The 144179-nt window shown below is 38.9% G+C and overlaps 5 protein-coding genes across 15 annotated transcripts; 2 read left to right on the forward strand and 3 right to left on the reverse strand.

The window, feature by feature from the left end:
- Positions 1–31215: 31215 nt before the first annotated feature.
- Positions 31216–35644, forward strand: LOC112051912 (NKAP family protein CG6066). Its single transcript, XM_024090748.2, has 5 exons — positions 31216–31771; positions 32116–32257; positions 32687–32907; positions 33620–33878; positions 34417–35644. The coding sequence occupies exons 1-5, from the start codon at positions 31429–31431 to the stop codon at positions 34586–34588; spliced, it is 1137 nt and encodes a 378-aa protein (XP_023946516.1). The 5' UTR covers positions 31216–31428; the 3' UTR covers positions 34589–35644.
- A 1606-nt stretch (positions 35645–37250) lies between these two features.
- On the reverse strand, positions 37251–55125 carry LOC112051915 (poly [ADP-ribose] polymerase tankyrase-2). 6 transcript variants are annotated; one of them, XM_052884568.1, is made up of 8 exons: positions 54362–55125; positions 53711–53786; positions 52348–52891; positions 52196–52269; positions 51893–52064; positions 42402–42604; positions 41952–42152; positions 37251–39468 (listed from the first exon to the last, which is right to left on the reverse strand). In XM_052884568.1, exons 2-8 carry the CDS (start codon positions 53774–53776, stop codon positions 39319–39321), a joined length of 1410 nt encoding a protein of 469 aa, XP_052740528.1. In that variant the 5' UTR covers positions 53777–53786; positions 54362–55125; the 3' UTR covers positions 37251–39318. The 6 variants fall into 6 exon arrangements, with proteins under 6 accessions (XP_052740528.1, XP_052740525.1, XP_052740522.1 ...); XM_052884565.1 differs by having other exon boundaries at positions 41952–42155; positions 54358–55123; XM_052884562.1 differs by having other exon boundaries at positions 41952–42155; positions 54362–55114.
- A 1335-nt stretch (positions 55126–56460) lies between these two features.
- On the forward strand, positions 56461–60159 carry LOC112051914 (transmembrane protein 138-like). The gene is made up of 4 exons (XM_024090757.2): positions 56461–57487; positions 57558–57630; positions 58640–58811; positions 59462–60159. The coding sequence occupies exons 1-4, from the start codon at positions 57360–57362 to the stop codon at positions 59566–59568; spliced, it is 480 nt and encodes a 159-aa protein (XP_023946525.1). The 5' UTR covers positions 56461–57359; the 3' UTR covers positions 59569–60159.
- A 6392-nt stretch (positions 60160–66551) lies between these two features.
- Positions 66552–87648, reverse strand: LOC112051906 (E3 ubiquitin-protein ligase listerin). 3 transcript variants are annotated; one of them, XM_052884593.1, is made up of 26 exons: positions 87424–87646; positions 85738–85932; positions 84950–85081; positions 84343–84477; positions 83608–83720; positions 83227–83412; positions 82922–83096; positions 82224–82290; positions 81614–81731; positions 80190–81045; positions 79728–79917; positions 78880–79136; positions 78480–78619; positions 77460–77940; positions 76475–77059; positions 75663–75871; positions 74500–74683; positions 73873–74038; positions 72703–72924; positions 70968–71097; positions 70225–70368; positions 69983–70128; positions 69700–69920; positions 69176–69352; positions 68387–68554; positions 66552–66779 (listed from the first exon to the last, which is right to left on the reverse strand). In XM_052884593.1, exons 1-26 carry the CDS (start codon positions 87469–87471, stop codon positions 66717–66719), a joined length of 5508 nt encoding a protein of 1835 aa, XP_052740553.1. In that variant the 5' UTR covers positions 87472–87646; the 3' UTR covers positions 66552–66716. The 3 variants fall into 3 exon arrangements, with proteins under 3 accessions (XP_052740553.1, XP_052740554.1, XP_052740555.1); XM_052884594.1 differs by lacking the exon at positions 72703–72924; XM_052884595.1 differs by lacking the exons at positions 66552–66779; positions 68387–68554; positions 69176–69352; positions 69700–69920; positions 69983–70128 and having other exon boundaries at positions 70226–70368; positions 72703–72782; positions 72848–72924; positions 87424–87648.
- Positions 87649–89284: 1636 nt separating this feature from the next.
- Positions 89285–107563, reverse strand: LOC112051909 (zinc finger E-box-binding homeobox protein zag-1). Of its 4 annotated transcripts, none has more exons than XM_024090743.2 (4): positions 106943–107563; positions 98751–98941; positions 95697–97734; positions 89285–95271 (listed from the first exon to the last, which is right to left on the reverse strand). In XM_024090743.2, exons 1-4 carry the CDS (start codon positions 107067–107069, stop codon positions 95078–95080), a joined length of 2550 nt encoding a protein of 849 aa, XP_023946511.2. In that variant the 5' UTR covers positions 107070–107563; the 3' UTR covers positions 89285–95077. The 4 variants fall into 4 exon arrangements, with proteins under 4 accessions (XP_023946511.2, XP_023946510.2, XP_023946513.2 ...); XM_024090742.2 differs by having other exon boundaries at positions 98733–98941; XM_024090745.2 differs by having other exon boundaries at positions 98733–98941; positions 107425–107555.
- Positions 107564–144179: the final 36616 nt, after the last annotated feature.

Consider the following 144179-nt stretch of genomic DNA (forward strand, 5'->3'; position numbering starts at 1 on the left):
TTCTTTAAACAGTTACACACACATATCTAGGAAGCTAATTTTACTAGATACTTCATCCACGTAGTCTGCATAGATATCTTCCTATAGATGTAGTTCATACGTAGATACTAACTTTAAATAAAGTCTTTTAAAAAAATCTTACGATGATAAAAATTAAAGACGATAAAGTGAAGAGCGTAGTGAGCCAGTGAGGCACTCCAGCGGCTCGGCATGTGCAGACAGGCGCCGCCCCTGACCCGGTCGCCCACAGACCTACATCCGCCGCCCTTCACACCAACATGCGCCGCTACTGACCGGCTTTTATGAAAAACTGCTACTTTACCTGACGCTTTGTTAACGAATAACAAGCTTGATTTGAAAGAATTTGTTCCTCTTCAGTGATTCTGTATTTAATGTTAAGAACATCTGTTTTGTTTTGTTGCTAGTAGTATAAATAGCCTTAGATCAGAATTAAAATAGACTTTCACCCATCAGTTTACTAGATGAAAAGTATTTTATATCAAATTAAATATCAATAAAACAAATAAATATCTCTTATGTTTGGATCCTCCACTAAACTCTATTGTTCCATGTAACGCTAACGATTAAACACAAAACTACTGGACCGATTGAATACTAAGCTACATTATCATAGGCTATATTTTATCTCCGTATCCCCACGTGATATCCCAGTGGATATGACCTCTGCCTTGATTCGGTGGGCGTAAGTTCGAATCCGATCCGGAGCATGTATCTCCAACTTTTCAGGTATGTGCATTTTAAGAAATTAAATATCATGTGACGGAAAACATCGTGAGAAAACTTGAGACATTTCTTAATACTCTGCGTGTGTGAAGTCTGCCAATACGCATTGGGCCAGCGTGGTAGACTCTTGGCCTGACCCCTCTTATGCTGACAGAAAGCTCGTGCTCAACAGTGAGCCGAATATGGGTCACTAATGATGACCCATGGGAAAACTACGAGGGAGTTTCTGCTACTATCTCATATATTCTGTGAGCGCAATAAACACACACAATTTACTCACCTGATAAACCATCGTCAATAAATATAATAGCATCGTACAGGAAATGCAAGGACCACGTCGTACAAAGTGCTGCCCGGTGACCGTCAGCAGGCATGGGATTAAAACCTCATGCAGTTATAATTGCGTCGGAAAGCTCTTTGTCTATGTTCGTCGACAACCTTACCCTGTAGTTCTGAACACAAGTAAGCCACTTGAAGAAATACGCATCATAGTGTTAGATATTATCTTAATGCGTTTGTAAACCCATTTGGAACATTAGATTGACAATCCATACGAAAAATTAAATTTCTAGACTACGACACAGACCAGAATTAAGCATCCATCGCTTGAATGATGAAAATTCACCACTCTTTATTACTCTCGTCCTTATTTCCTCCGAAATTCATTCGAGTCACGTCGTGCGCTCATCTGGACTCGCCCGTCGTGTTCGATACACATTCACTTACGACATTTCGACTGGCAGGCGTGTCGGTACAAAAAATAGCGCCGCTCAAAATGTATAGCCCGCTGTCGGTCGCGTACCAGCCCGCTGTCAGGCGCGTACCAGCCCGCACGTACCGCATTGACAGCGCTTCCTGACGCCCGCTACTTGGACGAAACTCGCCCAGCTATCTTTGCGGCTATAACAGAAAGATAACATTCATTGCTGCTTTTTATCATTGGGACTTTGTGTCAATCAAATAAAAATCATTTCTTTAAAAAATACTTAGTTTTAGTTAACTATTGAAACGTAAAGGTTGTCTGTTTGTATGACTCTACTACGCCCTCGGAAGCAGATGTTACTGAGAAGTGCTAACAAGAAACTCATCAGTTGAACTTTTAAATAAATCACTATCTACAATATTAATTATAAATTATAAATATTATTAATTTTCCTTTTTACGTTTCCAATTGCCTACATCTGCATGTGTGAATTAATAAATAAATACACATAGTAAAATACGAAAGCAAATTGCTCTACTTGGTTTAGCCATTTGCGCTTTGATAAATATAATATTATGAAACTTTTCGTATGTAACAGTTTGCAAAATATAACACGCATATTTTTCACTTATAAATTACCACATGCATCTTTAATCGGTTAATCTGTTAATGATTTATTTATGTTGAAAATATAAAGTATTAATAAATTAACCGGCAATGTACGACGAAAACAAAAGCGGCACGCGATTAAGTGGTACAGGGGCTCGGCTCGCAGGGGCCGCTATTTGTCTACGGTCCGGAAGGCGCGGGGCGCGCAGTGGACGTGTGATACGCCGACTCGATCGCACCATTATTTTCCCACATTTTCATGAAAATGAGAATCCATTTGACCGTTAAAAATCTCAGACGTTTTTATCAAGTCTATCATATCGATTACGTGACTCTTTTGCCCACCGTGCATCGATCTCCTATATGGGGTCAATGCCACTGTGGCTGACGATTATTTTCATTGTACTGCACTCGATGTCCAGCATACGTTCAGTCACAAAGCGTTTGAATGTAGACCGCAATTTAAGTAATAAATAATATGAAATCGTTTTGCAAGCCGTGTATTAAACTTTATCTAATTTAGATCTCCAAACAGAATTAATCTGCAGTTAATATTTGTATTAAAGCAAAGTAAACTAAACTAAACTGCCACTCAGGGGCCAGTGGTTAGCATATGTGGCTTTAGATTATGAGGTCATAGATTCGAATCCTGGGTCGGGTCGTGGAATGGCTTAGTGAGAAAGAAAAAAAATGGATTAATTTCAGTCTAACCCTTCACTCTTCTAAGATAATTTCATTAACACTTCTGAGCCCGAAGTAGGAAAGTTGAAGTACCACAACCATGTGCCTCGGCGAGCACGTAATGCAGTTGGTCCCAGTCATTATGATGGATTATGATGGCTAGTAATGGTTATTAATTTTTAACATTATAATCCTAAATCATCCCGCATTGTAACAACGTGGTGCGTCCACTCCTAAAGTGAGCCGTTAAAATAGGTTGATATTGACAAAGCCAGTAAATCAAAAATCGATTTCATAAAATAATTATTTTTTTCATTGTTAAACCCAATTTTTTATTTTCCTTAATGCGCTAAACTGAGGTATTCACAATAATACCTTTAAAACGTTACAAATATAAAACTCGGCGACGCAATTGGGTGTCCTAAATAAAACGAGGTCAGACCGCGCTGCGGCCGACACCAACTATTGCTCGATTTACACCAAAAACCTGGGTAGATTATTTCCCATCAAAAAACACAATGTTCAATTTAAGGTAGGAGTGAAAGGAATAAGACGGAACAAACGATTCCTAATCGAGCCTCAACGCCGTTCAAAAAAACTACTCCTACAAAATGAATGGTATCTTTTGCGTTATCGCTTAGAGATCATCGCTGTCGAATAAAAAATAATGAAGAAAATTGTCTCAGGAATGACGAACAGAAAATTACTGAACATTGTGTTGGGGAAAATATTCATTTAAGAGAAAAGGGACAGCCGTTTGACGCATTGCACAAATTTATTAGTCAATTTGACTTGTAAAATAATGAGGATAACTTAAATAGAATATTATAATTTTAAACTTAAAAGACTATTTGAGGGCCTGTGTAAAAAAGAACTTCATAAGCAAAATCCATCATTTCAATTCGGAACTAGAGCGTGCGCCTCTAGATATTAATGAATTGAGCTGATTAAAACCCAGTGACGTCACAATAACAAGAAAAGCAATGTTTTCAAGTAAACGTCGCGCCGAGGGAGCTCGCCGCTCTCGACTCTTTCAGCGTATTATTTCGGCCGTGATGCTGCAGTTGCCAGTTGCCATCCCCGCGCGAGGCAGCGAACGGCACGACCTTATTTACATAGCTCTCGGCAAACATTCATTGGTATTTTAATTATCTATTTATTAAAGTATAGTACTTTTGCTGTCATCATCATCATCATCAACCCATATTCGGCTCACTGCTGAGCTCCAGTCTTCTCCAAGGATGAGAGAGGTTAGACCAATGGCCCAATGTGGATTGGGAGACCACACACACAGACAATAATAAGGAAATTCTCTGGTATGCAGGTTTCCTCGCGATGTTTTTCCTTGACTGTTTGAGACACGTAATATTAGTAAACGATTATCACAACAATTATCCAACACAATATTGTTAATCTTCAAACTATTTACTCACCAGGCTTATTTCATGTAAACAAGTTGATGTAATGAATCTTACAGTAATTATTATCTTAAACAAATCTCGTACAAATCGAGAATTTTTATGAGTTTTAAGACGATTCACGGAAACCTGATTTGAATAACAAATCATGTTCCATGTGGAAGTTTTCCTAAAGATTCACAAACTGGTACAAATAATGTCTGATAAGGAATGTAAGGAATCATTGACGCGACGTGATCACAACACAAAGCACCTGATTGGCACTTGTGCACAACTTTACGTCGGTCGGCGGCACTTCATGTGAATCCTAAGCACTTCAAGCTGATCGCACATTTATTATTAAAGAAAGAAAAGATAAAAATTTTAATAAAAAAAATTCAACCGACTTCCAACTCATAAATTACCCTAAACTAAAAAGCAAAAAAAACATCTTACCTATGTGCTACCTTCTGATCAGTTTGAAGGCGGTGCCAAGCCAGTGATGTTTTAATTCAAGCCGTTTAAATTACAAAATTTCTGTGGTTCTTTCAGAAACGGCTTTAATTAGAATGAAGTCCTACAATCCCAATTTTAAAAATACTACCTTAACTCATATACAAAAGTTTACTCCCCCTTTATCCACACGTAATATGAATATTCAGAAAAACGTGAAAGATGCTTCCGTCTTCATCACCAGATTCCCTTTGCAGTCACAATCCATATGGGTGCAAAGTTCTCATCAATATAAAATTTATCAAGTCCAAACGCAAGGAAGCTACTGTGAACCGTAGATGAGTTCCCTTAAATCTCCTTCATCTTCATCACCAGACCCTTAATACATTCACAACCTATCCAGGAGGAAAGTTGTCATCAATACATAATTATCAAGTCAAAACACAAGGTAGCTACTATGAACCGTCGAGGAGTTCCCTTAACTATCCTTCGTCGTCATCACCAGACCCCTAATACAGTCACAACCCATCTAGGTGGAAAGTTCTCATCAACACAAATGTATCAAGTCCAAACACAAGGTAGCTACTGTAAACCGTTGAGGAGTTCTCTTAACTATCCTTCGTCTTCATCATCAGACCCTTAATACAGTCACAACCCATCTAGGTGGAAAGTTCTCATCAATACAAATAAATCAAGCCCAAACAAAAGGTACCTGCTGTAAATCGTTGACGAGTTCCATCGTCTGTGTATCGGCTCCATCATCAGACCAACTCCAGACCTTCATAAAATTGTAGTGGTTTAAAATACCTTATGGAAACACTAACATACGCACTAGCCGTCTCTACGATTTTCGAAAGTTTCCCTCGATTTCTCCAGGATGCCATCATCAGATCCTGACATGAAAAAAATGGGATCACTCTGGAATCAAACCCTTCAAAACAAAAAAAGAATTTTCAAAATCGGTCCACAAATGACGGAATTATCGCTGGACATACATAAAAAAAAAACATACATACAGCCGAACGTAGAACCTCCTCCTTTTTGGAAGTCGGTTAAAAAGATGTCTTTCTCTTTTAGTAGTACTAGCTAAATCTCACTGTACACATAATTCGTATTAACTAATTGTTAAACGAAATAATTAATTGTACAAATAATCAGTTAATCTGTATTGTTAGATTTAAATTTGAATAATTCTGTATGTGATGGATTATAATACCTATTGATTGTATTACATAAAACGCATAATAGTTCATTGATTAAAAAAACGAAGAACGAGAAGGAAAGGCTTCCTACAGATCTAATACAAAAAATTGCCATGAAAAATAACTTGCGATGTTCACGTAAGCATAAAAAAGACAACCCCAAGCCAAATGGTGAGAGCAATAACAAATACTCTCGAGGCCAAAATGTTTAAAAAATCATTATGTCCGGCGCATCCGGCGCTGCCACGGTAATGTGCGAACAACTTTATTATCAACTTCCGAAAACCGCTCCTAATTCATAATTCGTTTTCAACACAACATTTACATTCGAATGGACCTAATCCAATGACAGACTCATTTCTGGAATTTGTAAACGCTTTGAAGTTCTATTGAGTTGTGTTTTCTTTTGTGTAGCTCAAGTACTTCGGGGGTTGTTGATCGTGTTGAGTGTGGTGTTTTATTTCACTAACTACGTATATATAGGTATTGTCGGTAGTTTAAAGATTAGTGAGAATCATATTAAGATGTATTTAGTTAAGTAAAGAACACTATTTAGTTTATTTAGAGAGTATTTGGTTGACGAAAAATCTTTGTTTCCTGTGATTTTAATATCTACTCATATTTATTTCTCTGTCATAACATTCTTAAATACGCTGGCGACTTTGTCTGTATGGAATTGGACTTTTTTCTGATGTTAATGAAACAAATCGTATGTGTCGCTCCAAGCTTAGCTTACATAATATTATCTTTCTCTATGAAAACAAAAAAAAACATATTTCCGGATATTACGTCCAAGAGACGTAGGTACAGACAAAAGTTAAAAAAATTGTTTTGTTGTCAGACACTTGATATCTTCTTTTTATAGGTAAATGAATTTAGATGTTATGATAATAATTAATCTTCAGAACTCTAAATGTCGATATGAAATGAAATCGTTTGTTACGCCTATTCATAATTCGAGACATTATTTCAGTCAAAAAGGCCGTAGATGTTTTAGATTGAATTATTAAATAATACAGACCCTCAAACTTCACTTATCGGTATTATGACAACACTATTCCGTGACCTTGCGTGACTGCGCACGGTTCGAGCTACATTAGTCTGCGTTAAGATTACATTAAACGGCAAATACCCACAGATAAGTAATGTGTGCTAGGCTAGGGCCGCACGTCGGGACGCTCGTCGCTGGCGCGCTGCCCGACCCACTTCCGTGCTGCGAGCGGGGACTTCTACAGACGTGCCGACTTCACTCACCGGAGAAATCGGTATGTGCCATTCGGTAGTTGAACGAACAACCTAATAAAAAACGGTGTAAAAAACAATTTTTACGTACATTAGACTTATGCCACCGTAGTAAAACCAGTAACATAATTACTAGCTTATTTTAAAGACCCAATGTCTTACAAAAGAATCGAATTGATTATAATTGATGAATATCTAAGTTGTAGATATAAATAAAACTAATAAACAGACTACATGGCCGAATACTGTGCGAGGTGTTTACGAAAAAGAACTTCGTCAACCCTGTCGTCAGTCTTGTTTGCAGGTTGGAACATGTAGAGCCGACATGTCGGCTCGTCTGCTCCGCTGGCCGGCGGATCGTTACTGGATCACCGGCACCTTGACACGACCGCTTCCTTTTATTTCTCACAAATTTGTTCTTGAAGGTTCTACAATAAAGTTTATTTCAATGCAATTTAGTAAGTTGAGAAATACAACACCTATTTTTACGAGCGAGGAGAATTAGATCCAATTTGGTCTGACGTGATACACATTAAGACCACCGACTGTATGTGTGTGTAGTGTAGTGTAGGATCAGACCTTCGTTATTTTATAAAAGCTGAAAGTTTGTCGGCCTCAACTCCTACCATAAGTACATACGAGCACCTATAGTGAGCAAAATAATTCGGACTGCTGTGGTTTTAAAAGGTAGCAAGTTTCTGAGGTCAAGACCCTATGTTTGTTTGTTCATCCGCATGTTTTTACTTATAAAAAATCATGTTCCCAATTACCAGACACTCAGTTTCGTGACTCTGTTGGTTATATTTAAAGGTCGGTCTATAACGTTGTATTCGAAGGGTTCTCCACCAAAGTCCAAACTTCACAACTGTCTACCATAGCTAAAGTATACACTGATGAAATTTTAGCTTTTATGAAATTATGATGGTTTCTTAGACCAAGTCGTATGTAGTCGTAGCCTACAATATTGAGGGCTCATACTTAGCAGACGTACTCAACAGCTTGAAAGGTTCTCCTCCCTTAGATTATAACGCGCTTGAGTAAATCCCAAAATCCCCTCTTCGGCTCCTCGTCTATGTAGTGTCACCGTTTGTCACAATCTGTCCGCATGTCTATCTCCGCGCGTTAAAACGTTCCAGTGTGTAAACACTCTAAGCCTTCAAAGTAGGAAGAATCTGTGCGGCTTAAAACGAATCAAGCGGTAAGTGGTCTCATAATGGGAGTGAAGCTGGTTTGAATTTGCATATTATCAGAGGCCAGGGGGCGGGTGGCGCGGGGGGTGCGTCATAACTCGCGCAGCCCTTCCGACTACACTCAATTACCGGAGCAAAGCCTTGCGGCCGCGGCCGCAGTCGGCGCGAGCGGACCGCACCCGCCCAAAGCATTCAGCTTTCATGAGACTATTTGTGAATAGTTCCAAACTAGGGCATAGGTTTCCTCACTGACTGTAAATAATTGTTAAAAAAAACATATAGACGAATTGAGAACCTCCTCCTTTTTTTGAAGTCGGTTAAAAAGACAATAAATTAAATAGTTTAGGGCACTTTTGATATTAAGTTATATCATTGGGAGGTCATTGTAATGAAATACGCGATCATCTGAGGAAAACCCTTTATCAAAGTAACATACCTTATGTTTAGAAGTGGTTTTATTTTAACCGGATATTTCAATACAATATAATATTATCGTTCAAAAAGCAAAAGTAAATTCATGGAGAATCGATGACTTTTAAATTAGTTATTATCAACAATATTCAGAACAACATACGAGATCCACAAGAACACTGTTTTACTATTTACAGTTATATCACGAATTTTTTTTCTAATTGAACTGCTCAGATGTGTTTCCTGACACCTACAATTTGTGTGGCACCTTCAAGGCAAGAGTTAGGCATCTTCTAGGCAAGCGCGCTTCATCTTAGACCTTATCATTGCTCACCATCAGGCATCAGGCAGGCATCAGGTACTCAAGCGCAAGCCTATCCAAGATAAAAAAAACAATACCGTAATATTGTCACGGTGATCTCGCGGTGCAGATACTGAAATCGCTGAACGCGTCGCTACCCGCTCCCGCCATCACTGCCGCCGCTCGTCTTCTCTGTAGAACAATCAGAAGTCTCCGCTCGCCGCCGCCCTCCGCCCCGCGCCCGCCCGAGGCCGCAACAAAGCCTCCGCCGCAATCCGTCACGATATCAAGCACGTCACCGGCCGGGACCCGCTCGCTGTGTCATTACAACACGGGACGTGCTTCAATTATCCGCCGTGCCCACAGCCCCTTCTTCTTTTTGTAGTGCCTCTCTATTACTGAAGGTCGGCTGTCAACTTCCTAAACTTCTACTCATACATGGCTAGGCGGAAAAGTTTTTTAACTTTCCTTATGCCATAGCCCCATTCTGATAATAAAAGGTGATAGCTAAGTCGCTCGTTCACAACTACGAGTATATAAAGACAAGTGTCGCCAATATATGGATACAGTGTGTCGAGTGCGGAAACAACAAGCAGTGTGATATACATTTTTATTTTTTACAACGGCCAACTCGAGAGTTCGAAGGCTAACGACGCTATGTAGTTGAAAGTTACAATACAATTAATACAAGGTTAAGGTTCTACAATTTCCTATGAATTACCCAGTGTTTTCACGTTGGTCGACACTTTCAGCTATAAGACCTAACCACGATCGGAACAATAACGGCTGACTCAACATTTCATATGGTAGTTATCTCGTGAGCAAAGTCTACGTATACTTTGATACTTTTTCCTTTTCAGCTTCCACCAGATTATCGTCATGTGGAACACTAATATCAACAATTATTGGACGCCACATTGACCGATCGACTAGCTCTATGCGTTCTGTTAGCTACGTATACCTGTCAGTGATAAATCATTCGCTCCCAGTAGAGCAAATGTATACTTTGCATTGTTATTAAGACTTCAAAGCCCAGACCCGATATACCCCCCAAACAGCCCGAGCTTACATTATCTCTGGAGACAATGCAGTAATTAGCATTAAGCTCGGAAACAGGAAGCGATCATTGTGCTTAATGAAGCTTCCATTTCGGTCGGAGCTGAAATACAGCGCTTTTACTTGAAGGCGGAGGCGAGACGACTACAGAATCTTAATGGAGTCGGAGGAATTCATTAGCTTGATATCGATGTATACTAACTAACACTGGAATAATGGAAGAATGTCGTTTTGTTAGAAAAGCATCTTCGTTATCAACTCGCTTGAACGACTCACAGGTCAGGTTATGGTGAGTTTGACAGGCTAAATTTTGAATTTGTAATAATCACTATGAAATATTAATGATGTGGTGGTATGGATGTGGTCTACGGTAAGTACTAAAAAAAGCCTTTTCGGAATCCAGCTTGTCACAAACCTGCGACTTGCGAAACTTCAATACGGAGCGTATTAAAATGTAGGTTCGTAGAGTTCCAGCCTCCCGAACAAGGCTCACATAGTACCTCTTTAAAATATTAATTATAGATATCTAAACCGAATTTTCGTAATCACAAACACGACTTAAACGATTTGAATCATTTTCATAAATACAAAATTATCGTCTTCATTTTTCTTTCATTAGGAAAAAGCAGAAATAAAAAACAGGAGCTATTTAAATAAATCCGACTACGTGTATAACACGAGAGAGAGTACGCACGCGGAGGGCGCGTTAAGCCGTCGCTACACGCGTGAGCTCTCCCCGCCAGGCAGATTATCACACAGTAGGTATTATCTCTGCGGTTAGTAGAGAGAAAAAAATGAATTTTATGCTACTTGTAAGCGGCGAGCGAATAATCACCGACAGCCTATAAGTACTCATAGATTAGTCGAATAGCCCACTACAGCAATAGTCCTCCTAGCTTATATGAGACTAGCAAATACCACGTGAATTCACCCACGTAGTTACCGTTCTTGTGGAAATACGGGGATTAAATATAACTTAATTATTTTATTTATTTAGCCTAACCATGATGCAATACAATCCACAGTTGGTTTTACTGTGCACTGGTTAACTGTTAAAAAAACAATTAATTTTCTGTTTTAGTACAGATGAGATTTGGACCTGAGTACTACACCAATGCGGTCTGTGACTACCGCTATCAGAGGTTATTGACAATAACTTTGCCGCGGCAAGGTAACACCACCATCTTTCCAACTTGTTTCCACTAAGATTTCCTTGAAAGAGAGAAAACCCCATTGGGGTACTCGTAATATATTGATATTACAAGTACAACTCCACTTGGGAGCGTATCCAGGGCCTCACAATCAGAATCCAAAAGAAGGCTAACCACTGGGCCAAAAAGTCACAATCGGCGAAATAATCGCAAATCGCAATTTAGTGTCAGTGTATAAATTGCGCTATCGTTCAGTTTACTTGAAACTATAAACCGGATAACACTTTCCGCTTCAGCTAGCAGCGAGCGAACAGTTTTATTACACGTACAGATGTGGGAGACAGAGACGATTCTTTCCTTTTGTTTAGTACACAGCGCACAGTAAATATTTCAGCTAAATCCTCCCGGTTGCTCTAATGTTACATGATTCGTGCACAGAAAGAGAATATCCCGAAACTTTAGCATTTATATCGCGGCGGCTCACGAGCGCGCGTTATTTATAACGTTCAGGAACGTGACAGCGGCGCACCGAGCGCCCGCGTGTTGCAGGATTTGAAAAAATAATATAAAACCCAACACAACCAACTTTGGTGTGTTGCGGAAATTGAGGTAGATATTGTAGGTAGTTCGTATTGTATTTAGTACGAAATATATTAATTTTAATAATAAGTAGTAAAAAAATACTTTAAAAACTTAAGTATCAAATTGCGTGTTAAGTATTTAATCTATTTTTCAAATCTCTGTCCGCCGTTTAGTGACGTCATATAATTTTAGTGAACCTAAATAAACTAGCCTATTGCGGGAATCGATCCTCGGGGGTCACTGCACAAATCGGCTGTTAATCTCTTACGTGTGTCCAGAAACTCAACAGTAGTTTTGTTAAAAGAAATTTACAATACACTTTATTTCATCCTGCTTTGTATGCAGAGTAAAGCTCAGCAAATTGCTTCCATAAATCTTTCGAGAAACTCTCCTTACATAACTTGGCTTGTTTAAAAAGAGGCAATTAGTAGAGCAAGGCTCGAGAGTAGCTCACGCAGGAGGTATCACCTCTCGCAGTAATTGCGCGGTGTCTCGGTGCCAATATCCGCAGGCGGTGACTCGTGGCGGAGTTACGGCTCCGTTTCCTGCCAAGACGGCGGCTGGCGGATATTGCCGCAGCCGATCCGCCGACTTGCCGCAAATCTATCTGCGCGCCTCTCTAATCAATTGTATTACTTGTAATCATGTTCAGCCGAGCCAGCCAGCGAGATGTTTAATATATACCGAGCGAAGTTTACCGATGCTGCGATTGCGGGGTCGCCATTCCGGTACATTAAGTGCCTAACGTCTAATGGATCTACTAACTCGGTATTGAGTATGTACCCGATTGGAATTGAGCTGCGTTAGTAATCTAGATCTATACGCTAATATTTGTAGAAAATCTCTTCACTCCTAGATGATTCCCATGCATCTACTAAGCCCATGCTGATGAGGATCAGCAACCTACATATACATAACCACTACATAGTATAAAACAAAGTCGCTTTCTATATCCCTACGTCCCTATGTTTTTATGTATGCTTAAATCTTTAAACTACGCAACGGATTTTAGTGTAGTTTTATTAATGAGGATCAGCAACCTACATATACATAACCACTACATAGTATAAAACAAAGTCGCTTTCTATATCCCTACGTCCCTATGTTTTTATGTATGCTTAAATCTTTAAACTACGCAACGGATTTTAGTGTAGTTTTATTAATAGATAGAGTGATTGAAGAGGAAGATTTATAAGTATAACTAGCGACCCGCCTCGGCTTCCCATGGGTGCAATGCTGATACTAAATACACTACAGAAAAACTGTGAACGTTGTATATAAGAACATAGCGGCCCGCCCCGGCTTCGCCCGGGTACCACACTAATATTATAAGGCGATAGTTGTTGTCTTTTCATCCCGGAAAACTCCATCATTCCCATGAGATTTGTGAAAAACTGAATACCACGCGGACAAAGTCGCGGGCATTTGCTAGTATTTTATAAGCAAAATCACGTTCATACACCGATCGCAGTTCAATCCAGATATTCCTGTTAACAGGGCAATGGTAGGATCGTGTATGTAGTGTTGTGTGTGCAGGGATTTTGTAGACGTGTAACATCTACACCTACACCTATCTACACACAAAATTCAAAATGACCTGTACCTGTAGTACCTGAAACTGAATTAATTGTACACTAAACGAGTAACTTTAACTTTAACACTACGAGTATGGAATGTGCCGTTTTATAAAAAGAAACGTATGTCTCACACTGCGAAGTCGTGTGCAACACTCGTCTCTATAGTGTGGACTGACATTGTATGGCATTACGTTGTAGACCTATCACTCGCCAAGTTAAAGAGCTACCCTATCCTAAATGAATACTTATATACTTACTGATCTATTTACAATAATGCGTATAATTTTTTCCTGTTATTCATTCGTCATCACCTCGGCTCACTGCTGAGCTCAAGTCTCCTCTCGGAATGAGAGCCAATAGTCCACCACGCTGGCCCAATGCGGATTGGCCGACATCACATACGTAGATAATTAAGAAAATTCTCTGGTATGCAGATTTCCTCACGATGTTTTTCCTTCACCGTTTGAGACACGTGATATTTAATTTCACGGCTCCTGTTATTACTATAATCAAAATAGTAAAGAACAAGCTTTCGTTTATTAATCGTCTGTGGTTCGTTAGGTTTCCCGAAATGCTACAGTTTTCGTTTCATTACAGCAACATAAGATAACATTAAGAATTTCCCTCACGGTGCGATCTCGGCGTTGGATATCAGCTGGCGGAGCAAACAGCAAATACGTGAGGGACCTACTTTATATTCCTGCTTTTTATGTCTAACTGGGGCGAGAATAATATAATCTTACTACGTATGAATACACTCCGCCCAGGACTGCGGCATTTCCATACAGTATATCACACTGTATATAATAATATACAGGGTGCTCGGGAGTATTTCCCATAACTTCACGGTGTTGACGAGTTCCCTTAGGTATAGGAGCCGAACTGTATAAATATTTTTTTATTAACTAAAAAAAAACAAATTATTTTTCATACAAAGTAATTCAAATAATTCCGACTATCCACGTAATATGCCTTCATCTATCCTGGTTATCGTAGTGGTAGACTATCGATATCGACGAGATATTGCAACTGGCACTCCGCACTTCACCTTCTACTTCACTACCTTCACTACTCAGTAAGCCTTCATGATATTTATCAATGAACAAGTTTGGCCAGGTCCTAATATAAGGATGCGATATTAGGGACACAATTTAAGATCTATTTCCAAAAGAAATATTTTTTACCCCAAAAATATTAATTTTAGAAGACATTCATGTTCCTCAGACATTTTTAATTAATTTTCCTTTAAGAGTAAACTTAAAGTTATGGAAAATACTGCCGAGCATCCTGCACTCGTACATACGCGGAGTGGAGTGTGTACAAATAAATATCAACTCGGAACACCGCCCAAGACATATTCCATCGGACAGGTGGTATATTAAAACGTCAAAATAACAAGTTCTGAATAAACTTGCACACACACTTTCAAGCGTATCTTCCGCAGGTAGATACTATATTAGTTCTCACAGAAGGTATAACAAAAGCAGTCAAATATAAATAACCTTAATAGCTCCATTGATAAAAAGCTGGCCGAAACGCGGCAGCTGCTGGATTTGAGGCGCCCTTCTTTTTAATAAATAAAAAATGTTATATCCAGGTTTGTTATAAATGCTATAAGCTGTCGAAATTAGAAAAGCAATGTTTTATATTAAACTACTAAGCATTAAAGAATGCATTGCTACGAAAAGTCAAGTAGTTTAAAATCCTTAATATATAGAGGAAGTAGTTCAAAAACTTCCAATTTTAGATCCACAACTAATAAGACAAGTAACATAAATAAACAAATAAGATCCACAGTCGAATTTATTTATCAAAGATGCCAATATCCGCAGTGAGAATCATCTTATGTATCGCATCGCAACGAGCTCATCGCGTGTGTGGCGCCGGGTAAGGGTGTAGAGTTTCGCGCGGGTGTACACGCAACACTTTGCCAACTAGGGAACAAAGTTGCAGCTCAGCGAGTTGCCTCCGCCGGCGCCGGCAACACGCGAGAGAAGATTACCGCCGTGTTGGTAAGGAAACTTACCGACAACATAATATTACGCTTGTATTCGTTTATTTGCCAGAAATGTTGACGCAATATTTTTGCTCGAATATTTATTATTTCACTCGAGCAAAATAACCATTTGTAGTCCGCTTATTAAAAAGGATGTTATTCTATAGTATCACGCGTTTGACTGAATTCTATGCACAGCTAACGCCTGATAAGACAATAATTTAACTATGTCTATCGCTCGTTTTGAATCTTCTCCGGGATAACTAGACAATATTTTTGGATTAAAAACCCAAATTAAAGCTAATAAATAAATGATTCGTCATCAGATAATCCAGCCTAACGAACATAACAAAATCATCAAAACAAACGAAAACATTTAATTTGAATTCCCCATTTGATGCAATCAACATTCCCCTTCAGCGGCGCTCCACAGCTTCAAATGTAACAAGCGAAACCCTTTCAATTCCATCCGAATAGTCTTTTTTATTAAAAAAATAAAAGGAAAACGAAAATCGCAAAAAAATGGAACGCCGTTTTTTGCATAGTCTGTGTAAAACGCCTCGCTTTTATTTCCGTACGAAAAGTTGTCCGATAGTGGAAACTTTGTTTGTTACTGTTTAAGCGCACAATGAAACAAGTGTTCAGCGCTCTGCAGGCGGCGGACAAATGCATTCATCGGTGCGCTATTTAACAACGTTCTTTTACTTCTAATTGTACAAACAAGGCACGTACATCCAATTACTAAGTATGTCGCCTACAACTGAATATCTCCAAGACACACTCGCTACCAAGTTTGTAGCGAGTGTACGAGCTACGGTGAACTAAACTCATTAACTTCTATCTTTATTCTAGCGGTCATCTGTTGTGGCTTCGGATTGGAGCTCCTAGGTCTATTAACTAAATATTGAATTTCGGAAGAAGCCCAGAGTACAGCCTGATGTTGGAAAGCCTCCGCTTGGAGTCCCGGAGAGCAAATTAAAACGTTGATCCTGAAAATTATATTAATTATAACATAATGTTCAGCAGCATGTGTTAGTTATCGATACACAGTCAATCAGCACTACCCTAAATGAAATTAAATCATTATTTGTTTGCTCGAATGTGATTCATGTTATGTTCTTGAAATTATTGATATACATAGACATCCAACTAATGTAGTATGGCCTAAGCTCTCCAACCTAAAAACCTTTTCAAAAATGGTTATGGTGTGTGTATTATACCTATTTTCAAATGTTGTTGTGTACCGCTTAGCACAATATCCGCGTCGGGTCTTTAAGCCCGGCCCGAAAAAGCAATTAAATCGTTAATTGAACGGCTATAATTCGGCGATCTCCGCAGCGCACCGTCCGGGGGGAACAATTATAATGAAAACATGTACATTCTGTTATGAAACATAGTCACGAAGCTGTTTTGTATGATTTGAAAAAAGTTATCAACGTCGACTCTCTGTGGACTGTGTTTTATCAAAACGGTTTTAAAGCTTGTTTTGTATATTTTGTTTGAGTCAGATCTCTTTCCTCAGTGACCTTTGAAAGAAAATGTAAAATTATTTTATAGCAAAAAGGAAGTTGCACAGTAATAATGAAAGAATTCAAAGAACGGTAGATACTCTTGTTAATAAAGATCCGCGGGAAATCATAAATATCTCTCGTGACCCGTTTCCTTAATAGTTCATTATGTGACCGCCGACCCCCCGCCCGCCGCCGCACCCCCGGCGCACCCCCGGCGCGGGGTCGAAGTTCATTTGTTCAGAAATTCCCAAAATCCACTCCGACACGCTCCACTCCACTTTAGAGCGCAGTTCCACCGCTGCAGCAGATCCGTACGCAAGTGCACTGGACATTGCTCTATATTAGGAATGGAATCGAGTTCACGAACTACTTATACACATGAATATTGAATATTCACTGACAAACGTAAGACAGACACGTCCCTCCTATGTGACTGTAATAGTATATCAAATGAAGTTAAATCAGCGCCTTGCATTCCTACTTACTTATACGTAGCACAATGGTGAATTTGCAGCCAGTTGGCATATTGACAGGTCTTTATTCAGTTTTTAGTATTCGTGATGCTAAATTGTAATATTAAATTGCGAACACACATTTCAAGTCCGCAACAATGGAGGCGCGCCTTTACTGAATCCTTCAGGTCACGTCTTGCGCGGCCTGGAGGCTATAATGGCGCGTCCTGTTGAATAACGCTTAATTCTTGGCATTCTATAAATTGCCTGGCCTTTACATTGGATATTCCGCTGTTTACAAGTCTATTGACAGAATTTTCCACCAGGGCGAACCGAAGCGTGATTTTGTACATGAATGTTATATAACTTAATTTATATTTTGGCAAAATTATAACCCTTTAGAGTTGGGTTATAATTTTACGCTGTACGTATTATTAAACTGTTATTTTTCATACATCTTTGCATAAAACAGAGAGTTAAAATTGATAATTTGATTGCTCTACTTTCACCTGAAAACGTGTTTGCGTAGCAACCGGTTGGCGTAGCGCTTCGTAGCACCGGCCTATATATCTCGTAGAGATAGTGTAGCTCGTTGAGAGCAAACCATCATTTGTTATTATTATCTACAACTGCTACACTGTTCTGTTGGAAGGCCGAATTCAACAGTGTAGCAGAAGGAAGTCTGAGATTAATCTATAAACACCGTCTTGGAAAAATAAAAGAGTATAATGATTCTTTAACTTCAGAGTAAACATTTATATATTTTTAAATACAAATTATTTAAAAATGTAATAAATATTGAACACTATCTATTTTATATCTTCATTAATTCACGATTACATCTAAAGTGAACTTAAAGCAAAGAAGCAAACTTTCGAACAATTTAACAAACTCAGTACATTTAAAGTCACAAAAACATCTGAAACATTTTTAGACGAAGCAAAGGTAGTTAAATTAATGAAAAGGAACGACCAAAGAGTACAAATTGAGCCAACAGGCAACAACTCGCAAAGTAAAACTTATTTAAAGGGTTCCACAGCACACCAGCACACCAGCGCACAGGCGCCGCGGGCGGGCGGGCGGGCGGGTGGTCGGTTCCCTTAATTGTTCTTTATAGTCTTTTGAGATTTCGCTTTAATATTAACGCTAAGTATCAAAGAAACGTTCCGAATGCGAAGATTAACTCGAGACTTAGCGACTACTTTAGCTTTTGACGTTTATACAGTTACAATACGAATGTTGGTATTCATTTCAAATGTTGATTCTATGTTTCATGTTCATTTAGGATAATAGGATTTCTAAAATACACAAATCCGACTTAAATAATGGTAAAATATCAGCAGACAGCGCTTACGTAAATACTCTACTTGAATTAATAGTAGTCTGACATTTATCTTTATCGTAGAGTATTGTACTATACTACAATAAAAAATTGACAGAGTATTAAAAATGTGTGTTTATCACATTTTGTGTAAAAGTACCTGCTTGCTTTGCATAATTAGGTTCGAATATCTACTAAACCAACTGACATTGTTCCAGCCAACCATTTAAGACGACATTTTGTTAGCCACTCTAACAGACATGTTATTAGCTAATGGAGAGGACAAAAAGTATTTTCGCGGAATATCCCATTTTGATAATTACGCCAAGGCTCCATAAAGAAAGATACTGTTTTCTTCTAAAAGGAGAGGAAACTAGACGACGCAAGTCGGTTAATTCAGTTCGATTTAATTTCTTGTAGATAAATAAGCAAATGATTTGAATTTTATTATTTTAGTCACCAGTAAAATTTAAGTTGGTATGAAAGCGCAGTGGCATAATAATTGTTATCAATATTAATGACCACCAGTCCAGAATACATAGCACATACCTATAACTACTGGTATAGGTACGTGCTATGTATGTGCAGGCCTCGAGATATAAAGGTTAGAGCTGTTCCAATGTCGACTGGCTTGGAATTGAACTCCTTTGGCGTTACGTGCTTTCTCAAGAACATGGGTAAAGTAAACACAAATAGTGAAGCTCCATAGTCAGCTTGACAATACACATCGAACGATAACTAATAATAATAAATGAAAAAAATAAGTAAAGTTTTCAGTACTACAAGTCAACTATGAATTGCACGCGCACTTAGAACATAATAAGCAGCAATTTGCTTTGTGACCTTATGCTTTAAGCCACTTGTAAGCTTAAGCCTTTAACTCCATCCGGCGACTGTACTCTTTAAACTAAAAGAAAGCTACTTAGTGCACTAGGTCTCTACTGTGAAGTATATTATACTAAAACAAATACTTACCTATAAATATTATGTGGCACTAACGGTCCTATCTTTTATTTTATTTTTTTCACTTCTTCAAAACATGACTAAAGAAATGATTATATTATGATAACATTGTTGTAATTTCAACTAGACACCTCTACACGTACTCGAAATAAACGGTATTGATAGACAGACGGACGGACGGGCAGACAAACAGACAGACTGATGGACAAACGTTTATTCATCTTGAGTTACGGAACCTTAAAAATGAGTGCGTTGCCGATGAAGTAATGGGAAATCCGGGAAATGGCTTGTGTGGAGTGTGCCAAAGAATTAGATGTTGTATATAAATACGCTCAAAAACATAACTGTCGGGTTTCATGGCGAGTACATATGTTTCTGCTTATATTAATATTATAGATGTGAAAGTAGCTTGTTCTAGCGATCTGTAATGTTTTTAGGTTAATTAATTGGATGAACAGATCTTAAATTTTGGTATAGATAAATAGGTAAGATAAATAGGACATTGGAAAAGAAATAAAACTACTTTTTGAAGTGAATATAAAAGTATAACGTGAGAATACAGGAATATAATATAGCCTATGACACTCACACATAACGTGGCTATCTAGTAAAAGAAAGAAATCAGTTCAGTAGATCCAGTGATTATCCCTACAATACTTCACCTCTTTATAATATTAGTATAGATTTCATGAAATCCGCCGCGTATTGCAGCATTAATAATAATCGTTCACTTTAGTGCGCTGTTGTGGCAACATGTGACATCCACGCAGCGGCGGCCGCGGCACAATCAATGCGTTTTATTACCCTTCGACATGCTGCGTGATTACAGCGAGCGGGGCGGTGCGGGGCAGCGCGGGGCAACGCGGGGCAGCGCGGGGCATACCCCGGGGACTTGTTTGTGATGAAACATAACCAGGTTTTGACGACCGTTTGGCCCTTTTAATGAGTTTGTTAAAGCCTGCGGGGTATTTCGTGACCAGTGTTTTCAGTTTGTTGTTTTTATTTGCTTTTTACAAAGTTTGTCCTGAAATTTTGAATGTGCACTTTCATAATGGTCATTGTTATTCAGTCAAAATAGTCACAGCGTCATCTTGGTTTTGAAAATGAATATCCAAAATTGGAAAACTGACGGGAATCGATCCTGTGTATTCGACTATATCGACTCTAGATACCAGCGCAGACGAATAATAATGGTAAACAGAGATGACTAAACATCTGCTAATAAATATTTTATTCGAAGTTCTTAAACCCCCACTATATTATATCGATCTAGACAAACAAGTGTATTCTAAAGGACAATTTATAAGTAGTCATAACGATAATAATAGTTCTATGTATAACCGTTAATCAAACGTATCCACAGACTGTAAAGGAAATAGAAATCCGTGCCTAACTGAGACGAGCAATCAGGCGTCGAAGGCGCCGCAAAGAAGATATCAGATCTGATATTCACAGAGACGGGAACGTCGTCGGTATGAAATATAATAAAATATCTCCTTTCACAGCAGCCAAACAAATATCGAATAATATTTCTCCATCGCTCAGTGCAGTAGGGAATTTCATATCCGTCCGGCGCGCTTTGTCCTCGCGCCGCCGCCCCACAATAAATCCCAGCTTTTGAAAACATCCCGCCACTCGCCAATCTCTCACGACAAATAGAACCTCTAAATATAAAACTGCTGCGTCACAGCCACTGCTGAACGCTCCAATCGGTTTAGAGGTATTACAGATACAATGAAATCGCTTTCAGCATTTATGTTCAGGCTATTGCTGTGTCAACGCCTGTGATGCTTATCGGAGATGAATCAATCTGTACTCTAGTTAGGGTTCCGTACCCCAAAAGTTCAAACGGGATCCTATATCTGAGACTCCGTCTATAGACGGACAGAGGATTCCCATCAAACAAACGTATTTTTTTGCTATTTTGTAGGTAGGTAATTGTACAGAGTACGCGGTTCCAACTCGCACGTAGCCGGTTATGTGTTGCTAAAGCAGTACGCAGATAGCACATGTCGTGACGTGGCACGCGGCACATGACACACGACACAGAGTGACATCATCTGACAAGAAGTGGCATGACAGATGAGATGCAATGAGATGAAATGAAAATTAGTTCCTAGAGTTTCTAGCACAGATTATTTAGATTACATAAGACGATACAGTAATCTTGTGTTGTGGAACTGGAGTTAAATTAAATAATTAAATTAATCATTATTATAATAAACTAGTACTTACTTACCTACGCTGAGAACAATTTGTTATTAAAGTTATGTTCCCAACTTTTGTAGTGTGATCGATGACAAAGAATATCCTAGTGTGTTTAAGCAATTATTATTACATTTTATACACGTAGGCCAAGAATAAAATACCTTTGATCGCAAAAAACATATTTATTTGGTGGTAATACCTTTGAAAGAAACTAACTTTGTTCGTCTATTCCTGTTATTAGGTCCCCGAGCAGCGCCAGGCGACCATTATCCGACAACTAGCGGTTAACTGTAGTTTGTAGAAGTCGTCCGCGCGGGACGCTTAGCGAGTTCTTAGTGTTGCATTACTCTTACTTATGTGACATAGTAAATTACTTTCATGGAACACAATATGCCAATATCATAGTAGATAAATTGACCAATACAATAGCCAAGGTTAATATAGAGCAAATACAACCTGAAGATCTATATAGTAACTATACCATCTGAGGCAAATTTATTTGATTGAGCTCTTCAACCAGACCGTAAATTGTAATGTCCTGCTTTCTGAATCGAAAACCGAAATTTGAAACATGAAAAAGAAATTCAATCTCATTCCCATGCCACAGGACAGCTCCCTACGATCTGCAACAAACTGCTACCATCATATCAATGCCGGACTGTCGGACATAAACAAGCTCCTTGTTCGGATAAAAGATAGAGTGGGCATTCAGCGCGCACAATATCCCCTCACGGAGGAATGAGCTTAACTCGCAAACTTACACGAGTGAACAAAGTGTTCCTCCGACACAAAGCTACAAAAAGGTATAAAAAGGGATAATCCGGCCCTTTATACGTCAACTCGGCTACACCTGGGGCCGCCCGTATAATGTCGTCGTTTCCGATCAATCAAAACGCCCTTTTATCTCAAATGATCCAAATGGATTAAACTGTAAGCGATCGAGACAGGCTCGGGACGAATGCGGACAAAACGTGATTGTTTGTGCCACGTCATATCACGTCATTAGTCACGCCGCGTCACTGGAGCGGGACACGACACGGTACACTGTCACTGAGAGTTTGATGTGGGTTTTTTTTTTTATAATAATCGTTGGCGAAATGAGCAAATGGCCTACCTGATGATAAGTGGAAAACCGCCGTATATTACAAAGCAATGTTACATGACCATATCCTTATAGGAACACGTCCTCTACAATTCAATGCCCCGATGTCCGAGGCAGGGTAGGTAAAAGGTATTTGATGCCTATCAAATAAATATTCTTTAAATCCCGGTATAGCTCTTAGTCGTCTGTGTGAGATTGCATATATTATCTGTTGTTGCATATAAACAGATAAAATCATAGGATTCCTGGGTAATGTCTACCCCTTCTTTTACCGCGTGGTCTAGATAGTTAGTGTAAACTGCTGATTGTCTAGCGAGCGAAAATTCCTTAGGCCAGGAAATTGTAAGGAAAGTCACGTGCGTCACAGATAGTTATTACAAACGTTAGCATTTTAAATTACAACTTCGATTATCCATAATTTTTTAATTTTTTTGATGATTTTATAATTGTTTTTGTTTTTATAAATTGACCAAATCAGTGGAGTGAACATATTATATAATAACTAAAAATAAGCAATTTAATTTGGGTGAATGATGCAAATATGATTTTGTATCAGCTAGTCTGAAATAAAAAAGTTAAACTTTCACTTTTATAGTAGTGATGGTAAGTGGCCTATAAACAGAGGGATACTTTACAGGACGAGTCTGTAGCCACACAACCAATCATTTCACATCTTAACGCAGCAATGCTGCTTGGCGGCAGAGATAAGTATAGCTATAACACTTCCCCGGACGAGCTCAGTCACAAAAAGCTATACTAGGAAAGTAGAATATTCTCTGTTTTAAAAGTTTAGAGAAATCATTTGACTATACTTTGATAGAAACTCGGCATTTGGCTGTAGATGTAAATCTGTCACGGGAATCAGTGAGCCGCAGTGGCGGGCGCGCCCTGGCCGCAGCGCTAGTGTGTGCACAGGAATTAGCGGCACACGCGAGGGCGGGCGGCGCGCGGCGGGCGGCGGGCGGGCGGCATCGATCGCCGCGCGCCGCGAGTGGCGCCGTTAACGCGATTTATCACGTTTTTGTCCCTACCTACATGCGACACATTCCACAACATTTAGGACTTCTTCAATTATATCAATCAGTTGTTGCATTATGCGTGTGAGATTTCCACTTTTTCACTATTACTTATGAATATTTTTTTGTTATCGTTGGTACTTAGTGTGATTTGAAAAGTGTTATTCGTACGCCCTTAAACCTCTTTAATCCAGCCCTTACAGTAGTATCGCTATAAAAATGGAGTAACTTTTCCCGTTTTCCCAACATTTCCTTCCACTGCTCTGCTCCTAAAGTATACAAAAACCTGTCCAGGAGGTTGAAAAATAATTGTACCAAGTTTCGTTAACATCCGCCGAGTAGTTTTTGTTTCTATAACAAACATATAGACAAACAGACAGACAAAAATTTTAGTGATTGCATTTTTTTCATCAGTATCGATCACTAATCATCCCCTGATAGTTAATTCTGAAAATATATTTCAAGTACAAAATTGACCTCTCTATTATATCTCTCCATTATAAGTAATACAGAGTTTATAAAAAGCCTATCTATTAATTATACATATAAAATTACATTGTACTTTTAACTGACTTGATCACCTTCATCATCAACCCATATTCGGCTCAGTGTTGAGCACGAGTCTCCTCTCAGAACGAAAAGGGTTAGGCCAAATAGTCCACCACGCTGGCCCAATGAGGATTCGTAGTCTTCACAAACTTAAAAAATTGACAAAATTCTTTGGTATGCAGGTGGCAGGTTCTTCACGATGTTTTCCTTCACAGTTTGAGACACGTGGTTTTTAGTTTCTTAAAATTTACATAATTGGGCAAGTCCTGGACCGGATCCGAACCTACGCCCTCCGAGAATCGTCGTATCCACTAGACTATCACGGCTCTTGATAAGGATCATCATCATTTTTTTGAACTGATGGAATCCACTGTTGAACGGAATTCCAAATACCCCGAAATTGCATGCAATCAGCCGCTCAGGACCGTGTGGGTAATAAGTTGCTATAGGCTGCTTATACCTATAACCAAACGATATTTGTATTGAATTGTAAAATTTTTATTTTACGATTGTATGTAAAATGTTGAAACGTGAAATTGTTAACACGTTCGGCCGCAGTAAAACAATAAACAAAAGTATAAAAATGGTTATCCAGGACATCTGTCTGTCTTACTTTGACCGTTCTCACTCTAACAGTTTATAGGCGTAGGTAATTGAGTTACTAACACCCACGCTTTCCTACTTTTCTGTTAGATAGCTTTTCTTTTAGATACATTAATATATATTTTATTTAAAACCTAAAAGTAAATAAATACTCAAAGTCATTCAGCGGGTGATGAAGCGAGCTATGCTTGGAGTTCTCCTTATCGCTCATCAGTTAGCCCGCTTCCATCTTAGATTGCAATATCTACACGACACCGTACCGGAACGCTAAATCGCTTGGCGGTACGTAAACGATAACGAAATATCGTACATACATTATTGTGTGTTTAAAATCAGAGTTCAGTTGGAAATATATCAAACAGTAAGTACTCCAGCAGGAGGCATTGTCGGCCTCCGTGGCGCAGTGGTATGCGCAGTGGACTTATAAAACGGAGGTCCTGGGTTCGATCCCCGGCTGAACCATTGAGGTTTTCTTAATTGGTCCAGGTCTGGCTGGTGGGAAGCTTGGCCGTGGCTAGTTACCACCCTACCGACAAAAACGTACCGTCAAGCGATTTAGCGTTCCGGTACGACGTCGTGTAGAAACCGAAAAGGGTGTGGATTTCATCCTCATCCTCCTAACAAGTTAGCCCGATTCCATCTTAGATTGCATTATCACGTACCATCAGGTGAAATTGTAGTCAAGGGCTAACTTGTAAAGAATAAAAAAAAAGACTAATTGTTATAGACTAAATTAGTGAATACCTTAAACAGCTGATTGTAATTGATTTTGTATAAAAAAGCTAAAATGTATAAGTCTTCAATTAAATAAAACATCCCCATTCATAAATTAATAAATTACCATACCTACTTAGTTAGAATAACCATGGACGTACTTTTTGTCAGAAATTCTAATAAACCGAAAAACGCCGATATCCTCAAATATTTAAAAAAATAAAAATGAACAATAAGAACCACCCTAATCACTTCTGCTTCCAGATGAAAAACATCGCATCTAGTTGAGAAGCTACATAGACAGACGGACACATACACTCAGGGAAGGACGTCAAACCCATAACACCTTTTCTCTGCTGAGATTAATAACCTTTTCGCGTACTTATTTATAACAAAGGCTAGCAAACTATTTTCTAGAAATTTAATATTATGCGGTAGGTACGTAATTCCCAGCGAGCGAAGCATCAAAATCACATAACGTAATGCGATTTGGCTTCCCACGAAGAATGCTTTATCAAAAATGTCTCTCATATCCTAAAATACGGAGGATGCTCGAAAGCAATTTGGAGAAAGGTATTCACCTCTCCGCCGCAGCAGGGAATTGCAGCGCAAATACTCCGCGCGTATTCCTGCTCGCTGCGGCCTGCGGCGCGCCGTGTGCAATGTGCAGGTATAGGTACCTACCGGTGCACTACGCACTGCTTTACTTTGGTAAATTATTGTGAACCGTACTTGTGAATTTAAACCTTTACCTTTCATTACAACAGTGCTCAAGTGGTCAGTGCGGTTTCGAATTTCAGTTCTTAGACTTAAGAAAATATATAAATCGGATCTAAGGACTAACTCTTGCGGTGTACCACAGGGGAGTATACTTGGACCACTTCTATTTTTGTTATATTCTAATGATTTACCCGATTCTGTAAATCATAAATGTATTCAATACGCTGATGACACTACAATTATTATAAAAGCAAATGACCAACAAACAATTGAATTAGAGTCAATTAAAGTACTTCATGACATAACTCACTGGCTTAATAACAATAATTTAAATATTAATCTTAAAAAGACACAATTTATAAACTTCAGAACCTACAATAGTAATAACCTTAATATCAATGTAAACTTTAACGGTATTAATATCCAAGCAACGAATACAGCGACTTTCTTAGGTGTCACAATAGACTCCTACTGTAACTGAAGAAGCAGCAGCCACTGTTGCCTACCATGCATACGTAGCATTCACATTGAGATACGGATTAATTATGTGGGGAAATTCAGTTGACTCAATTAAAGTATTTAGAGCACAAAAAAGGTGTATGCGTAGTTTATGTGGCGTTGACTATCTAGATAGTTGTCAACCATTATTTAAAAGAAAAAAGATTCTGCCCTTGCCTGCCTTGTACGTGTACGAAATGTGTATTTTTGTAAAAAAGCATTTATTCCCTCATAAAACTGACCGTCGTAACAATAGGCAAAAGCACAAACTAGAAGTACCGTTACAAAAAATGAGTGTTTATAAAAATAATGTCTACTGTATGGCGGTAAAAATTTTTAACTATTTACCCGAAAAGGCGAAAGATATGACATTGAATGAATTCAAAAATTAATTAATGCAAATATATATAACTACAAAGACTATTTTCAACTGAAATTTTGACTAATTGTAATAATTGACATTTTTTTTTTTAATTGACATAATTTTCTCTTATATTGTTTTTTTTTTTGTTTTGTAATTTTGTAGCTTTTGTAATTTAGGTATTGTTCCATCGACACATTTCATAAATATTTTGCACGCCTATAGGCAAGACATGTTTGGATCGAATAATTAATTGTATATTTAATTTTATAACAAGTGTAACCCATGTTTAAAGCAAATAAATAAATTATTATTATTATTATTATTAAAGACGTAAGTTAGATCGAGTGAAATTTAGAGCATTTTTGTTATAATAAGTTTTCAATAGCTGCCAGAAGTTGACAAGTTGAGATCGTCATTATAACACGATTCCAATATGAAAGTAATCTTTGCAGCACTATCACCCTGAGCCCGTCAACCCGTATTGGAGCAGCGGGGTGGGTCTGAGCTCTAAATTAGAATCTGCTATAAAAGCGGAGGCCTGGCCTTTTAGTGGAGGCTTATGAAGGTTGATAATGAGGAAAAGTACATAATGTTGCCCCCTCAGCAGCTTCTTCCACTTTATCAACGCATACATTATGTACACACCAGCGGCGAAGAGTACATGTAAGCCGATTTCCGCCGGGTTCGTTTAAAAATCCATGCATATTCATTGTTGTTGTGTATCTAGATATATTTGTTTGTGTCACGCTATATGAATTTCCTTTTCTTTGAGACGGCTTACCTTTATCTACATGTCATCCTTCGCTACTGGTACACATACTAAATATTACAAGTACATACAGGTTGCAGGGAGCTGTAGCCAACTTAACTGCGTAATTAATCTCACGAGATTTGTTATTCAAGAGATTTCTGCAGGGAATACTCCTGCCGTACGAAGCTGGCGGACTCTTTCCTACTAACAACAATCATAAATTTCAATTTAGAAAGTTAATTTTCCCTGTTGCTCTGTTTGTTTGTAAATATTTTTCATTCAATATTATTTTTACTCGGCAAATCTAAAACAATGTTGAATATTAAGTTTTCCTTTACGCTCGGTGGAAAGAATAAAAGCACTTTTCTTTCTTTCTCGACGCGCAGTATTATCATCATTAACAACTCATATTCGGCTCACTGTTAAGCACGAGTCTCCTCTCAGAATGAGAGTGGTCAGGCCTTAGTCCATTACGCAGGCCAAATGCAGAGTCAAGTCTGCCAATTTGCATATGACGGCAGAGAATTGAAAAAATTCTCAGGTGCAAGTGTCCTCACGATTTTTTTCCTTGACCGTTTGAAACACGTGATGGTTAATTTCTTAAAATGCACATAACTGAAAAGTTGGAAGTGCATGCCCCGGACTGAATACAAAGCTACTAAGCCCTCCGAATCGAAGGCGGAGGTCATATCATTTCAAAAGAGCAACTGTTGAGTTTCTTGCCGGTATCTTCTCAGCAGAACCTGCCTTCCGAACCGGTGGTAGAATCTTTACAAATAGTCAACTGACGTTTCAAAAGTGCTTGTAAACTGAGCCTACTTGAAATAAATTATTTTTGATTTTGATTTTTGATTATCCATTATGCTAACACAAGTTTGCTTAGTATAAATACTCGTAGGTCCTAGTAGTATTACTCATATGAAAGTTTTTAACATTAAAAAACTTCAAATAGGACGAATGAAACTATAGATAATGAAAGATTAGGTAATAGTTATTAATAAATGTTATAAAAAACAGCAGTTAGGAATCATATTAATCGCTCCATCATTTAAGAAAATGCCTCTACATTAGGCATCTCACCTGAGGTAAACTCAGACGAATGAGGTAAAGGTTAGCTTATCTGTTAGAACCCGATAAATTCTATTTAGATTAGAATCTCAATGAGGTAGGTAAATGCTTTTCATTCTAAGCTTATTTTAATCCTAATACAATAACAAATGGTTTTGTATTCGATCAGCAAAAAAGTCCCAAAATGGTTTGCGTAGGTGGGATTTAAACGTATAAGAGGATTTCTTTTTTTCACGTCATGGTTATACGTATACAGATAGGTATGGTTTTACGACTCAGATCAAAGGAGAGCGCGATCCATCACAAATGAATCCATTTAAATCTCGTAGATTAAAATGTATTCATTTGGATTCATCAGTCCCGAGGGTCGGCCTGCCGAGTGCCGCCCGCGACCGGCGACCGCTTTTGATCCGCTCAGCTCGATCTTCCAATAATTAGGTAGATGAGATGCAAATCCACGTGTGTTGATACTTACGACAGATTCGTTAGTCCCGTAGTCTCCGCAGCTCATGAGCTCCTGGGTTTTGTTCTAGGTCGGGCTACAAAATATTATAGTTTTACTGTCTTTTATGAAATTCTTGGTTTCGGATTGGAATTCGGATTTACTTACATCCCCGTGTTTTGTCCCCGACTTCGGCAGCGGAAGACTGAGTCGTGACTCAGTTTTCCGCTTGGCGTGAATAATACACACTTGATTTTTTTAAGAAATTCATTCATATTTTTCAACAATAATAGGGATGATGACAGTTTTTTAAATTGTATATAAATTAAGAGTATACTAATAGCAAAGCAATTTTGCAAAAGTAACAGGGTACCTGCGATCATTACTTTCGGAGCTACAGGGATTTAAAGAGTCAGATTTGCGGCGCTGCCGCGGATCCCTGAAAAACGCTCCATACAAAATGGCACGATTTAGTGACGTCGTTGGCTCGCTGATCGTTAGGTTTGTATGGGCGTTTAAACAAATTACTAATATCTTTGTTATTTGCGCGTTTATGTTTATAGTTCATTTATTGAAAAATGACACATTTAATGTAAGGAAGCTAAAATTGTATGAATTTTCATCTAATTACGATAAAAGATTTTTAATAGATTTTGAAATTTTATTATATCATTTTGCAAATATCCAGACAATCGTTGTTTTTTATGTATAAATTAGTTAACATTGACCTTATTTACCCGAATGTATCATAAAAATCAATATATTCAAACCTAGTAAACAAACATCATCCCCATTGTTATTGTTGTCTTCATCTAGTGAAAATGGTGATCCTAATTTGGAGATGGATGAAATTTTCAATCTGTTACCATCAAAGTATCGACGCATTTTCTTAAATACCTAGGTAAAGTGGAGAAAACAACTACAAATGGATTCACTTACGAAAGGAGTTTTTTTAACTATTATCTCCCACGTTTACCTCAAATACTCATTAATCATCCTCACAGTAGTCGGATTTTATGTTACCGGGTAAAAGCATCTCCCATAATATCCAAAATTGTAGACTTTTTTTATTTAATTTTCAATCAAAATAAATCATTGAATATTGTACTAAACTATTTTATTTTCTCGCAATCGTAATGAAAAGCAGAGTACAAACACGTACACGGGGCTAAACCCATTATAAACTCGGTTTCTATTTAGGCGGTCCTCGCCTTACGTCTCGGGCCCTAAAAATACCTCGTATATATTTTATGGGTATTATATAGGTCTTTTTATAACAATCTACTATTGTAACTTGATACGTTGTATTATTAACATGAACGCTTTTCTTTATTCAAAACGCTTCTTATTCCAATCCACTTGAGTATTGACCTTAATGACTAACGAGTTCATGATTTCAACCGTAGATTTACGATTCGGTACAAGTACTCAACAGTCGGGAAAACCAAGCAAAGAAGTGTTCGTTAGATCCTGTGGAAAGAACTTTTAGAAGATTTTAGACTCAAAGAAGCTGGAACCCGCAACTCGAAAAAAAAAAACAATAAATTTGACAAAGACTGTCAAATGGCGCGTTGTCAACCAAACGTCAAATTTTACGTCCCTTATGTCATCTTTTCGTTGCATTTTTGATGTCTGTGAAATGTCAATGTCATTTGAATTGTGAAGAAAAATCTTAGCAATTGCAAAATGTTGTAGTTTTGTGAATTGTATTGTAATTATTCATTCATTATTGCTAAGCCCTCATATTTTTAACAACAATTTAAAGAATGATTCGATTATCCTCCGTTTACCCTGTTTAATATGCAACAAAACTTTAGCAATTAAGTGTACAAGTGGTGTGTAAACAAACAAATGGCTGGTGATCGCGAGAGAAATAAACATCGGAGCCCCGAGAGGCATCGAAGTGAAGAAAAGAACAGACGGAGCCCTGAGCGGGACAAACGGGACCGGAGCCGCGAGCGACACGGACGGAGCAGCGGAGAACGACGGGACAGCAGAGAACGGCGGAATGGCAAGGAGCGGCGGGACAGCAGGGATAGGCGAGACAGCGATAGTGATCGGCACAGGCGGGACAGCAGCGAACGTCACAAAGAGCAGCGGAACCGCGGTGACAGGGAGCGCTCGGCGCGGCCGCAACACCGCGACCGAGGCCGGAGCTCCTACAGGGAGTACACTGGCGGAGGCCTGGGCGGCGGTACGTTAATTTAAAATTTAACAATTGTCCCCTGTTGATATGTCCTGTCCAAGTACATAAATATTGACAAAAAAAAATTATAAGTTTCAACTTGTTTTCAACTTGTTTGTTCAGCCCTTTCTGATCTTGTATTTACAATAATATTGGGGTCATGGAAGCTAATTTGAAGAATGTCTATTATCATGTCAGGTAATTTCACTTACTTTTTCATGTTTTAAAGTATCTGTACTTTGCTATATTATAATGATGTGTAGCACTGTGCTAGATAGCTTAAAGCCTTCCTCAATAAATGAGCTATCCAAGCTTGCTTTATATTATTTATATATCCTTTTATTTATGTCTAGGTCTAGGCAGCGGAGGCCCTGCTCCGAAAGGTCGCTACAAGCCACAAGAGGAGGAGTTCTTAGATGCCCGACGGGAGGAGCGGGAGAGGATAGGAGAAGTGGGAGTCTCCTCAGTGTGGGGCAAGTCTCCCACCAGACCTGAGTGAGTGTTGTTCTTTATCTTGTATGTTGTTTTGTCATAAAATACTTATTTCCAACCTGTTTTTGTTATATTTCAATGTATTGCAGCCACAGGTCTAGTACTGCAATTTCATTATTGACTATTTTATTAATTACTTAATTTGTCCTGCATTAAGCTGTGACATGATGAGATTTTCTCAGTAGCAGCTTAGAAAATAGATGTAGGTAATGTCACACTCCCAGCCAATGCCAATGCCAGCCAAAGACATGAATCACTAGCATCTGACAGTGATCATTACTGAATCAGACAGCTGTCAGCCTCCATTGGAGCAGCCTGATTGATCTACGTTCCAAGTCACCCACCCTACGAGGCGAGACGGCTGGTCATTAAAAACTGGATCACTAAAACAAGCTGATGATAGTAATTAATTTGATTTAATAAAACTTTTAGCTCAGATGAAGAACCACCCCAGAAGGGTTCAGAAGGGAGCAAAGAGAAGAAGAAGAGCAAAAAGTCCAAAGACAAAGAAGATACTAAAGTGAAACTGAAAAAACTTAAGAAGAAACTCAAAAAGATAAAAAAGGCTCGCAAGAAAGCAAAGAAGAAATCACGTAGTTCCAGCAGTGACAGCAGCTCCAGCAGTGAGGAGGAGATCTGGGTGGAGAAAGGAAGTGAGAATGGTTTATTTACTTTTACTCCACAGGTTTCCATCTGTTTTGTTATATATATTAAACTAGCGAGCTTTGCTTTGACTTATTTGTACTTAAAACCCACGCTGTCCACAGTAACTATTCTGGTTTTGTGACTCTCCAGGGGACTGATTTTTAGGATCAATCCAAACACTTACATTTACATAATTTTTTTTACAATAATATTTGTTTTATTGGATATTTAACATTGACTACAGATGGTTTAGGCTCATATCTAGTAAAGTAATCTGATAAAACAAGAGATAATAATAATATAAGTTACTTTTTTGTCTGTACAATTTAAGTCTAATTAGTCTGTACACACGTGAGTAATCACCTTAGTGAGTTAATTATATTTCTCATATTATAAGCAAATTTAATGTAATTCTTTTGAGAAAAATAAAGATCTTAAACCAGGATTTATCGTTACTGACGTTGAGTTTTTCAATTACTGACACAGTTTACTAAGAAACATCCATATTGGTGTTTGTATTGTCACAAATTGTTTCTTAGCATAGTCCAATCCAATAAATACTCTTTAGCATTATACTTTCACTGCGGATACCAACCTGTACAATATTATAATAAAAAATACAGTTAGTTATAAAGTGGAGATTTTAGTCCTAAATTTGCTTGAATGCAATTTATTCAATGTAAGAAAGAATAATATGTATTTTAAATCTCTATCTGTTAGAGGAGCACGAGGTCTTGGAAACATCGAAGTCATCTAAAGATGAAGACATGCTCGGCGGTGAGGCGCCGGGGCCCGCGCCGCGCACTGGCGGAGCGCTGGCGCCTCGGGACTTCGGCCGCGCCCTACTACCCGGCGAGGGCGCCGCCATGGCCGCCTTCGTGGCGGAGGGCAAGCGCATCCCGCGCAGAGGCGAGATCGGGCTCACGTCCGACGAGATCGCGTCCTACGAGTCCGTGGGCTACGTCATGAGCGGCAGCAGGTGACCACACTGTTACACTCACATTACACTACTCGCAAAGTTACTCCAATACAGTGTAGACACAAATTTTTTTTGCTTCGTGCAACCTGACCAGATGTGCGAACAGAGGCTTGAGCATAAATAGCCTCTCTACATTACTCGGATCACTTCAGTCTTTGATTGCTACAGTAATGTGTACAGACAGGTGCATTAGTCAATAAAGCTTGCTAATTAAGTCTAGAATCGAGTAATCAACTATGTATGTAAACAAAGATTATACAATTATACGAAATATTTCAGAAATTTCCAGTCTAAGAAATTGTTGTAAACAAAATTTATTTTATTAAAAAAAACATATAAAGTGCTAAATTGTGTTGGTCCTTAGCCAAGACCAACTTGCATGTTGAAGTAAAACAGCATGGAGTTTATGTTTGCCTAAGAGTTATATTTATTATTTATATCCTATGTTTCTATGGACTGTGGCCACACTGCTTGTCGTTTCCTATTTTTAATTACGCTATTGTGAAGTTAATAGTACAATATGAACTGATCGTTGCAGACACCGGCGCATGGAGGCGGTCCGCATCCGCAAGGAGAACCAGATCTACTCGGCGGACGAGAAGCGCGCGCTCGCCGCCTTCAGCAAGGAGGAGCGCGCCAAGCGGGAGAACGCCATCCTCGCGCAGTTCCGCGACGTGCTGTCGGCGCGCGCGCACAGGCGGGAGGACTGACTGATGCTGACCAGATCTACTGCGGACGAGCAGCGCGCGCTCGCCGCCTTCAGCAAGGAGGAGCGCGCCAAGCGGGAGAACGCCATCCTCGCGCAGTTCCGCGACGTGCTGTCGGCGCGCGCGCACAGGCGGGAGGACTGACTGATGCTGACCAGATCTACTGCGGACGAGCAGCGCGCGCTCGCCGCCTTCAGCAAGGAGGAGCGCGCCAAGCGGGAGAACGCCATCCTCGCGCAGTTCCGCGACGTGCTATCGGCGCGCGCGCACAGGCGGGAGGACTGACTGATGCTGACCAGATCTACTGCGGACGAGCAGCGCGCGCTCGCCGCCTTCAGCAAGGAGGAGCGCGCCAAGCGGGAGAACGCCATCCTCGCGCAGTTCCGCGACGTGCTGTCGGCGCGCGCGCACAGGCGGGAGGACTGACTGATGCTGACCAGATCTACTGCGGACGAGCAGCGCGCGCTCGCCGCCTTCAGCAAGGAGGAGCGCGCCAAGCGGGAGAACGCCATCCTCGCGCAGTTCCGCGACGTGCTGTCGGCGCGCGCGCACAGGCGGGAGGACTGACTGATGCTGACCAGATCTACTGCGGACGAGCAGCGCGCGCTCGCCGCCTTCAGCAAGGAGGAGCGCGCCAAGCGGGAGAACGCCATCCTCGCGCAGTTCCGCGACGTGCTGTCGGCGCGCGCGCACAGGCGGGAGGACTGACTGATGCTGACCAGATCTACTGCGGACGAGCAGCGCGCGCTCGCCGCCTTCAGCAAGGAGGAGCGCGCCAAGCGGGAGAACGCCATCCTCGCGCAGTTCCGCGACGTGCTGTCGGCGCGCGCGCACAGGCGGGAGGACTGACTGATGCTGACCAGATCTACTGCGGACGAGCAGCGCGCGCTCGCCGCCTTCAGCAAGGAGGAGCGCGCCAAGCGGGAGAACGCCATCCTCGCGCAGTTCCGCGACGTGCTGTCGGCGCGCGCGCACAGGCGGGAGGACTGACTGATGCTGACCAGATCTACTGCGGACGAGCAGCGCGCGCCTGCTTATAAATTATATATTTTGATTCCATTTTTTTCTTTTATTTAACTTGCCCTGTTAGTATGTTTACAATGTCTATTCATAAGGTTGGTCTATTCATAAGGTTGGGGGGTCTAATGGGACCTCAGCTACCATTCTGAAAAATGATTAACTACGATTCCTATTATTTCTATTATTCTTCTTTGATATTCTTACGTACCTTTTTTCTATAGGGGGAAAATCCTCATGCGCACCCGTTTAGGTAATGCCTGGCCTTCAGAAAGCTGGTGTAACTGCCATCCGACCTACCACCAACGTTGCAGTCTCTTCTCCCTTTCCAAATTCCTTTTCGCTATTATCCTTAGTTTTCATTATAGTTTTCAGAAAAATTACTATTATATCCCATTTTTCACTTGATAACAACATTCTACATATATGTATATTTAGCGCAGTTTTTTTAATGCGTGTTGTGTGTAGACCCCTTGATGACCTGAAAAGCACTGAGTCATCCAAAACGTGATGGTACCGTGTTTACTGTCTATCCAGCTCCTTATATTTCTAATCAGCCTGTGTCCAACGACCTTTCACAGACTTGCCCATTCATGGTGCCATAACTGCCTCTAGAATCATTTCTCTAGCCGATCTTCTTTTCTCTGGCATTTTTAAATCATCGGTTCTGAGCCTTTCTCGCGCTAGAAGATGGGCCATGAGACTTGCCAGCGCTAGAGAAGCATCAGTGGATGTAGTTCTGTATGAGCTTAGACTTAGAGCCATCGTCCTGTCCGCTTAATACCGTGCTTCTCAGTATATAGTGTAAGTATTATCTATGACCGTGCTCTTATAAAGTTGTCTATGGCTGTAGCCTGTAACCTATGTTCCTTGGCTGTAACCCTAACCCATACTGGCGCCGCATACATAACCAGACTTCATATCCAGAGCTAGTCTTCTCCGTTTTCTGCTGAGCTCGGTCCCGCGTGTTAGGTAGCCCGGGCAGGGTGTCCCATGAGTTCTCAGAGATTTTCTACTTCGTCCGCATGAAAATCGATGTAAATTTTCAAACCCTATTTCACCCCTTGTATTTATATTTTCGCACGTGTTATAAATAATCCACTAATAACTTTACAAAACTAACTCAAAACATGAACGAAATATATTAAAAAACTTCAGAATTTTGAAAAAATCTTGAATAACACTATATTTTGTACTTTTTTGGTAGTGCACATACCAATTTTTACAAACGGAACTTCAAAACTAAATTCTGTTATAATTTTTGCGATTAAAGTATCCTATAACCTTCTACGTATTATTTCTTTTACTCTGGTATTAGTCTCAAATCGTGCCAAGTTTCATTTAAATTCATTCAGTACTTTCAACGTGATGCCCTGTCAACATTAAATACGGCCAGACAGACAAAATATTTATATATTTGACTACAGTCTTAGACCATTAATAATAATGGTCTAAGGCTACAGTAGTATCGATTAAATAATGTCCTCTAACTAAAATTTTCAAAATATTTTTAATGTACCTACAGAATTTGACCTGTTAGTTTCATTTTAAGTACAGATTCTGTGATGTAGACATTATTGATTCGTTTCTAGGAAATCGATTAATTAGATGTTTATTTATTTATTATTTTTGAAATAAAACCAGTACATAAATACAAAAATATCTTTTATTGTCATAAAAAAAAATATTTACAAAAGTTAACGTACAGCTTAAAATACCTAACTAATTAAATTATTATCCTTATAAAATACCTTCTCTATAAAATCAGGATCCTGAGAAACGAAATAATCCAGTTAAATTATTGTAAATAAGACATGGCTGTAGGTAACTTACGTCACACAGTGTCGAGTATGCCCTACTAATATCATGTTGCCTGAACCAGCTTATGACTAAGAGCCCCGTATGGGTTCGAAACTAGTCGAACATACTCCGACGTAGTGTCACGTTGTTGAGTAATAATGTTATATGAATAACATTCACGATGGTTTCAATTTTAAAATATAATAATTGTATTCATTAACACTAACAATGGTCTAATCATTACCACAACGTTAATCAAAGTACCTGATTTCTATTGTAACGGTAAAAAAGCTATACAATTTTTTTAATAATATTTTAAAAAATTGACCACCCGCAGTGTAAGGTTCCGTAGATTAAATGAGCAGTTTAATCCCTTCTGTAATTCACAAAAATACTGATAACGATACCCCACACCGTGGGACACACGATAAAAAAAATCATTATCACGATGCATGTAGGAAAGGAACCACGTTTTTTCCAAATTATATTTTTAACAACTTTATCAACTAAGGAATTAGTATGCAATTGTCAATTTCCAATTGCGTTTTTCGACGACTTCGGTCGACTCTTTAAATAGCAATTGCTTCTTAGCTGATACAGTTTTCATTGTAATTTCATTACATACCTAAGTACTTCGTGAATTTTTTCACGTATTCATAAGACAACCGTTTAGCCGGTAGAGGGTGGGGAGAGACACTTGACTCTAACAATAACATAAAATTGATAATTTTGAAAAACCCCCGAAGGCCATGAAATTGTTAATTACACTCTCGATCAAGTCATGAATATTCTCTTTTAGTACGCTTTCATTTGAGACCCAATCGAGTATAATTTGTAGACGGCTATTCATCCCCACTTTCACCCCCACAAATTTTAAACGGCTCAGTCGATTTTCATTAAACATTACTAATAACACACACCTTTAATATAAAAAAACTAAATTGGTAGTTTCCACAGATAGACAAACAGACACATCAAACTTATAACACCTAGCGTCGGGGGTTAAAAATTAGCTCTTAAAAGCATAATATTTTACCAACGGATGCCTAAATCGAAAAATGTTTTTATATTTGCACGTAGGGGAGATATCCTAAAAAAATATTTTTCAGGATTTTATTGTACGACTTTTGTTCTAAACTCATGCTAATTTATAGCTTTCTAGTAGTAATACTCCGACGACGGGGGGACAGACAGACGGACACGGCGATTCTTCGTGGACTACGGTATACCCTACTAAATTAAAAAAGGAAATGTCATTATTTCGACGTAAACTAAGATCACAGCGTCAATTTAACGTTAGAAATATATATTTTTACAAAGCATTTCGAAATTCGACTTCCAAGACTACAAATCGAAACATAATAATCTTTCTAGATGTCTGACTAACTTAAATAATATCGATCGATCTGATCAGATCACACAGACATATCACTACTCTGTAATTTCAAAGTCGGTTTTTTGTAACAAAAACTACAAATTCACTGCAGCGGCTGCAGTGAATTTGTAGCTGATTTTTTTTATTCTACTTTTTTATATAACCAACAAGCTAAACAAACAAAACAATCATGAGTTTTCAGAAAATGTCGTAAAACTCAGGCTGTACGGTGAACAATCTATATTTGTCCACATTGGGAACAAATTAAAAATGTTTTAAAACATTGGATCAAACTTCTTGTCATTATGAAATGATTTCAATAATAAAATGAGTTTTTTCGATATAAGTAAATTGGGTGTTTGCCTGCGCCGGGTTGGGCATTCACTTTTATTTCAGAATGGCGTCTCAAAATGTCAGCCACAGCGCGCGTCCGCTGCGAGTCGTTGCCGGCGCTACGGTAGCAAGTTTCTGTTGTTGTTGTCAGCGGATTCTCCTCCTTCGTGGAAGAGTCCGTTCGAGGAGGGGGGCCAGGAGTGCGCGGTCACTGCTCGTAGTGCTGCAGGCGCGCGCGACACGCCTGCAGCTCGGCGCCCATGGACGCCAGCTGTGCGCGCGCCTCCGCCAGCTGCGTCCGCAGCGCGCCGTCCGCCGCCTCCTCCCCCGCATCCTCCGCCGCGCCCTCCGCCGCGCCCTGCAACACAATCAGGGTAAACACCTTTAGGGAAAAAAACGACCCGATTTTTTTTCAGAGACGTTCGGAGTTTGGTTTGGTCGCCCGACGCTAACTTTATCTATTGAACCCATCGATCTCTTTTTAAAAAGTGTATGCCCAATCAGCGACCAAAAAACGTCCCCACTCACGTGAGTGCCAAACACAACTTCTTAGCACTTAATTCAAGTAGTCGCATTTGCAAATTCAACCTTCAACTCAATCCTTAAGGTTGAGTTTGCTCTGAATTTGGGATTTTATTGAATATTGGACTAAATCAAAAAATCAAAATCAAAAATCATTTATTTCAAGTAGGCTCAGTTTACAAGCACTTTTGACTATATCTAAAGGTATAATTTTCTTTACCAATAATTCTAAAACTGTCAAAGCAAAATTGGCCAGTTTTTAAGTGAAGTTTTCTACATGATTGTGCGTCTTTTTATTATAAGAGGTCAATTGAACCGAGAGCACGGTAGTCTAAATTCGACATCGATATGTAACGTGATCGATGCAACGAATAGAAAAGTCGTAGCCATATTTACCACGATATCTATTCGTTCCTATAGTACAAATATAAATAGAGATAGCTAATTGATAGCCAAGTTGCCAATTTCGACAAGCGCTTACGATTCAAAGTCGAAGTTCATTGACGATACGTAGACGATCGCTTCAACCCTGTAGTTTACGCTAAAAAATTACCGTCTAGCAAACAACTTATCGAATGCAGAAGTGTAGTTTATCAATTTTTTGCTATAATACGCGTTACTTTTTAAGTTATAATTATCACCGTGGACATAATTTTAATATATTTAATTAAATAACAAAACTTGTAATATAAAAGGTAAAGGTAGAATAAATTCTTAAGCTCGGCAGATGGCGCTGAATGAAGGAAGGTGCCTCGATAGATGGCGCTGTAACCTTCGTAGGTTCAGCGCATATTATTTTAGTCAGAGGATTAGACAGTAGCGCCATCTTACATTAATTAGAGTAACTAATTAGGTGGCGATATGCTGTTAGAAAGGTCAAGGAGTAGGTGTCGTTTATCTGTCAGTTGTTTGTATGTGGACATCTGTCAGTTGACGATCTCTGAGATAGCTCGCGGTCGATTTCAAGTTGATTCAGTTGAACGCTTTAGCTGGATCTAGTCAGTTTAGAAGTGAGTGAAGGAATTGGGTGAGTCAGTTATCCGTATAGTGTGGCCATTATAATAATAACATTGCATTGTTAGTTACTTGGCTGGAAGGCAACACGAGCGAGGAAGGAGAGCATTAACCGGTTGTAAAAGACGTCTTTAATCCTGCTACTAGCGGTTGCAAGGCCGTAGGCTCGTGCTTGACTACCCTATGATAGTTAATCCTGGTTTACATCTGATAGTATCAGCGCTGTACTTGATCAATATTGTAGTTAGAGGGTAGAACGGTATTAGCAAGTCAGTTTGGATATTTGCCATTCTTGACACGTAAAGCTTAGAACCTGCTCTGAGGCTACGGCTTCTCCGTTATCAGAAGTGGAATTTAGTCTGTTCCCCGTTGTATTTATAACATTTAACACAAATAACCATTTTAAACGTAAATAAATAATTTTATTATTGTAATATAATAGGATAATCAATAATAATGAAGAGATGTTATGCCTCATTTTCAATTTATCTCTTTCACTAGACAACTTTTAAAACCGCGCGTGATGTAACCGCAGTGACTTTGATGTGGTTTGACATTAATTATAAAAACGCTACCCATAGACAATTTAATATGTTTTTTCTCTTTACACTGCAGAATGAGCGATCGACATGAGTCGAAGCGTTGACAATCATCGTCATCGTTTCGATTACAAGCATTTCAACTTGACTCTTCACAACGCTCCCTGCTCACGAATATGGCGATCGGATCATATATGTAGTGCTCGCCCCGAACCGTTACGTTTGTGAAGTTAGCTGCGGAATTAGTATGCGCATTCGTACAGACGCGAACACTCCCCGCCCGCGCCGTTTGTACCGATATTGATTCATTGCGCAGTCATTTGTTGCGAACTTCGCGAACACAATATCTCGTGGCGGGCACTGTACTAGAGGGACGGAGCCGGTCTACTTTTTTTTCTTCGGAAACTGGAAATGGAATAACTGGAGGCTAAACTGTGCCGGCCGAGGAGTTGGGGGAGGTTATTTTTAGCCCGTGCGAGTCGGGCGGGCCGTGCCTGCCGACAGAAGTCCGTAGGCAAAAAAAAAAGAAAAAAAGAAGGTTCGAAGTGTACAAAAAGGGATTGTTTCAAAATCCTCTAACAACGCCATCTACTGGCAGTTTAAAATAACAAACTGTTTCACTGTGCCTGCAGACGGCAGCACGTATAACTAATTCTTACCGCATTCGCCAACTCACTCGTAACGCTTGTCTTGCGGAGTGAGGTGGTGAATGGTGAAATTACGCAAAGGAGTTTAACTTCAGCTCTGCTGAAGCGTGAGGTAGTACCGTGGCGACGGGTGCGGAGGGTGCGGCGGGTGCGGCGGGTGCTGCGGGTGCGGCCGGTGCGGGGCGCGTGGTGGCCAGCAGGCGCTGCAGGTGCGCCTTGTCCAGCACGATCTTGAGCGCCTGCCGCTGCCGGCCCGCGCCGCCCGCGCCGCCCGCCCCGCCCGCCCCGCCCGCCCCCGCCGGCAAGCGCACCACCTTCACCTGCTGGAGACGTCACACTCGATACAGCATACTGATATACAGATGAATAATAATTTGAAAACCAGAGGCTACTATTTGTAAACAATAAAGTTCTTCAATAACCAAATGAAGGTTGAAGCTTGTATCATTATCACAAAAACGGATCTCGTCATTATTGATTTTGGAGTATGGAGTATGGACACCCTACATACAATTTACTCTGAGATTTCATATGTGACCCATAGCACTGTCAGTTACAATATCAGTTACCTGCAAGTCCTTGGGGTGTATGACCCTCTTCAGCGGCTGGTTCTTGTGCAGCGGCAGCAGCTTCACCCCCTGCGCCCGCGGCCGCGCCCGCCCGCGCCCCGCGCCCTCGTCGCTCAGCTCGGCGCCGCTGGCGCTGCCGCCGGCCAGCACGCGCGGCTCGCTGACGCTGGCGCCGCTCTCTTTGAGCATCAGCTTGCCGGCGTCTGGAGTGATGGGTACTTATCGTGAAAACACGTAGAGGGATTAACGTCTGCTCTTATCTATTACTAGCGGATGCCCGCCTCTTCCTCCGCCCTTAGACCTTCTTAATCTGGCCCTATCGCAAATTCCTTTCTAAGCGGACCTCTACTAACTATAACCTACGTCCCTGCCAAATTTCATCTTTGTACGTTAAGCTGTTTTCGAGTTTTCTTGATGAATGACCTTTCGCGTTTATATATTGCTCATCCAGACAATACTTACTTTTGCATGGAAATCTTCTTAAGGAAAGTGCCCTCCAATGTAAGGAACTTTCTCAATTAATACTCATTTTTGAAATGTCAAGTTATGTCTTGATTTAATGGTGGTAAGTCAAGTTGAAAATTTAAAATTAAAGTTACGAAAGTTCCACGTACATTTCCATTTTCATGGGCATGGGAAGTACGTGGGTAAAACCGCGGGGTGTCTGCTAGTACATATTAAGAGAAAAATAACCATCGATTCGTAGTAAAAACATATTTACCGACATATAAATGCTAAATGGTCACATACTACAATCTCAGACTAATTACATATGGACCAGTATCGCACCCAAATTCACATGCTAGGATGCTTTTATCTCATAAGCTTAATTGTTGATGTAATTTGCTAGCATAATAACAAGTATAGCAACAAGTATTAAGACCGTCTTAAAAAGCTAAAACGTTCATCTTTACCATCATTTTGTGGCAGAGGAAACATCTTGAGCAGGTTCCAGGACTTGTGACCTTGGGTGTAGGTTTAAAGCCACTTTGTCTAACCTAACACGTGTATGGGCCGAAGCACCCAAACCCACCGTGCACTATTGAACTGGGGCCGCGGGTCACACCAAATGAAACTACGGCTTGATCTCGATGGGTGTTGGGTTTATTTAAACGAACAATGTAGGTACAATTAACTGAGAACACCAACAACTTGGCAAACCGATGGCTTGCCTCATATACCCTAGTATGAACAAGTCATAGCGCGATCCAAAGTGTGAGTGGCGCCATCTAGTGCCACTGCACGTAAACATACCGCCCACCAAGGACATTTAGTGGCGAAATGTCCTTCATTATTCCGCCCACCGTGACCACTTGAGATGTTCTTGGTGAGAAGTTTACACGGTTTGACTTTACTGACCTACATTCCAAATTTTTCAGATTTTATTTGGCATGAGTTAAAATTTATACAAAATTAATCTTTGACCTAAAATTAATACAAAACTGTAAAATGAATTTGAACTTCTAAACAAATAATACTTGAAATATGAACTAAACTTATCACTAAATTATAAATGAACTTTAAAATATATCTATGAGCTAAACTCTATATGATTATAAAGTTAAATTAAATTGATTTATGAACTAAAATCCACATTTGCACAACAACTTTAAATTGAAAAGTAAATTATAATACGAATTTGAACTAAATTACAATTTAATTTAAATTGATCTATGAATCAAAATCTACAACCATCTAACCATCAATTATTTAGTTTCAATTTTACATTGATGTTATTAAACTCTGAAACTTACCCTTAAATTTTAGTTTGATTAGAATACTAAAGTATAAAATGAATTTGAACTTTAAAAAATGAACTAAAATGCTAAATTATAAATGAACTTAAAATTGATCTATATTTTAAATCTGTACCATTATATAAAAACCATCAATTATTTGACTTTGAACTTTCCATTCATTTTATTTTATCATGAATTTTACATTACATTAATATTAAACCTTTTCAAAGTAGAATTTTTCACCTTGATAGCGATCACACGGGTTATACTATCAGCACTTGGGTGCTTTTCCACAATTTGACCTATTAACCAGCTGCCAGGGAGCAGGTCCTCTTTGTAAGAGAGGACTTTTAAAGCTTTGAGTAAATCACTCTTTGAATAAATTGCCATCTCGTTAAAAGATTACGTTCCACATTAGGTTGCTCTCCAGTACAGCTACCAGAAGCTCTCCAATTGAAGTAAGTAAATCTCCAATTTAGAAGATAAAACCTTTTGGTAGGATATTTTCTGAAACTGTATCGACAAGTGACCTAACTGCTGCTTCCGACTTAACCTTTGGCATTTTATATGAGATTCCTCGACCTATGATCTCGAAATTTGAACTGTCAAATTAACTATTTAGGTATTTAACCAGACGAGAACAATAGTTGAATTATTTCGCGCTTGAATTTTGTCCTTTTTGAACATCCACGGCTGTAGTATCTCAATTAATGTCTAGCCACCAGCATTGTGCCACAAACTTCGTTTCCTTCTATTTCGTTGAAGACACCCTAAAATATAAATATTTTACCTATGTCCTCTATCTATTCTTAAATAAACCACGGCTACACATGCTAATTGGAAAGGATTGCAGAATCCGTATAGAATTCAGTGGTAACATTCGTCATTAGATCACTCAACCATCGGAGAACGTGTCCTGCAGTAAGTTGTTTTAGTTCTCTACAGTAAGTGAACCATTTATTTTGTAGTTATTTCAAAAATTAGCTCGTCTAACTGACCTTGCTAGCTATAGCTTTTTAATAATTAATTTTGCTTTTATAACTTGAAGTTGCTATTCATCCTAGTAGATTGTACAGATATGCTGTAACTAATAATATTGATTCTTTTGTTTCAGATCCAGATGACATCTCCGGCAGATTATCCGAGTAAGTAAACTGATATTCACTTCGGTCTAAGGTAAGTAATCTTTATTTTATTTTCCTTTATATACTATTTTTTCCCTTTTGTTCTAGAACTTTTCATTGTCCTTTATCCTTTGATCTTTTGGTTATTTTGTCCTGTATATGTTTGCCCTGTTTGTCCTTGTTAAACATAACTTATGTCCTATTTTATCTTGATTTCCTGTCCTGTTTGACCTTGTTAATTGTCCTGTTTGACCTCGTTGTCCTGTTTGACCTTTTGTCCTTTTTGACTTTGTTGTCCTGTTTGACCTTGTTGTCCTGTTTTTCCTTGTTGACCTGTTTTCCTAGTGAGACTGTATAACTGATCTATGTTTGTCCTTGTTTTCTGTTTGCCCTTGTTGTCCTGTTTGACCTTGTTGTCCTTTTTGACCCTTTTGTCCTGTTTGACCTTTTTTGTTCTGTTGTGTTTTAAATATTTATTATATTTAATAATATAATTTTTCGTTTCAGCTCTTCCTCTGTCAGCATACTTTTGTACTATAATTTTCTTCTATTTACTTTTCGATATATCAGTTTGTAAGACCGATATACTTTCTAAGCTGTTATTATTGAACTAGTTTTGACATCTCAACTTCTTCTATACTCTTTTCAATATATCAGTTTGTAAGACCGATATATTTTCCAGACTATTACTATTGAACTGGTTTTGACATGTCACCTTGCCTGTCAGAATCCAACCTAAACTGGTATTTTGTGCCAGAAGAGTGCCTGTTGAATCCTTTTTAATGCCATCCTGCAGAATTTTGCTATACACATTCGCTCCCAACAATAGCTCAATTTTATTAGGCCTATTAAAATGTGGATCAGCTAAACTGAAATTCTGCAGTTCTATCCAATTTATTTCATTAAATCTTTTTTCAGGCAGATAACTTGTGATGTCTTTTAATACGTATGCTGTTACCTCGATTTTACGACCTCTGTTGAATCTAGATTTGAACTTAATAGTCACTAAATTTTTAGAGTTAATAACTCTATCTCCTCCAAGTCTCGTTATGGTTCCGCTTACTGCAGTCTTTTTGAGCTGTAACCGTTTCACAGCTGATTCGGTTATGAAACAGGCTTGTGACCCTTGATCTATTAGTGCCCTAATATTTTGATCTCCAGTTTCAGACTCGGCTTTTACTAATGCTGTTGCAAGTAAAACCTGTCCGCTATTAGAGCTTCTTTGTGTTGATAAGCAGGAAACTATTGGTTCAGCACTAGTTGTAATTCTAGCACTCTCAACTGGTTCTCTTGCTATTGAACTGGTAGCTCTACTCTGGCTCTCCTGTTCTGGATGCAGAAGTGAATGATGCCGTTTTCCGCAATTGTCGATTCTGCAAGTTCCAGATTTTCTGCACTCCTGTACTCGATGGTTACTGCCCATACAATTAAAACAGATTTAATTATTTGCTACAAAGTCGCGTCGTTTTTCTACATCTTCATTTGCAAATTTTTTACAGAAACATAATTTATGGCTGTCTGAGCAAAATTCACAACGAAGTTTATTTGACTCATTCATTGCAACAAAAGTCTTTGGTCTGGAGCTATTACTTATTACACTAGTCCGCTGTACTGAAACTTTTCTCGACTCTACAAATTCTAGTGCACGAAACCGATTCTCAATAAAACATTTGAACTGATCTAGAGTTGGCAAATTATTCAAATCTATTGAGCTCGAAATATGTAGCTCCCACTGCTTTCGAGTCTCTTGATCTAATTTAAAACTAACTATATGAATGATAATAATATCCCATGTGCTCACATCAATATCAATATTTTTTAATGCATTTAAACAGTCTATGGTGGTGTCTATTAGTACTTTTAGACCCGACGCTGATTCCAAATTTATATGTTTAATACCAAACAAACGTTGCAAAATATTGTTTGCCAAGAACTTTCTATTATTATATCGTTGTTCTAAAAGTGACCAACATTGATTATAATTTGCTCCCGTAATCGGAGTGTGCCGAATCAGTTGTTCGGCCTCATCCGTTAAGTGAGACTTTAAATAGTGTAGCTTTTGTACACTATCTAAAGTCTCGTTATTATGAATTAGGGCCAAAAATAAATCTCTAAATGTGGTCCATTCCGAATATTTACCAGAAAATGTGGGAATGGAAATTTTTGGTAATTTTACCCACGAATTATGCTGTTGACCTGATATAATAGTTTTTCCCTTACTAGGTTGTTCTTTAGAAAACTGATTCAATATTTTTTTTATTAATGATTTATATAACAAATAAATATCTTCTGTAGCTTCAAATATTTCATTTTCGACATATTGTTTACTAGATAAAACATCTGCTTCTGATATTTCGTACAATTTTATGTCATTTGACCTAAAACTTAACCAATCTTTTTCTAAATTCTCTAATTTAACTTCTAGATACTCGCAATTTAATCTGTCCTTTGGTGTTTTCTTAAAATTGGAAAACCCCTTTTTAATTATATTATGTAACTCATATTGTACATTTAATAAACCTTCCATGGTTGAACTAACAAATTAATAAATACTGCAAATTATTAAATTATAATTGAAATTAAACCGAAAAATGAACTTAAAATTATCTCAAATATAAATTACCATGAAACAAGCAACAAAGTGTATTTCACAAAAATCAATAAATTTAACAAAATGTTCTATAAACCAAAATAATGCTATGTTCCAATTTCAAATCACAAAAGTTACAAGTATTTTTGCTACCAATAATCTTCTAAGTTAATATTTTTTCTTAAAAATTTTACAAGTGTTTTACACTTAGTTATCTCTGGCGGAAATCGGGCATAGGTTCCCCGTTCCCTCGTTTTTAGTGAACTTATTCTAAGTCTTAATTAACATGCAATTATTTCTAAGTTACTTTAATTAATTACTAGTTGATCTTCCAAAGTCTATTTTCAATATTGAAATTTTTAAGTTATTTGCACCAAAGAAATAAAGTTCAATTTACTTTAAGTATTAGTATTAAATTTGAAACGTCACTTTTGACACTTGACACTTTTTCACTCACGTGTCACATTGACAGCTGCCAATGTGATTTGATCTTCTGTCCTTGTTGATCTGTGGTTGATGTCCTCTGCTGTCACTTGTCATCAGTCCGCTGCTAGCGCCGATGGCGCCCTCTGCTGGCGCCTTCCGTCGATGCTACGTACTCGGTTTCTGCAGCAATCCACTGCGAGTACGGCGGGTGGTCTCCAGTGACCACTTGTCTCCAAAAAATGTCCTCGGTTCCAGATATCCGGCTCGAAGGACCAATGTATGGGCCGAAGCACCCAAACCCACCGTGCACTATTGAACTGGGGCCGCGGGTCACACCAAATGAAACTACGGCTTGATCTCGATGGGTGTTGGGTTTATTTAAACGAACAATGTAGGTACAATTAACTGAGAACACCAACAACTTGGCAAACCGATGGCTTGCCTCATATACCCTAGTATGAACAAGTCATAGCGCGATCCAAAGTGTGAGTGGCGCCATCTAGTGCCACTGCACGTAAACAACACGTGTACCAAAATAGCATGTCTAAATGAATAATAGCTCTGTCCTACAATTTTTTAGGTTAATTAGACTAAATTAGGGAGAAAACTGTTTTAGATTTGCGTTTGAAAATATAGATATGGATCTATCACACAATTACATTATGAACAGAATTAAACTAATATAACCATAAAAAGAAAAAAAAAAAACAGTATAATCTAAAGATAAAAATAACATTTAAGAGGTATCCCTTTTGTACTGAGTTAAAAAATATTTTTCTAGTTTATTTTTGAAAATAGGCAAAGTGTCACCAGCTATATCAATATTTACTTCCTTAGAAATAGTGTTATATGTGGAAATCATTCTATTTAATGGAGCTGAAGCGCCTAAATTTGTTTTGGAGTAACTAGTCCAGAAAGGCGTGAAATTTTTGACCCGACTATATGGTCTTGGTATTCTGAAAGAAATTCTAGAAAGTAAAGTGGATGCATCTACCGGTCCATTAAGTAATTTATATAAGAAACATAAATCTAACATCTTTCTACGATCCGAGAGAGCTAACAATTTGTAATGGTGTAATCTAGAGTTATAACTAATATTATTTCTGCTTTTAACTAACTTATCACAAATACTAAGATGGTAAGTAAATCGCTTTTGGATTCGTTCAATTCTCATAGTGTGTACGTTGTAAAATGGATTCCATACAACTGAACCGTATTCTAAAATACTTCTCGTCAGTGCATTAAATAACAAAATTTTAGTGCTAGTGTTTTTAAAATTTTTGCAACTACGATTGATAAAACCACTGATTTTTGAAGCTTTTTTGCATAAATGTTGTCTATGTGCGGTATAAAACTTAATTTGTGGTCGATTGTAACACCTAAATCTCTAATCGAATTTATATCTTGAATAAAATAATCGTCAATTTTGTATTTAAACTGGACCGAGTGAAGTTTTCTATGAAAAGAAACACAGTAACATTTCTTATGATTCAAAACCATATTATTATTATGACACCATTTAGTCAACCTATCCAAGTCTTCCTGCAGGAGAATTGAATCATTTTCTAAATGTATCGTTCTAAATGTTTTTAGATCATCCGCATAAAGCAGCACTTCAGAGTTAGAAAAGCAATTAACAATATCGTTAATAAAAATGTTGAAAAGTATAGGACCTAGGAGCGAACCCTGAGGAACTCCTGATTGTGCTACGTAAGAAAAAGATGACTCAAACCCTGCCACTACCACTGTTATTTGTCTGTTATTTAAATAAGATCTTAACCAATTAACAATATTACCAGTAAATCCGTATTGTTTTACCTTTATGATCAGGAGACTGTGATCTACTAGATCAAAAGCCTTGGAAAAATCGGTATAAATACAATCCACTTGCTTATTTAAGTCAACTTGGGATGATAAACTGTCAACGTAAGAAACTAGATTAGACTGTATTGATCTGTGTTTGTAAAATCCATGTTGTTTGGTAGTTAAAACAGATTTTATATGCCAATTAATATGAGGACAGACCAAGGACTCAAATATTTTGGATAAGATTGACAATTTGGAAATGGGTCGATACTTAGAGACATCCCGTTTATCACCTTCCTTGAAGACCGGTACAATAAGAGCTAATTTCCAGGCTGAAGGGAAAATACCATCATCGAATGATCTATTAAAAATAATAGAAATAGGCTCAGCTAAGGTTATGGCGCAATTTTTTAAAAATATAGGAGGTAATTGATCTGAGCCAGCACCTTTGCTCACGTCTAAACTAGACAGTTTCTTTTTTACATCCTCAACCGAGAATGATATTTTCTCTAACGTAGCCCCTGTAGTATTTATATATTTAATTTGTTGCGATATCAAAGAGGAGGAATTTGAGCGATTAGATGAATTCATATTATACACACTTGAAAAATGGTTAACAAACCCATTACATATGCTAACACCGTCTGTTAATGTTTCATTGTTATATACCATCGATGCTGGAAAGTCACTTTGATTGTTTCGACGCTGTTTTAAAAAGGTCCAAAAATATTTGGTATTACGCTTTATACTGGACTCAACTTTATCAGTATAGCTTCTATAGCACGCAACAATTAAGAGCTCACACCTATGCCTCAGCAACTTAAACTCGAATTCATCAAGTGGATTTCCAAATTTTCTAAAGCGGAGTCTTAATTTATCTTTTTCTTTTAAACGTCTAATTAAAATTCTTGAATACCAATGCGGATACTGAATACTTTTTAAACATTTAAGAGGAATTCGCTTTTTGATAACATCCTTAACAATAGAGTAAAAAGCAGCTAACATTTTTTCAACATCTGAACATTGAGATAATATTTGTGTCCAAGGAATTTCTTTCAGGTCTTTGTTGATATCGTTATAGTCGGCTTTAAAAAAGTCCAACTTTTTTTGACTTTTTGAAATAATTAACTCATCGCTATTTAAAACAAGAGATAATTCTAGCGGGGGGTGATGATTATCCAATTTACTTAGACAAACAGGCGACTTACCCATTTTTAAACTACTAATGTTACTAAGAACAAGATCTAGTATTTTACCAAAGTTATTCCTGACACCATTAAATTGTAGTAAATTGTTTTCGTACATAAAATCCACAAGACTTGTTCCTATTAAAGAATTATAACCCTCAGGCGTTAAATAATTTTGACATGGATTCCAATTAATTGAGGATATATTAAAATCCCCTAAAATTAAAGTGTGCATTTGTTCCACCATTGCCAATGCTACCTGATTTATGAACCGTTCTAAGACGTCGTATCTAAGAGGGGATGGCAAATATACATTACAAATTGATAATATCTGCGTACCAGAACTCGACTCATATACTATATTAATCCATAAACATTCAGAAGACCCTTCCCACTCAAACATTCTATAACATTTATATGTTCCGCACCAGCAAAGAAGACGGTCGCTCTCGTCGACGGCTGACACGCGACTGATCAGTTGATCACCCTCTCGACGACGGACGACAGGACGACGTGAAGTCACTACGAGTAGTTATCCTACAAACTAGCATCCTCTACATTGAGCAGTGTCGCTAGCGCCGACGCCGACGCCGACGGTGCGGTCGCCAGTGCCACATACCGGACAGCACGACGGTGCGGCCGCTGCGCAGCGCCGACAGCACGGTGGAGCCGCGGTCGGTCGGCAGCAGCGTGATGCCGTGCGCTCTGAGCAGCGCCGCCGCGTCCGCGCCGCCCGCCGCCGCGCCGCCGACACTCGCGCCACGCCCCACCTTCGCACTCGCGGGAATCGGCTGTCAACACAGACATACACTTTACAGAAACTAAAGATGGATTTTACATAGGATGTAAGTTTGCTACATTCTCCAGTGGTAGTAAGACACCAACTATATCGAAACAAATTTTGCACATGAATTTTTGTTACCTGTGTTTTAGACTCGATTATAATCTTTTTCTCAGGCTGCATCTTCACTTTAGCTTGCGGTTTGGCTTCTATCCCTGAAAGCGACAGACGATCACGTGTTACAAGCGCTATCATCACGAGTACAAGTCACAAGTCGCACGCTGCGTGCTCACTCGTCACATGGTCGGGCTCCGGCGCGCCGGCGGGCGGGTGCTGCTCGGCGGCGTCCAGCAGCGCCAGCAGGTCGGCGCGCGCCGCCCGCAGCGCCAGGCAGCGCGGCGTCTTGTGGAACTTGCAGCGCAGGCGCGGGTCGGCGCCGCGCCGCAGCAGCGCGCGCGCCACGGCCGCGTGCCCGCGCGCCGCCGCCCAGTGCAGCGGCGTCATGCGCAGCATGTCGCGCGCGTCGGGCGCCGCGCCGTGCTCTAGCAGCAGCGCCACGACGCGCGCGTGGCCCGCCGCCGCCGCCAGGTGCAGCGGCGTGCGCTCCACCTTGGTGCGCGCGTCGCGGCTCACGCCCGCGCGCAGCAGCACGGCGCACGTGTCCACGTGGTCGTTGGCGGCCGCCAGGTGCAGCGGCGACGTGCCCAGCCAGTCCGTGCTGAAGGGCGCGCCCTGCTGCATGAGCTCCAGCACGGCGGCCGTGTCGCCCGCGCGCGCCGCCAGCATCAGCCGCCGGCCCAGTTCCACGCCGCCCGCAGCCCCGCGCGCGTCCTCCGCCTGCGAGCACAGTCAGCAGGTCTGAGCCTTCTGTGATCAAATAGCTCCTCTTTTGGGAAAGAAGTAAACCACCGAATACACATCTGCTGCAGCATTTGGAAAACTTTGTGATATATTTTTGTATAAAAAATAACTGAAATTTTGGGCACACGGTTTGAATAGCCGATGGACATTGGGACCCTAAAGTGCTATTAATGGCAATCTGCAGCAAAAAGCAGTGTCAGTCGACCTCCAACTAAGTGGTTCTATGACATTAAACAGAAACTAGAAAGCCTGCATCTGGATGAATGTTGCTCGAGACAGTACTCTTTACAAGTCCTTACAAAAGAACAGCAAACATGTGTCTGCTTATATGATGAAAAAATTATCCACAATGAATGAATGCAGGCTTAAGCCTTCAAGTACATGGCATCATCTTATACCGATGGTATTTAAATAAATTAATAAATCATTTACACTATAATTTCAATGAAAATGTTTGAGCAAGAATATTTATTTCTTTCCAAAATTGTAGTTTAATTTTCCTAAATATTATTTTATTATTATTAATAAAAGTAAGTATATTTAGCAGCTCTATTTTGAATATCATTGGATCAAATTTGAACTAAGAGAAAATAATATAACAATAAATAAAAAGCGTCAATTGCTCAATAATGGATCCCCACTGCCTTTTTTAACTAAGTTGGAAGCTAATAAGAATATTGAATCTAGAATAAATAGCAAATGTTATTTTAAAACATTAAAACCAAAAACTATAAATTATTTTGAAAATTGTAAATAATAAATAAGAAATAAGGTGTCCACAGCTTTAGTACTCACTGTTATGATTTGTGGCAATGAAGCCAATTGCACTACTACATCTTCACCACTAAGATCAGTGCTCATCTTGCTCTACCTATAAAAAGTTAGTACATATAAATCAATATCTAGTTTTATATGGGTAGATGGCTAGTTTATTCCAAATTAGTATAAAAGAGGATACAATAAGTACAAAACAATACTTATGCTTTTTCCTCAGTTTGTACTTGCCTAAACCACACTAGACATAATATTTTTCTAATTCTAATGTTTATATATTTATTTATTTATATTTATAATTAAATAAAGTGAACAAAACGCCAATTACAGTATAGAATAAATCTGCCGGATTATTTTTATTCATTTTGAAATGACCTTCCGCAATTTGTTGTACATTGAGCACAAACGCATTCCTTGTATAGTTGTTTACTTTCATTTCGCGCTTCGATAAAATGACAACTTTTCCAACTCTGTCGCTAGCGCTCCCACCAAACAGGATAAGGATGTTGAAATCGAATCAATGATATTAGCTTTTCCAATGCACTTTTGTTGAGCAATCACCAATCTCGCACTTCCTTTTCCTGTCTCGACGGAAGTTCATATATTTAGAGACATTATTATTGTAGTTTAGTTGCTACAGTACAGAAATTGAGATTTTCGAGACTCACTTGCCTTTAAATTAAACGAATGTGGTGAAATGTATCATTGCGAATACAATGTAGACGTGACGTCAACAAAACACTCTCAAGTTTAGGATTTATAGAAGATTATTCACTATTATTAAACCGCGAAAACAAATGTCAAATTAATTTGAAAGTAAATTTTGTGAAATATCCCATAGCATTAAATCGTAAATTTGTTTTATTTATATTTTTAAGGATATAAAATCCCCAAAATAAACTAATGTTAATATTGAGATTGCTTTTCTTGCAATTTTAGAGGTTATTTTTCAAGTCACTTAAAAATCTGAATGTTGGTCAACTTGTATTAAATTAAATACAGATAAAGATAATTTATTTGGAAGTAATTTGTGTACGGCTTACGATAGTCTTTCTCTGAGGTACTCTAGTCCAAGTCACCATTGATACATTCCACTTACGCCCGAAATTAATAATCAATCCTAATCCGTTTTTTCCCATCTAATATTGATATATCAATCCATTTCTTATATAAAGCATGCCAATAAGCTATCCTCGGAAAGAATTTGCAATCTTAAAAATCAATCTATCATTGGGAGGACGGAACACGGATTAGAGATGGCCTCTGTATGAAAATGTCAATTTTTGCGTGTCAATAACCTATCCGACCATTTTGACATATCAATAGATCAGTGTAAACAATCTTAAATTGCAATCTGAGAAATTGTTCGGATTGTTGCATTATTTTTTAATAAAAGTCTATAAAATTAAATGGTCATTACATTATTCAGTGCTGATCAGTATGAAGGCGGTGCTTAGCCGGTGATGTATTAATTCAAGCCATGTTATAGATTTAGATTTTGCAGACAGTGTTGTTTCATGTGGTCCTGTCAGAAATGGCTTAAATTAAGACAACACCGGCTAAGCACCGCCTTCATACTGATCCGCAGGTAGAACATATTATAATGTTATTTTTCGCTTTTTAGTTTAGTGGGTACGTTTTAGGTTTTGAAGTCGGTTGTATTTTTTTTATTAAAATTTGTGTAAAATTTCATCTCAAACGAATACATCAGACCCCTAATGACAGTCACATCAGACAGACAGCCATCTTGGTACAAAATTCTCAGCAATACAAATTAATCAAGCCCAAGCACAAGGTAGCTACCGTAAACCGTTATGGGGTTCCCTTAATCGACCTTGGTCTTCATCATCAGACCCCTAATAACAGACACAACTCATCTAGGTAGAAACTTCTCAGCAATACAAATTAATCAAGGCCAAACACAAGGTAGTTACTGTAAACTGTTAAGGAGTTCCCTTAATTGTCCTTGGTCTTCATCACCAAACCCCTAAATGAATGTCACAACCTATCTATGTGGAAAGTTCTCATACAAATACAATAATACAAATTAATCAAGCCCAAACACAAGGTAACTGCTGTAAATCGCCGAGGAGTTTCCTCGTCTGTTTTATGGCTCCATCATCAGATCGATTTGAAACCTTCAAGAAATTATAGTGCTTAAAAGTATTAAATGGAAAAGTTTACGAACACACTAGACACCCATATAATTTTCGAAAGTTCCTCTTAATTTCTCCAGGATTCCATCATCAGATCTTGACACGATGGCAATGGGACCAAATGGGGACTATAACACCGTTTCACACAAAAAAAGATTTTTTGAAATCAGTCCAGGCATCTTTGAGTAATCGGTGTAAATACATTAAAAAAAAAACAAAAAAAATACCGACCGAATTGAGAACCTCCTCCTTTTTGAAGTCGGTTAAAAATAATTTGACACAATAACAAAACGAACTTCTGTACTCAAACTACAAAAATGTCAGTTCAAGTTGTCAAAAACGTTCCGTTCCATTTTCAGTAGTGCGTTCTTCGTGTAGTGTGTTTGTACGTATTTGATAATAAAATGGATTTTTTAAGTGTTTTGAAATGTAAAGTCATATTTAGCTTAAAACATATTTCAAGTAGGTATTCCGTTTTTAATTTGAAGATTTGTAACTTTTGTAAAACGTTGAATAAAAAGTACTATTGAATTAGGCACTATGCTAAGAACGGAACGACAAGGAGGGAAAATATCGCTTGCGATCCGTCAGAAAAAAATATTTAGATTGCAGATCGATTGCAGAGTTTTAATATTGGCACAAAGATTAGAGATCGATCGGGCAATTGGCAACATTGATTTAAATATTGGATTGGAGATACATTATTTATTTCGGGCGTTAGCGAACACTACAGTTTCCAGTTTACTTTAGTATTTTAGTCGAGTACGAACGACTTAAATCTTAGACCATTCAAATAACAGGACCTGCCGCGCTAACCGTTACCCCTCTGGCAAAGATCAAAAAACTATGATCTAACGCGTTTATAAAAACTGTTGCTATAGAATCGATATTTCATTGTTATAATCGTTTTCGTCGTATAAAGAGCTCAAATTTATAGTTGTGTGTAGTGTATGATCTTTTTAGCCGTTTGTGGTATGGACATAAAAAATTCTTTAATGGTGTTAAATATTTTCGATGTGTGAGTTTACCACGTGCGATGCATCTCCATTTTCTAATTCCTCTATGACTTAAATCTATGATTTTTACTCACACCTAAACTCAAATTCATAAGCGGGCTTATATTTTTACAACGAATTTATTAAATTTGTATTTTGGAACGTCAATAAGAAATGAAATATTATTAGAAATGAAAATCCAATTTTTCCCATAAAAAAGGCACCAGCGATCAAAGCGCCACTTTGATAGGTCCCAAAGACATTAGCATAGATTAGTGATAAAGGTTGGCAACCTTTTCTTAGTTTGACGGCTGACTTCAAACATATTAATCTGTGGCTGACGTTGACGTCACAACACGTAAACAAATACAAAATAAGCGCGCGCATTAAATTACAAATTGTTAAAAATATTGATTAATGTACGGTCATGGTTGATTTGTTGAATACAGATTTAACTTGGTTTACCTTAATAAACTATTAAAAATAAGGCATATTCAAGTGTAATTTACTGATATAAAAATGAAATTATCAATGCCAAGATATACTTTCTGCCTGATCAGCCAGATTACATTTCTGCTTTGTGATCTTCTATTCAATTGCCTTAGTTTATTTCCAAGAAGCCGCGATGGCTTATTAGTTTTGTTTATGTGAGTTGAAGAATTTATTTCTACTTATGTTAATCGATTATTATTGAAACCTATAATTTAATTTATTTAGTTTTCAGGATTTGTTCTTGATACTATCTGTAACAACTATGTTGATGACCTTCTTTTCAACATATTTATTTCAAGTAAGTAGTAATTATCTAATTTTTTTTTAATTCTGTGTCCCTAGATAATAATTGCTCAGATTATTGATTTTATATTTCCTAATGGCCCATGAGATTTTTTTAGAACTGGCGGACCCGGTCAAGCTTTGCTTTGACTTTTGTGCACTTCTTCCATACCCTTATCTACCCTACTCTAACCCTACACCTACCCTACCCCTACCCTATCCCCACCCTACTCCTACCCTACCCCTACTCTACTCCTACCCTACCCCTACCCTATCCCCACCCTACTCCTACCCTACCCCTACTCTACTCCTACCCTACCCCTACCCTATACATATTAAAATTCAAATTATTACGAATCGTTTGTATGGGAATATAATTTTTTTTTAGTCGTTTTAATTTTTCTTGCCGTGAAAACCATCCTAGAACTTCAACGAACATTTAAAAAAAAAAGTATTGGCCAAATTGGTCCAGGCGTTGTTGAGTCTTACCAACGCATTTTGCGATTCAGTTTTATATTATAGAAGATTTCTTGATGATATTTTGATTTTTGATTTTCTTTTTTCTACGATATTCATAGTCGATTAATAAAGATAACGTTATAACGGCCATGTAACTTAGCATCTTGCATTTGAATCTTGGGTCAGGCTATAAGAGATACTTCTTCCTGGAGGTAGTAACTTGCCAGTAGAATGGTAACTAGCCACAAGCCAGAGCTAATTTAGAAAATATAAAATCCTAAATTGACCCCAACATTAACTTGTAATCGAACCCAGGCCGCTCTGTTGAAAACCACATTACCAACTGCGCCAGTCCAAAAGGTCGTCAACAATAATAAATTTCTGTTTGATAGTTTCGCAAAGACTCGCTATGCCGAATTTAATAGGTTTTACTGTGTTTCATTGAAAAAATTGAATTAGGAAAAATTAAAAAAACAGCTTAATAAATATTAGGTAATGCACATTTCGGATCGGACGGGGTTTTTTCCAACACACTGTAGATACAAAAGTGTATGTAAATTGTGCAGGCGGGTCTAGTGGAGGTGCTGATCCGCAAGTTCCGCGCAGCGGGCTCGGTGACGGCGGCGTACGTGCTGGCCAGCGTGCTGCTGCACGCCGCCTGGCTGCTGGAGAAGTGGGGCGACTCGGAGGCCGTGTCCTCGCCCTTGATCATCGTGCTGTTCACTCTGCAGCGCTGCCGTGAGTCTCGCGCTAACCTTCCTCCCGCAAGTGCCAGCTCCATTGTGTCGCAGAGAGAACAACTCTCAGCAAAATTCAGGACTTGAAGGACTAAACTAAAGTGAATAAAAAAAGCAGAGCCCTTTTCTCTTCAATTGTTATATATTTCAGCACTTCTGAGTCATTACAAAAATAAGAAAACCAATGAAGAACTAAGGCTATGACAACTACATTAACAAATCAAACTGTAACCAAAATAAGACCCTAGAATGGCAGAGAATGAGACCTTGAGTGGAGTCACGAACTTGTAATCATTGTGTGTAGGGTAAAGGTTTTGACAGTTAACCAACACTCCCTTTTGTCCACTCAAGTCACTCTCCCCACTTATCTCAAGTAACCCACAAAGAATTACTGAACTACGTACGGCTCGAACGCCACGAACATACTGAAGCCGAACGTACGACGAGCGCGTTATAACGCAAATAGTTTTCGCCAATCGATATCGGCACGTCTCTAGCTCCCCACTCTTCACGAAAACAAGTCGCGAGACGTCATATCCGTCTCAGACTACTATTTTCTACATATGTTTAATGCAAAAATGTTTTTTTTTTAAATAATAGCCATAGTTTTTCAAGTGTTTCCCCTCCAACTAATTATACATGTGTCGGCAGTGTCTCCGTGGTACTACTTCTTGTACAAGCGCGCGGCGCTGCGCGTGAGCGACCCGCGCTTCTACGAGGACATCGACTGGATCAACCAGCAGCTGCAGGCGCACTAGCTGCCGTGACTTGTCGTCGACCGCTATTTGTTGACATTTGCATTGTGTTGTCTCGAGATGTCGTGGTGATCGGTCTACAGGATAGCGCAGGTGGTGATTCAGATGACAAAAAACCGTCTCAATTAACATACATTTGATGAACTGCATAGTAATGGATGGATGGATGACGCGCGTCAGATTTTGTTAGTCATCTAAGGCCGACCAACTGTGCAACTTATTGTAGTTCTAATTAGTAGTAGTAGTTCACACAACGTCGGCTATCGGCTGCTGTCTGCGCTGTATTCGTTCCAATATTAGATAGATCGCGGAACGTAGAACGGCTGAAATCTTTCTCTCTGTGCGGGCCCTTCATATTGAATATTTCAATATTATGTGAAGTCTTAGTCAGTTTAATTAAATAAGTTAATTTTTTCATGCACAATGATATATTATGCTACTGGAGCTTGAAGCCCCTACGTAGAAATGGCAATCAAGGCAATAACATCAAGGCAATGGAATAAATGTACCCTTTGATTTTTTCTGAACCGTTAATAAATTGTCGCAGAGGTGTAAAGCTTCAAACTCTGACAATAGAGAGTTTTAACTACCAATAAAACTTACCTATTATTTTTTCATCAATGTCCGGAATCCATCTTGAGAGAAGCACTCATCTTTCCTTGCCGGATGTCAGCTAAAATCACCTCTCCGATGGTGGCACCCCCTTGCCGCAACCTATTACCTATGTACAAGTGACCGTAGCGAGCCGAGTGAATGTTCGCCATTATTATACTCATGATGCACCAGGTAGGCCTTACCTGGATTCCGGACATTGATGAAAAAATAATAGGTAAGTTTTATTGGTAGTTAAAACTCTCTATTATTTGTTTCGTATCAATGTCCGGAATCCATCTTGAGTGAAGTGTTTGTTATCACCTGGTGCTCGCAAGGTTGACGCTTTAATGTGAATTATACTGAAAAGTATTTTTGAATAAATGAAAATTCTCAATTTTGAAGAACAAATATACTCTTAATATGTATGTTAAGGAATTTGATAGTGGCCTAGGTAATCCAGTTATGTATACCTATTTTGGAATTCGTAATCAGTGATTTTCTAGAATTCTAGATGTTAGTAATTAAATCTGACTTCCAAATCCGTCCGAATTTCTAGAAATGGATAGAATCTGATGAAAGATTTGCTTTACAGATCTTGTAAAACAATTTTATTTAACCTATTATTGTTCAAGATGCATGCGTAACATAGCTCCTAGTATTATTAAATTAGTTATGTTTTGTCATTCAGTTACAGCAATACAAAGCAGTTGCTTAAACCCATAAACCATACTTGGATTTTTTACCGATTATATTTCAAAACTCTATATGAATTGTTTCGTAATGATACTCTGCACTTTAGAGTCCAAATATGTTAGCCAACAGTGACACGCCCAGGAACTAGGATATGTACCTATAAATAATCTACTTACCACAACCCATCAGACAAAGTGTGCCACATCAAAATGTAGTTTAATATCATTAGATTCATCATTCTGGCGATAAATGAATTTTAATTACTTTTATTTAAATAATAGACCTCACTGTAGCAGCATGGTGGATTCAAGCTCCATATCCCATAAGTAGGCAGGCCCGGCTGATTATGATGACGGTAAATGAGTCCGGTAGAAGCGAATCCTTTGCATGTATGAGGTGCACGTCACTGCTGTTCATTGTACTAGTATCTTGATTGATAAAATTATGACAATCCATGTTCAACGGTGAAGAAGCCCTTGCTAAGCTGGGTGTAGAAATTATTGATTTTGTCAGGATCATGTGAAACTACGGTGGTAAGTTTAGGATATCAATTTAACTTCTCTTCCGATACTGAAATAGCTTTGGGTATCGATACCAACGTGAAGAAGCATTAATATAAGCTCATCTCACCTACTAGTCAAATTAGTAAATTTTTTATATTAGGTACCGATTTCTGTATTGGCATACTTTTGTCATCCAAGACAGATAGCAAACTATATGTCCAACATTGTAGAATATAAATTCAATGGTTTGTGGGATACACCATTTCTTTACATCTGTCTCAAACTGGCTTTATCATATGATTGTAGCGCCGGCTGGATATTGATAACTGCTGCCCTTGATCAGGTCAATGGATCAACATTTCTAGTCACTCAAAATCGGTGAGGCTCAGTAATTATAATCTTGAATCACTGGGGCATGTGCATCTGTTTGTTTTGTGGTGTGTGTGTGATCGCCATATTTAAAAAATTTAAATTTAATAGCTTTCCGCTCGAAATGACTGGAATGATTCCGGTGACCGTGTACGATGAGGTTTGGTGGAAGAGACAACCAGTTGTGCTTCTTTAGTACACATAACGTGTTGTTGTGTATAAGGCTTACTAGTCCTGATCATCTGCTCTCGAAAGGCTATTCAGCATGAGTAGTTCCTACACAAGACGCTTGTTTTGGGCGTGTCTCACACTTGAAATAATATAGCTGTCGCACGTCAAAAAGAAAAATCATTCTGACTAAGTTTGCTGACTCGAGAGGACAACTCTGTATTAAACCCGTCCAGGAAATATTGAGCTATTATATAAATATTTTATTTGTCTAATTTTGTTAGGACCTGATGTGACTGCTAGATAACTCTGTTATGTTTATATAAGCAATCCACGTATCGGTTATAGATCTGAAGAAGCATCTAAGCACTTTGCAATCGACAATGTTGATAAAATATCGCAGTACATTTTCTTGTGGTGTGCGTACCATGCGAGTCATTCGTCCAAGACATCGTGAATTTCATGTCATTGAATTGCGTTTTCAATCCACATCTGAAAGCCAATATGAGTGTGTGTTGGCATGGCCAATAGGTGTTTTGCCATGTGTTCTATAGGTATTCTTGACCTATTAATCTATATCTGGGCACAACGGTATAGGAATAGTCGCCCTGCTCCACCTATGTTGACTTATCGGCAGCAGTCGGTTGTAGTATTGCATTGTCCAACTGTGTAGCCTGCTTATCCGTCCTAGGCAGTGCAACAGGCGTGTTGTAAACGTAACCTGTTGACTTAGCTGCTCGAAGGACTGTGGCCCAATACACACAGGTCGCAAAGGTCAGCCTCTCTTTAAGAGATTGATATTTGTCAGAGAGACCACCTACGACTAAGAAGCTGTTGCTGAAGCGCTGTTGCGTAGCGTTAAGCACTTCGACTCCGATAAGGGGACTTTGCGTTGCGTCTTGCGTCCCAGTTTGCCAAGAAACTTGAGGCAAAGTATCGGAGTCAGCACAGACTTCTCGGAGTTGGTTATCCATTGTAATGTTTACAGTCCTTATTGTGAAAGGGTCAGTCCAGTCCATATGAGATTAGCATTGCTTTACCTCTTACGTTTAAGAAGATGTCGCTCAAGTGTCTTGCATAGCGTTAAGCACATACGACTCCTACAAAGACTTTACATTGCTTGTATCCAAGTTATGCCGACAATCCCGAGGTATTGTGTCAGTACCAGGACCGACTTACAGTCTACAGGGTGTATTCTAGAAAAGGTACACTTGTTCCTCGATTTCTTGGAATCGTGCAACCCAATTCGTTGTTATTGCAAAGGTTTTTAGGTGCTTATAGACCGAATGTCAATTAGGCCAGCTGAAGTAGCTGCTGTTTGTTTGTAAACTTCAGTGCTAATCGAGCCTTAGATATATGCGGTGCAAAATTGGTTGCATAGGCGAAAGCGGTTTTTCTCTTTCCATCAGTTGCGTTCAGTTAAGTCAAGTTTAGGATTGGTCGGAATGTTTGGTTCAGTCTTGGTACCAAAACCAAAATGGACAAAGCTGTGTTGCGCCAGTTCTAAAATAAACATTACGTATACCTGTGTAGCAAAAGTTAATAGGTATTGAGTATAATTACACAGTGTACGTTTTATTTCTGAAACGCTGCATGAGTAGAAACTAAAACTGAAATAGGTATACGATATGGTCTGAAGATATGAACACCATTTAAAAATGTCTGATGGTCCACATATTTCAAAACTCAATTCAAACATCCGTCTTAAAATGTAATGTAATGTTTTCGTTACGTTAGCTTGAATTATCGGTAAGTATAATAGATGTTATAGATACAAAACATCATATTTAAAATTTTCATTTCACGTAAAAATAAATTGATAAAATCATTTCACCTAGCATTGTTTTGTACTTGTATGTATAGATGACCTTTCAGAGTAATAAGTCTAAAGTCTACTAATAATTGTCACGCTTTCTTGTAAAACAACTATTTGGCAACTTAAAAAGTTTTACAAAGCTGTGAAAGAACATTCCAGTATATTTGAATGCAATTCTTTCATAATTATGTACCTTTAAACGTTTTCTTTCATACTAACTCCGGGTGTGAATGATAAAATGTGGGTACCCACATTTTTCTTTTAAGTGAAGAAAAGTCGTAACAAAGGGAAAATCAACAATATATAGTTATCAATACTCGTATTTAAAACGATGTTTGAATAAATTCATGAGGTTTATGACTCGCTTTAGTAAATAGATTCCTATAAAGTTGCAACAATTTCGTACTAATTTGCAGCCAAGATCAATCGTTACTACCGTCGCTTAGTCTGTAATTGTACACGTATTTTCACTATTTCTATTCATAGGATTTGTTGAAAATGTGACGTGTTGTAATAAAATTGAAACTGTACGTAACTCACGGTTTGCAAAGCCTTACATGCTCTGCTCTTTACTTCTCGTAGGATCACTGCCACCGCTGCCGCTGGAACTCGACGATGGAGAACGTGCACGTTTTAATTTCACTTTTAACAAAATCACTTACGTTCTCCATTTTCGGAGAGGTTTATTCACACAGAAAATATAAAATGTGCACCTAATATGTAGGTATAAATTGTTTTTTCCGTGATCACAATGGCTGACATGTGAACGGCGTGAAAAAACGACGCTTAATGGCGAACATTCACTCGGCTCGCTACGGTCACTTGTACATAGGTAATAGGTTGCGGCAAGGGGGTGCCACCATCGGAGAGGTGATTTTAGCTGACATCCGGCAAGGAAAGATGAGTGCTTCTCTCAAGATGGATTCCGGACATTGATACGAAACAAATAATACAGTTAATATATCACCCGAGGCCCGTAAACGAATTCTTGGTGTGTTACCCACATCTTTTACTTCTAGCATTAGGTACTATTACCATTTATATCATGTAATATAAAATAACTTAAAAATGCTTTTTATTTATCTAACATTAGATATAGGATTCCTTTAAAGGAAGATGCTTTATTACTGCGTTGCGTTTCGTCGTCACAACGATTCAACGCATTGTATGCTACACCTGCGATGACGTACGACGTCGCAGCGAAAGAGGACGACAAACGCAACCAGTCAGAAAAAATTGATGGAAACAACACTGTCCGTCATGCTCTGTTGTAACGTCGCTGCGATGACGCCACGCTGTAATGAGTTCATTTCAAATAAAAATCGACGCAGCGATGTAGCGGCGGACCGCAACGCGCTAATGGGGCTCGACCTTATTATCTTCATGTGTATATGTAAGCACTAATACGTATTCCCCAGGGAAATAAGTGCTAATGCGTCGACAGCTGCCAGGAATATGTTAATCTGATTTAAAAATTATTGACATTCATAAGGTATTTTTAGTCACGATGTATCTTGACAGACGATGAAAAATGAAAATGAAAATGAATTTTGTTCGTTTTATAAACATTACATTACGTAGTAGGGCTGAGACCTTCTTTTAAGTGAAAACCTGTGTCAGAAGGTCTCGCTCTCGCTAGTAATTAATATATTATTATAAGTTATAAGGAAAAAAACACATCAAAAGACATGAATTGAAAATGGAGTAGGTACATAAGTGTGTGTGAGTGCGTGCGTGTAGTTGTGTGGGAGAGTGTGTGTGTGTGTTTGCGTGTGTGTGTGTGAATGTGTGGCATTCCTTCCCCTTGTTTTATTTTAATTTATTTAACAATCTTTAGGAGATCTTGGCTTTGATCATAGTCAAGCCCTTTCAAAAATTCACTTACCCTATTTCTACAATCATACAAATTTAGTGGATATACATTTAACTGTTTATTTATTTTATTGTATAACATACAAGATTGCTTTTTATATTGGGTCGCTGCAAATACAGTTTTAGACATGACCATAGGGAATGCTGCACTTTGAGTTCTTTTATTTATAATGGACTGATCAAAGCGAAGAGACTTATGAAGTTTTAAAATGGAACTTAATATATATAGTTGTCTTACTGTTAACACATTGCTACATAGATACAGAAGGTCAGTAGGATGTCGATAAGATTTAAAATGTATAATTTTTAATAAATAGCGCTGAGCTCTTTCTACCTCAATAAATCGCGTTTTTGCAGAGCCTCCCCACAAAGAAATACAATAGGATATTACCGATTGGGCTAAAACTACATATAATTTCATAAGTTAATTTTCTTACTCTATTGGCAACTAATTCAATTTGGGGATACCATGATAGATTTTGGTCGATAATGATACCTAATTATATATAAATATCTAATTTAGTCGAAGATACTTTATGAATATTAGGACAAGAGCAATGTTGACTAATTAGATCGTTACATGTGTAAATTTTTATACTAAAATTGTCGTCAGGTTGTGTATTGTTTTTTATTGAAAAACAAATACAACTTTTTCAAAGAGTTAGTTCATAAATACAGCATTTTTTTAACTCTATCACCAGAAAGAAATATTAAAAAGTAGCGTACCCGGCCAAGCTTCCTTTTGACTTATGAGCACTTCTTCCGGCTACTTCACCCTACCCCTACCCTACCCCTACTCTACCCCTACCCAACCCTACCCCTTTTTTAAATATCAAACATTTTTTTTTGTAATTTTTGTATTAGACAAACCTTGTCCTAACAAGAATCATCCAGTTTGGTGCAGTCGTTCGAAAATTAAGGGCGTACATTACGAAGATACATTTTTATTTATATAGATAAAACAACATACATTTGGGTTCAAAGCTCTTTAATTTACAAACAATATACAAGTTATTTATAAGGTTCGTGCTTGACAGTTGGTAGGTATAGATGTATCCTGAGACTTACTAATGGGTACAAAGAGCTCCACACGCAATGTCCGTGGCAACTGGCAACGAGCACGCCGGCGCGCGCGGTCACCCGAAGTCGGCGCGACACATGGGGCACTTGTGCGAGCGGCTGGTTTGGAACCACTTGCGCTGAAAACGACAACACCAGTTTTTGTCTAAAAATTTTTGCGACATATTATAATAATGACCGTAAAGACTGTTGAGAGCGGGTAGGAGCACGACTGTACGACAATCTATTCCCAGAGCTGGTCGACATTTTTGGGTAGATATTTGAGACAAGCTGAAACTTGTCTTGTATCTCTCCTACACACTATACCTTAACATGAAATTATATAATATGGCTTTCGCCGCACTGCTGGCACTTGGCCTTGGGCAGGCTCCAGGTGCCGGCGTGCAGGCGGCTGTAGGGCGGAGTGTACGCACCAAGCAGGTGGAGTGGAACTTGTTGCGGCACTGCTGGCACTTGGTCTTGGGCAGGCTCCAGGTGCCGGCGTGCAGGCGGCTGTAGGGCGGAGTGTACGCACCAAGCAGGTGGAGTGGAACTTGTTGCGGCACTGCTGGCACTTGGCCTTGGGCAGGCTCCAGGTGCCGGCGTGCAGGCGGCTGTAGGGCGGAGTGTACGCACCAAGCAGGTGGAGTGGAACTTGTTGCGGCACTGCTGGCACTTGGTCTTGGGCAGGCTCCAGGTGCCGGCGTGCAGGCGGCTGTAGGGCGGAGTGTACGCACCAAGCAGGTGGAGTGGAACTTGTTGCGGCACTGCTGGCACTTGGTTTTGGGCAGGCTCCAGGTGCCGGCGTGCAGGCGGCTGTAGGGCGGAGTGTACGCACCAAGCAGGTGGAGTGGAACTTCTTGCGGCACTGCTGGCACTTGGTCTTGGGCAGGCTCCAGGTGCCGGCGTGCAGGCGGCTGTAGGGCGGAGTGTACGCACCAAGCAGGTGGAGTGGAACTTGTTGCGGCACTGCTGGCACTTGGTCTTGGGCAGGCTCCAGGTGCCGGCGTGCAGGCGGCTGTAGGGCGGAGTGTACGCACCAAGCAGGTGGAGTGGAACTTGTTGCGGCACTGCTGGCACTTGGTCTTGGGCAGGCTCCAGGTGCCGGCGTGCAGGCGGCTGTAGGGCGGAGTGTACGCACCAAGCAGGTGGAGTGGAACTTGTTGCGGCACTGCTGGCACTTGGTCTTGGGCAGGCTCCAGGTGCCGGCGTGCAGGCGGCTGTAGGGCGGAGTGTACGCACCAAGCAGGTGGAGTGGAACTTGTTGCGGCACTGCTGGCACTTGGTCTTGGGCAGGCTCCAGGTGCCGGCGTGCAGGCGGCTGTAGGGCGGAGTGTACGCACCAAGCAGGTGGAGTGGAACTTGTTGCGGCACTGCTGGCACTTGGTCTTGGGCAGGCTCCAGGTGCCGGCGTGCAGGCGGCTGTAGGGCGGAGTGTACGCACCAAGCAGGTGGAGTGGAACTTGTTGCGGCACTGCTGGCACTTGGTCTTGGGCAGGCTCCAGGTGCCGGCGTGCAGGCGGCTGTAGGGCGGAGTGTACGCACCAAGCAGGTGGAGTGGAACTTGTTGCGGCACTGCTGGCACTTGGTCTTGGGCAGGCTCCAGGTGCCGGCGTGCAGGCGGCTGTAGGGCGGAGTGTACGCACCAAGCAGGTGGAGTGGAACTTGTTGCGGCACTGCTGGCACTTGGTCTTGGGCAGGCTCCAGGTGCCGGCGTGCAGGCGGCTGTAGGGCGGAGTGTACGCACCAAGCAGGTGGAGTGGAACTTGTTGCGGCACTGCTGGCACTTGGTCTTGGGCAGGCTCCAGTTGCCGACGTGCAGGCGGCTGTAGCACACGTAACAGCGCGGCGAGCTCTGCAGGCGCGACTTCACCACCTTTGTCCACATCTCCAGCGCTGCCAGCACCGAACCGTTCTGCAACGCAAACAAAAAGAAGCCGCCATCATGAAATTTCTTATTCCTGCACCGATTTCGTTCAAAATTGACATTTGTGCATTGCATGAATGGCAAAAACAGTTTCTGAAGTAAAAATTAATTAAGCTGCCATTTTGAAATTTCTTATTCCTGCACCGATTTCGTTCAAAATTGATATCTAGGCATTGCAAGAATGGCGAAAACAAAAAGTTAACTTTAATGTTCATCATCATAAGAGTAACGTCACATTATTTTTCGAATTAGTCTCAGCAAGCCCTTTCATTTGTAGGAGTTTATAAATGATTTAGAATGACGTCACACACCTAACCATATATTCCATACTAAACATGTGCAAAAAAATTTCTTTAGAATAAAAAAACAGATAAGCTCTCATATAGGATCGAGGCTCGAGGGCTCAGAGCCCTTTCGGCTTTTAGCCTTTGTAAAAACACGCAAGCTTTTTTTAAAAAAAGCTAGTCTTATATTTGGGTTTGAAACTCTGAAAACTCTAAAATAGATTTAGACTCGAGGCTAAAGAGCTATTTAGTCTTTAGGCTAGTGGCCTAAAAAATAAGAGTCTTAAAAAAAGAGCTAAAAGACTCGAGTCTTTTGGAAAACAACCTGCGACGCGAGGAAGATGTTGAGGCTGTTGTTGACGAAGGGCGGCGTCTTGGGCGGCGTGCTGACGGCGGGCGGCGTGAGCGGGTGGTCGGCCGCCAGCGCCAGAGACAGCTCCAGCTCGGCGCCGTCCGTGGCCAGCACGCAGCGCACCTCCGCGCGGTTCCGCAGCACCGTTATCTGCGACACGGAAAATAAAGGTATAAATGGCGACAAAAACCTACAAGGTTGATTTAAAAAACCTTAAAAAGCACGTAATCAGTTTTCTCGAATGATCTTTAGTACGGAACGTATATACGTTTCCTGTTTCTGAGAAATTCGGAGATAATTTAGTACCACTTCTTTTTGTGAAGTCGGTTAAAAATAAAAAACAAAGCGCTATCCATGAGCTTCAGGCGTAGCTGCATCGCAACGGATTCTTGAAGTCTAAAGTGTTGTTTTTCTTTCTTTTAAGTTTAATTTATTCATTTATGTAATACAACAGTGCGTGCGCGCGCATGTGTTTGTGCGTGTGTGTGTGTGCTCACCCTTGCGTCCTGCAGCTTGTGGGCGTGGTCCTGTAGCTGGCGAAGCTGCGCGCGCACCAGCTCGGGCGTCACGGCGGCGGCGACCAAGCGGCGCAGCCCGCTCTCCGCCAGCGCCGGCGCCACGCCGCACCAACCGCGCGCGCCCGCCGCGCCCGGCCCGCGCAGCGTCTCCGTCAGCACGTAGCACGCCAGCGCGCCCACCACGCCGCCGTGCACGCGCTCTGCGGACAGGCTCACGTCACCGCACGCCGCACGCACCCCGCGCCCGGCGAGCGCCACTCACCGAGCACGTCCAGCGCCGGCAGCCGGTGGAAGCACTGCAGCCGCTCGGCGCCGAGCGGCGCGCCGCCCTTAAACGCGTAGGCGGCCACGTCGGCGGGCAGCAGGCGCAGCGCGCACCACACCAGCCCGTCCGCGTACTTGCGCTCCCTGCACGCGCACAATCATTGTTCCAATATGCTAATTTATATAATATGCCGCTGTACATAAGGAAAGCTGTCCTCGGACACTGTCTGCGTGCGTCACCTGAAGCGCTCGGCGACGACCTGGCGCAGGTCGCCGCGCGCCAGCGAGCTCTGGCCCAGCGCGGCGGCCGCCAGCAGCATGTAGCCCAGCGTGGCGCTGTGGCTGTCGGAGAAGGGCACCAGCTCGCACACGCTCTCACCCAGCCTGCCGACCGACACAATGATTACTATACTTTCAATAAATATTGTTACGAGGACCTAATTATTATTAGGTTCATAATATGGTCCACAGTTGCTCCGCGAAGTTAAATACCTAAAGAGTTGTTTACAAAATACTTATTATTTATCGACGAATTCGTGGAATTACTTGTTCGCATTCGATGTTTAGACAAGCTTCTCTCTTGTAGCCGGTATAAATAGAGAAGTTTTGCAGAGCTTGAAGGGGAAGAAAGGCCCAACCCAGTGTATTAGATGCCAAGAACTCCGTCACTCGAGCTAAGCATGCCAGACGAACATGTCGCGAGTATCTGGACGCCGGCGAACGAGCCCAAACCTCGGGTCTCGTCCGGCGGCCCTGCCATCCAAATTAAAATGAAGAAAGAAAAAATAAACAAATGTCGAGACGAGATAATTAGTGGCAAGGTGTATGAAATATGTAAGATTGTGGACACCATTAATCAAAGGATCACCTGCCTAGGATCTGACGTAGATTACATGAAAACTGGCCTCACACAATTACAGATTTGATTTGATAATTGATTCGATGATTAGAGAGTAGATGACGAGTGTGTAGAGTACGCTCACGTGACGTCGGCGAGCGCAGCGTCCGCCAGCTGCTGCAGCTCGTCCAAGGCGTTGCCCAGCAGCGCGCAGCACAGCGCGGGCCGCGGCCGCCGCTCGTCGTCCGCCGCCGCCCACTTGTTCAGCGCCTCCGCTGCGGAACGAGTGCTGTAGTGAACCGAGACTAGTGACTGTCACAGGTTACCAAGGCAGATACTACCGAGAAAAACCGACAGCGGTAACTAATACACTTAGCCGAGTTATATGATCCTGGTGCGATTAATAGAGAGCATTTATTGCGAGTGAGTTTTAAACATCGACTTCCACATGGCGCAGTCTGTCATGTGCGCAGAGCGATTTGTCATAGCCTCAGATATCTTAATAACAAAACACTAGAAATGTTGTGTACGAGTGACCTTGTCGCCGCAAATGTAATTCAGAGTTCACTAATTCTCAAAAGAGCTCTCTACAATTTGTGAAAAAAGTGCTAGATAAAAATGGTGTTATGTAATTATTACCAACTATTAAGCTAATAGTATACGTAGTTGTGAAAAGCTGAAATGCTCGAGTCTTGACTCACACCGCGTAGTCATTCCACTTCCAGCTGATAGTATTACGGAGAGACGGCGACAAGTGTTTTCATAATAATAATTATCATTTATTTTCAACAATTTTTCATATTACTTTTATGCTAAAAGTGCTACAGGGCAATTCTATAATCCCTTTCTTCTTTGCAGGTAGAAATTTGACAGGTAGAAATATCAAACGAAAAATAATGTGACTAGCATAACAAGACTAGTGGTATGCTCACGATCGCTTCCATTAGTACCGATTAAAATTGTTAATAATAATTGTACGACATATTATGTTATTGCATTAATCTTCCTACTAATATCACAAATGCGAAAGTTTGTATGGATCGATGGATGTTCACATGTTTGTTACTTGTAACGCTGCGACTGAAACGATTGTATCCATCTAAACGTATGTAAGATGTTCAGGGAATTACTGAAAAGATGAATTCTTATTAAAGACGACAGATATTTTGATGAATTTCAAGCTGTGACGTCACATTTTAATAAACCACTTATTAAAATGTGACGTCACAGCTCGTCACGTTATTGCAACAATTTCAAGTTTATAGATAAAAAATATTTTGTTTTTCTATATCTTTTCGAATACAAGATGATATAAAATCAGACTATGTAAATTTTAAACACTTTTCTGATAAGTAGCCAATTATTTACGCATACTTACTTAGCGTATAGATATTTGGTACATGAAATACACAGAAATCATGACGAATTAGAAATATCAAAAATAACAACAATAATAATAAATAATAAAAAATCGGTTACTTTTATCGGTAAATCACATCATTTACTAGACATACAAAACAGACAACACATGAATCTTGAATTTTGTCTCTGCAATCAATAAACTAACTCTAGTGTTTCGTTATTATGATTTCTGTGGTCACGGCCCTTCCTCTGTTTTTAAATTTTTCACCTTTTATCATAATATAGTAGTGGAGTTGTTCTTTTTATTCAATGACAAGTTAGCCTTTGACTGCGATCTCACCTGATGATAATGCATGCAGGCTAACTTGGAACCCATACCTACCTCTAACGGCATCTGCACGGCACACCAGAGCGCTAAATCGCCAGGTGGAGTAGTAACTACTGATGCCCACCACACCAGACTCGAGAAGTAGTACCAACTGCGCCAGAGAGTCGCAACAGCTGCGGGGGAGACGTACCGTCCGCCTGCAGCAGCTCGTGCGCCAGCAGCTGCAGCGTGCGGAAGGCGAGGTACTTGTAGGCGGGGTGGCGCACGCCGGCCAGCGCGCCGGCTGCGTCCGCCGCGCAGCGCGCCAGCGGCCGGCCGGCGTGCGCCGCGTGCCAGCGCATCAGCGTCGCGGCGCGCACCAGGCTGCCGAGGCTGGCCGCGCTGCTGGCCGTCACCGGCGCGGCGGTGGACCCTGGCGGGGACGCGTCAACTTGAAACTGACTTTCATTTGATTCATCATCATACTACACATATCGACTCGAACTTAAGGGGAAAGTATTACCACTGTTAGACTTGTGTTGTATGGGTCCGTAAGTTGGGCAGTGAAAGGGATTGATAAAAGAATACATGCAAATGAAATTCGTACGCTGGTTAGCTTGGTGTGGACATGTCATGCGGAGAGATGAAAGTCATCTTACCAGAAGAATGGTGAGAATGCAAGGGGAAAGACACAAGAAGAGAGAAGAAAGAGAGAAACAGACAAACATGTTTGAAAGTTCTTGCAAAAGGCATGACCGCCTGCGCAACGGCTTAATGCCAGCGGGACCTTGCAACCCATTTGCTCCAGTGCTTTATTTATCAGAAACACATATATACGAAATGGCTGACGTAAGTAACTACGATTTTTCTGCTGATGTCTTCACGTCTGAATCAATCACACAGATACTCCGAGCTCGCTCGCTATATCTGCCGTTAGGAGACGCAACGCTTTCTACAAGACTTACAGTTAATCACGTTATAGATCCATAAGCCATCACTGACATGCAATGTTCGAAGATCTTTAAGGAAAGGATATATTTCACTAAAGAATTTTTCAATGTGAGAAGTTTTTCTCACGAATACACGAACGCGTTAGATTCGTCGGTTCCTAACTAGACTGTATCCTCGAAATTGTGTTCGTTTTTAATTTCGAGTACTGATTTCCCAACCATAACTTTGTGGAGCGATGTGTGGGCGTTACATATGTCTTTCCCACGTTGTCGTTCATTTGTGGGCTCATCTGATATGATACTGTTCTGAGGTCATCGAGAATTGTGCAGGTCTTCGTCTGCCGTGACGACTAAATTGTCAGCAAAGTGACGTTCGCGCCATGCACGTTGGTGCGAGTTTGTCTAACGCATCTGCAAGTGTGTGCACTCACGCAGCACGAGCAGCAGCAGCTTGAGCAGGTGCTTGTTGATCTCGGGGTAGAAGATGTCGTCCCACTCCTGCAGCAGCTCCGCGCAGGCCGGCCGGCCGCGCAGCGCCCGCAGGCAGGCCTCCACGCGCGCCAGCAGGCCGGTGGCGGCGCGCAGCAGTGTTGCCACCTTAGTTATTTTAAAACCATGATATATTCTAAAATATTCAGTAAAAACAAATTATGTCAAGGGCAATTTTGTACGAAATGTAATATTTATGACAATGAATATTTTACCATTACCATAAAAAAAAAATTGTGAGTTAACATTAAAAGACAGACATCCTGTGGCAAGTCCATGTCTTTCTTTTCATCTTCGCTTCTTAGAAAATTCAAGGGGAACAATTCCGTCACACATACTTTTTGCGTATCTGCCACAGTAAATATTTTCTTTCCCTTTTCGCCACATTTTTCTTTGGTGCTCCGCTATTGTTCATAGCGTGATGTTATACAAGCCCATAACCTTCCTCGATAAATGGACTATTAAACACAATAAGAATTTTCCAATTCGAACCAGTAGCTCCTGAGATTAGCGCGTTAAACCAAACATACACGTTACTCGGGAACCCTCGTGTGTGTCGTGTGACTCACGTTGGTGCACTCCCAGCGCGACGCCGTCTGCGCCAGCGAGTCCATGAGCGAGCTCAGCACGATGTTGACGAAGTCCCAGTACATGGAGTCGAGCGCGGGCCCCTCGCGCGCCACCAGCTCGCCCAGGTAGTCCAGCAGCGCCGCCGTGCTCATCGCGTGCTCCCACGGCGCGCCCACCAGGGACCTGACGATAACAATATAGTAGATTGTTATACAAGGGGCTAAAAAGACCCATTATATACGAGGTATTTTTAGGGCCCGAGACGTAAGGCGAGGGCCGCCTAAATAGAAACCGAGTCTATAATGGGTTTAGCCCCACGTGTTACACTCTGCTTTTCACTACGATTGCGAGAAAATAAAATTGTTTAGTATAATATTCAATGATTTATTTTAATTGAAAATTAAATGTACAAAGTCTACAGTTTTGATATTAAGGGAGATGCTTTTACCCAGTAACATAATTTCCGACTACTGTGAAGCTGAATAATGACTATGAAGGTAAACGTGGGAGATTAATAGTTTAAAAAACTCCTTTTGTAAGTGAATCCATTCGTTGTTGTTTTCTCCACTTATTAAATTTTTCGTAGGTAAGTATTTAAGTAAATGCGTCTCGACTTTGACTTGAGTGACTTGACTTGACTTTTTTTTTTCACGTGAGAAAAAGGCAAAGGTAAACACCGTAAAGGATTTCCCATGTCTTTAAATCGCACTCTATTTGCAACTCAATAAAAATTAAATAAAAAAGTAAACGCATTCCACAGACAAGAACGCTGCATTTCATTCCAATTTAAAGTTTTTTTTTTTTTTTTTTATAGTAGGCTAGTACTCGTAAAAGACAAGAATTAAAAAACAAAATTACTTTAGCCCCTAGAGGCTAAAATGCTTGTTTAGCCCCGCTGTGGAGTGGTAATATGACAGTGTTTTTGAGCAAGAGTAGTGAAAAATACTTTTCATTCCTGATGCACCTTTCAATATGACTAGCACCTTCGACGAGAGAGAAAAGTTCAAACTTCATTCCAGCAGGCGCAGCACGCGCCGATGTGGCGTATCTCGAGACGAAAGAGACCCATATTTTCAACGCCGCCGCTATTGGTCAACAATAATTGTCTTTCTGCTCACGAATTACATACACGTGTAGGCCTACAGCCGGGGAGTGACGTCACCTGCCACACAGCATGAAGCTCTTCCTGTCGGTGTGGTTGACGTAGTAGCTGATGAAAGCCCTGGGGCGGCTCGGCTCCCAGCCCTGCCTCGCCAGCTCGCGCAGCAAGGCGTCGCCGTTCCGCAGCAGCACGACGAGCATGCTGCGCAACGTCACCCTGCTGCGGGCGAGGAACCGCAGGGACTCGTCCGAGGAGTATCGCGCTTCCGCCTGCAATTGTGACAGAATGGCTTTTTAAAGTAAACCTTCTCGACGCACGCTCGTTTTGAGGAGTACCAACATACTCAAGTCAAGCATGTGTAAAAGTTGCGTTACGAAAATTGTAATCAAAAAGTTTTAAGCGCTTTTAATCTGTAGTGCACACTGCTAAACTGCACAAGTCAGCCCGGCGCCGAATCCGTTTACTCTGTGAACTATTTAGGAGGAGCTTGTGAAGGAAAGCAAGTCCGACACTATAAAAGGCGTCACAATGTTCGGACGTTGAACAGGAGAGCAACAGAAGTTTTATTTCAGTCGTGTGGTCTAAAAAGAATATTTGCTGTCTTAAATATGACCAATATACCCTTTCCCTTTTAATTAGTCAAAAAGACTGAAGGGATATGTACGACAACAGTCTAGCGGATGGGGAATGACCCCATTCAAAGCAAAAACATAATTATTAATTGTAATCCATCCACGAATCATTTCTAAGAAAGTTTTTAACGGTTGTTGTCGCATTTGTGATTAGGATGTAGTAATGTGACACCAAAAATTGATTCAGCTGCAATAAATAAGAAATAGTTAAATACTCATTATGAGTATGATAGTGCTCACCTGCAAGTTAAGATAGTACGCATTGTTCGTGATGACCTCTTGAAAAGTTGGTAAACCAATCACTTGCTCCCACTGCACCTCATCTGCATATTTAGTGGTGCCGTCGAACACAGTGTCGGACACGTCGAGCACAGATTTATTTCCTTTGGCTGATTTTTTATTTGATTTCGAATCAGATTTAAAAGATTTTAATTTAGCTTCTAAATGCTGTTCAAAAGTAGGTTCAGTATGTTTTTCGGCTGACGTAGATTCGACAGGAGTATTTTCCAAGTTTTCGCAAGCATCGTCTTCGTCATCCAATGTATAGTCCAGTTCGTTATTTGGCTCCATTTCAGAATTTTCCGGAGATGCATTCGAAGTTTCCGGCTCTTTACTGAGTTCGTCTTTGACTTTTGAAGTTACTTCATCGAATTTAATGTCAAACAATTTTCTGGCAAACGGCCAGTAAAATCCCTCTTTGGTGAGTGATGTCGTCAGACAGGAATATATAGCATCTTTCGTTTCAATTGTTATATCATTTAGGATATCGTTTAATAAAGCGTCCAATTGTTGTTTTGTTTGCACAATGGTTTCATAGTGTGGCCACTGCCAAATAAAAAATTAAAAAACTATAAGTGAGTCAACCGATTATTAAAATATTGAGCAAGCTATTGGTTTTTCTAAAGCTAGGAAAGTTAGTATGTCATAATTTAATTTGATCTAATGGTGGTAATAATAGTCGAAAACTTGAAATTAAAGTTACGAGGGTTCCAAACGCGCCTTGGTTCGAGAAGAGCCCACAACAAACTCAGCCAAGGATTTTTTTGCTTACCACCTTTTTTAAAACTAAGCACACAGTCGTATATTACAGTTTAACACCAAGCTTTTTTATTATTAATATAATCATTAACACTATAATAAGCATTTCACCTGACGTGATATCCGTCTACAATTTCTTACAATTAATTAATTCTGAAGATATAACTCAAAACCAAATTATACTTACAAACGCATAATAGTCGAAAAGTGTTCTAATGACTGCATACTCGTACAAAAGCGTACAAAATTGTTCTTTAAAGTGAGAATCGTTCAGCAGAACGTCGCACCGAGCGTCGTGCGCATGACTTCCGTCTGAAACATTTTGCGTCATTTTACGCAAGAAATATGCACGAAACAGGGTCTTGTACACGTAAACATTGAGGTCGTGTTTCGACAGCTCTTGGTGGGTTTTCTCGCACGTAGAACTGATTATTTTGCAGAATTCGTTTTTCCTCTGGAAAGTGAGCACGATGTTCCCGTGTATGCAGTCGGACCTGAGCGCGAACAGCTCGACGGGCGTGTCGGGCTGCACCGCGTCCACCAGCGCCAGCAGCTGCCGGCTGAGCGGCCCGACGGCGCCGCTGTCGGCGGTGAGCGCCGGCGCACCGAAGATGTGCGGACACAGCGACGCGGCGGCCTCTATGCGGCGCACGTCCAACTCTTCCAGGCTAAAAGTATAAAACTTTTTCATAAAGTTATAATGGTTAAAGCAATGGAAAATATATCTTCCTAGTTCAAAAGACAAGAAGAAATTCCAAAAGTAACTCCAATGCTCGTTTCACTTTGAATTAGACTTTAGCTCAAATTTTTGAAGCGTGCGAATAAGCAAGACGAAAATATGTTTCCCAGTGGCGATGACAGATGATTGACTGATAATAATATATGTATATACAAAATACATTAAATTTAAATAAATTTTAAGTGTCTATGATTTGAAAGTTGGACGGATGGGTTTACACGATACTAAAAGACAATTAAACTTTTTTTTAAATGTAATGTTTTTAAATATATCTCTGTTTGTCTGAGGTATCGTTGATACGATTGAATTGAGTTTAATGGGATTTTCACTCGAAGATAGGGAAGGTTATTGAGTGTCACTTTTGATCCTGAAAACATCTTTGGTTCTCGCGTGATTTGTGAAAAATATAACTTCACGTTGGTCTCGCCAGCCAGTGTACTACAACAGTTGCGAGAGGGCGTCACTCACTCGCAGAACACGTGTCGCTGCAGGTCGAGCAGCGCCTGCGTCGCCAGCTCGGCGCGGCGCGGCGCGGGCAGCGCGGGCAGCGCGGCGCGCCACTGGCCGCACGCGCGCGCCGCCTCCGCCGCATCCGCAGCGTCCAGCCGCTGGAGGTACGGGTCAAGTTCAAGATTAGTGTCAGAAAATACTGTCCGCCATTATGGTTTGTGTCAAGCGAATTTGTCTGTGCCTGTTTGTTTGGCAAGCAAGCGACAAATCCACTTCGACGGACTAATTAAAATTGGCATATTTCAGACTCTTACCCCAGGTTCTTATCCTTATCCAATTACAGGAATGTGACGTGATAATATCGATGTGTGAGAGACAGTGAGGTGCTCATTCGAAAACACGTAAGGAGTACACTCACGGCCATCCTCAGCCGGAATCGGAACACGGCGTGCAGCATGAGCGCAGCGTGCGCGTGCGCCGAGTCGCTCGCCGAGCCGCCCAGCGCGCCCGCCGCCCGCGCCGCCAGCTCGGCGAGCCGCGAGCCGAGCGCGCCCGCCGCCCGCGCCGCCAGCTCGGCGAGCCGCGAGCCGAGCGCGTCCGCCGCTTGCGCCGCCTCCAGCCGCGCGCACACCGCGCTCGCCACGCCCTCCACTGCGGCCTCGCTCACCAGCAGCTCTGGAGGAATCAGTACAGGTCAGTAGTCCAGGGGGGAAGAACTCCGACTCTCCCTCCCACCTTCACTTTACCTTCTTTTTACACACCACCACCGCCTTCACTGGGCGTTCACCCAAGTGAAAGCGTTTTAAAACTATTCATTTCTTAATGCAAGCTAATACTTTCCAAGACTATCAAAGTCAACCTAAAGAGGGCTCACCAATAAGTCAATAAAGGAAGGAAATGCGGTAGTATTTGACAAAAAACTTTTTTTTGTCAAATACTACCGCATTACTATTTATGCCGCTGAGCAGCATCGCTGTGTTCCTGTCCTTTAGTAATGAATTTTTGGAAAGAAAAAACATTCATTTCATTGAAATACATGGGAATTCGCACTACACGTCTAAGGGACATCGACTACGTAGCGCTGCAGATCGCGGCGATGTCTAACATGATATGATAAAATGATGACGGCGGAACGAGATCAAACAGCTCCTATCACACTGCCCGTAATATATGTTGTAAAATAGCAATGGGCAGGCAACTTTGCAGCGATATTTTACCAAAACAAATAAATCGAACTATGAATTATAATGACAGACGAGTGCTCACCGCCGGCATCGTCGTGAGCCAGACAGCGCAGCAGCAGGCCGGCCGCCCGCTCGTCCTCCTCGCGCCTGCACAGCGCCAGCACGGTCGCCGCCACCACCGGCCCGCGCAACCAGCGCCTGCCCGCGGGCGAGCGGCGGTGCGGGGGGGACAGAGTCACTTGTATACACCATTCCACTACCGATGGTGGAAACTAAAATAATGTTTTGTAATTGTAAAAAAGTATACCACAAAATGGTTTCTAACATGACACGAAAACAACACAGTGGTCAAACTCGAAATGAAAGATCAGTGATCATTAAAATTATTCAATTCCAAAAATATTTAGGCATTCCATTTGCGTAACAGGAGCGGATTTTATAAATTATAACATATTCCCTAAACACATCGCCATCGCCAGGAGGAAGGTCCGGTCCCGTAGTCGACCGCTACAACAGTGTTAGTACTCAGTAGTAGTAATCTCACCTGCTGGAAGGAGTTGAACATGCTGTCTTGTTCCTCTTCATTGAAGTATTTGACGACCAAAAAGATGACGTCCACGAGCGCCTTGCACCGCATGGTGTCTCCGGCCAGCCACGGCCTGAGCACGGCGTCATACAGCCCGTACACCGGCTCGGCGCCGAAATGTTTCGCGAGAGCCGCGAACAACTTTCTGCTGTCGAATTCTACCAACAAATTCGTCAAAAGCGGGAACACCGATTGAGAAACTTCCTTATTGCGCGCGAAATCGAAGTAACTGCAACAAGTTCTTTCAACTGAATCGTTTAAGTTGTGTCTAAATCGCTCCTTCAGTTGCTCGTCACTTTCATCCGTAGTTGTTTCCTCGTTTGCGTCAATTGTAGATAGTTCCTCATTCTTTTCTGTCTTCAGATCCTCGAATTGAATGCTCAATTTCTTTTTGGTGTCCTGTGAGAACGAGGTATTTAGTGTTTTGAAAAGTAACACATGCGTTTCTATTGATTGCATAATGTCGTCTTTTTCGACTGTCAATTTATCGATTTGCGTCAGGATAGTCGAACAAATGTTTTGCCAAAAGTTCCTCGTCAGCTGGTCGCATTTGTCACTGTTTTCAAGTTTGGACTTGCTGAGCCAGTATTTGACCAAAGAGGCCATCAGTGTCATAGAATGCCTGACCATGTTATGTCTCGTCTGGGTATCCTCAACGTTTAGAACTTTCTCGAGCCACGTCCGGTGGACGTAAGTTGTCATTTCTACTACGTAGTCATGGTTTTGCGTCGTCAAGTGACGCAAACATTCGCACATGTTGCACAACCATGTTTGTCTTTCACTTTTTGATTTTAGAAGATTTTTGTTGTCTAATCTGTGAAAATTTTAGTTGTAAGTCATATGTGACAATATTACTTAATTATGATAAAAAAAAATATCGTACATAATTAACTCATGAGGTTCCCAATATCTGAGCGTATTCTAAATAGTTGCGGTAGACATTTGAACAAAATAACACCGCCATTGTGAGTACAGAACTGTGAACACTAAACCTACAAACATTAACATTACTGTCGAGCGGCAGGCTGGCCAGCACATCTACTTACCCCGTGAACATGGCGTCGAAGAGCTTGGTGTAGAACTGCCTGGTGAGCAGGTCGAGGGGCAGGCTGGCCAGCACATCTACTTACCCCGTGAACATGGCGTCGAAGAGCTTGGTGTAGAACTGCCTGGTGAGCAGGTCGAGGGGCAGGCTGGCCAGCACATCTACTTACCCCGTGAACATGGCGTCGAAGAGCTTGGTGTAGAACTGCCTGGTGAGCAGGTCGAGGGGCAGGCTGGCCAGCACATCTACTTACCCCGTGAACATAGCGTCGAAGAGCTTGGTGTAGAACTGCCTGGTGAGCAGGTCGAGGGGCAGGCTGGCCAGCACATCTACTTACCCCGTGAACATGGCGTCGAAGAGCTTGGTGTAGAACTGCCTGGTGAGCAGGTCGAGCGGCAGGCTGGCCAGCAGCGGCAGCAGCAAGCCACTCAGCAAGCGCGCCTCGCCCCATGCGCCTGCGACAGGACGCCGTTATGATACTATCTGATACAGTTATTGTAAGCACCACTTAAGATAAATGGTGGTGCTTACAATAACATAAAGCAGACTCTATCGAAGAGCAGAAACTTGGACTTCAAGAATCAGCTCAGATTGAAAAAGAAAAAGATTTTAAAATTTATGTCAGTCTTTTGAGCATTAGAAATCAAAGTCTATGTTTGTCATTGAGAAAGGATCGTTATTATTATAATAGCGACCTTCTTGACTCACAATGTCGGTGGTCGCTGCAAAAAATAACGTAAGTGAAGGGGAGTACATCATGCTCTCTCCAAGTTCATAAACGACAGATAACAGTAGAATACAGTTACAAAATCTAAAGTGTCATTTCACAAAAGCGCAAAATATCTCTAACTATTATTAATAATTTTTGATTTTCAATTACATTGCTTGAGTCCGCTACAGTACATAGTTTGAGGAATAGTTAATGAATGGCTATATAGATGACTCACCATTCTCTATGAGGTCAAGGAGACGCGTTATAAGTAGGTCTTTCTTCTCCAGCCATGTGTGCCATTCCTGAAAGTACGATTAATTCAATTTTTTAAAACTGTCTTCCACATGTTGCTTCATTAAATGTTTACACCTACATCTGCGCTTCTGTAATTATACTAATAAATCTGTATTTCTTTTCAAAACTTTAATTTGTTCTTGTTTTGGTTTGGCGTGATTCTTATAAACATAAACAACTAATCTGTAGGCGAGGCACTACTTATTTATGGGTAGAATAGCACTTTGTATGCACAGACACTTGTACTTGTTTGTGTTTTGTGATCTACGTAATCGTTAGCCGACAGATCGGTACAAAACACTCTCAATTCTGAGTCCTCTCTGTCACTCAGTGGGCAGTTATGAGAATAGGTCTCATAGCTCGGCGTTTCTCTGAAGTCAAAGTCAAAGCTAATTTATTTCAATTAGGCTTAGTTTACAAACACTTAGAAGATACACTAGTAGATACACAAAGAGATACACTACTTCTAGTAATAAGTCTCAAAGGTGAAATGGCAATGGGCAGGGCACATAGTTCGAAGAGCCGATGGACTCTATTAAGCGAGTGTCAGGAAGTCACTGAGTTCGAGCGGCTCAGAACGGTAGTGTATGGAAATCTAAAATAGGCTTGCGTCCTGTAGTGGATTCGATGTCAGCGTACCTCAACGTTCTTCATGAGCACTAGCAGCGCCGCCCAGCGCTGCGCGGCCACGGCTGCGGTCCGCTCCGGCTCCGCCACCAGGGCCTTGGCCGCCTTCTGCCCCACTGGCAGCGGGATGCGGGACGAGAAGCGCTCGATGATGCGAGCCATTGCCTCGTACCACGCGCTCCGGACTCTGACGACACCAAACAACATTATCCTTGTATAGATCGTCGTGAATACTCAACTTCTTAAATTTAAAGAGTAGAATAATTGCATCTCGTCACCGTCTTCTGATCAGTTCCTCTGGCGAGCGAGCGACTCACCGCATGTGCTGCTGGCTCCTCGCCAGGCCCCAGAAGTGGTTGTGCAGCAGCAAGGGGTGCACGCAGCCGTCCCACAGCCACGGCCCGTGCGCCGCCGGCAGCCGCGCCAGCAGCAGCGCCAGCGCGTGCAGAGTGCCGACCAGCATGCGCGACAACTGCTGCTGCTTGTCGTCTTCTTCTTCTATTCTGTTTTATTTTAAACCATTTTGCAGTCGTACGTCTATTGGCTGACATGATGATGATGATGATGATTAAGTATGATATTGAATTTTAGTTGGAAGGGGACAGACACAATACATAGACTTAGGTACAAGGACAATAGAGATCAGTTGCCTCTCCAGGGGTAACCTAACAGCAAATTCACTACAGAATGAATCAAACCTTTTCCCTCTAGTGTGCTCAGCGTTTCCTGTGAGGTTGTCATTGAGCACGGCGACTATTTCAGCTTTGCAGAAGGTCAGTGCTTCAGCTAGCTTGCCCTCGGGAAACGTACTCTGTAACAAAAAATACGCAGTTTTTAAAGATAATACATTAAATAATACTATTTGTAACTTAATGCTGACCTGAAAATTGAAAACCGAAAACTAAGAATTGCTTGAATGTCTACCTGTCACAGAATATTTGTTCCAAAACTACACTTGGGCGTGCGTTATATGTGGTATATGTATAACAGCTGGTTCTTTATCCTCAGCATCTAGATTCAACTTTTTAAAAGCAATGCAGGTTTGAATTACTCAGCATAGCCAGTATCTGTTTGTCTATTGCTTTGGCATCGTTGTTGAGAGCTGAGCATGAAAAAATCGTAAATATAGGTACATTAGTTATTTAAGAAAATTGGTTAACATTTACCAATTCAACACTATCTCCAAAACTATTGGGTTTAAAATTTAGAAAAAATACCCGGAATATTTTTTAGTTTTCTTTATAAAAACCATTTTTCGTCTATCAATACCATTCCAACACCATGGGACCCCAAAGTCAATCAGCTTTTCAAACTATGGGCCTGTTGCCATTCCAATAGAGTATTTTTTCTTCATTGTTAACAGCTGATTGACGTCGACTGCTGGACATAGGCCTCATACATGGGCTCCCTGCAACCTCGACGGTGCCACTGACCTGCAAGTGCGCTCTGGCGGCGGAGGCGGCAGGCGCGTGCTCGTCGTGCGCCGCCAGCAGCCACGCGGGCAGCAGGCGGCGCAGCTGCGGGGCCACGCGGCGCCCGCACGCGCCCACCACGGCGCCGTGGCACGTCTGCACATGTCAAACGTCCCTTTGAACTGAAAACTTCTGAAGGCACATTGCCACTTCTGGGACAACGTAAATGGATACAATTTATTGATAGAATAAATATTTCAATAAGTTAGTAAAATAAGAGCTAAACTACAATTTTGTCTGCTATTGGTTGACAATGTGTCTTTCTCTCATGTCGTGATATCCTTTGCCTACAGGATTCAAATTACTAACATTAAACTTAACTCTATCTTGGGCTACTTATTATTTGTACCATCACATAAAAACAGATATTGATACGCTATTTGGTGCATAGTCATTTCTATGTAAATAAAATTACTGGTAAACAAATTAATTTAATGATTACATTAATAACAAAAGGTAATTATTATAATGGTGTTAGCAACTAATCTGGAACATTTGCAATTGTATGACTTCTAACACCAAAGTACATTTACATTTTGTTGTGAAACACAACAAGTTACTAGTTTACCTGAGTAGCCTCCCTGACTCTTCGGTCAGAGTCAATAGAGAGGAACTGGTAGTGGTGCGTCCAGCTGGGTAGAGCCGCCTCTACATCCTCCACATTACCTGTCTTCACCAGCTCTGTCAATTCCTGCAATGCCTGGAAACACCCAATTTACTTTTTGATACTTTTGGGAGACTTTAGTATAATGTAATGTTTTTATAACTGTGAGATTTTCCTTAGTCACTAGCGGATCCACGCGACATCGTCCGCGTGGAATTCATTTTTTCACAAATCCCACAGGAAACATGGATTTTTCCGAGTTGAAAAGTAGCTCAAGTAGTACCTTAGTAGTAAAGTACATGTTAATCAGACAGCTCAGTATTGTGATGTTTGAAAGTCTCTGCAAAAGGCCTATGTCCTGTCCTGTTTGTGAATATGGTAATTTTTATTTACAATTAATGCAAGTTTTTTTTTTTGTTCTATTATCCTCGTGCGATCAGTCGACAGACTATGAGCAGAGGTGTTGTAAGTAAATTTGGCGGTTAAAAGCAATCTTCCCCAGTGGGAGCAGCTCCATGTAAATAAAATAATGCAAGTAGATTACAATTATTACAGTGAAAACTCCATGTAATGTCACTCGATTTAATGAAAATATCAGTGTGTATTGATGGAAAAGCTTTAACTCATACATTTTTCTTCTTTACATTTAACAACTCTCTATAACACCATAAAATCTACAATCCCTTTAGTGTCGTAATATCGAATTTACAGTGTATTTCTAAAGAAAATTAAAGAAACATTAGGTGAGTTACCTTAGTTTTGGTGACAGGATCTTTCTTGGTAAACTTCTTAAAGCACACTGAAAACTCGGGTGTAAGCCCTTGGTCTACATTGATTGCGGCCAAGGAAGGAAAGAGAACTGGTGCTTTCCCTGAGCCCAGCCCAAAATATTGTTCCACATTGGTAGCATTCTGTATTAGCTCTGCGCTGCGTCCACTGCTTGATGGCTGGAAATTAATGATGTTACCATTCTTTAATATCAATAATACACTCATAGTAGTCAAATATGTATTTTTTGATGAGCTCATCAATACCTCAATTTTGTCTAATAGAAAACAATTATGAGGTATAACCAGAAGTATGCTTCCATATGCCTATTATCTCTAGCCTTGAAGGTATTCAAATTATATGTGACATGCTGTATAACATTAAAAATATTAATGCCTACTATATTGAAGTGCACTATTTTCAAATTTCTTGTTGTTCTATAGTAGAAAAGTGTGAAAAGGCTGGTTTCCACTATATCACTTTCCTCCAATGTATATTTATTATTTGTTGTCCTACAACCTCAACCTTTTGACCCCAACATTAAAATAAGGTATTCCTAATATAAGTTTGTTTATAATTAAAACTTCAAAATTATATACAGGGTGCTAGGGAGTATTTCCCATAACTTCAAGGTTGGTTTCAACATTGACGAGTCCACTTATAGGAGCCGAACTGCGTAACTTTTTTCTTTTTAACTTAAAAAAAACTTTTTTGTTTCATACAAAGTAATTTAAATAATTCTGTCTATCCATGAAACACATACCTTTAGGTAAAATGAAAATATTTTTTTTATTATTTAATGACAAGTTAAGATGATGATGACAGTATTAGACTACATTTTTGACGAGAGCAACGACCTCTGTGGTGCAGTGATTTTCTTGAATACTTCAGGACTCACCTGAAATAAGCCCTTGCACTTTCTGATAGTGGTATGGATGCCTGTATCTGACTTTGTCAATATCAACAAGATAGTTGAAACTGGTACTAAGCACTTCACTAATTAGCTTCTTTGTGATATACATTTTAAGATCTATTTACAAAAGAAATATTATTTACTCGGAAAATGTTCATTTTAGTTGTTCTTTGGACATATTTAATTAATTTTCCATAAAGAATATAACCCTAGTTATGGGAAATACTCCCGAGCACCTGTATATCCTACTAAATTAGAAACGCAAAAGTTTGTATGGATGTTTGGATGTATGTTTGGACGTTTGTTACTCTTAAATGTTGCAACTACTGAACCAAATTGTCTGAAATTAGGAATGGAAATAGATTTTACTCTGGATTAAAACATAGGCTACTTTTTATCCCGAAAAAATCCATCCCAAGTGATTTGTGAAAAGTAAATTCCACGCGGACGATTCGCAGGCGTCCGCTAGTATAATATAATTACATAAACTATAACACGCTAACTTTGCCTTATTTTGTACATATTATTAATTTAGTTCAGAGATCAGCTCTCAATTATATTATTAAAGGTGTTGTTTTGCACCAACTTCACTTAGTGGTGCTAATTGTTGTACTACTATTCACTACAATAGCCCGAAACATTAAATAGATAAATGGTTTATCAGTTAAATAGGTACGCTGAAAACATTCCACGTTTACAAGTTTCTTAACTTTTAGCCACAAAACCTCTAAATTGTTCGTGTTACATCAATACTTACTCGGACGTTGTTCTTAGTTCTTTGACTTTGTTTTGTCTTTCCACCCATTTGTTACACGTTCAAAGTAACAGATATTTATTTTTTATAATAACGAACAACTCTGGTTATGAATTTCGGAAATGCAGAATATCATTTCATAGAAATCTTTAAAATAATTTATTTTTTATTTTATCCACTTCACTCATTAATTATCACAAATTCACACACACTTGTCACCAAAGATTACAGTGTATTATTAATAATAGATAGGCTACTCTATTTTTTTTCGGAACGCCTGTGATAGCGCCATCTAGTAACTAGCCACGGTATTTTTAGTACAGTATCCATTATTGTTATAAAAATAATAATGCATATTTTTTGTAAAGGAGAGAGATTTTTGATTTTGTAATAGTTGAAGAAACCAATAGAGAAAAACAAAAAAAAAAGACAAAAAGTTTTCCATTGATACCCCCGGGCTCGAACTCAGGATTATTAGATCGTACCTTTGTTATACACCACTAGGCCGAATGACTATTTGAAACGTCGTTGAAATTAATGTACACTTACTGTCTTTCTTAAATAATCCCTTTGCTTTAAAAATACAAACACATTCTTCCTATTACGCGTTATAATTAAAAGGAAAAATAATTCTTCTTTTTTCGCTTTTTTTTCCGTGCTTATACGGTTTCAATCTCTAAAAACATTTTATTACATACACACCTTAAGTCATTGAATTTACTATCCTGGAATCTTAAGTCTAGAATGTAGATGGCGCTGCTTCATAAAGATTTCACGTTCTTCTAAGTTCCCATGGCATGCTTGTCACTTGCTTTTGACCACAAAACAAACGTCAGCATTGAAGTTTGAACACTGTCAGCGAAAATTCAAAAGTGACAGCAGTTTACACGTGACATTGACAATAGATACAAAATCATGTCGATTCATTATCGGAGAACTTAGACCATAAGCCATTAAGAAGAATTGAATTGAACTTAGACCATTATTAATAGTCTAAGCCGGAGAAGAACTTTTATTATAATACGTACATAAAATGTATTGTTATTAAGTTTAGATTACTAAATTTACGAGTTATAATTCTGTTTTTCAGATCATTACAACATAAACCGCCACAGAAAGGCGGTCAAGATGTTGTTAGGTTTTATTGAATTAGAATCCAAAGCCGTAAATATAAATAAATATGGGTTCCCTTTATGTACTACGTACGTTCGGAACCCTAAAAAAAACAACATGTTGAAATTTTCAAGTTGGGTTAAGTTTTTTTTTCGTGTTGAGTAAGTGCTGATGGCTCCATGTAGGACCACTATGGCGTCACCGGGGGGTTTGGGCAAGCGCAGAAGCATCGCCTGATGAGACCCGAAGGCTAATATAAAGAAAGAGGACGGAACGACTCTCTAAGGGCGTCTCCTATGAGACTCGGACCTCGGCTTAGTTGGCCATCCGGACGCCCCCAAGATCGTGAGTTAGACGGTGAGCAAACACTACACTAGCTATAGGTTAGGATCGGACGGATCGTGGTTTTATAAAGCGTTAGCTTTGAACGGAGGGGCAATTTGCTTTTTATGTTATTTTCAAGAATGACGCTGGTTCGTACCTATAGTAAGGCATCTCAGAATCGATAAGGCCATACTGAAGAGCAAGCTGTTGGTGGATTATCTTGGCTACTTGGTTACTTGGTTTGGTGTATGTCTTTGCAAGTATTCGCCGTTAGCAAGGTCACAAACGTGCCTTCGTACGAGAAGAGCCCACAACAAACACAGCCATGCTTTTTTCCTTTTTTCTTAACAATAATAATTATATTGAATCATATCTCTCTCAAGTAGGTAGGACGTATTCAAAATTAAAAGAAATAAAAGAGTACCAGTGCATTGAAATGTCAATATATATATTTTTAATATTCATAAATTCAATATACATTATAATATCAAGTAAAATGAATTACTATAATTTATATAGGCAATATTTTAACACATGTTAATCTATGGTTAAGTTTAACAATCTAAAGTTACCTTAATTTTAACAAGTGGTTGACGTCACACAGGCCGCCCCACGGATTTACAACAAATATTATTATGGCAATAGGAATTCACTTTGGCCTAACATAGGTAATTCGTTTTTGTGACTTGCGAACGCCTTACAATAATAATAAATTGATCCTATTTAGTTAGTAGTATCGAACTAAAACCACATTTTATATAGGTGCCTTCCTTCCAATGCCCAAATATAAAAACAGTATGGATAATTATTATGTGAATATACGTAACTGATGTAAAAATACAGATTTTTTATTAGATGATGTAAAACCCAGTACCTAGACAGTAGACAGAAGTCTCCATAATTTTAGAGAATGAAAGGTGTAAATTAACTTCATCTTAATAAAAACAAATACCTAAAAAAAGTAAATACAGGTAAATCTTTTTGCACAATTTGAAGGATGCATATATATTTGTAACAGTACCTATACCTTGGCATTATTATAGCCAGATCTAAAAATGGGTACGTATAGATACTCGTAATAATAGACGAAAAAATATCAAATAACACTGGGCCGTCAGTATCTGGGAAGGTAGGTAGTAGGTACGTCAATTTGGAACCTTCTTAGTAGATTCTTAAATAAGATCACATTTTTTGGGCATTCGCAAGTCACAAAGAATACATATAGCTACAAAATATATAAAATAAATTACTTCCTTGCAATATTGTATTGCACAAGAAATTAACTAACCGATGCCACAGTACATGTTGCCCAATTAAACATTTACATTACGTAGTAGGTAAGTATATTATATAAAATTTATACGAAGCTATATTTTTGGCACAAAACTTAAGAGCTAACGATGGGAAATCTATATATTACAATTTTCCACATCACAATATCTATCGTAATTAATCTTTGGTTTAGCTAGCCCACCGGTGATCATTTGTTATCACTTGAACCGCCTGTTCGCGGTGCTCCTCACACACGGATAAACGGACCTATATTATCTTTTTAATAATTTTGTCAAAAAAATATTCATGAAACTGCAGCAGTTTTAACGTTTTCATACATGCATATCCGACGAGTTTCTACAGTGCGAAATACAATCGGGCAAGCGCCGACAATAACTTTGCCTGGGCTATTTTATTGATTTGCATTATTATGATTACTTTGACTATTATTTGTGTATATTTTCATAGTCGTTCCCGCGTGTACAGGCAGCCGCCGATAAACAGGATATTAAAATTAAAATTACTCATAATAAAATATGAAATATATCAAACAGGCTCACTTAATCTGTTTCTTATTAAATTTACAATAATAGTTACTTTATAATAATTACACAGTATATAGTTGACACTTGACATGTCGCGCGGAATCATTTGAAATCGTCAGCAGAATACTGATTACGAGACTCTAAAATTCGAGATCAGCAGGTACCCAGCGAGCCGGTAGATATAAAAAAAAAAGATTAGGTACTTAAAATACATTAAAATTTAAGTATCAAATCGTATAATGTAAATATTGTAAAAATATATTTCTCGATGCTGTTATTTCAATTTACTAGTTTATGCATGAAATTTTGTAATGTGCATGCATGAGTTTTGAATTCGTCTCTATCTCTCACTATCTAAAGTATCGTGTTAGATAGAGAGATATAGAGGCGAACTCGAAACTCACAATACCGTTTTACAAGCATAGTTAGGTACAAAATAGCTAATGAAGCTTTTGGTTGAAAAAAATACATAGGTACATATTGTATGCGTCTTACCTATTTATACGTATTTGATTAGGTAGATGTTATCAAATAAATGGAATATCCTACCTACTCGCTCAAGTTGCCTGCTGGCTGCAAACAAAATATGAATCTGGATAATATGAATTTACAACTACTTGTAATTAAAATTACCTACACATGAACATGTGTTGGAAATGCTTTCGGCATCATTCAGCAATTTAAAGTAATTCGTTGATTAGAAACCTTTACAAATTATAATTATAACTTTTACCTACTTACAATTACAAAATACAGATAAATCATTAGGTATCTCTTAAATGTATTTCGCTTAGGAACTTTCTGTTCTAACATACTGAAAAGTTGGTGAAATAAATAATGAGAGACTAATTATATGCTTTGGTTATCAAATTAAATGCACCATGTATGGAGGAAGGGGCGTCCAGCCGTTCAGTTGATTGGAGATTCTTTAATATATTATCGATTTTCTATTAACATTATTACTATTTTCTAATATGAATGGTTTATAAATGGACACCTACTTGTAGTTAGTAATCCAGTTGTAAGTATTTGGTAAATCTGGACACGGAGGCGCCTTCCTTAACCCATAACAGTATTAATTTAAGTACATTACATTATAAATTAAGATTTTTTTAAAAAAACAATTGCATAATATTAAAAACGTAAATTATTTGTCATATTTATCAGGTTGGTCCTCACAATTCTAAGGTGTTTAAAATCTCATCTAGAAAATTCTGATCTCGACTACCTACTTATTAACTCATTTAAAACGGGCTCGTAACTATTTGGGCAAAATTCGACATATTTACGAGCTGAACCGTTTATTCATAAAATTATGTATAATGAAAACAACCTCACGATAATTTAAAGTGTCCATTGACTTCATTTCATTTTCAGTGGTTATATTTATTTGATTCTTAATAAAATATTTCATTAAATAATATTACATGATTAAGATTTCTTAGCGATAACGTCAGATGAGATCGCAGACAAAAAAATACAGGTATTTTAGAAATGGACCGTAATATATAAGAATATGAAAGTACCCGCGCCAAAGAATTCAATTCAAATTGTCAAAATTTTATTAAATGAATTTTTTTTCTTTCAAAAAATTGGCAACAGTTTGGGAAGTATTAATAATAGAGGTAAGTAAATACAGATTCAATATAATTATATAAATATTATGTACCATCGCTTTTACTATATAAATGGATGTTCATTTCTTATTTATTGTCTCTTATTCATTGTTTCAATTGGCACTACGTTAAGCCCTTCGTGCTGCTCGCACATTACGTCATACCGCATCCGATGCTCGCAGCTATAACCAAATTATAGTTTGTCTATAATATTTTCAGTTACAGTTTTATTAGACTTTCTTTTTAAGGAAGCTTTGAAGCAATCATGAATAGGATTATATCCAACACAAAACCATAAGATGACTCTAAAGAACGCTTTTCCATTTTTTTTAAACGAAAAACGCTTTTTTTTCACAATTAAAAATATTTTTCCGTTATCTATACATCTGATGACTCTATTATTACTTTAGGTTCTCTTTAATTTCTGTAGTAGGATAGAAAAGATAAAATTAATAATTGAATGCGGTAAAATGCGAAGGCGCCGGCGCTGCGGTCGCTACGGACATCAATTACAGATTTTGATGCGATGTGCGACCAGCTTAATAATGTTTTACTAATAGATAAATCTATAACTATTCGAATACAATTTAAGCGCATATTTACAAATAAATCCTCAAAATATTTACATTACAATAGCCGTCGTATGTACACCCCAACAATATCTACTTAATCTTTGGATTAACTATTTAATCGAGAAAGTTTTTTAAACACAGCAGAGATCCCATAGGAGTATTATGGAATGCTTTATAAACTTATATAATTAAATAGTAGGTAAATACTTATATGCTAAAATACGAGAAGCTTACATATTTATAATTACATTATCTATAACATTTAAGGATGTAATGTTACTCGTATAGCCGAAGAGACGGAAACATTTTGAGGCAACGACGACTGCTGAAGCTTTGTTATAAAAAAATAAAAGATGTTGTGAATTATCGCCGTATATTGTTATATCTTTATAAATCCTACATTGATTGATTGTCCGTCTGTCTGTCTGTGACCCTTTATGTCAACGACATGTAGACTTAAAACTTAAAAAAAATACCACTACGTACATTATACTCAGATTTGCGTTTCTCCTTAATTGAGTAATCCTCTCCTTTTAATTAGTGAATATTAAGACATCCAAATAGTGATTGCTAAATATTTTTCAGTTTGCTTAATCATAATTAAGTTTGTTGGTGTGATAATAAAATTACTTATAAGTATTATTAGCGGGATTAAAATATTTGTAAATATTTTTAAAATAAATTACATGGTGTCAGTTTTAGTCGCGTTACCTAATAAAATATTTCCGTTAGCTCACGGGTTATTATCGGTACATGAAAATTTCGTTCTAAATTTGTAAAATACTGACGCTAATACAAAAATAATGTGACCGAAGCTTTCTCGGTTCAATGGGGAGCAATCTCCACGGCGGAAGCGTGAAATTACACGTCTGATGTGGCCGCGGGCTCTTGGTACGTGTTGGTACGTACGTACAGTTGCGCTCTGCACCGAACAGAGCGTGGATCTTATCTACATTATATTGTCATTGATAGAGCCACAGCTTCGTCACTACACTTGTGTTATATTCAGGTCTTCATACAATAGTGTCTGTTAACCCCTACATGATTGATGCAAGGTTACTGAGGCTCTATTATTGTTTGCACTTTCTTTGGCAAATGCTCATACCGTGTTTGAATTAATATTGCAATAACATGATTGCATTAGGTATGTATGAGTAATGATTCTTTGCAAGAAACTTGTATTGTGATTTCTGGAAGTTAATAGCAAAGTGGGTGCTAGCAAACCTCCTTGGATAACCCTACCAGCAACCATTAATTGATATTTATATACAAATTATAATAATGACAAGATCTCTATTTATGTACTAACTAAAATAATATGCAAAACTAATGAGTGTACAAATAATAAAATACCTATAGATATTACAGTAACATCAGTGAGTATTATGTTACAGGTACCGGCCTTTGCGATTCAGTACTAACTAAAACTTATTTAATAATATACTTAATTCTAAGAAAATAAAATCAATTTATATTTTTGGCATATCAAATGGCACGTTCGTTTCTTTGGAAAACATATTTGGCACTAATCGAATACTTAAAGAAAATTGTAAAATTAAATGTAATGAAAAAATACCAATTTCAATTTCATTTAGTTCGTAAATAGATATACTATATGGAAGTACTCATACAAATAGATTGTAGACACTGAACGTCCATCCATGTCTTGAATAAAAAATGTATAATTTTAGCTTTGTTAAGAATGGTGAAAGATTTTTTTTATGAAAGCATAGATAGTTAAAAGACTAAGTAATTAATTTATTACTAAGTAACAGCCTTATTATATAACTAACAGATTCTCGGATATTTTTCACATAACAGAGGTTAGTTGTATACATACGCACATGTAAAAGCTTTCACCAATTATGTGTTACTATTGTCTCTAAAACATGTTTCGAAAATTTACTCAACACATTCTTTTGCGATACTGTTACCTGTTAACAGAATTGTAACAGCGAAACAAATGTGCCCTAGAACCAGTATTCCTACAATTGGTGTAGATACTCGTACCATTTTTTCAAGTTCTTGAGAAGTTTAAAGGAGGATACAATTATCGGAATAATGATTGTAATGTTTCGAAATTTCTTTATGAGCATTATCACTTAAGTCACGAGACGCCAATTTCAGTCACTTTCCATGTCTAAATTGCGAACAACAAATTTAAAATAGAAGAATTTGAAAGATTTCAACATTTAGCTAAAGTTTGAGGTTATAATTAGTCTCTATAGGGCTTGCAGATGGCGAACCTGTGGTTCATGTGCTGGCTGTAGGAGCCGGAGTGCGAGAACTTCTTGAGGCACTTGCAGCACTGGTAGGGCTTCTCCCCCGTGTGCAGGCGTTTGTGCTCCGTGAGGTGGTGCTTGTGCTTGAAGGCCTTGTCGCACTCCGCGCACTTGTAGGGACGTTGTCCTGTAGAGAGAAGGGACGTCTCGAGTTATTGTTGCTTTGTTTAACTGGTGTTGTTTATTCGTGTGCAACTGTAAATATGTTACAAATATTGTACACCTTATATTAAAAGGTACATTTTCGAATGTTAATAGTTAGTTAAAGACTAAGTCTAATCTGTTGGATTTTTATCAATTAGTTAGGCTAAATTGTAATTTTATTGATTACTAAATTGATGTAATAAGAATAAAAAGAAAATAAATCGACTAAGGATTTTATAAAGTTAATAAATACAACACAACACACAACTCTTAATAAATTATAGCTAATAAAACAGGAGACGCTTTAATAAATTCCAATTGAAGATCTCTTTGATTTTTGCATTTCTTATGCGGCTTATAAAGAATTATTATTAAATCAACGATTGTAATATGTATAGAGGAACTCACCTGAGTGTTCGTATTTGTGCCTCGCGAGGGAGCTCTGTTTGACAAACGTTTTGTCGCACTGGTCGCACACGAACTGCCCCTCTCCTTCCTTGTAGTCACTTTTTATTAGTTTGCTTTTTTTAAGTACTGGTTCATCGTCGTAATCGTTTTGCGAATGTAGGCCATCGTTCCACGTGGGCCGATCGTAGGACGGACTGGACTCGTGCCTGTTGTCCGCCATGTGCATGTTGAGGATGGGAGACCGTCCGTTCGTCATGTCGTTGTACTGCAGTAACTTGTCCATGGGCATCACGGGGTTTATAGCCATCTTTTGGGACATTAGCCTTTTCTGGCCATTCATATTTTCGCCCGGCGAAGGTGACAATCTAAAATCGATAAACGAAGAGGAAGAACAATTGGAATGTGGATAGGTGTTTAAATAGTGAGAGCGGTGCGGCGTTGTACTCCGCGAAGATTTTTGACTTAAATTAACGGCTTCTTCGGAATCGGAATGTGTAACTGAAATGCTGCAGGGCGGCGACGGTGCGGGACTAGACGTGACGGACGCGCTAGACTTTTTTGTGGATAGGTCTAGAGGCTGGTCAGGCATCGGTACCACTTGCGACATTCTTCTTACTCTGGCTCTATTGTTTTGGAACCAAACTTGAACGACTCTGTTATCGAGACCGATTAGTTGTGCTATCTTTTTAAATTCCTCACGATTTGGACGAGGATTTACGGAGTAGTGTTCTTTTAATACGGTTTGTTGTTCCTCGCTTAACGCCGTGCGGACCCTGATTTTTCTATCACTATCGTGCAAAGACACTTTGTCTTCGATGTCATCTTTCCCGTAGTCTTCGTCTTCACTAGCACTCACTCCACTCTGTATCGACGCCCGCATTTCAGCTTCTAATCTGTTAAGAGCTACCGTTTCAGCCATTTGAGCTGCCAGGCCTTCGTGTTTTCTAAACATGTTTCCGCATAATTTTTCATGCTCGACAAGGTCATTTTTATCATTAAATGAAAGATTACACTTTAAGCAAACGTGGGGATCTTCTGGTTCCTCTTTTACTGTTAAATGCGGCGCAGGAGGCGATTCCACGGTAGGGCAAACTTTACCCGAAGCTGGTGAGAGACTTTCCATATTCGCTCTAAAAAAGTGTTTAGTTACCGACGCGTTTACGGATTTTAAAATTGTGTTGAAACCTGACTGATCATCTTCAATGCCATTTTCATGATTCGCTGTTGCAGAATCGTAAACGCGAGATCGTAATATTTGTTCGCTGTCACGGTCGTCTTGCTCTTTTTTGATGGAAACGTTGTCTTCGTCCTCGATATCCATCACTAATTCAGCGCTACCTTCAGATCTTTTATCGTCTTCTTCTGTCACTTCTTCTATTAAATCTTCAGGGTTCGGACCGAGTGGACTCACTCGTTTCGGACTGGGTGTTTCCATTTTTCTTTGTTGGTACTGTTGTGAGGCCAGCTGCTCGAATAGTTGGCTCAACGAAGCCGGGAAAGTGTAAGGAGCTATACCGCTCGCAGGACTCAACGGCATGCCGGGTGGCATGTAGAAAGGATTCATTCCCGGCTGTCCGACGGGCGGGCGATGAAAATTATTTTCTTGCGGTGACATCGTTGCAAAAAATGCAGCGGCGGCCTCATTGTATTTTGGTAATAAAAACGAAGAGTTGTTCGGAGGTACGTTGTTATTCAACTGAGCATGCGTACGTTTGCGTGAAGAATTTCGGTCTGGATTCAAGGCGGGGTTATTGGGCTTTATCCGTCCCATCTTGAGGTTCATAACGAGACACTTCTTAGATGTCATATGCGAGGAGTACGACCCTGAATGTGAAAATTTCTTTCCACAGTTGGCGCACTCGAACGGTTTCTCGCCGCTGTGTATTCGATTGTGTTCTTTGAGGTGATGTTTGAACTTGAAGGCTTTCTCACAGTCGTTGCACTTGTACTTTCGTATTGATGCGCAGTCGATGTGGCTGATCATGTGCCGCTGCAGGCGGTACACGTTGTCGAAGCTCTTCGGACATATTTTGCAAGACTGAGGACAAAGAGAAAAATCGGTTATAGTTACTTACTGTGAAAAAAATATAAAATTTGGTCGTCGATTGAATAGGTCTTATTAAATGTGAAAGCCAGGATTATATTTCGTTTAAACTTAAGGTGGTTTGTCTGAAGATTTAGATTCAGATATTTCGAAGGCAATTTTTGATTAAATGTGTAGCACATTGATCATACTTTTTACTTTTTTAAGGTTGGCATTATGTATTTGAACTAGAGCGATGGATTTTTTTTGTTTTGCGCAGACAGTAGGAAGTTGTTTGTCCATTATGATCTCGAACTAGTCACGCAACATTTTTGCGTATTCATGATGAAAATATGACAGGAAATGTCTAAATTAAAAATACGCATTGGTAATGTCACTGGCATTCTCTTAACGCTGAACTCCTACATTTAATTAGAAGTTATGTTCTTTGTGGTTGAAGAGAAAAGTAGAGCAGGCACATATTCAGTGCAGGGCACTGACATAATTGACGTTATCCACCTGAGTGCTGGTGTGGCCTGAGTGTGGTATATAGAAGGGCACTGACATATTTGACGTTATCCACCTGAGTGCTGGTGTGGCCTGAGTGTGGTATATAGAAGGGCACTGACATATTTGACGTTATCCACCTGAGTGCTGGTGTGGCCTGAGTGTGGTATATAGAAGGGCACTGACATAATTGACGTTATCCACCTGAGTGCTGGTGTGGCCTGAGTGTGGTATATAGAAGGGCACTGACATATTTGACGTTATCCACCTGAGTGCTGGTGTGGCCTGAGTGTGGTATATAGAAGGGCACTGACATAATTGACGTTATCCACCTGAGTGCTGGTGTGGCCTGAGTGTGGTATATAGAAGGGCACTGACATAATTGACGTTATCCACCTGAGTGCTGGTGTGGCCTGAGTGTGGTATATAGAAGGGCACTGACATATTTGACGTTATCCACCTGAGTGCTGGTGTGGCCTGAGTGTGGTATATAGAAGGGCACTGACATATTTGACGTTATCCACCTGAGTGCTGGGCGCGTGCAGCGTCTCGTGGCGCTCGAGCTGCTCGCGCGTGGGGTAGGTGCCGCGGCAGTGCCTGCACGTGTGGGGCCCGCCGGGGCCCAGCGGCGAGCCGGTGCGCTCCTCCTCCTCCTCCTCGGCTGGTTTGCTTTCCGCACCACCAGCACCGGCGCCCGCGCCGCCCAGCGGCCGGACTGCAACAATACATTCCAATAAGCATCTTTGACACGTTTCACTACCAGAGTTCGATTTGATAGGCAGGAGAAGAACCTTCTTCACTTCAGGTTGACTGGTGAGCCCATAACAATAATAATATGTGTCTAGCGCCACTTTGTCATAGAGACATGACTGAGAGAAAATCGCTGTCATGATGACATATCACCAGCCTAAAGTTTTGAAATTGTAACAATCACTATCAAGTATCAGTGGACCGGCATACGGTCGTCGAGATACGAAACGCGAAACTGATACTGTGACAACTAGTGACAACAATATCATACTATTGGGCTTTTTAACCCCTTTAGGTGCTCGGGCGCCAGGCGGCATTGTAGGATCTTATACATTTTGCTTTATATGAAGTACTTTCAGTTACATCAGTTTCCATTACTATAAAAACACAAACAATACTTATCGATTAAAGTAGACAAGCACACATCCGAACCGTAGCAGTGTACCAGCGTTTTGTTTATTTTATATTTTAAGTAGGAACTGCATTTGTTGTTGCCTCTATTTTATTTATTTATTTATTTATCATCTATTTTATTTATTTATTTTTTACCATCAATGATTATTAATTTAATATTAAATTATACCTATACTTGTAGAGTTATTTTTTGATTACTTACCTATCTGCTTAAGTTTCTTAAGTTTGTTTTTTAGGTAGTAGTTATTTTTATAATTAATATTTTTCGCATTTCCTCGCTGCAACCAATGTAGGTGTATTTGAATTTTAACTAAATAAATACCTATTCGTACCTATATTCTAAGTAAAATGAAATATTTTACATAATATATTTTACTAAACCTTCGATTTTATTAGCTAGTCTATTAGTCGTAAATAAGGTAATAAATGTTTTTTGTATTAATTGAGTAAGCCAATGAGGATTAGCTACACATAGCGCCGCAGTCGTAAATCAGACGGGTTTAATATTGAACCGACGAACCTGCGTCCAGGTGTTGTCGATACGAACTCCAAACAAACCGCAGCGCATCAACCATCCAAAAATAGATAGGTCTTAGCCATAGTAAGTTACAATAATAATAAACATGTATTTTAAAATTTTCATCGCCACAACATTGTCAAAATTTTTTCATTGTAATAATTGTAAAGTACCTAGTCAGTTTAGCCTTGCTTATGCTACCGATCCTGTGGAAAATTGCTTCAATCGATGTTGTTCCAACAGTCTTTTCAGTCATGTCTTATAGTTAAAGCTTCAATCAACATCTTGAGGAGTTTTCTCTTGGCATTTGGTGCAAGAAACGCATTCGCATCGCAAGATAGAGCTGTAGCGTAGAGAGGTTCAATCCGAAAAAAAACATTGAATATGTATAAATATAGTTAGGTATCCGACCTTCCTATCTATCAATCACGTTCATGATTTTATAACAAAAAATTGAAAATTTTGAAAAACTTCCGAATGTCATGAAATTATTCTCTTTCAGTGCGCTTTCATTTGAGACCCCACGCGAGTATAGGTATTTGCAGACATTCGGCTATTCTTTTCCACTTTTAACCCCCAGAACTTTTAAACGTTTCAACCGATTTTCATCAAACATATCTAAGAACATTTGCCCGTAAGTCACCTTTGAAACAAAAAAATCCAAATTGAAATCGTTTCATCCGTTCAGGAGCTATGGTAGGTACCACAGACAGACACGTCAAACTTATAACACCCCTTTTTACGTCGGGGTTAATAAATAAAGGAAGTAAGAACCGGCCAAGCTCGTGTGAAAATGTTAGAAAATTGTTTTTACCTTTTCAGTTTAACGAAGTGTAAGGAGGCATTTTTAATCGCACTCGCAATACACGAACGCGTAATGGAGTGTCGCTGACACGAGGCTGCTTGTTAAACGATAACGCTTATGAAAACAACAACAATTCAATTTGGAGTCGGTTATTTTGGTAATGGCCGCTTTGCCGCGTAATATCGTTTTTGAGCGGCCGGCCGCGGCGCCGCGCCGCTCCTCGTAAATCAAATTTAATAAAGAGAAAAACACGCGGCGTACGTATGTACATACGCTCGTACCTACCTAGTATTTATTAATTAGTCCCTGCGTAATCCACCCTCATAATATAATATGTATGAAATTATGAATGAGGCGTTGGCCCAGTACCTACCTACCTACTGAGAGTTGGGACAGTAGTGATTACTGATTATTATGATATAGGTACCTGCCACTTCAGGAGTAGGTATTCAAAACTAAAGCTTTGCATGCTGTGAGTTTAAAAAAAAATAGTTCAGTAGTGTTCCAATAAGTAAGTAGGAGGTACGTCACAGAAATATAATAAATTGTTGTAAATTTTGTGTGAATAGATAAGAATTAACTTGTTAAAGTTTAACATTTACAAGGCTTAATAATGATTTGAAAGTTTGATAATGTGCAAATCTTGCAGTAAATTATGTAAAGTTTACGAAAAATAAGAAAATGTGGTTTCAATAATTATTTTTATTATTAATTAATGGTTTAATAAATAACAAAACAAAATTACGTACTTAAATATAAATAAAGTAATGAAGTAGAGTGAAATTACTTTCGCTACTCGATAACAGATGGCGCTAGTAGTATGTAGAGTCGAAGTGGCTTTAAAAGTAAATTTAAGTTTAAATTCATCATTCATTTAAATTAGTTGACTTGAAACGATAACTATAAATATAATTATTAATGTTTTAGTTTACAGTTGAAACAGACCTAAGTGTAGGTACAATAACAAAACTTAGATATTAGTAAAAGTGGAAGTTGGACAAAATATTCGTAGTTTCGTGCACCACCTATGTGTCAAATAGAGTTAAAAAGCCGCTTAGATATTTATCTACTTTTCTAAGTAGGTATATAAAATTATAATTTTAAGAAAATTTCAGTTTCATTGGCCCAGAAGCTAGAAAACAGCTTCTAGGCGCGTTTAAATGGGCGGACAATCAACTCTTACGCGTGTAGGTACCATTCAACTAGACGCCATGATGAAGTGGGCCTCAAGGTTTGTTGATACCCCGCCCCGCGCCCCGCACCCCGCGCCGCGACAGGTGCGGCGCACCAATGATCGCTCGCTGTCATGTGAGTGGCACTGGCAGGTACCTGCTTATCTGTAGTGTGAGTGATAACAGACACCACACGGTAGAACATAGATAGGTATCCTAATTCCTAACTATATAGGAACATGGACATAATTAAATTATTTTACAACGATGATCGTTACAGAAGCTAAATTCTTAATTATCTAAAATAATTTTTGAGTTTACCTAATAATAAAAATTTAATTTAAATGATTGTGATTGTGTTTTTAGAATTCTTTCTACAGTGACTAAAAAATCGCGAAAACTCGACGAATGAAAGCGACAACATCCGACAGAAAATTCTTTACTCAAGTTTCTCAGAAGATGTTGACTCTACAACATTCTGATGCAAACTTCTGACTTCAAGGTGCAGGAGTTAAGGAACAAGTAAGCAACTTTCGATACTTTGGATCCAGTTTGAATTCACATAATTTAAATTTAACAGGAAGTAAGCAAATGACTAATCGATGAAAACAAATGTTTCTACAAGGTAGTTTACTCCTCAGTCATAAGACGAAATTCCTTCTTTATGCTAATGTTAATAAGCAAGTATTCTATGGTAGATATGTAGTACCTACTGTATACAAACAAAACGCTGTCCTTCACTGTAAAAAAATTAATTAAGTTATCTATTATACATTCGAAAGGAAAGTGGTACGCAAAAAGTTCAAGCCACTAAGAAATACAGATGGAACCTATCGAACCTACTACAGAATCTGGTAAAAGGCAAAACAATTGTGAGAGTCAAGAGATTGTAGCCCCACGCCTTCAGGGGCTAGTAAAAGTAGAAGATGTCGAAGACTAAATAAACTATTAGAAGGCCAAACGTGGTGACAAAATGGAGACCACAGAAAAAAGGGTAAAAGGAAGACCTAAAAAATTACATAGATTGTGTCTTGGTCGGTAGGATATGCCTACCTTAGTGAACTTATTGAATGTAGATACCTAAGTATATTAGGTTACTATACAACATTGGCACATTTTTGTTTTGACTATTCCTTAACATCAATCTTTGATATGATAAAGTTTTTCATGCTAGAAATATCGGCTTAGGTATGTGTACAATGTGCCATACCATAGAAGTTATCTAGAGATAATAATAAATTAATTACCATTTTCCACGTTAATGTATAGGGTTATAAACTTACAGAATCTGTCTAAAATTATAACGGTTGACAGTCGTCTTCTCGTCAGGCGGTGTTTGTAAACTTTAATGAGCCTCCTAATGTGTGTAAACAAGTGATTAGTGTGGCAAACGCCGATCGATCCACGAAATGCCTACCTAGGTGTACTCTGGACTTCTTTACGTACGTAGGTACGCAATATAAGATGCGTAGCAAGTAGGTATGTGATGGGTAGTGAACACCTACTTATGTCATTTAAAAGCGGTGATAATGATAGCCCAGTGAGTTGAGATATTGACTTTCGTTTAGGTTAAGTTTGATGAAATATTGAAACCAATATTGGGTCTAAAACAAGTGATGGAAATTTAGATAAGCATAGGTATCTTATAGATAGGGAGATGATAATTATGGTAAAAACGAAAGTTATCTTTACAGTAACTTCTAAAATTAGCTATTAATGCTTTAATAGGTCGTTGATACTAGCCGAGGATGTTTCACTTCAGTAGTTGCCTAGTATCTACCTGATATGGTGCAATATGACTTAAAATTAACTCGTTAATATGATATCGCTAAATCTATAGAAGTCTGTACAAAATAAATAGTAGCTGTACGAATATCTAAATAGATAGATATTTAGATACCGTACAGCTAAGCTAAGCTATTTCCTTAGCTGCTATAAAAACAAAATGAGGTGTTTGTCAAGAGAGGTGACTATTTGCAAAAATCTAACTTGGACTAAGTAGGTGTTGAACACAACAACAAATGTTTGAACTTGGAGTTCATATTTCGAGCATTATAATCCTTGTAGATCCCGCGAACAAAAAGTATATTCACTTAAATCAATTTAAATGTAATATGTATCACAGTTTGGCAAGTGAATGCAGATATTATGGATATTCCGACCAGCGCGAACGAAATCACTGGCAGCAGTTAGCTACGAAATATAAACAACATTACCTAGTTCGATATTATTAATACAAGTTAATCTTAAACCAACAGAGTAATAATAGGTGGTAGGTAGCTGGCACAAACAAATATCATTATTAATGAGGTGCCTAAAATACTTATAACAACTCGTTTTCTACTTAATGCTGACCACGTAGTTCCATACTAGTTTTAACTACGTACACATATTTGAAACCTTACTCTTTGCATTTTGTTGTCATCATCGTCACCATTATCAGCTTATTTAATACAACTTAATTTATCTACTCACTAGGTCTCTTCTCTCTTCGGAACAGAAAGAGAATTGAAGCTTAGATCTACCACGTTGTCAAGGACTTTAGAATTCATCTCCTAACGTCGCACTTAAGTTCAATAATATCGAAGCTAGAATCTACTTAATCCAAGACTTTGGTCACCCAAGACACTTTTTCTTAAACTTTTCCTTGATTGGAAGGAGGAAAGAATATTAGTAGTATTTAAATGACATGATCAGTAATTTAAAAAAAAACACTGAGAGACAAACGCCATGACCTCTATTTTAATTTTAGAAAATTACCTATTTCTCAAAGAAGAAAATATCAAATCCTAGATAGGTAATTAGGAGATAGAAGCTATGTAGTAATGTATTTTTATTTTTGACGCTTGAAAAAGCTATAATATAAATTATAAAGTAGCTTTGTATGAATTTGTAAAAAATAAAACTGAAAAAGTTTAGTTTAGTTTTAAAAGCATCTGTTACTTAATGTATAATATAATAGATGCAGTTAAACTCCAAGGTTTGTTAATTTATTCATTCGGTTGACTTGTAAGTAGGTAGGGACTTTCCTTCGACACCACGTTTCACGCAACGGTGGAGCGTGGCAAGCATCCCTACTGTTGCTCAGAGGGTAAAAGTATGAGCTGTCAGTGAGAAACAAATACCTAATGGCTATAGATAGAGCAGTTTGGTGAAGAATACCTAGCAGGAAATCATGTACGATTAAAGGTACATACTCGTATCAAGGTAGGAACTAGGAACCTCAATAGAAACATTATAGATTAAGTTAGAAAAAAGCCATAGAAAATATTAGAAATTTAAATTTAATTTGAATTTGCAGAGGACACCAACGTCAAATCTCAATTACCTACATATTGACAAATATTTCCATTAGATGGGATTATCAAACACAAATTATACAAATATCATACCTATAATTTACGTACCTACCAAGCCGAAAGATTATTGTTAGTTAAATTTAGAGCCAATGTACATTTTGTAAATCCAAGTTGACCATCTGAACTTTTTAGAGATAATTAAGTATTTTAGTATCCAATTTAGATACCTATACATAAAACAATTATTTCAATAAGTAATTTGTAATTATTATATCAATCGGTAGAGATATTTTTTTAATCATCATTTTACTGGATAACATTATAATGATGATAATTTAACATTCTATATTCTAGATAAATGAAAAAAGACATTGATTGAATCTTAAAGGACATATTTATTGCAAAATAATGAAAAATGTCAATTGCCAATGGTAGGTATGTTAGTTTGCATGTAGAATCCACCATTTATCAAGTTAACAATCTAGGAGAAGTCAATTAAGCGAAAAACCAAATCCCATGTGAATAAAGTCAGGCAATAGTATAAGTATAGAAAAAAGACATTGATTGAATCTTGAAGAACATATTTATTGCATAAATAATGAAAAATGCCAGTTACCAATGATATGTTAGTTTTCATGGAGAATCCACCATTTATCAAGTTAACAATCTATGAGATATTAGTTAAGCGAAAAACCGAATCACATGTGAATAAAGTCAGGCAATAGTATAAGTATATATACGCACAACCATAATCTCCTGGCGTGGGACCTTCCTATTTTTTTACTTCAATGCCCAAAAATATTACATTATTATTGTTTTTGCGTTTGTTTAATTTATGTTTTGCTGAGAAATTAATACCAATATTGCTGTAGGTAATCTCATATAACTGTTTATCTCTGAACCAACGTGCGCCGCATCTCGAACCTCTCAGACAGGCGGCGTACCAAGGGAAAATTAAAAAGTAAAGTGAAAAGAAAAAATAAACTGAGTAAAAGCAAATGAATTAAAACAACATAATCATTTACGATTTAAGACGCCGAGGGGGAGGCTCGACAAACGAAACTTTCTTTCAAGTCTGTGTATACCTGTTCCCGTGCCTCAAGTGGATGAGTTATGCCGCGCCCGGGCCCCGGGGGAGCGAGGGGACCAACACCAAGGTTATTTCTAATGAAGACGTTCGTACGGTTTTATTTTTAATGCGTCAGAGGTGTTGGTTTCACCTGTTACAACTGTTACGGGAACTGTTGTATCTTTCACAACTTTTTTTTTAAATGTGTTCTGACCTTCGTTACTAGTATCTGTATCTATATTACTAACATTTATTAAACTTCATCAGTTCTCATAATTTTTAATTATTCAAATGTCAATTCACTAATGTAATACAAAACGTTGAAATTTTAAATAATATCGAATAAACAACATATTATTATTGTTTTCGAAAGAAGAACTTTATTTAGAAAGTTTCGAAATAAGGATATTTTTGTAAATGTTGGATTTATAAATGAAAATTTACTCAATAGACATAATCATATTAGTAACGTTACACAAGGATGCAAATAAATAACATTAGACGACTTAGACTGTCGTTGAAATTATTGAGTAGAATGTTTTGCTACGAATAGGTCGGTAATATGAACTTGGCGTCTGTAGAGCAAATCGGAAAGTAAAGAATTATAAACGAATATCAAAAATAATAATAAAATCATTGACAAGGTAAAAACAAATATGCAAACGAAAATGAAAGTAAAAGCAAGCTTACTCAAGGCCGCCAGCCTGGCCGAGGAGGTGGAGGTGGGCACCTGCTTACTCCGCATGTCGGCCAGCCAGTCGGCTGCCAGCCACTCGTACCATCCGCCGACTCCCATAAGCTGGCTATGCACTTTCATCGGGCCACAACACCACTGTCGGCCTTCGTCCGACGAGACGGTCGCAGTGTCGGAGTGACTGACGCCCAACGCACACCTCTATGTTTACGACGCACCAACTTGAACTTTTACATCGCTGGACAGCTGGCGATGTGGCACTTTAACTTTTATACCTTCCAAACACCCTGACGAGTTTAGGAGCGCGATTTTTTAATTATTTATTTTGAATGTGCTGCGAACGCACCGGATTGAACTTTTGTTTTTTTACGTTTGTTTGGCGATGTGCAGTGCGGACGGCCGCTAACTATCAGTTATCCGAGAGCGCGACGCACTGGCACTGCGACGACGCGGAGTAGTGTTTACAGTCCCAACTCACATCGGCAGGCGCCCCAGACGTTGGCCAGGCTCCACAGGCGGTACGAGTAGCTGTCACCATAGCAGCCGAACATCTCATCGGTTCTCGCGACCATGACCCGCGCTCACACGTGTGGCTCGCGGCGCGGCGCGCGGCGGAATGAAGCCGGCCCGCCTCTCGCCCCGCCCTGCCCGCCGCCTCGCCCCGCGCCGCACCTCGCCACCCCCCACCTATACTTAATTAGTGAACCCGCTGAGCGGACCCGTGTCCCGCGGACCGCCAGGTCTCTCATCTGCCGCCGCGCTCTCCGCTCTCGCCTGCAGGACTCTCACAGTCTGCTTAGCGGTTCTTTAATGAGGATGCTCTAGATTTTGCCGGGTCCATTCTATTATTGCTTTTTTCTTCGGTTGGCACATTTTCTGTCAGTTCACCTATCCAGGTAATCAAGTAGGTGTGTTGTGCTGATTGAAAAGTAACAATACAGTTCCGATGTCAATAATATAATATTAATTAATTTGATAATTTCCTAAACCTGTCAATAAATAAAAAAAAATCCAAGCCGTATTTGCAACACAGACCTATGTTAAAAGAATAAATCTGGTTCAAAATCCTGATGTAGGTAGAGCGGTTTGGCGCTACGAAGTAGATAAATGTTTATTTATACACCGCCGGTTAGCTCCACCTTCCCATTCATCTACCTGTCTCTATTTAACTCTACAGTTACACACGACTCTTAATATTAGTGAAAAAATATAATCATATGAATATACGTACCTACCTACTTAAATAAGTTAATTAAGAAATTTCATCTCTATTTACAATTTTCAAGTTTTACCCAATTGGTCTCAATATGTTAGTACATACTTAGAGTGTAAGTAATTATAAAACAAATGAAATTGTATTTTTAATGATACATCGATATATTTTTTTGAAATGTAAAATTCAGCTTAAAATAATGTTTAAGGATTACGACTCTACATTTTACATTGAAGCGCGTTTCGGCTTCTTGTCACTAGATGGCGCTAAGCGTCGCACAACGCGAGTTTATGTTGATGTCGAGATTTACTATGACTTGTATTGCTTTTAATGATACTGTTGGTTTATAATTTTCTATACGATTTCGTTGCTTCTTATTAATTTGGTTTTTCTTTACCTATACCTTATGAATTATTTAAGAATTTAGTCACAATCATGTACCTATCATTTATTTAAAATTACCTACACAACCCGGCAATTATTCATAACATCTTAGTATAAGAAATAAACACGTAATATACCTATTATAGCTCTAGCCAGGACTCGAACCCAGATCCTTGCTGTCAGGAACCATGTAAGCTAACCACTGAACAAACAAGGCACTTATTTCTATATTTATTTCACATTTTTTTTTCAATATTTTTACGTTGTATGGTATAAAAGAAATGTAAAAACGAATAAGGGAAAATAATGAACAAGGCCCACCAAGAATTGGTAACGTTACGCTACCGGCATAATTACATTGTAGCCATAGTGCCTTCCATTTTAAACCCTATTCGATATAGCGTAAAGTTGAAAGTGGTTTGTGAGCTGTGCCTGTAACTTATCCGTTGTGTAACCTTTATAGTCAAAGACAATACCACCTTGTTCGCACGTGGGCCACACGTGTGGCCGATGCGTTTAAGGGTATTTTAACACCTAAAGCAAAGCGATTTAATGGCGCTTTAAAGCACTAATACAATTTATAGATGGGTAATTGAATAGGTAAGTTGTTTGATTTTGATAAATTGAAAACCTAGTTATCTTCTTTCATTCAGTCAGTTATCTAGTAGGTCTTGTATTATCCTGAACTTGAACCTTTTAATAAATAATTAAAAACAAGATGAAATTTAGCAACACTAAAAATCCGAAGCGGGGATTTTCTATACCTAAGAAAAACAATCTATTTGCCTATACCTTAAACCTCTGTTATGATGTTGTCTTGATGACACATTCAATATGGCGGTTGAAATGAAAAATCATTAACTAAACGACAACGGGCACAATTTGAGTTCTGACTCGATTTGTAAAAATCGCTTAGGAAGGTACACCAAACATGATATAAAAATTATTACGTTTCCCCATTAAAAAAACGAGTTTTAGTTGCAACAACAACAGCTACTATGAATTTAAAATTTCTTTTCGTGTTGAGTAAGTGCCGATGGCTCCATGTGGGACCACTATGCCGACACCGGGGGGTTAGGGCGAGCGCAGAAGCATCGCCTGAGTAATTATTATAACAACTATTATTTGATGAGTAAGTGGCGAAGTAAGTAGTGACTTTCTGACCTGACCCTAACTTCTGCATTGGAGGTCGTGGCTTCGTTTCCCACAACTGGAAAATATGATAATATCCACAATAATGAAATTAGAGTACTTACCCTTTGTACTCTCTCATTTGTACTGCCTTTAGTTTTCAAACTTTGGTGCCCGGTACTTTTTACGTTATCAAAATATTCCTTTTTTTTGGATATTTTTGGTTATCTAAATAGGTAGATATTTATCCATTTTACGTACTTAAGTGATTTATAAGTAGATATGCCTGAAACCTATAAGTACCTACGATAAAGTCTTTTTACCTATAGATGTTTCTTATCGTGGGAAAATCTTTTATAAGCTATAGGTACCTACAGTTAGCCATTGTATGCGGCCCAAGTTTAGCAATTGTTTTGTTACTAACAAGGACTTACTCTTTAGCGCGAGCTGTTGATGCGTTAGTTTGAAAGTCACACCTCAGCATTGTGAGGGTAATTAACAATTTGACAGCGTCGTATACTGCTATTGTTTGAGGGCGAGGTGTTGTAGCACTTGCAGCCGTAGGTACAATGCGCTGGTGACATCTGGCACATCTGTTGCCACCTTTACAACTGCCTGCGTCCGTAGGTAGATGTTTTATTGTTTGTCTTACTTCTGTCAAACCATGTGCTTTTGTATCGCTAAGAGAAATTATGAAGAAAAACAGTAACTTTGATGTCAAACCAACACGTCTGAATATGTACGAGTAGATACATACTCATTATATACTCATATAGATGGTATGATACGTGCCTGTAAGTTAAGTGTTTGTTAATATGTTGGTAGGTACCTACCTACATAATATTATATCTAAATCTTTTGCAACTCAAAATCGAAAAAAAAATTATTTGAATTGAAAGTAGGTATCTAAAAGATTTTGTCATCGTTGCAGTCAATGATAATTAGTTGTGAGGTGTTTTCTTGAAGCACTATAAAGTGTAGATACAAATAATTGGATAAAATTGGATCACAGATCAATTGCGTTATAGGATAAATCAGCGTCACCTGATGGTAAGTGAAAATCATCACCTCTAAACAGCAACACCTGGCGTTAGGGTTGACAACATTTTCTTCAGAATAATATGGTTAATATAAATTTAAGGTCTAAAAATATGGTTCGACTAGTTTATGGAATAAGCAAAAAATTAGTAAGCAGTCAGAAATAGTCATGGCACTTATTTCCCCGGACGAGGTTCCAAAAGCTTGAATAAAACCGGACAACATGACCATCATTTCCTTTTCCCAGTCAATTAATTATTAAGGCTGTGCTAGTGCTTACACTGGGTACCTATTAGAGCTCTTTAGATTAGGGTAATTCCAGGATAGATGCCCCAGTGGGATAGATAACTTGATTTTTATTTCACTATGTTAGGAGCACTGTAGGAGTTAAATTTTACTGTAAGTAACGAGTCTTCCCCCTGCAAACCTTAGTGTCGGGAGGAATTTCGACCGGAGTGCATGCGTTTCGTCTGTGTGAGTAAAAATGTTCCGCAGTGAGACGACAAAAGGCGCCAAAATAAGATTCGTAAGTTCTTTCAACAGTGTATTTTTTCTCTCGCTTATAATTTTATTTTTTTTTCTATTTGTCTGCTTGCATTGAAGATTAGCCTATGTAAAGTGATAGATTTTATAGTAATTGAAACTCAACTTTTGTTTTTATTGATAAGGGCATCTATCCCCTACAAAAAGTATAGTTGCCCCGTTTTTTATTAGGATAGATGCCCCTAAGGGCAACTATCCCCAACTGTTTATTATAAGTGTTGTGTTGTTGCAGGAGAGCAAAATGCCTCGTAAATATAAAAGGAAACAGGGTGTTGTCCCTCGTACTGTAACCTAGACCGAAGACAATATGCTAGCAGCGTTTGAAGAGATGAAAAAGGGAGAGAAAGGCGTAAATCAGATTTCTAGAATATAAGGAATACCATTTAAAATATTAAGACGAAGATTTGCCGTTAACAGTAATTCTTATTTTTAAAATTACTGTATGTGTTGTTGTTTTAAATTTGAATTACTTTTACTTTGCATTGTATTGCATCATATCATTGTAGTTACTGTCTGGCATAATTATTACTGAAAAAAATTATATATATCTAGCATTTATTTTTATTTGTTTTATGAAAACATCCTGTAATAACAAAAAACGACTCGTGGCTCTTACATTCAAATTAGGAGAAGCTGGATTTCCGCTGGACCGAACAGCAATACGTCAGTTAGCATACCAGTTTGCTAAAAAGCTACAGCTAAAGTATAACTTTGACAAAGATGGCCAAGAAATGAAAATGAAAGTTATATAAAACACCATAAAGACTGATTATAATAATATAGTTGTTTGATTTCAGAACAAACCAATTACAATGTTCAATCAAAGTCGCCAATCCCCACTAAGGGCACCTATCCTCAGAAGATTTTTCATGATAAGTCTTCTATCCGCCACAGTAGGCGTCTATCCCATTTTTTAGAGGTCCATAAAATTACAATTTACACAAAATCTACACAGTCTATATCAGAAAGATTCAGATAATATAGAACATTAAGAAATATATTTAATTTCTCCCAAAGACCGTAATGCTCTAAGATTATAAAATTCGGAGTTATTTAGCATTTTCGAAAAGTGGGGCATCTATCCTGGACTTACCCTACCACACATTACTATATTTTTCTTTTTTGATACATCTATTAAAATCAATGTGAAAGAGTTTGCTTTATTTATTTAGGCTTAGATGAAGATTATAGATGTACTAATTAATATACGATAAGTAATAAGTATTTACCTCAATTTTTTTTTATTTTAATTGATTTTTGTTCTTATTTCGTGTGTAATTATCTTCATTTTCCTCAAGAGTTGTTCGGTTAGTTGTCCATATCTCCAGATTTCGTTACATTGTTCGATGTGATCAGGTAGTATTTCCGCACCTGGAATTAGCAACATCATTCACATGATTAAATATAGACTTGCTGTGTATTGTGTGTGTACCGACGGCCTCCGTGGCGCAGTGGTATGCGCGGTGGATTTACAAGAGGGAGGTCCTGGGTTCGATCAGATTTAGATTTTCTTAATTTGTCCAGGTCTGGCTGGTGGGAGGCTTCGGCCGTGGCTAGTTACCACCCTACCGGCAATGATGTACCGCCAAGCGATCTAGCGTTCCGGTACGATGCCGTGTAGGAACCGAAAGGGGTGTGGATTTTCATCCTCCTCCTAACAAGTTAGCCCGCTTCCATCTTAGACTCATCATCACTTACCATCAGGTGAGATTGTAGTCAAGGGCTAACTTGTAACGAATAAAAAAAACCTTTATAAATCTGTACCTAATGTGCAAATTTTTCATCATCATGATACTAGCCGATGGACGTTCACTGCACTGCACAGCACGAGTCACCATTCTTTCCACTTAGTAAAGGGACCAAGACTGCGCTTTTTAGGCAAATTAATGTCGATGATACCAAAATTTTGCATTGTGCAGCTTAACGCACGATGTTCTGAAAAGACTCGAAGGTTACATCGGCCTATTCAGTGCTAAAACGTTGTCATACATTGAGCTGCACCAAGCTCAATGTATGACAATGTATGATAGCACCTACAGCTGGCTACCACAGTGTTCCTGTAAGCCTACGCTAGCACTCGCTCTACCTGACCTAAAGTTAGGTGTAGTAGATATTATATAGGTACGGCTACGCGGAGTATCTGTCGCTACACCTACAGCCGACGAGCGCAGTGTTCCCGTAAGTTAACGTTATAACTGTCGGTACCAGTTAGGGTTGTCAACCGTACCTTCCTATACCTACCTACTACATATACGATTACTTACCATCAGGTGAGATTGTAAACTTGTAAAGAACAAAAAAAATATACCTAGTTCCTAATTTTCTACTTAATCGAAGGTACTGCGTACAATACTGTTGCCTATACTATTGGATAAATACATAGTAAGGTGTATTCCAAAATACTATATTTTCAATGCTGAAACAAACAAGTATTTCATTTAAATGAATCTGCCTCTTCCTTAAATAAATTTTGGTGTTTTTAAAAATTGACAGTGATAGTGATTTTGTGGCAGTTTTACTGTAGATAATAAATAAATAAAAATCCAACAAGTGCAAGTATAGTTTTTAAATAAATAAATATTTAAGTCAGTAAGAATTTTTTGGAAGTATTTTTTTTTATTCATTGTCATTTTCCTTAAAATTTTATTTTCCTTTAAGCGTACTATATTCTAGGTTTGTCTAAGGAATATTTCACTGAAGAAATGTTGGCAACCCTAGTGGCAGTGCCAGTGCCCACCTACAGTAGGTGCAGCGGATACTCCTACGCGCGCTATCTGCGCACGCGTCCGTTCACCGCCGATAGCACACACGCACACACACACGCACACACACACACACACCTACGCAGCTCCGTCAGTATACCAACACACACTCGCACAGTGCTTCACGTAGAGGAGGTGGACGTTGCACCTGTCTTTGGAAGTCATTGGGGTAGAGAGGCTATTATAAATATGACCTGATGAATTCCTCTCCATAGATGTGAAAAGCTTAGGAGTGGGTGCGACCATAATAGTCCATCAACTGAGCATGTACTGGATGTACCTACTGGATGGAAGCCTGTTGGTTATACAAGATGCATATACTTATAGCGCTTAGACACACAACGCTGTTTCAATTCCTAATGAGTGGGCAAGTTTAAGGCGATATGAAGATTTATCAAGGCAAAAACACCAAATATTTCATAGCCCGCGAACCAGGAACTCATGATCCAATCATCAGGAACTCACGATCCAAGTCAGATAGGCTAATCATGATCACTGCATCAACGATGAAGTTCTATTACCTATGTACCTATCTATTTTCGTACTCTCAATCATATTGCTAACAAATATAATATAGCATTATTATGGTGTAATGAATCACAATACAATTAGGTATATAGATATACCTACCTCAGTGGTGACTGGTGAGTCAGGGATGGGTACAACGAAAACTGAACGCTGTTTCACTGCCGCTATCGGCTGCCACTCGTAGGCCGGAGGTAAATACCTACTTTGACTCATTGTTTGTCTCCAAACCTTATTGGTGAGAGAACTACATTCTAATTTTATCCACAAACTACAACAAAGCTACGATCAACAATAAATTATTGATCTAGGCAAAAATTTAAAATAGTCAAACCCTAGATCATCATCTACAACTATCTGAATGAGAGGGGTTAGGGCTTAGTCCATCTCGCTGGCCCAATTCTCTACGTGTGTGAAGTCTGCCAATCCGGGGCAGAATTAAGAAAATCCTCTGGTAGGTATGCAAGTTTCCTCACAATGTTTTTCCGTGACCGTTTGAGACACGTGATATTTAATTTCTTAAAATGCACATAATTGAAAAGTTGGAGGTGCATTACCCAGACCAGATTCGAACCTACGCCCCAAAACAAAGGCAGAAGTAATATCCATTAAGCTATTAGGTACGTCTCTTGAGAGATCATCATAATCAACATCAACATAATACATCATTAAACAACTCATATTTGGCTCACTGTTGAGCACGAGTTTCCTCTCAGAATGAGAGAGGTTATGCTAATAGAGCTGGCCCAATGCGGATTGGCAGTCTTCACACACACAGAGAATGTAAAAAATTCTCAGGACCTCTAGATTTCTCTAGATACAAGAATCTCTACCACAGAAAACATAATTATAAACTACAATCTCCTCATGTGCTTGTAATTTTAGTAGATTTACTTTCAGACTCACTGTAAAGCTGCAAACCGGCTGAAGAAGACATAGGTCTTCTATAAGTAGGTACCTACTATGGTAGTGCAATATTTGTGTTACGAATACCGGGGTTTTTGAGGCATCGTAAGTAATATCTTCTTATAGGTAAATAATTTGTATATATTTTAATTTATTATGCTATAGAATAATAGCACAGTCGGAAAATCCCAAAAAATTACCTTTTTACGAAGTATAGGTACATATGTGATCTAAAAGTTTCAAACTTTCAAATTCTAATTATAGACCAGGCGCTGTGTGGTATTGAGAGTACAGAGTAGGTATAGAATTTTGAACTCAGAAAAGTATGCAGATTACGATTATGTATGTTGCCAAGAGGTTTGTTGGTCCATTTATTGTTATATTTAGCCCCTTTTGGTGTCGAGTGTATAGACTTAGCAAATTATTTGTATCAGTTTTGTTGCTTGTTTTTAGTATTAAGAATATCCAATTCTGACCTCCAAACTACTTGAGAATTTTTTGCAAGAAAGAAAAATCCAATAACTTTATTCTATTAGCCTCAGGGACTCGATTTCATGTCTCATGAACCTCATCGGTTACTAGACTATAATATCGATACAGGTATACCTATCTTTGAATTGTTTTGTAAAAACGTGTAGGTACCGAGCATCATCCGCCCGACCATGTTATCAGGCGGGTCGTTCATCGTTATCAGTAACAGGAAAATGTAAATTAATATATAGGTAGGGTATATCTACCTCTTGTGTACGAACTCGTGCGCGAATTTGTGGGATTTTAAAATTTCAAGTAACGAAATTTCCGAACAAAATAAAATAATAATTTCGATAATTTCATCATACATACCTACGTATAATACTATGTACGTACTAGATATACTTATCTAGGTCGTACATGGTAGATAAAATGTTCAATTGCTTAGTTGAATTGGTTAGTACCTATCTGAAATGATCAGTGAATAATTATATATTATATATTAACCCTGTATATACTAGCTACATATATACAGGGTGCTTGGGACACGGGCTTTTTCCATAACTTAAAAGTGTTGACAATAGGAGCCGAACTGCATAACTATACTTTTCATCTGATTTTTTTTTTATGTTTTCTTACAAAGTAATTAAAGTAATTTCGATTGTCCATGTAACACACGCATTTATCTATCATATCATTTTAAAATACGTAATCGTAGTGGTGAGACTGCCGAGACTGTCGATATCGACGAGATATTGCAACTGGCACTCCGCACTTCATTAGTAAGTTACTTCAATGAATAAGTTTGGCTAGATCATTATAAAAGGATGTGATTTAACACAATTTAAGATCTATTTAAAAAAGAAATATTTTTACTCTATACTGAAACTATTCATTTTAAAAGACATGTTACTTAGACATTTTAATGAATTTTCCTTAAAGAACTAACGAGTACTCCGTATAATTAACATTAAAATATATGATTGAGACCACAGAACATATAACGTATAAGCATCAGCTTATTCAACTATCAAATAACAAATAAGTATCTACTTAATCAAATCAAATAGGAAAAGGTAGGTCCTTATTTTCCAAATATATACTTAGGTATACTAAGTAATGAAAATCAACTTACCCGAAAGTGATTACCTATATTCCGTTTACACCACATACAATTTTTTAAGCAAATTTAAATTCTTCTTTGTGATTAGAACATTTTTCATATCAAACGCGAAAAGGATCTAAGGAACCTATGCAATATGTAAACTTGTAGGTACTTGTGCATAAAATATATTGGTATCTAAGCACATATTATTACACAGGTGTTTATTGTAACTTGTACTATTTTCTATAATGAATTCACACATGTATAAATAAGCTAATAGTAGTTAGTGAACTACTGCCAAATGTAGAGAGGATACCGCGTCTGATCGCGCGGGGGGAGAGGTGCGGGGACGGAGGATAATGTGTTGAAATGTTATGTTACTCGTAAATTGATTGTACATTTTTTATAGATATGTACTCGTAGCTTGACTGCAATCACGCCTAATAGTAAGTTCTGTTGACTTAAATATATATATGCTGTAGAACAGTGATTCCCAAAGTGGTCTATACCGAAAAAAAGATTGGGGGTCCATTAAATGAAAATGGTTTCCACGATAGTAGATCATAACACATACACTGATAATATCTAACTATTTTTACATCATATTATCTTAAATATCAAAACATATACTTACATTATTTTAAAAGTAACTATGAAGTAAAAAAATATTATATATGTTTATAAAATTGTGTAAATTGTATGATATAGAAAATCAATATCAAATAAGTAAGGGGTCTACCCAACACGGAAAAAACATGGCAAGGGATCTACGACATAAAAAAGTTTGGAAAACTCTGCTGTAGAATATAGATGGCAGGGAGGGAATCCCATATCTTGTCAGAGCGAATCGTCAGGAACGAAGAATCAGAACGTTTGTTATTACTAGCTACCAGTCCAAGAAATATCGATTACGTAAGAGTGTAGACTAGATTATTGCGTTGCCTGCTTCTATAAAGGTATCTAACTACTAGGGTAGGAGCAGAGGTATCCTAGAACTCATCCATACCAGCCTATTTTTCTACTACAGGGTCAGGCCTTTTTTCTTAAAGGAGATAAGAGAACAGATCGTCATCATCATCATTATCAACCCATATATTCGGCTCACTGCTGAGCTCTAGTCTTCTCTCAGAATGAGAAGGGTTAGGCCAATACCCAATAACCACGCTGGCTCAATGCGGATTGGCAGACTTCACACACGCAGAAAATTAAGAAAACTCTCTAGTATGCAGGTTTCCTCACGATGTTTTCCGTCACCGTTTGAGACACGTGATATTTTAAATGCACACAACTGAAAAGTTGGAGGTGCAAGCCCCGGACCGGGTTCGATCCTACGCCCTCTGGAACCGCAGAGGTCATATCCACTGGGCATATCCACTGGGCTACCACGGCTCAGAAAACAGATAATATGGACCTAAGACATAGTTTCTTAGACATAGATTAGGGTTATCTAGGGTTTTGATTGTTTGTTTGTATTAAAGTTGTTAGGCTCTGAAACTACTGAACCGATTTGAAAAATTCTTCAAAAAGGCCAAGCCCCGAGGCCCGTACCCTTTTCGACACCCTCGGGTTAAGATGACCCCACTGTTGGGAAGCTACACTATCCCCGAGTGCTATAGCAACTATTTTATCACCGTAGTCCTACGGGAACGGGAACCACGTTGGTGAAACCGTGTGGCATCTGCTAGTAACTTATAATGTTAAGTAATCTGATGACAACGTCAGATGAGTCCCGATCTCGTGGCCGGGACGCCTCTAATGTCGTCCTCTCCAAAACACGGGCAGGTAGATAACTCCTCTAACTTCCCAATTTCGTGTTACTACTGAAAATTTCTTGGGACGGCGAAAAACCCGTTTCATAGCCTGACCTAGCACTCGAACTCATAACCTCATAACTCAAAGTCAACCAGTGAACCAATTACGCTATCAGGTCATATACTAACACCGTCTCAATACTAAGTCAATAAGTAAACACACTCAGTGCGCAGTGTTTCTGTTAACTTGTCGCAGTAGGTAATAGCGAAGAAAGAGCTCCATTACCCACTCGTGTCCTAAGGACACTGAGCAGAAATTTATGTTACACATATTCATTTAATATAATATAAGTTAGTAAGGTAAACCGATCTATCGATATATCTAATCATTGTATGCGATCTGCGTCTCTACATACTCGTAACTAGCCCGCATACACCGCGTGATGTGATCATAATGTTCACCTATATTGAAGGAGCTATTAATTCCACCTTTTGTTATAGTCCGCATTGTTGGTAATTGCAACGGTTGTCGATCATGTGGGAACTTTGTGTTGAGTGTATTGTATTGGGACAAATTATTCAATATTTTTACTTAGGTTAGGTATTATTACAGCGTTTTCCGTTGTGAGCTCGCCGTTCTAGCTCCTTGGGGCGTCCATCGGCTCTTCGAACTAAGAGCACGGCGTTTTAAAGTCCATATAAGAAGCCTATGTTCATCGGCTGATAATGATTATGATCATGATGAATATGTAAGAAATGTAAACTTCAACAGTTCCATGGTAAAGCATACTCCACTCCGTTTGGTTGTGGGTTCGATCCCATCGGCTGGATTTTTATCGTATCAACTGCTAACAGTATTTCCGACAAATTGACGACCATATTTTGAAAATATTGAAAAGATAATATTTAAAAATATGGCATTTGATATATTTAACATTTTGTATCACCATTTATTTAGTGAGTATATTTGGATAATAAAATTTTTAAGAACTTAATACGTAGGACTCGTGTAAGTAAAAGTAAGTTTATATAATTATAAACTAATGTTCAAGGAAAATGATTGCAGAGAGTTATTTACCGCAGTTTTAAGTAAACTTGAGTTTAAAATTTAGGTACGATCCAAAAATATCCTCTGACTCAAATGAGGATAATACAATATAATATGTACCTATTGTACTGTACCTTTGGTACAGTATCCAGTTTATCGGTTATTGAGTAATAATTACAAAATATTTCTCTTTGCCGACTACACCGGACAGTAAGTGGGAAACCATCGTTTGTAAACAGAGCAATAACTTCACCGGCTATGCAGAACACGTCCTATAAATATAGTTTAATAGAATTATCTATGCAGCCCTGGTTTCCGCAGAATAACCAGAGTTATAGAACATAGCACTATTAAAAAAATAACATACACTTGGAACAATTTGTATGAAAAGGTACATATCTAAGTACAGGCTACGTAAGTACCATAACAATAACGTGAAGCCCGTAATTACAAATGAGAGTAAAAAACAAACCTCAATCAAGCTTATCATCGCAGGAAACGAATATCCATTCCAACCTATCTGTTTCGTGTTCGACGACTGATAAACAACTTCGTATCTACTGCGTAGGGCGACCGCACACTGAAAACATTTCACTTATTTTACTTTACTCTAATGTATGTACTTACGCGATACGATGCGATGTGATGGAGGGAACTCTTCTCGGATTATCTCTGCGTGATCTAATCAGGAATTGGGAGAACCACAGAAGAAACAAAACCACATTGCTCAACAAGCCGCAAAGCTGAAGTGGTAATGAGCGGGGCACATAATTCGAAGAGCCGAATGGGGTTTGGAATTCCAAAGCTGGAATGAGCATTTGAATAAAAATTAATTTTGCGTTATAAAAAAAGCGTTACAAGAGGCATATGTCTCTTTATTGAAAAGCAAAGTATTAGAAAGTACGTTGTACTACTTTTAAGATGCCTATAATTATAAGAATGCACTGCGTATTATGGATAACACAGGAAATAAAAAATCAAGTTGGTTTCCCTAACATTTAAAATCTGACAATAAGGCTACGACCAAATTGCATTATATCTTGCATTGCATAAAGTATAGGTACAATAAGTTTATTAAATTAAACTCAGATAAGTTCCGTTTAGCTCGTATGTAGCAGCCCTTATAGTTTGGTACAGTTCAGCCCATGGGTTATCGACGGGGCTCGGTGGCAACCCTTTATAAAAAGATGCTGTCACAGATGACACTGTTTACGACTTTTTGTATGTAGGTAAAAAGTTCTGATAAGTGTCGCTCGTAGATAACGAAATAACTGAAACTACTACGGTATAACAAAATGTTAAGCCATTCGATGGACTCTCTTGCAGCTGTATTATTTAAATAAACATCTCAGCTGAAAGGTAGAAAATTAGTCCTCACTTACACGAACTAATTCAGTTACCTATTTGGTTAGTCATCTCAGAGTATATCCAAAAATAGCCCGTTACTCATAAATGCGCAGTTCGAAGGTCCATTCTATGTTGTCACTCGAAGGTCGCCATATTTAACACCACTAACCTACAGGAAACTATAAATGTCAAAGGTTATAAATAATAGGCATGCCTAATGAGTTTACTTAGATACTTTCGTTTTTGTGTTTGTAAATGTAGTTTTGAAATGATTTATCTGTGTAACCAGTAATCAAATATTCTACAGTTTTATTGGACGTCAAGCCGTTAGGGCTACAGGCATGTGAGATTACTTGATCGTTAGTGGCTGACACCAGAAAGTGACATGTTTATTTTTTCACATTGCAGCGCTTTAATGCAGCCATGCGTAGCGAATCATCATCATACAACGTACGGTAGAACGCGCTAAAGCTCCTCGAACGTGCTTATAGACACTTTGGTCTTTGAAGATATGGAACCTTGAAAAACGGGAACCTGAAAGGGCATTCCATAAGTTCGCAGTGTAATCAAGAGACGAAATGCTCGTACGAGTCCAAGGGACATCAACTACGTTAGTGTTCAAAATTATATCTTGTAGAAAACCAGCAGATAAGCTTTCGGCTATCTTACCTTTTGTTTACCACAATATTAATAAAGAATAATGATATCTCTTCATAAATTTATATCTATAAAGCAAAATAAACATCTGGACATTATTGTAAAACAATAATTGTTAACCGACCTACCTAACATATCCTACCATTTTTTTATGAGACTCAGGATTTTGTAAATTGTTTCCAGATAGGTATTCCTTAAGGAAATGTCAAACAACAAATCACCTACCTACCCATAAATTAATACAAGTATGAGGTATTAAAAACAATGAGACAAAGCCACGTATCTGCAACAAAAACACATTTGTTGGTCGTCCATTGAGTCGGATGTCGCACCTACGTCCGGCTAGCATGTGGCGACCATCCGCGCCCGTCACAGACTCTAATTGTTCTCCTGCTTTGATGGCCAGAAGCGACACCAATGCGTACAAACACATCCTTAAAGCGACTATTATTAGGTTCATTCTTCTTTGGCACAGCGTTTTTAAACCTGGAGCCAGATGGTCTGCACTGCCACAAGAACGCTTTATGCTACAAGTGTCAAAGCAATTGCTGTAGTTGTATCAATAGACGAGCCAATTTACCAATTTCTATTTGAGTTGGCAGATAACTTTTGTTGGTGCGTTGGTTCTGGCTATGTACTACGATCTAATTATTATTATTACTAGAGCCGATTTTAATCTATTATGTACGGTTATGAGTCAATTGCCGTGGTACAATTGGCTACAAGTCAATGAATGTTTGCGACCACTTCAATGGGAATGCTTTTATTCAGAACACTGAACCATTTATAGCGTTATTGCTTGAGTAAATACGTACATAATAATGATATAAACGTAAAAGAACATTTATTCTATATTAGGTATGTCATCGTTTAAATTAAGTAAGTAGGTATATTCTTGTAAATATACAGTAGACACCTTTTTAACTGTTCCAATTTTATAACCATTAATATCTTGGAAATACAGAAAGATGTTGGTTAGTAAAAATGATGTCGTGAATCGTGATCCAACTAGTTGGCACGTTTACAGACGGTTTAACGTTCGCCCAATGTTGGGGATAATGATAGGAACGCCGTAAATCCCTTGTTTGTACAGATAACAAAAAACAACGGACAATGCGTTTTTAATACGATTGTCATTGATACCGGCGCGGGCGCATGTGGCACAGATTACGGTCATTTCTAGTGGAGGAGTCGTTCAATAGTAAACTATTCATGTTCCCATAGAGGGAATGAAAAGGCTCTTACACTACTAATTACACTTTCTATTCTGTATCGTCGGTTCAGCTGTTAGCCAATGCAGCTTTGGAGCAGAAGATCCAAAATTCGAGTCCAAGGTCGGTCTAAATATTGAGATTTTCTTCCAAGATGTGTTGAGTAAAACTTATTTAGTGGTTAGAAAGTTGGAAGTGCTACCCCCGTGTCTAAAGCTGATCTATTACAAGTGTTAAACATTACCATCCATAGCTCGTATTGGACAAGCACGATATATTCGTCCCTATAATTTGGAATGCCGAGTTACTCGTACTTATTGAGATTTATTGAGCCGTGATAGCCCAGTGGATATGACCACTGCATCCGATTCCTGAGGATGTCCGTTCGAATACAGTCCGGGGCAAGCAAACTTTTTAGTTGTGTGCTTTTTAAGAAATAAATATTACGTGTCTCAAACGGTGAAGGAAAAATATCGTGAGGACACCTGCATACCTGAGAATTTTCTTTATACTCTGCGCGTCTGAAGTCTGTGTGGACTATTGGCCTAACCCCTCTCATTATGAGAAGAGACTCGAGCTCAGCAGTGAGCCGAATATGGGTTGATAATGATGATAGAGATTTATTTACGCTTAGTGATTGTGAATAAATTAAAAATAAACATATTATAGTATCAGAGAGGATGAGTAGTGCTCATTACCGTGTATCAACTGGTACGGTCGCAGTACTCGATACTATTAATAAGTTTTAATAATCGTAGTGTAATAACCCGCGGCGTTTGAACCCGCGCCAATCCAGATGCGACGTGTGATTGCTCCTATCATAGGCCGAGAGCCTGCAGCTGACAGACATACCTCATTATGGGAACGCCGAAATTTTGCCAGTTCGTGCTCCTACCATAGGTAAGATTAGAACCTACTGTAAACAATTATGGAGTCTAGCTTTCGAAAGTAGCAGATGTAAAGGTTACCCATATAAATATTTATTTACACTTCTTGAGCAGTTGAGGATATGGACCCTTGAAACCAAAACTTGTTCTCGAGGTTAGAAATCCAATTTTCTTTGGAAAAATCAATATATATTACAGAAATAAAAAAATATCACTTTTTGTCAGCAAGTGGCTTGGCAATATTATTTTAAATATTGGTTTCGAGTTTTAAATATTGGTATTTATTTTAAATATTGGTTTCGAGAATTTTTAGTTAAAATATTTGAAACCTGGATTTCCACTATTACATGGACTTCCATACATCACTCTCGAGCCGCCAGCAACCAGCGGCTCCGTGCAATGAATGAATGGAAGTCCCCGGTCCACCTAGTAACCGGGAGATGTACCTACCTACCTAATTGTCACTTGGGTACTTGGTACGTTTCCGTGACCGTGTGGTTATTATCAGGTGACATTAGAAATTGAGGCTCTCGATATCGATACGATATCAGTTGATAGGAACCTCTTTTACAAATGTACCATGACATTATTCTAAATTACAAAATGTACATTATAATTTCAGTGTGCAGTAATGTTCGCGTCGCACAGCACACTGCGCGGTGAGTGGCGCCGCCGCCCGCTCGTAAAGCGCGGCTATTGTTGTTATTTGTTAATTAATGACGTCGCGGTCTTTATGGCTCCGTGACTCGACTGAAACTTTGGGAGGGGTTGTCTATTGATATGCATTTCCCCACAATTTTTTTTCACGAACTTTCATCCATTTTCACTTTAGAACCTTAAGAGATCCACGGTAAAGATTTCGATGCGAGAGTCTTTTGGGTTTGATCCTTATTTATTTATTTGTAGGTACACCACAACATACAACAAAAACACTACAAGGAGGAAGCAGTACGTACACAAGAGGCGACCTTATCGCTACATAGCGATTTCTCTCAGGCAACTTTAGGTTTCGGAAAATGTAAGAAAACGAAAATGCAGATCTTGCTCGGCGGGACTATTGTGGCATCAAAAGCATCTTTTCAAGATCATGTATACCATAGGTATTCAGAATTTTATACTGTTAATTACCAATTACTTTTAGCCGTAGCACTAATTAGTGTGCTACATGTGCTTCCGATAACACTTATCACGGGCGAATATTGGGCGGCGGTAGAGTGAGGTACGCATTAGCACACAGGTGCACAGGCAGGGTAACCGGATGCGGTTGCGGTCACCGGCACAGTTATTTATGTTATATATAATTGGTTACCTACGCTCTACATATCGGCTGTACGATTGCATCTGACTTTGTATTATGTGATGTTCCTTTTAATTAAAATATAATTCGGTATGATAGAGAGAAGAAACTATCTTTTTATCTCGTTTTGAAATTACCAATTTTCTTCTTTGTTATCACAGAATAGAGTATTAATCTGAGTGACTTATCAACATTTTATGCTAGGCGGAAGTAGAAAACAAATTAGACATAAGGATATAGCTTGAACATACGAGAACTTTTGCGTTTTTAATAAATGAAAGTTTTATTTAATTTATATTTCATTATCTAAAATAATGTATCGTGATGTATTTTGTAACGTACACAATGCTATTTCTTCGATTGTATCCATGTGATTGATGATCTTGACTTTTCAGAAGTGCTTGTAAACTAAGCCGATAAGCCTATATTGAAATGAATGAATTTTGAGTTCGAGTTTGGGTTTGAGTTTCGAGTTTGATGGTGGTTTGTCACCATTGACAGACAATTAAACGAATTATTAATATTTTATAAAAATAGAAATATATATAGGTTTAACCAGTGAGGTGTACGATACAAAGAGGTATAAATACCAATGCAAGGATAAAAAATTACAAAATTCTTAATTTATTTAATTTTGTTGTTACAATTTTTTTATTATTTTCCTTATTTAAAAAAATAACTTTGAACCAAAGAAAACATATGTACAAGTACTTGAACGTGAAATACTAAAGTGCTATTTGCATTTAATTGAGTCATAAGAATAATAAATTCTGTTTATAACAAATCTTTAAAATTTTTCTTAAAATTGCTACTCCTATTGAAGTTCGTTGATGATTTTGGCTGTCTGTATTTTGAACTCTGCAGTCCTGAATACTGAAGCTGAGCTTTTAATGAACCACTAGCGCAGGATTTTAAGCTGCTATGTTCTTCATCCCATGTTCCTATTATCTTGTATCTTGCTTGGACAATCCGGTTACTTGGCACTTAAAGTGTATGTCGTAGACATTCCATCTACCTAGGTGCATATCGAGTGCTACTGATGCATCTATACTTGTAGTTTGACATAGCCGTTTCTAGATGTGGCATCACCTCACTGGGCGCTTATACTGTGCTGATAACAGTGCGGCTGCACCTGAGCCTGCGGTAACAAGTCGCCATTGTTCTTTTATTGTGTATTTTTATCAAAGTGGGTACTGAGTGACTGCGTGGGCTCGGTAGGAAAATACCTATTGGTGTTGTTGTTGTTCGGATTTGGAATTCCGAGACGTGTTATTGTGTCCACAGTGTTATTAAATGTGAATTCTTGTAATAAAAACACGATTTTAGAAGAAATATTAATAAATTATGAGGGTATTTTTAGGAGGCTTTCATTCTTATACGGGTTTTGTATAGATCTACCACGCTGCTTTCATGCAATTTGGTATAATATATGGCTAAATAAGTACAGTAGGTACTATTAATAATGATATTGGTTCAGATCTTATTGTATCTACTCTCTGCCTCACGGAGGTAGAATATCATCAAGTTCTTACTACTAGATACTACAACTGATATAATAGTAAAAAAAAAAGTTTAATATTTCATAGCTTAGCTCCAGGACTCACAGGCTCACTATACTATGCAGTCAATTATGCATTGAGAGAAAACTGGTGAATCAATTTCAAACATATATATGTTAACTATGCTGCCTTGTTGAACTTGTTAATCTAAGGAATAAGTTCTAAAGAGGTAGGAGATAAGTGTATACCTATGTACTATACGTGTATATGTACGTACTTAAGTACTCGAAAGGCTTTAAAATTAGGAGGTTGTTTTTAGATTCCTATTGTAATAAGTTATGAATGTTTACGAGAGGTGTCCACTCTGTCCTCGGCCGCACACGAGAACACTTTTAAGGCTTCTCGGCTGAGCCAAGAAGCGCGCATTAATCCTGCGCTAGCGGAAGTAGAGACGAGCGACTGTGAGGCGGGCGGGTTGCTTCACGCCACATAAAGCGAGCACCCGGAGAGTACCTCTACTGCATACTGCGGCGATTGTCGCAAAACTGTCGAGCAGTTGTCGCATCTTCTTTCGTAATTTTATTTTTGTATATACTTCACTAGCGGACGTTCGCGACTTCATCCGCGTGGAATTCAGGTTTTCACAAATCCCGCGGGAACCATAGATTTTTCCGGGATGAAAAGTAGCTTATGTGTTAATCCAGAGTAAAACTTATTTCCATTCCAAATTTCAGCCAAATCGCTTTACGCAGCAGCGTAAAGGAGGAACAAACATACTTACATTTTGCGTGTGTAAGTTTTGCGGCGAAAGTTTTTGTGTGTGTAAGTGACACAAAAACTTTCGCCTTTATAATATTTGTGTGATATAAGTATAGTTACAGCTTATGAGGTTTTGTATCAATATGATTCGAGTACTGGGTAAAGCTATGAGACATTGAGGTTGGTTTTCTTTCAAGCACTTCATAGTAGCAGCCCGAACATGATAAGTCGGTGCTATTGAACCCCCGCACCTTGAAGGTCATGGTCAGTCGTAGATCCTAGTTACTGTCATTATGAATTTTTAGTTATTTTTACAGAGTAAACGTTATCACAATAAGCCCACCCGACTCCAGGACCTCAAGATCAAAAACCGTGTATGTTATCGCCGCATTGCAACGACTTGCGGTACGGACGGCTTCAGTGTGCTTGAGCCGTCCACATCTCTTGTTGTGTAATTCTTTATGGGTTACTTGAAATAGACGGGGAGAGTGACTTGTGTGAGTGAGAGTGTTTGTTAACAGTCAAAGGCACCTTCAATCCTACCCACAACGTTCACAAGTGCGTGACTTCACTCAAGGTCATTCTCTGCCATTCTAGGGTCTTATTTTGGTTACAATTTGATTTGTTAATTAAGTTGTCCTGACAAATGTTGTAACATAACATTTGTTCGACATTAGTTTTCTTATTTTTGTAATCACTTCTGGCTAACCACTACACCACAGAAGCAGTTCAAGCCAGGTTTGCGACACATATGTGTCTCATAAAACAGTCAACCCTAAAACGATAATAAGTTAAATTGCCCCGCAGCAGGTACCGGCGGGTAGGTGATACCGTTAACAAAGAGCCATCAATCAAGCGAGCAGTTCCTAGAAGTCTGATCGTCGACACGTGAACGTTGCGTCGACGCTCTTCACCTCCGCCCTCTGATAGCGCGCACAAACACCGATTGACGTCACCTACCCTATAAATACCGGCCTGAGTTAACACTGACGCGTGCCACATGTTGCTGTTGCGTTATATACTTGGTTTTGGGTACTTTTGACCCTAGCATATTCTAGTTGTGATAAAATCTCACCTATCATATAAAAAGTACTGAAAAACAAACCGACAACTAAACGTTAAACCTTGGTTATAGAATTTTTGTAAGTGAACTATCTTTGAGTAGAATATTACTTACAAATGTTTTTAGTGTTTTCACACATAAAACAATAATATTTCCGTTAATCACAAAATTACTCATTTCAGAAACATTTATCTAAGATTAATACTCTACATGAAATGTAATTTGTAATGGAACTACATAATATAATGAAAGTTTAATCAATAAGCACATGGCTGTTATAACAAAAAAAAATCACAATAGATATGGATACTTTTCAACGTGATATATTACTAGATTTTCTCCAAAAACACGTCACTAATTGTTTTTTAACATGGCTGACACTTGACGGTAAAAGTGCTTGTAAACTAAGCCTACTCTTGAATTAAACGAGAAAGAATTAGGGAACTTAAGCTTATGTATCCTAATAACTATACGAATTATGTCGACGAAGAATACCGGCTGATCCTTTCAGCGCTGGACGCCTATGACACTTACATATAACGTGGCATAGTGGTGGAAAAGAATTTTCAAAATAGGTATAATACTCGTAGATCTAGATTAAAGTAGAAAATATAATTCTGTCCTGGTTAACAGTTCCCATTTCGTACACATCAAGATTTTATGAATAACTATCTACTGGGTCCTCTGTGCCTAGTATGAAGTATCCAAGTGTTAACACCTTATCTCTGGGAGATAAAGTTTAATTTCGCGTGACGCGGCGCAGATAACGCTGTGCACCTACACGCCACAGCCTCGGCCCGTCGGCCTCAATTCCACCGCGCCGAGGTTTCACAAATAATTACTACGCAATATAATTAAAAAAGCCAATAACCTTACACATTAGTTATCGTATTACTGCTGTAACATTTTTGTAAGGGTGTTGGTTTGTTACCTACAGTCTTCAAACAATGCGTTTCCAGTGACGATTCATGGTTCCTAGACTTGATCTCTAATTATGAGCCTCATTAAAGGCTCAGTCACATAACTGGCGATGGAACGAGGTTTGTATTTTCTCTTTGTGATCGAATCAGAAATGAGGAAGCAGAAGTCACTGACATAGCTCAACGAGTCGCCAAGTTGAAGAAGTACTGGTACTTTGGTGTCTTAAGGTGCGAAGGCCAGTGATTTCGACCGCCCTGGACCTGGAGAACTGATTACATGGAGCGAATTTTAGGAAGACGACTACCTACGACACTACCTGTATGTATCCTGGCCATCCATCGGGTGACGTGACGATGATGATGATGATGTTGTCTCCAAAAACTGTTAAAACCAACAAATTGTAAGAATAGAACAAAAATTGTGTAATTCAACAACATTATGTCAAACATTTTTTAGGAGACACGTCGTTTCGAATCACGTCAGTGCGAATTTTCCCAATATTTCATTATTATTTTTCCAACCGATTGGGCATAGTTCAAGGCAAATTAATATTGTATTAAACATGTACTCCGTACCGACTCGAAGTCTATGGTATTAAATAACAAGGTTGACTTGCTATTGTTTACGAAGACTACATTTTGAGTGGTGTACAACATGACGCCATTGATTGGTCCGTCAGTCCGTCAAGCGGAGGGATAGGAGGTGTTAGCCCTCATTCGCACGAGAGTTTTTTTAACGGACGCTATAAAAGCGTTTGTGTTTAAAATGCTTTTTTTTAGAGCAGTGCTGCATTTTAAATTTTGGGCGTTGGAAATATACCTTCATTTAACTTCATGCTATATATCCGTCCGTTAAAAAAACTCTCGTGTGAATGAGAGCTAATAGTTTAAATAGGTACATGAGCAGAGACACGGTTGTATGCTACTTAAAATGTATTTATTTTTTTTACTTATTCACGTTATGTAGGTGTAACAATAACAGATACGGATAACAACTTAATAATTATCTCTTTAGCGATCCGTATTATTGTCCAATTCGCCAAATCCCTTGAGCCGTGCTGTCATTCAATGCTCATAATAACACGGCTTTATTTTTTACACAGATAAAAAAAAAATATTCATAGGTGCCTCGATTATTTCCTCACAAAAAATATAGCATTATAGATACAGAGTACGGTAGACGTTGATAGTTATCAGAAGGTAAAAACTGGCCAAGTGTGAGTCGGGCCACGCGCAGTGTAGAGTTCCGTAGATTAAGTGATCACTTTAATCCCTTGTGTAATGCACAAAAATACCGATAAAGATATCCACACCATAGCATAGACGATAAAAACTCATCCTTACTTTGCATTTAGGAATGAACGCCAATTTTTTTCAATTTTCTTTTTACCACTTCAAAGACGTACCTAATTATTAATATACATATCCATACCAAATTTCATTTTTCTAGTTTTATCAGACTCTGAGATATCATACTGAAAACTTTATCTTTTTAATTAACTACGGAATTAGTATGTAATTTTCGATTTACGTTTTTAAGTTGGTCGACTATTACTCTTTGAATAGCTATTGCTGCTGTTACTGTAATTTAATTACATATTATCCTATATTTGTGATTTTTTTTCGGATCCATAAACCGTTTAGCCGGTAGGTAGAGGTTGGGGACACTCTCAGCTCTTGAATGCCTAATATTTTACAAAGGTATCCTAAAGTATTATAAAAATACCCTTCGTATCATTCAATGACCTATCCAACGATAGGCACTATAAGATAAACGAGAAAAAAAGTCACCCCCACTTTACATGTAAGGGAGGTAAAAAGTTTAAAGGTTCTATTTTACGACTTTGTTCATATTTGTAATGTATATAATCATGCTAATTTACAGTTTTCTAGTAGTAATAGACAGACACACGGACATGGCAAAACTGCAAGGGTTCCTTGTGGACTACGGAACCCTGAATATGAGTTCACTATCGCTGCACACCAGCGAGTGTTATCAGTCACACACACACTCACACTCCGACCATTCACCGCTGCCAGCGCCAGCGCCATTTTTGTGTTCACATATCAATGAGCGTAACGTGGAAATAGTACCTATACAATAGTAATAAAAAAATTGTTCATTGTTTTAATGAAAAAGTTTATTGTTCTGCGTTTTTGTAACAAGATAATCCCTATCAAACATTTATTGTAGAAGTTATTTAGTAACTTCTACAATAAATGTACGAAAACAACATAATTTACTTTATAGTAGTTTAAACTTAGAGAGAGAGAATTTTTCTCAAGGTATATTGTAAGGTATACAAATATCGTACCTGTATCATAAAATAAGACATCCGGTCGCTTTCCAAAATATCTAGTCGCCTAATGGAAGACTCCACTAATCCGCATCAGTGCAAGTGTGCATTTTAAGATTTTTTAATATCACATGTCTTAATCGGTGAAGGAAAATCATCGCGAGGAAACCTGCATACCAGAGAATTTCCTTAATTCTCTGCCTGTGTGAAGTCTGCCAATCCGCAGCCAGCGTGACTAGACAACGGACTATTGGCCTAACCCCTCTCATTCATTCTCATTCTCATCATCACTTACTATCAGGTGAAATTGTAGTCAAGGGATTACTTAAAAATTCTGAGACTCGAGTTCAGCAGGGAGCCGAATGATCATCATGATGATGATATTTCTAACTGCTTCGTTGGTCCAGTGTCCAGCCCAAGTCCTGGGTTCGAGTCATAGTTGAGCTGTGAAATACTGAACATTAATCTTCTAATCAGTTACATTCTTAAAACTGATCTATTTATTTATTTACAAGAAACATTACAGTTTCCCAATTCGTTTTACCGAGCAACCGGAATAATAATTACAGCAATAAATAATAAATAACAAAATATAAATCAAACAAATTAAAATTAAGCAATTTGATTAAATTATAATATATTAAAATTAAACAATTCATATAAATTAAACAAAAAATTAAAAAACAAAAAAAACATTAAACAACACAAATAACTATTCCAAAAGACCATAAATTACAAAATCTATTTCAGTAACAATTTAATTATATTTACGAGGCGATAGGTAGAAGTGTGAAAAATGTAAACATTAATAGAGCGTTCGCTATAATTCTTAAGATATTTGGGTCTATGCTTAGCTCAGCTCGTCGTTAAGTTCGACAAATATAAAAACGGCGAATGCTCGATGTTCTGTTACAAGTGTATGCTCAAGTCTATCAGCGCCTTTAGACTTAGTGCAATCAGTACTAGATTGAATTTCCCACAAAGAGCCCTACTACACTATCCGCGGCGTATACTCTGCGCATTTATGATATTTACAATATAGACAAGCACTGGAGCGATGCTAGTGTAAAGGGGTTTTAGACCTGCTCATATCCCGCTACCTTATGCGTTCTTTCTCAACACGTGTAACTATAGGTGAAGCAGATAATCAGCGCAGCCGACTCGCTCAACCAGATAAACTGACTGACCCCGCTATCGCTGCACCGACAGTTCTAACGAGCGACGCCGTGACCTGCCGCCTGTGACACTTTGTACCTTATCAGCTTGTGATAATTTCTGCAGCGGTGTGCACTCACTTTGAACGTTCATTCTAAGTTCTACGATTTATACAGTCAGTGTGATGTTATAACTGATTTTAAATAAGTATTCAATACCTATTTCTTTGAATGAAATGACAAGAACATTTTTAATGTTTTAACCTTCATCATCATCATTAACAATCCATATTCGGTTCACTGATGAGCTCTTCTCAGAATGAGAGGGGTTATGCCTTACCACCACGATGGGCCAATGCGGGTTTTAACATAATTTCAAATTAAATAGTGTTATTACAAGTTCTGTAGAATAAAATACCAATTCTCAACGTGATATTTTAATTCTCGACTCCTATTAAAATCTTCATTGTTACTGTAATAAGATTTTTTGTTTTTGTTTTTAACAAAAACCTTCAGTTAAATATGGACCACGTATAAAAGTCTAATGTCATGAATTGACAAAGTACGTGGAACTATTGAAATGTATCAATTTATAAAGCCATATTTGAGCAAGGGAAATACATGAATTGTGTTAAAAGATATACGTTGTCGTTTTTAAAATAGCATTAGCTACCTAACTAACTAACTACCTTGCTGCATCACATTAATATATTCCTTCCGAACCGGTAGCAGAGCTTCTATCGGACACTGTTGTTCGAACGGGGGAGTTAGAGACTGTACTGTGAAAGCCTGCGATAGTCAGATATACTTCATTTTATAAAGGCGTCTAATTGTTCAGCCGATGTCTTATCAAAGGTAATTATGGACCGTTATAATTTTATAATTTAGATCGTTTTGATCTTGAGATGTAACATTTCGGTGACAATCTTTAATTGCCGAAGTATAAAAAGTTATTTAGTATTTCTATTTCCTCGTCCATAATATGGGATATCATGAAAAATCATGTCTCCAATCGCGAGACCCTAATATTCAAACAGGTTTTATGGAAGCGTTGTTGCAAAACTAAGTGACTGGCAGCTGTGAACAAATTTTCAAATTGTGCCGAGGAAAATAAAAAAAATGTCTTACAATTGGACTGTTGAGACACCTGCTACGTTCCAAAGTACCTTACTACATTTACTACCGTTCTTACACATGGTAGGAGGCTGACAAACTTTCCCAATCCCAATAAATTTCTTCTTATTCGAACCCTGGACCTCATTCTCCGCAGCTGTACCAGCTTACTACTGGACTAATGAGGTAGTTATAGTCTAATTAGTTAATTACAAAGCGTCTCAGTTAATATTGTTAATTTAATCATTAATGTAATTTCCTACGTCAATCTGTCGTCAGCGGTACCTTTGGCCTCGGTAGTAAACAGCACTATCTGATGTCAAGTGATCACCTTCCGTGACGCGGAAGATATCTTGTTTACGTACAATGTAGTCATTAGTGCACAAACGTAGTTGACTTGTTTTTTAATTGCGAATAAACAAGTTATCAGTGAAATTGCGAAGGTTCATCATTAATGTGTGCTGGACTGTGTACACGTAAACAGTTCTAGGTTATACGTAGATGGCCCAATAGAGAATTGTGATTTGAAGCTTCATAACACAAACAAACATAAAAAACACCAAGGAACCTAGTACTTTACCTACACTACAATAGGCAAAAAGTACGTAAGTAAGTTTTTATTATTTTAATCATCGTCATTAACAACCCACACTCAGCTCACTATGGAGCACGAGTCTTATATCAAGAGGAGTTAGGTTACTAATAGTCCACCACGCTGGGTCAATGTGGATTAGCAGACTTTACACACGTAGAAGTATGCAAGTTTCCTTACGATGTTTTGACACGTTTAACTGAAAAGTTGGAGTTGCATGCCCCGAACCGGGTTTAAACCTACGCCTTCCGAATTGAAGGCAGAGGTTATATCCACTGAGAAATTTCATGATTGACTAAATGTATAATTGAGGAAGTTAGTCGCAGTCGGGTAAAAAGATAAAGTAGGGGAACATCGCTCAGTGCGGATCACAGCGACGGCGGCGAATTCTTCCAATCTGTATAACGTCTGGTGATTCGCGTTCCACTTATTATCGTACGGTGGGCATTTGCATAAGAATAACAAGGAGGATTATTGATGTCGCCCCCGCCCGCCGCGCGCCCGCACCCCCGCGCGCGCTGTGGCGGCGGAAACGGACCGCTACTCCACAGGCGGCAGCGGGTTATACTAGAGCTTTGAAAAATTATCTTAAGCAAACGTCATTGGTATTAGTAACACTAAAACCCTTTGTCTAATGTCTTTGTCTAATGTGAACAGGTAATTATAGCTCTAGAAGAGTTTTATGCTACATAAAAATAAATAAATAAAATAAAAATCGTTTATTTCACTTTCTAAAATTACATAAATTAGTGCGAGTTTGGAACCCTCTTTTAGGAGAAGTAAAACTACCTCTGTATTAGATACATAACGTATATAGCTACATAACGTATTTACGGAGTTGTATTCTCGACGTCAACAGTTACTATCTTAACTTTAGCAAATGTGTGTAATCGACAAAACACTAATACACGACACGACTAAATTACTTATTTAATTGTGTATTTACACCGTCCAGGAACCCAAATGTAAACACAAAATTTCGTTCTAATCGGTCAAGTCATTTGATTGGAAAAAGATCACGAATAGATAAAGCATACAGGGGGAAAGAAAAGGTTAGTTAATGATTTTTTAAAAATCGCATATTAAGTTATACAGCGAGCCAGTTCCCGCTGCCGCTGGTGGCTTACGCCCGTTGTAATGCTTAATTTTGTTCTCTTTTCATGTTTGCTCTGTATACATTTCCTCTAAAATGGAATGGAATAATTTGGCGGGCCGCCGTGCGCCGATGCCTCACTTTTATGCCGAGCTCCTTCATCGATATTGTATGCTAATAGGTTCCTAGTTATTACAATAAATTATAGATTATTCTTGCTATTGCTCGCCGAGGGCGGCGCGGAATGACAATGAGCGGATTGTTTAGTCGAAGTACTCAACTACTTGCGATGTTGTTCAATTGCTTTGTACATACAAATAAGGGTTATTTTTTATTAAAGCTCCCATACTAAAATTAACATTAAAAATGTCAGTGTGCAGCTTAGTTCTCGGTAAAAACGATTTCTCCCATGGACCTTGGTTATTCATTTTATTTCTGAATTAGACATAGACTATTTGTCTTGTTAGCGAACAAAGGTTTGAGTTATATTTTTAATTGATCGCTTGATTACAATATAATAATATTGTGGTAAACAATAATACAAGCTATAGCGGAATATGTTCCTTTGTAACTTGTAGGTAGACAAAATGGAAATTAGAAGGGCGTTTGCTAGTCTAATGTAACTGAATAATAAATAAGCTTCAATAGCTCAACGATTAAAATCTGAGATGTTTTATGTCCGATTAAAGTTGCTTTACCTATTATCATAGCTTCTTCTAGCATAAGTTGTACGAATAATATGATAGGCAAACGAAATGTTAGTCTGCAGAATAAAGAGTAGAATTACGTCCGTCCTTTACCTATAATAGGCTCTTATACGTGACTTACTTGCTCTCACTAACATGTAAACCGTTGACAACATTGTTTAATGCAATCGTCTAATTTGCAAAGTGTATGGAGTATTCATACCATAACAAAGCCTGGCCATAACTTACCCGTAGTTTAATAAGTCCACCAAATATTGTTATAGCTATTAAAGCGAAGTTTGGTCTGCGATGACAAGGGTCAAGCCGAAGTAGTTAGAGTGTGAAGTTTGTTAGCATTTGTCGAGCACCTTTCGCCGGGCTCAAATAATTAGCAGCCTTCGCGCTACGAGCTACGGGCTACGGCTACGCGCTGCTACGACGGTGGTGCTACGGCGCGGCTTTGACTCCCTGAAATATTTTAACGTTTTGATTATTGAAATTAAATTCAAAATATTGTTTCAAGTATCACCTAGCACCACATCTACTGCCAAACGGAAGACACATACGGTGGAACACCTGTGCTTTAGGTACTACATGTGTGCTTAAATGAGGCAATCTATAATTAAATTTTAATGAACTTAAAATGTCGATTCCAAAAAAAAAAAACAGAAATCCAGAGCTGATTTCTAGTTAGGAATTGTATTCATAGAATTGTTATAGCAATTGATATTTCTATTTTATATTAAAGGTGACTGACTGACTACGTTTATAATTATACTCTAATATTAGTTGTTTCTTTAGGAGAAAGTCCTACGTAAAGTTTAATAGATACTTTTTATTATTATATGAAAGGTGGCAAAGGTGATAGTGGTCTGAATTTATATGACACCCAACCAGATATATATAAGTGTGGAGTTTAATTTGTTTTCAAACACCACAGTTTGTGTAGAGCACGTTTTCAACAAGTAGTAAAATCAACAGTTACTTTTATTCGAAGCCGAATATCGTCGGGTAAATAAACAAATCAATGTTCGGTGACCCCCGATCGGTCAGTTCTCGACCGCCCAAATTAACCTTAAATAAACGTCGGACAGCCGTACATTCCCACGATTAAAATTCCGAATTCCCTTTTTGCGGGGATTCCGGACTCACCGGCCTCTGTCTCCGGACTTTACGGCCTTTACGGTGTTTACGGGTTCCGGAGTTCACAACGGTTGAATCTAAATCACGGTGCAGCGTCCGAGTTACTTAATTCAATCATGATAACTGCGACCCGCAACAAATAAATTGACCATTGTTCTCCCTGTCCGAGCGCAGGGTTGGGCGGTTTTTTACAATATTTTCTGACAAAGGTCTAAATGCCCAAGTGTTTAGAAATTAGATTTTTTGTACGTAACATATTAAGTTTTCGTCAATAAAGTAATTATATTATCTACTTGTATCAATTGTCAATAACGCTATAAGTTAGCGTTATTGAGTTTTGGTTAAGGTAAGTTAGCGCTTAGTGTGATATTCTGCGTGATATTTTCTATATTATTTAGTGCCTAACGTTATGTCGTCTTTTCACTTCTGTCTACAAATTGACTAAAGGGGAATGCCTATCCCCAGCCCAAGCCTATGCTAACCACCTGGCAATTTACTTATATCTAAAAAAATCTTGATAATTCTACTTTAATAATGAAATTATTACTTTATCAAAAAAAGTTTGCTACAACGTTTTAGCAGCTAGTAGCTACAACATAAAAAGCACATTCTCTTAGTTGCAGCTAATTGTGTACAATTAAATTATAAGTAGGTACGTTAAAATGCTCGTACCAATAAACAAAACAAAATGTTTCGAAACGATTCCAAAGTCAAATAAATGGCATAAATGTGGACTTAGAGTGTTAGACGAGAGAGCCAGCCCTACGCTGAAAGAAAGGGCCGTTAGTACCTGGGCACGGACAGTGTCGGCCGACCTTGCAGCGGCAGATAACAATTGAGGCGCTGGCCGCCGCAAATTCAATATCCCGAGGTGTCGCCGCCTGCGCCCGCCGCCCGCCCCGGCGAGCTATAGGACTGCTGCACACTGTTTGTGGGGATTGAAGACTTTCGAGAATAGATTTCTTCTAAAAATGTAACAGACGAATTTCAAGGATAACATATTATATATACGAAGGTATATTTTTTTGGGAATTCTTTATATAATATTAAAAAAAAAACTTGTTATCGCACCTTGTGTTTAGTGTCCAATATTGTTTAAGCAGTGAGTGTTGTTTGTGTACTGGAACTCTAATTTGTTTGACAATTAATGGTTTGACGTCATTTTAATTTTGAGATTGAATGATTGTTACAACTTTTAGTGTTCGTTTTATTCATTACTTTACACAAAACTTACTTACTTACTTACTTTACACAAAGCAAAAAATAAGTGTTGCACCTCGTTGGCTTCCGAGAAACGTTAGTAGGTAACATCGCAATCAAGCGGTAAATTTTAGTGTAAAAAATAAAATCCTTTCATTGAGTATAATTGTAGCAAGTGTACGCTGGCCCTAACCCCCTCGCACCTTGTGTTTAGTGTCCGCTCCCCCGCTGGAGGGGATATAACCACTTAACGGGGCCTGAAGTCTAGCTCCGATTGAATTTGGTTACCTCGCAGTGTCCGAAATATAATTGAATCGCAGCGACAACGCGCCGCCGCCCGCGCCGCCCGCCGCGGCAGGTGAGGCGGGCGCTGGGCGCCAGTAATGGACTCATTACTGGGGTAGACTGTTGGTAACTGTTTTAGAATCTGTATTTAAATTTCTGATACGTTTTAGGGAATAAATATATTAATAGTGTCATGAAATGTACAAAAAATGGTTTTTTTTAATAATTGTTGTCTTTTCTATTAAGTCTTAAAGATCTGTAAAGAGAAGACACAAAGTTCAGTAGAAAGCAGTAACTATTCACGTTAAATTTTCTGATTGTGTAAGTGCCGTAGGCTCCTTATTGGACCTCCGCAGCGCCACCGTGGGGGGGGGGGGGGATTGACATTGAAGGTTCATTAAAATTAGCAGTATAGTTTGACGCCAGCTTTAGCGTCTTCTATGTTGTGTTTTGAGCACAGTTAGAGTTGAGTGGAGCACGTACCGCACCGTGCTATCGGCGGCACTACCGGAGCCGCAGGAGGACCGATAGGGCGGCATATTAAACGTCGATTAACCGGGTCGGCCGGACCGGCCGCTGATTTATGCGAACTATTAAAATCTGCGAAGGCACAGAATTAATTGCGCTACTTCAGTCGGCTGCTTTATTAATCGGGAGCGAGTCGCCTGTTGTTTATGGTCGGTTCCCTGCGCCCTATCTTGACCCGGCCGGTCCAATTTGTCCACTCACGTTCTGTTCAATTTCAATGGCTATTAAGGTCCCCACCGACGGCGTGCGATCGAACTACCCGTTGGGCGCTGCATTACTCCAAGGAGAGAACTAAGGTAGCTTAACTAACTTAAAATAACTAAGGTAACTTCATTAACTTAAAATAGCCGTTTCTAAGTCCAGTAAGAGACGATTGGTGAAATATTTGAAGCTTAAGTCAGGAGATAAATAAAATTTAAAGGTCTGTTTGTGATTTCAGGATAACTATGATTTACAACAGAACTTAAATTTATAAACACGATACTAAAGAATCAAGCTTTTTAAAAAGATTTCTGTTAGGTATGGGAGATGGTTTTTAGGGTTCCGAATATACTTACAAAAACGGAACTCCTAATAACTTGCCATCAGGTGGGCCATCAGCTTGTTTAGTCAACATTCATTTCTAAAACAATTAATATAATGATACGCGCTCAAAATTGTAGATGAGTAGGTATAATGTAAGGGTGACAGGACCGTGAGCGGCCGCCACACGGAGCGGACAAGCGGAAGTGATGTGCGTAGGTGGACGTCGCTGGAAGTTTGCGCATTTACATTTAAATGCGTCGCTGATAACGTGGCATCGCGGCAGCGGCGCAGCGCACACTGAAGACAAATAGATTTATCTGTTCTGTTAAAATACTCCAAAATAACGTTAAAAAATAGGAGGTGAGAGTAGAAGCTCTAAAAATATTTTATTAACCTTTGTCACACTTACTTATCAAAAATACAAAATATACTCATTAAAATCGGTGGAACCGCACCGGGAGATGCGACCAGAACTTCGATGCACGATATTTATCAGTATTAGATACTCAAAAATCGGTAATCTTGTCTCTAAAATGAACAGAGTATTAATTTTACTAAAATGTTAAATGACGATAGCTTCTCGAGTGTGCAATCTTAACTACCTGTCATGCAATCGCATTAGATTTACTTTGTACTCAGGAAGAAAATGTCGTTCGTATTCGACCTGCCGTGATAGCCTACTGAATATAACATCACGTGTCGTTGATGTTACGTGTGGAGTCAGCCAATCCGCATTGGGCCAGTGCTTATTCTAAGAGGAGACAAGTGCTCAACAGTGAGCACGTGTTTCCGAATATGGGTTGTTATCGATTTAGATATCATTTTTTATCGCTTTTGTTTTTACGACACACATTTGTAATATTGAAGTTGGCTTCCATTTTCACATTTATGTTTATGATAGGATTGATTTTACAGTTGACGACAAAAAGTCTTGTGTGTGTCGAATGCGCGGGCGAGCGGACGCAGTATAATATGAGGCGCGCGAGGCGGAGGCGCTAACAAATTACCAACAACAATTAGCGGAGATATCACCGGGAGCGTTCGCTTGCAGCCCGTTACTTTACCTACGTATTTACTTGCTACTGGCTCTGCCCTTCGGCTTCACTGCACAGATCCCAGTCCTGTAGGAATATCAGGATATAGCCCTAGAGCCAATCCAGATTATATAATTGACTATTGACTATGATTGGGTAACAAACAGCTAGTAAGTAGTTGTTGAGTTTTAGAACTTAGCGACTTTTTGTACAATTTCCGCATGTTTTCGTTTCGGAAGAACCTGAACTACGCGAGTAAGTAGTAAACTCAAGTTACTACGCGAGTCAGGACCAAGCAAATAATGATTCGTTTTTATTAGGATTCAGTTCAAAAAGCTCACCACCATTTTAAAAATCACTTAATATTAACTTGACGACGTCAATTCATAATTTTCAATATAAATAAATACAAAAATATTTAACGAAAAGGAATAAGGTATATAACTAGGAAACTATACAATTGGATAACATTATTCATTTATCACAATATTTCAATTAGTTTATATTTTAATTTATCCCATAATATATTATTTACTTTCTGTAGAAGCGTATATAGGTAGAGAAATAATTTGCACCCTTTCAATCGAGTACATCAAAGTAGTCAGCAGATGAGATAGCGGCGGTCACACGCACCTGAGCCCCCGACCCCCTGCAGCTAGGGGGTCGGCCCACACACTCGCACCCCGCAAGTACGTGAGGTCAAGCTCGAGATTTATTCCGTTTGAATATGGATGAACCTTGATCGAAACATACCCATGTCTTATTTAACATATCTTTTGTACAAATTATTTACACGATCCCAAAATACTCGAACAAGTCGTCCATCCAGGTAAAATGTCGGTTTATTTTGTATGAAACCGATGACATTTAATGTTTTTTTTTAAATTTTTATGTGGTTAATCAAGATATGTATATTTATATGTAATACATTTGCAGGAAATCCATTTAGTCGCTACTTTGTTGATTTGTTTTTGTTAAACGCATAGTACTTCCACTAGCGTTGGAAGCAACACTTTCATTTGAGGAACACTCTTGAACACAGTGTCATGTATGGCAGAAAGTGGTATACTTGTACGGGAATATGCGGTTTATTAGCGGAAAAAAGATTATTTTAACCAATGATCTTATGTTTCCTCTTTGATTTTAGCCTTTTACGGTGCAGGAAGGAGCAGATTATAAGAGGGTATGTTAATTTTCAACTTATTGAAGTCATATATTGTCAATGTGACAAGAGACAGGTATATATTCCAACATCAACATCTTTCGATGGAGCCGGCTGCACACTCGAAAAAAAATGACGTCATACCTCGTTCCATCGCTCTAGGGTTGCCAACTTTTTTATAAGAAATAAAGTATATTTTGGTCTATGAAGATTATTAAACGGTACAGGTTTCAGAAAACGAACATTTTCTCTTGAAAACTGCAACCATTCCATCAGTATTTTCTTATGACGTTGTCACATTCAACTATCGTTAGTAAACCGACTTTACAGACAACCGATGAATCCATGGAATGCTAAGATATTAGTCTTTCTATTGGAGGAGCGTGGTGAATCTAAGCTGCCTAAATCTAAGCCTTTAAGAAGAATAAGCTGCCCTGTAGTGGGCCAATAATATTGGCTGATAATGACGACTAAGTAATACGCCAGAGTTACGTTCAGTGGCGTAACATGCCTTGGATGAGGTATCAAAATTTGTTGGGGGCCCTAATGAAGGGTAGGTAGTAGAAGATTTCTCACAAAACAAACAAAAATGCTTGCAGTACCTATGTAGGATGTTTCCAATTTTTGGGCGCACGCTTAACCCGGAAATTGCATTTTTGACTTTTGGCATTTCCGAAATGTTTTTTCGGGAAGCACTTAGTGCGATTAATCTTTGATTTCACACGTAAGGGGCTCCTGTAGTCTCGGAGCCCCGTATCATTGATACGGCTGATACAGGGGTAGCTGCGCCCCTGGTTATGTTGCCAAAGAGCAAAAAATTCAAACAATCTACCTTATTTTTATCCGTGTGCCGTCGTTCGGCGCGTTCACGCAATACCAATAAAACTTATCTCGAATCCCACCTCCAGCGAGCGGCGACGCATAAAAGCGGTCAAGATGATCTAAATGACGGCTCCGCGTTTATGGAAGCCAGATCTGACGCTCGCCGGGGGAGCGCTGCCCTTTATCGTGAGGTAGCCTGTTACGGGTCCTGATAACTTGACTCGCCTGTAGGTATCTACTAGCTAAAGCAAAACACCAACGCTTTCTATATTTGTGAACTGTGACCACATTCAATAGTTTCATGTTCAATAGTTACAAGAATTAGCAGAAACACGCGGTTTCACCCTTATCTTACGTTACCTTATCAGCCGATAGACGTCCACTGCCGGACATAGGCCTCTTACATGGACCTCCGAGCACAACAGTCTTGAGCCACCAGCATCCATAGGTCCACCTAGTGGGGGGTCGACCAACACTGCGCTTTTCGATGCGGGGTCGTCATTCCAACACCTTGGAACCCCAACGTCCATCGGCTCTTCGAACTATGTGCCCAGTGCTCGCCCATTGCCACTTTAGCTTCGCGACACGTTAAGCTATGTCAGTGACTTTAGTCCTTCTGCGGATCTCCTCATTTCTGATTCGATCACGCAGAGATACTCCTAGCATAGCTCGTTCCATCGCCCGCTGTGTGACTCTGAGCCTTCTTAAAAGACTCACAGTGAGCGACCAAGTTTCGGAACCATAGGTCATCACTGGCAACACAACTGGCAACATCGAAGACTTTTGTCGTCTGTTACGTACAAAAATACAAATCTTCCCTCTTTATCATGTTATAATTATAAGAAACATATTTATAGTTTTCTGCTTTCATATTGTTTTATCTTGCAAGAAACTATAAGACGAACAACACAAAGACATTTTTGTTACTTAGATACAAAGGAAATTTTAATCATTAAAAAACATTTGTAACTTTCTAAGGAAAATTTCCAAGGAATTTCTTTTTGATTCTTTAAATTCTGTTGTTTAATACAAAAGATTAATAATTTAAAGATAGTTTTAACGTTAAAATATTTTACACATTT

The sequence above is a fragment of the Bicyclus anynana genome, chromosome 12 (genome assembly GCF_947172395.1).
Source record: "Bicyclus anynana chromosome 12, ilBicAnyn1.1, whole genome shotgun sequence".
Classification (NCBI taxonomy): domain Eukaryota; kingdom Metazoa; phylum Arthropoda; class Insecta; order Lepidoptera; family Nymphalidae; genus Bicyclus; species Bicyclus anynana.

Excerpts from the sequence above, each read along its gene's own strand:
- LOC112051915 (XM_052884565.1), bottom strand. The coding sequence starts at position 53,776 with ATGAGCACTGATCTTAGTGGTGAAGATGTAGTAGTGCAATTGGCTTCA. Across the intron at positions 42,605-51,892 it reads CCGCACCGTCGTGCTGTCCG|ACGCCGGCAAGCTGATGCTC; the intron begins GTATGTGGCACT and ends CCATCACTCCAG. Across the intron at positions 39,469-41,951 it reads CCTCCGCACCCGTCGCCACG|GGCGCGGCGGAGGGCGCGGC; the intron begins GTACTACCTCAC and ends ATTGTGTTGCAG.
- LOC112051912 (XM_024090748.2), top strand. The coding sequence starts at position 31,429 with ATGGCTGGTGATCGCGAGAGAAATAAACATCGGAGCCCCGAGAGGCAT. Across the intron at positions 32,908-33,619 it reads GATCTGGGTGGAGAAAGGAA|AGGAGCACGAGGTCTTGGAA; the intron begins GTGAGAATGGTT and ends TCTATCTGTTAG. Across the intron at positions 33,879-34,416 it reads TACGTCATGAGCGGCAGCAG|ACACCGGCGCATGGAGGCGG; the intron begins GTGACCACACTG and ends TGATCGTTGCAG.
- LOC112051909 (XM_024090742.2), bottom strand. The coding sequence starts at position 107,069 with ATGAAAGTGCATAGCCAGCTTATGGGAGTCGGCGGATGGTACGAGTGG. Across the intron at positions 97,735-98,732 it reads AGGTGGATAACGTCAAATAT|TCTTGCAAAATATGTCCGAA; the intron begins GTCAGTGCCCTT and ends CTTTGTCCTCAG. Across the intron at positions 95,272-95,696 it reads GCACAAATACGAACACTCAG|GACAACGTCCCTACAAGTGC; the intron begins GTGAGTTCCTCT and ends TTCTCTCTACAG.
- LOC112051914 (XM_024090757.2), top strand. The coding sequence starts at position 57,360 with ATGAAATTATCAATGCCAAGATATACTTTCTGCCTGATCAGCCAGATT. Across the intron at positions 57,631-58,639 it reads TTTCAACATATTTATTTCAA|GCGGGTCTAGTGGAGGTGCT; the intron begins GTAAGTAGTAAT and ends TAAATTGTGCAG. Across the intron at positions 58,812-59,461 it reads GTTCACTCTGCAGCGCTGCC|TGTCTCCGTGGTACTACTTC; the intron begins GTGAGTCTCGCG and ends ATGTGTCGGCAG.
- LOC112051906 (XM_052884593.1), bottom strand. The coding sequence starts at position 87,471 with ATGGGTGGAAAGACAAAACAAAGTCAAAGAACTAAGAACAACGTCCGA. Across the intron at positions 74,684-75,662 it reads AGCTTCATGCTGTGTGGCAG|GTCCCTGGTGGGCGCGCCGT; the intron begins GTGACGTCACTC and ends TGTTATCGTCAG. Across the intron at positions 69,921-69,982 it reads GCCGGCGCTGGACGTGCTCG|AGCGCGTGCACGGCGGCGTG; the intron begins GTGAGTGGCGCT and ends GCCTGTCCGCAG.